This window comes from Camelus dromedarius, chromosome 1, assembly GCF_036321535.1.
Source record: "Camelus dromedarius isolate mCamDro1 chromosome 1, mCamDro1.pat, whole genome shotgun sequence".
NCBI lineage: Eukaryota > Metazoa > Chordata > Mammalia > Artiodactyla > Camelidae > Camelus > Camelus dromedarius.
In genome coordinates this window covers 105,543,386-105,687,564 of record NC_087436.1, presented here as the reverse complement: position 1 = coordinate 105,687,564, position 144,179 = coordinate 105,543,386, and the positions used below count along the sequence as shown (strand labels likewise).

At 44.6% G+C, this 144,179-nt stretch overlaps 2 protein-coding genes across 6 annotated transcripts; one reads left to right on the top strand and one right to left on the bottom strand.

Annotated features, from left to right (window-relative positions):
- Positions 1-31,031: 31,031 nt before the first annotated feature.
- Positions 31,032-36,335, top strand: SOD3 (superoxide dismutase 3). 2 transcript variants are annotated; one of them, XM_031436563.2, is made up of 3 exons: positions 31,032-31,163; positions 32,655-32,795; positions 34,781-36,335. In XM_031436563.2, exon 3 carries the CDS (start codon positions 34,797-34,799, stop codon positions 35,526-35,528), a length of 732 nt encoding a protein of 243 aa, XP_031292423.2. In that variant the 5' UTR covers positions 31,032-31,163; positions 32,655-32,795; positions 34,781-34,796; the 3' UTR covers positions 35,529-36,335. The 2 variants fall into 2 exon arrangements, with proteins under 2 accessions (XP_031292423.2, XP_064343845.1); XM_064487775.1 differs by lacking the exon at positions 32,655-32,795 and having other exon boundaries at positions 31,040-31,163.
- A 3,592-nt stretch (positions 36,336-39,927) lies between these two features.
- Positions 39,928-136,211, bottom strand: CCDC149 (coiled-coil domain containing 149). 4 transcript variants are annotated; one of them, XM_031436553.2, is made up of 13 exons: positions 136,009-136,211; positions 103,126-103,287; positions 101,156-101,194; positions 87,417-87,524; positions 71,958-72,074; positions 70,973-71,145; positions 70,188-70,260; positions 68,672-68,756; positions 66,521-66,665; positions 57,901-57,977; positions 56,484-56,516; positions 51,806-51,922; positions 39,928-40,458 (listed from the first exon to the last, which is right to left on the bottom strand). In XM_031436553.2, exons 1-13 carry the CDS (start codon positions 136,054-136,056, stop codon positions 40,298-40,300), a joined length of 1,338 nt encoding a protein of 445 aa, XP_031292413.2. In that variant the 5' UTR covers positions 136,057-136,211; the 3' UTR covers positions 39,928-40,297. The 4 variants fall into 4 exon arrangements, with proteins under 4 accessions (XP_031292413.2, XP_064343825.1, XP_031292402.2 ...); XM_031436542.2 differs by lacking the exon at positions 39,928-40,458 and adding an exon at positions 42,165-45,046; XM_064487755.1 differs by lacking the exon at positions 56,484-56,516 and having other exon boundaries at positions 136,009-136,209.
- Positions 136,212-144,179: the final 7,968 nt, after the last annotated feature.

The following is a 144,179-nucleotide window of genomic DNA, read 5'->3' as shown; positions in this document are numbered from 1 at the left end:
ATTCCCTTTCTGTTACTTCTCTCCTGAAATTTCCATTACATGCATGTTGGCATGCTCAGTGGCATCTTTCCATCGTTTCAGGCTCTGTTCAATTTTCTTCTTTTTTTGTCCTTCAGATTGTATACTTTTTATTGATTTATATTCAGGTTTCTTTATTACACCATCTCAAATAAGATGTTGAGCTCCCCTAGTGAAAATTCCATTTCACTTACTGTACTTTTCAACTGTAAATTTTCCATTTGGCACTTTTTAAAATATAGTTTTAAATTTCTTTTAATAGAATTTCATTTAGGTTTGAATGTGTTTTTATTTGCTGCTTTGACTTTTTTTTTTCTGTTAAGTTCACCATCTTAAAGGACCTCTCAGAGACAGTTTCTTATTAACTGCTTTTTCCCTGAGCTTTTTCTGCTTTCCTGTTTCTTTGCAGACACTTTAGATTATATATTGTAGCAACTCTGGATTCTCACTCTCTCTCTGGGAGTTGTGGTTATCATTTTTGTGTGTTTGTTTATTGACTTGCTTGGACTTATTCTGCAGAGTCTATCTTTACTTCAGTGTGTGACAGCTGGTGTCTTTGCTAAGTTTTCTTTTTTGTTGTTGTTTTTATTTCTAAGTTCGCCTCCCTATCATTCACCCTTAGTCTAGCATAGGTTACTAATTGATCAGAGGTTGTGCTCAAGCACATTGAGCCAGTAAGTCTTTACCCTTTGCTGATGAATCTCTATATGGATTTGGAAACACATTTAAAGTTCAGGCAGTTTATAAATCTGCCCTTGCTTCTACTTTACACTGACCCTGCTTGTGTCTTCTCTGCATATACATAACACTTCAAATTTATCCAGGAATATGTAGATAGCAAGAGTCTTCTCCAGTCTCTCCTGAATATGTACTTAGCCTGGACCATGATTACACGATTACTTTGAGACCTCTAGGGATAGTTTGGAGTTTATCAAGCCCACGATGCCTGTCTAGTTCCCCAGATGTCCCCATCAAATTTCTGGCTATGCTTCTAGTCTTCTACCAATGTCCGAACCAATATTCCCAGCCAATGTCACAATCTCAGACTAACTGTGACATTGACTTTCCCCATTGTTTCTCATGATTTCTGAAGGCATGGGATTTTTTTTCAAGGCTCCACTCCAAATCCTATCAGCCTCCTAGGGGGGGAAAAAAACTCTTGGTTTTCAGAGCTTACCTTATCCTGGTAGACCTATTATACTGATGGAACTGAAGGGATGTTGGAAACAGCTGCAGGCTAACACAACATAGAGTCCAACCGTCCTTAGCCAAGTTACAGTAGGTTTGCTTGAATAAACACATCTCAATTTATTTGCATGCCTTTGGTCAGTTTCCAGTGTCTCGAAGTTGTTTTTGACAATTCTGTCCAGTTTTACAGTTGTTCTGGGGGGAAAGCATTTGTTCACTTCCTTTCTCTGCCATTCTGGAAATCCTACCTTTTTGGTATAATTTTACGTCATTTTGTCTCTGTTGGGTGCTGCTTTGCCGAGACTGCTAACCAGAGGCCCTGCCTTTCGCTAACTGGAAGATATATCTAAGACACAAGCTGAATTACCAGATGCTCTGGACTCAGATTTTGAATCTTGCTGGGAGTGATACAAAAGCAGAAAATTATACTTCGTTTATTTTAACCACACCCTGACAAGATTCTCAGTTATCTCCTGGTACCTGCACTTTTGAGGCTCCCCTGTTCCCATCGTGCACAAAGCCTGGCTGGCTGCGCTTTCTTCAGCTGTGGAAGGGTCCCAATGTTCATCCAAAAAGTACTTTTCTGCTCAAGTTAGCCAGACCCAGTTTCTGTTGCTTGCAAACAAAGAACCTGACTGACACCGCTTTTCAAAGGATGTGCAGAAGGGAACCTTCTGAAGACTCCAGATAAGAGGCCAATTATTCACTTGACAGTTTTCAGGATTGCCGCAACACACATGTGCCTGTGGGAAGCTCGGGAGCCAGCGGAGTGCTGTGTGTCTGATGAGATCCCACTGGAAGGACCAAGTCTGCCCCTGTCACCAGCCACAAAGAGGATCCAGTTTTTATCCATTTCATCTGGAGAACCATCTGGGCTGGGAATAGCAGTAATAATAACAAATCATTGTCACCAGATTTCCTCGTGATAGCACTTCATTTTTGTTGCTCTTGTTAAAAATCAAGTGTTCAAGTCTGCCGGTGAATAAGCGGCCAGCAATCGTTATAAAGGCTGTCCTTAGCTGTCATGAGACTAAATTGGGACTGGGCCTGGGAGCATGGCGTGGAGAAACTTGGCTGCTGGTGGTCTTTTCTGGAGGGGTAGGAGGCTGGAGGAAAACCCCAGCGGCTATGGTAGAAAGAAGCCCTACTGAAAACCATGCAAAGGAATGTTTGGTAGCACTGGCTTACTTACCAATATCATGTATGATAATTTAGTGTTTTGTTGGATGAGGGCCAGCAGTAGGATGTGGATGCTTAAGTCAGCAGTCTGTGATATGAAGTAGCATTAATAGAGGTATGTTATCTTAAACAAGGGAGATGATTGTCCTTTTCCATTTCATTTTTAGAGCACTCAAAAGTTATGTCTTATTTTTGCATCATGTATTTTGCGTGCTATAGACTAACAAGAACACGTTCAGAGGAGAACAATCAAGACGGCAACCTGACTTAAATTACCATGTGATGAACAATGGGAGAAACAAAGACATTTGGTTTATGGAGGAGAAATTAACAGGGTGGGAATAGAAAAAGGGAGGTGTAGTAGCTATTTTAAAAAAAATTTCAGGTCTGACAGGTGGAGGAAGGACAACATTTGTTCTCTCTGCCTCCAGTGACCGATCTAGGCTCAATGGACAGAAGCTACAAATAGACACATTTAAATTCCATATCCCTCTAAGTGAGATACTGAAATATGTTTTCCCAAAGGTAACCTGGAAATGTGTTTTCACTTTATAATTCTCATCGAAGAATGTATCTTTGTGAAGACTAGAGCTGTTATAAGTATCGACACTGATAAGTGGCAGGTAAGTGATGCTTTTATGACTTGTGATGCTTTTATTAACTTATAGCTAAGATTTTGTTTGCTTACTTTTTAAGAAATTAAGATTAGCCGTTGTATTACACATTGTAACCTGCAATAGCAAATATATGTTTTCTATTTTGAAATTAACTCACTGTACAAACACTCTTTATAAAAGAACTATGTATATTTTGAGCATTTATTTGCTTAAGGATATTGAAGCGTTTTAAAAGAATTTACAGAACCATATGTAAGAGCTCGGAGAAACGGAAGGAGATATACTAATAAAACCTTAAAGAAGAGATCAAGTAGCTGACAAGTGAGAGACTAACAGTGAACCTGGAGGAAAGAGAGGGAATTAGAAGAAGAGCAAACAGTCCTACAACTGCCAGTTAGAAGGAGGAGAGGAGGATAATCCATCAGCTGTAATCAAGGCAGATGAGCACAGCACAGAAAATGTTGTTACAACTGTGTGCATTTTATTGATCTTGGACTGTGGTACCCTGCTGTATATAACCCTACTGCATTTAAATGATCATCCACAAGCCACAGGGGTAAGACTCAGGACCACAACTAGCTTATCCAACACTCCTGCGTGAGTCAGAAAAAGGCCCCCGACTGGGCAGATGCAGCCACGTAGGTGAGTGGAATATGGGTGGACCTTTCTCATGTCCCTTCTGCTGAGCATCTTTGCACAGGGTAGAGCTGTATCCACAGACCTGGATTGTCTTGACATAATCTATTCCTATGTTGTGTAACCCATAGTTAGAATTCTATGTCTTTGCCCTTTAAGGATTGGGTCAGAAGAATGAGGTTGTTAATTGTGTTTGGAATCGAATGGAATATATCATACTACATACAGCTGGCAAGGAAGAATTTTCAGAGCTCTCCCAATAAAAAAGAATAAAGTAATGCCATTTGTAGTAACATGCATGGATCTGGAAACTGTCATAAGTAAGCCAGAAAGAGAAAGAAAAATACCGTATGTTATCACTTATACATGGAATCTTAAAAAAATGACACAAATGAACTTATTACAAAACAGAAAGAGACTCATAGACATAGAAAACAAACTTGTGGTTACCAAAAGGGAAAGAGGAGATGGAGGGATAAATTGGGTTCTTGGGATTTGCAAATACTAACTACTATATATAAAATAGATAAACAACAAGGTCCAACAAGGTATAGCACAGGGAACTGTATCCAATACCTTATCTAGTTGATGATGTCTATGAGATACCACTTTGGATCTTTCTGAAATCTTAAAAAACATGCTTTGAGGCCACCCTGCTCTGGCTCAGTTTTTACCCTGTGACCACATTTTCCTGAAAATCTTTTTCCTGGGGCCTTTTTCCCCCTTCACTTTAAGAACGCTTTGCTGGCTAAAAATACTCTCTTGGGCCATTTGTATTTCCTCCAAATTCCACTTGAAAACTGAATAGTTGGGTTTTCAGTTTGTGTTTATATTTCTCTGCTCTTATTTTATTATAGGCAGCTCAAAGAAGCCAGGTGGCATCTTAAATACTCTGCCTGGAAATTTTCTTAGAGCATAGAATTCACTGAGTGTATTTTCTAATCTCTACATTACTGCAGGTGATGCTTTTGCTAAACTTTCCGCCACTACATAACCACAGTCTTCTTTCCTTCAGCTTCTGTAACATTTTCCTCGCATTCCTTTAAGCTCTCACTGACATACTTCGCCAGGCCTTCCAGCCCTTACACCTTGCCCAGTGTCAAAGCCAATGTGTTAAATTTTTATTGTAGCAGATCCTCATTTTCAGGTACCAAAATTCATTTTTGTCACCAGTGTTGTGTGGAAAAACTGCCTCCAAACTGAGTGGCTTAAACCAACCTTTTTATTTTGCTCTTGATTTTGTGCATCAGAAATTTGAAAAGGGCCCAGCTGAGCAGTTCCCACTTGAGGTTACTCATGCAGTTGCAGAAAATGTCAGCTGGGCCTGCAAACATCTGATGACTTAACTGGGCTGGGTGTCCAAAATGGCGCACTCATGCGGTTAGGAGTTGACGCTGACATTAGCTGCAAGCTCAGCCAGCATGGCAGTCTGAGGACACTTGGCTTTCTTTTATGGTGCTAGTTTCCCCTAGAGCTAACATCCCAAAAGAGCCAGGCAAAAGCTGCATGGCTTTTCCTGACCCAGTTTTGCAAGTTTGTGCAGCATCACTTCTGCCGCTTTCCATTGGCAATAAAGAGGTTAGTAAGTCATCCTAGATTAGAGAGAAGATATAGAAACTACCTCATAAAATGAGAAATAGCAAATGATTTGCAGATATGTTTCAATACTGCCATGCAACAGATTAAGTTCTCTAGGATTAAGTACAGAAGACAGAATCTAGGATCGCATGTATACTGTCATTGGAGCCATACACAAGAATGGGCATATGGGAAACATCGGAAAGAAATGCAAAAACTATTGTAGCTATTTTGTTATTAAGGATGATTTTTCTTCATTTATTTTACAATGGGAAGGAAAGAAGGAAGGAATGAAAACAACATATATAGCATATATCTAAGTGATTCCATGTTTTTGCTTCCTAAACTCTGCTCCATTTTTCTTAGAGTTGACATTTAGGGTGCTTGTGAGAATCTTTTTAAGCTGGGTCTGGACATGAGATGGAGCATTGAGAAGATGACTGGCTGGGCATGGAGGCTGCCCTGGCTGTGGTGGGCAGACTGAGCCTTGGTCTTCAGGCTTTTATATGACACTTCTAGGACTATCTAATTTGTGGCCATGCAGAAGCCCATAGGTGCTACCTTCTTAGTTGCAGGTTTAATGCCTCCTAAAGTAGGTTCATACGTTTCATTACAGTCAAATTCTGTTTCTTCTGTGAGAGAATTAAAAGGAGACATAGATCAAGCGATGCAACTGAAAAATGGTATAAACCTGTCCAGACAGAATGTTCTTACATTCAGCCACCCAAGCAATGCAGAGTCAAACGCCATCTATGTGTTATAGCTGTACACGCCACACCACACCCATCTTGCCCCCCCCAACATTGTGACTTCCAGGAAGCCTCCTTGAGCTACTTTTGCTCGCACATCAGGACCTGGATCATAATACAAGTGGAAGAACTCTCTTGGGCTGAACTGGGAACTCTCAAAATTCCTATGTTGAAGCCCTAACACCCCAATGTGGCTATACTTAGAAACAAGGCCTTAAAGAGGTAACTAAGGTTAAACAAGGTCATCAGGGTGGACCTTAATCTGACAGGACTAGTGCCCTTATAAGAAGAGGAGGAGACACCAGAGATCTATCTCCGTGCACACAGTGGAAAAGCCATGTGAGGACACAGAAAAAGCGCAGCAATCTGCAAGCCAGGAAGAGAGGCCTCAGCCCCTAACACCTTGCTGTGAGACTTCCGGCCTCCAGAACTATGAGAAGCTAAATTTCTGTTGTTTCAGCTCCCAGTCTGTGGTACTTTATTTTGGCAGCCAAAGCAGACTAATACGAAGCCCATTAAGCTGGTTCCTGGTGTCCTTTTGACACGTCCCCATAGGTTACTGGTCACTTCTTTACATTCTGGCACAGTAAGATGTTCTAGGTTATCTAATACTTTCCCTGCCTATGACAGGCAGAACAATGCCCCCCCCCCACCTCCAAAGATGTCCACATCTTTACCCTCCAAAACCTATGCATAGGTCACCTTGATGGTGATCAGCCCGGTACGTCTGTACCACGTGAAACTGCCCTCAAGGAGAACCAAGAAAAGAATTTTGAAAACCACAAAAAACACAATTACAAATTACCATTTGTAATTTTTCCTAATGAGAGAAATGTTGAAAATGAGCTTAACTGAAATTTAGCAAAATGAGAAGCTGTTTGGAGGATGAGATAGTTCATTTCTTCCCATTTCTGCACAGCAGAGATAAGTGAAGATGGTACCGAGTTGCTGTCGGATGGACTTGAAGTGGGTGCTAAGGAGAAATGGAGGGCTTATGCCATTGCAGTGGGGCAGGTACAAGATCAAAGCTATCCTCTGAGGGAAGACCTGCAACATATGAACCAATTCCCAATGATTCCAATGTGTCTCCAGTGAGGCACAAAACCAGGAGTTGAGAAGAAGCCAAAGATGCTTAAGACATAATCCCTGTCCTCAAGGAATTCACAGTCTAGGGACAGATTCTTATCTACATGGGCAACCAAAGAGATGACCAAGACTACATAAGGCATGTTTCTGGTGCCGGCAAGTAAATCAGAGAACTCATTTACTGACCCAAGTGACAGAGGGATTTGAAGATACAAGGCAGAAAGACAGCAGTGAGGAATCTGATTTGAAAAGCTCAGCAGAGGAAATCCCACTCATCTCAAAAGGAGCTTTATCACAGTTGATAGAAGCCTGATACAAAAGAAATGGGAGAATGTGGCAGGTCAAGGGCTTATGAAAACACATAGCTGTTTGTGATCATCGCACATGTGTTTGCTGATCTTAAACAGCTGCAGGAGAATCATGCGAGCAGGAACATGGCAAGTGAAGAACTCAAGGATGCTAGCTCCGTGGCTGAGGCCGCCTCTCCTGACACCACTGATAATATGGTGAAGAAATCAGCTGGAAAATTTCAAGAATTCTGCTGATGTGGGGGAGGCTCTAAGCTTCCTGTCCTTGGCTTCTGTTCCATAGGAAACCCACCAGAGGTCTCTAAGCTCAACTTTATGCTTAACTCATGAGCGCCATATTCCTTTTGCACATTTCTAACAAGTTGATAATTGAAGATTTTTAACATTTCCCCAGATTCACACAAGAAGAGTGCTTTGTGTAGTGGTTAAAAGCTCAGGTTTTGAAGTGATTGTCCAGGTATAAGGTCTTAGAAGCTTTTCAGGCTGTGTGAGCTAAGTTGAGTTACTAAACCTTCCTGGGCCTCAGTTTTTCTTCTATAATATTTGGATGACAGTATAACAAACACTCTCATGGTAAGTGGGCTCTGTACTTGGTTGACTCCATGTCAGACTCCTTTGCAGGACGCTCAGACCCTTGGTGAGAGACTGACTTAAACTGGTGCTGTTTCACCTCAGTCGAGCTGTTGGTGTCTCACCTCAGGCCCTAGAGGTGGGAAAGAAAACCTTTTCCTCCCTATTGTGGAGTTTGGCTGAGTCAGTGGGAACATCTCACTCAGCCTTTCTGATGGCAGATGAGGGAAGCTTGTCCTAGCTCCAGAGCAACCAGAAGGTGCATGTCAGGGAAACTGACCTGTTAAGGATGCCCAGACAGGCATGCCCAGATAAAAACTATGAGGTTTTATCTGTATTTCACTTCCCTGTCATTACTCCCACACTTACACTAGGTCCCATTAAAAATGACATCCTGGTCTCTGATACCTGGTGGTAACCAAGTGGAAGAGCCTGCCCATGACTGGGATTCAGTGAACATGATAAGGGGAGCCTTTGCTTCCTTGAGATCAGATTGGCGGTAGTGGTGGAGTCACCAGCAGAGGGTCACTGAGGGCAGAGTCACCGTATGGTGGCATGATGAAGTGGCCTGAGTGGCCAAACTCAAGAATCTGTGTCCTGGCACATGGGAGATGGCACTTAGAGGACTGAACTAGCTGGAAAATGCTGTGATGAAATGGGGGTGGTGGTATTTTCCACTAACCAAGTAGACAGGGTTGAGGATACAGTCCCTTGGGTTACCAGCCTAACACTTTTCTTTGATGGAGCACACACATACCCACACCCAGTGTTAAGGTCACTGTATTTAACCACTGCTGTGTAGACAAGCACTAATCTCAAAGGATGTAGCTGGCCCTGGTGCTGAAGCTTCCAATCATTTATGGAAGAAAGAAAATCCCTCTACTGGTGATATGGAAAAAACTCCAAACCCTTTTATAAAGGAGAGAAAGGATAATTGGGTTGGCCATGATTTTCCCCATAAACCGTGGATTCCTTCCTGTTGAGACCCAAAGAACTCTCACCACCAAACTTTTTGAATTCTGAATTTTGACACTGGGAATTTTTTTCAACAGAACAGAGGGAATTAAATTTTCTGGATGCCCCACTGTGCCAGGAATCAATCCTTTATTTGCTGGGTCCTGGGGAAATCGATGAGATCCCAGAGGAGGTCCTGGAGCTGATAGTGGGAAGCAAACAGAGGGCTAGGGTCAATGTCTCTTTACAAAGGAGTATGAAAATATTCCAATGTTTTAACAACAGGAGCAGCTGAGCACTGATGCACGCCAGTCCTGCCTACCTGTACCACACCTACACACAGCAGAGAGGCCCTCACCCCTGTGTCCTGTCCCGACAGGGCATAGATAGAAGACTGAGGCTCTGGGTGCTCCAAGCTTAAGCTAAGAAAGGGGTAGAAGGGCCACCCTGCTTCAGTTCAGCCACCTTCCACGCTCTGGCCGGTGCTTCTACATATCCCCCTGCGTGGGCAGGGAGGCTGTGTGGGAGGGGCTTTGTGCTACTGCTCCTTTCTCCCGAGTTTCCAAAGCGGGGCAGGTCCGCATGCCCCAGTTCCCATTTTAGGGCTGTGCTCTGCTTTGCCTAAAATTAAAAGGTTGACTTATTTTTAACTTTAGCTCTTCTGCTTCTGGGCCTGCATGAATGCTGGTTGATTCGTAGCTGGCAAGATGAAACTATTTCTATGACCACAAAACCCCATTCAAGGTCCCACAAACTCAACCCACATCCTCCTACACCAAATCAATGAGGCTGACTCAGTTTCCCGCTGACTCATGGCAGTCCTGGTTTCATCCGTCAGCTGGTTCCACAGGTTTAAAGTACCGCAGGGCAGAAACCACGATCTCCAGGAATCAGCCACTGTGAGGGGCTAGGTGTGGTCCTCAGACCCCCTGCGTTGTCCTCATGGCCCAGATCTTCTCATTGGGCTGAATATGCCCAATTTGCACTCTGAAATGGGAGTCTGAACAAGAGTAGGGGGAACAGAGCCACATGGGGAAGCCCAAGGCTGAGATTGCTCCTGAGCCAAAGGCCTCCAATTCCCCATCCAATTCAAAGGCAACTTGAAATCCAACACCTTGGGATAGTCAGGCAACCTGATGGTCAGCTGCTTAGAAGAACTAGATTCTAAACTAAACCGTCAATCATGGGGAAATCACTCTAAAAGGAAGTAAACTCTGTTGCTGGTGACATGGAAAGAATTTAAAGCTGTTTTATAAAGGAGAGAAGGGAAAATGAAAATTTTCCCAATAAACCACATATTACTTCTGGCTGAGACTGATAGGATTCTCAACACTAATATTTTTAATTCTGGGTTTTGATCCTGGGGTTCTTTCAAGAGAGCAGAGGAATCAGATTTTCTTAAAGGAATATGTTCCTGACAAAATCAACCTTTTTATATCTACTCTAGTAAATCTCTTCGCACAATTAACAACACACACTCCTGTTGGCCAAAAAAAGTTGATAATCTTTTAATAAAAACATCCAATTCCAAGATGATGGAACAAAATACTTTATCTTCTCCTAATTCTCAATTTTAATAAAATCTATGGGCTCTGGGAATAGGGATTACGAGTGACAGGTAAATGGTTTCTCTTGTGGGAGCAGCTAAGGAATTTAAGAGAGAACCTGTCTGTAACCAAACCAGAGAAACACACTTTCAAATAACCACTGAATTCCTGTGCTTACACCCTAAAGACGCAATTTTTGAGTATCCCTAAACAACTGTTAAATTGTGGTGATTAATTCTGTGTGTCAGCTTGGCTGGGCCACCATGTTGATATGTGCTCAAACATTCTTCTGAATGTTTCCATGACATTCAGTGTTTTTGGATGAGATTAACCTTAAACCAGTAGACCCTGAGCAAAGCAGATAGCTCTTTATAACATGGGTGGGCCTCATCCAATCAGTTGAAGGCCTGAATAGAACAGAAGACTCACCTCTCCAAGCTAGAGGGAATTCATCAGCAGACAGCCTTTAAAGGTGAACTATAGCATCTTCTCTTCCTCTTCTCTGGTCTCTAGCCTGCAGCCCCATTCTGCAGATTTTGGACTTTCATCTTCATAATCACATGAACCAATTCCTTAAAATAAGTCTCTGTGTACGTACACATCCTGTTGGTTTTTCTCTGGAGAGCTCTGACTAATACAGATGTGTTTCCCTATTTCCCTAATCTGATCCCTGCACATATTTGCTTCTCAGTCTTGGTTGAACAGTTGACTCACCAAGGGAGCTTTAAAGACACAGATGCCTGTGTCCCCGCCTGATTTGATTTGTCTAGGCTGTGGCCTGGACATCAAAATTTTAAAAGCTTCCTAGATGATTCTAAAGTGCAATGAGACGGTTGAGAAACACTGTCTTTCAGTTCCTTGGTCAAATAATCTAAGTTAGCACTGGGCTAAAACTGCTCAACTACCCTATTTCCTCATCAGCTGACTGGCTCCCTCTGCTGCAGATCTCACCCGTATGGACTCCAGAGCAGGGTCACAGTGTCCCAGGAATGGATTTTTTTCCTCACCACCTACTTGCGAAAGTGCCTGGGGTCATCAAGTATAACCCACTTTACTTTGTACTTATACAAATTCCTATCTTTAAGGAGAAAAACATACTTTTTCACATCAATGTTTTACATTAATTCTTTGACACTGGCAAGTGGCTAGTTAATTTACATATTTTACTCACAAGGAAACAGGGATAAAACAGACAATTTCTTTACACAGAATTCTTCTTAACAGCCAAAACTGTCCAGTGAAGGAATAAATTGTCTTTTGAGAATTTTTTCCCGTAATGGTTCTTATGAAGTCATGGAACCATGTCTACTGCTCTATTTGCACATGAGCAACACATACAAGGTTATCCATTAAAGTCTGGATTGTGGAAGTAAAAGACTGGAAACAACCTAAGTGTCTACCACGAGGGACTGGTTAAAAAATTATAGTACATCCTAAAATGACCTGCTACGCAGTCATAAAAGGAAATGAGGCAGCTCTTCATGCTCTGATATGGAAGGATCCAGTCGTGCGCTGGAGGTGGTTTGGACTAATTCATGAGTGCAGATCATTAGCTTCTTTTCCTAACTCTGTAGTCAGTGACCTCACATAGCTTGAAATTGACCATGGTGGCAGTTACACCATGGAAATCTGTAAATGCTACCCATCAAGGCACTCCCTACCCAACGAGAGCTGGTTGTTAAATATTTACTAGCACATCACTGAAAAGGTCTCCAGAACCCATTGTCAAACCCCTTATTGTGAATAAAGCAAAGTGCAGTACAACATGCTTAGTATGCTAGCAACTGTGTAAAAATAGGGGAAATTACAAGTTAAAGAAACCTCTTACTCCTCAACATTTAAATACAAAATTACTGTATGACCCAGCAATTTCACTCCGAGGTATACACCCAAAAGAAATGAAAACATATATCCACATAGAAACTTGACTATAGCAGCATTATTCATAATAACCAATAGGTGAAAACAACCCAAATGTCATTCATCAACAGATGAATGAATAAACAAATTGTGGTATATACATAGAACAGAATGTTATTCAGCCATAAAAAGGAACGAAGCTGTGATACACGCTACAACTTGGATAAACCTTGAATACATTATAAGTGAAAGAAGCTAGACAAAAAAAGGTCATGATTCCTTTTATATGAGATACCCAGAATAGGCAAATCCGCAGAGATGGAAAGCAGATTAGGAGTTACCAATAGGGGGGAGGGGGAAACAGGGAGTGATAATGTAATGGTTAATTTTGATTTTTGCTTTTCCTGGGGTGGTGAAAAAGTTTTAGAGAGAGGTGATGGCTGCACAACGCTGTAAGTACACTAAATGCCACTGAATTGTATACTTTAAAATTGCTATATAAGAATTTCACCTCAAGTTTAAAAAAAAACTTCTGGGCAGCTATACATAGAAACCATATTGTATAAACTAGTTGTCTCTGGGGAGGAGCACTGGGTACCTGGGAGACAGGGCACCAAGGTGTCTTTTCATTGTATGCTTTTTTTGTACTTTAAAATTTTGAACCATGTGGACAAGAAGAGATATGAAGGTTTAAAGATGTATGTGTCCTCTCTACAAAGTCCAAGATAAATAGGTAAAGAATGAGTTAGTGGCAGGTCACAATTAATTCAAAGTCTACAAACAAAGATTCTAGCTCAGTTCTCCAAATACTTGTTTTCTAGAGGCTCCCATTGGTTGGGCTAAATTCATCATATCCCATCAGGGAGAGCATCATTTTGGAAGGCAACTGGGCATCTGGATTGGCTCTGCCTTGTGAATGGAAGATGCAGCAGAGTGCTCAGGAGACTTGGTGGTAGAGTGGGTGAGGCAGATCTGGGGAATGGCCACATGTCCTTGGGTTAGGTGTGTGACCTCTCTGAGACTCAGTTTTCTCTCCATAAAATGGGGATGATCAGACCTACTTCTCAGAGTTTGTGTGGCAATGTTATAGAGTATTAAGGTAATATAAGGATGTTCCCGGTACCCTGCAAGCACGCAGCAATGCTAGTGTCCTTTCCCAGGAAGGGGGCAGTGCTGCAGGTTTCTGCCTGCTCAAGGGACTCTACCCAGTGACTTTTCATGAAGATTCGCTCAGCCTTCATTGTTCGACTAGCCCAGCTACAAGCTCAATCTTTCTCCAGTATCTTTCCGAGCCCTCCATTTCCTCCATTTTTATAAGTCAAGACTGTATCATTGAAGTAGAGAATGAATAAAAAAGTAAAGAATTAGACTCCTAAGGGTGACTAGAGCTGTGATTCATTGAGTGCTTACCTTGGGCCTTGTATTTTAAATTTTATTTCTAACTCTTATAACAGCCCTAGAAACAATAGATTTCAATCCTCACTTTACAAAGCACAGAGAGTTTAAGTAACTTGCTCACAATCACACAGCACTAGTAAGAGAGCAGAAGTTGGAACCCAAGACTGCCTGACTTTCTACCCTATCGCATTCCATCATGGAACTTAACTTGTAAACTTCCAAAGTCAAGGCTACTGCTCCAGGTGGACTTAGAACAATCACAGGATCTAGATGAAAGTTAGAGGAGGCCCCAAACAAAATCCAGTCTAACCGCCCCTGACAACGATCCCTTACTTCAACATCCCTGATTCTCTAATGGGGAGCTCACCACCTCATGTGACACCCCTTTCCATTTTTAGACAATTCTAATTACTAGGAAGACTCATAATGTGCTATTTGCCAGCCAGATTCACCTGCTATCTTCATTACAACTTCATACACCCTGATGAGGCCATCATTAAGACATCCTCAGTTGAAATACTAAATCCATTACCTCCTGGACGTGCAGAAGGTCCCTAACACCATTGCCAAATAAAGTCCCTCCAGAACACCAGCAATGCAGACAAAGTCATGAAGGGATGTTGATTGCTGCTCCAGTTGAGTCTGGGATAGGTGATTACCTCTTCCTGAGAAAAGGTCTTTCTGGATGGGATGTATTGTCACTTGGGATGGAGGTAGAGCATGTATTGCAAAAGTTTGAAAATAATCAGAGTCGTGTGTATGCAGCACAATTCCTTGGTTAATTAAAATACTGCAAAAAGCAATGAAAGCTGATTTTTGTGCTTCTCTTTCTTCCTGATTTTCAGCTTCTCTGGCAGTTTTCTGTTGAGTTGAAGGACAGTCAGCGCTAAATAATAAAAAAATGAGCTAATGTCGTTAGCTTCCCGCACCATGAGTTTACTGTAAGAGCCACCTGCTAACAATGGGGATTAAAAGTGGATAAGAATTAAGAAGGGGGATCCAAGGTCTTCTGCATGCGTGAGCCGTGCTCACCTGATTCTCCGCAAGGGAAACAAAATATGTTTATGTGATTGTGCAAACTGCGGGAAACGAAAAGATGCCAGGGTCAGAAAAGGAATGTGGTTCCTCTGGGATTTCAGGTGGCAAATAGGATTGAGAATCTTAACGTTAATGAAGACAACAAAAATCACATAATTAACACACACTGTTAACACCTCATTAGTCTCCCAGGGCTTAAGTTATGCTAAAAATAATCAACACATTTTGCTTAAATAAGGTACTCTTACAGGTGGTGATGAAGGCTGCCTTGGCCACAGCAGAATGAGGCCATTTCTTGGCATTTTCTTCAAATGCTTTAAAGCAAGATTTATCTTCATCCCGAGGAAGGGATTATTAAAAACATATGTGGAATTACAGAATGGAAATGAGTGTATTATTATGAGCCTCTCAGACTCTGAGCCTGACTCCAAAATCTTACATAACTCTATTTCACAACCCAGGTCCCCTAAGGCAGGATTGTCTCCTAAATGAATTTCCTGGGGGGCACTGGTGCTGGCTACCAGTCAAGCTGTAAAATAGGCCAGTTTTGTTTGGTGTCTCTCTTCCCTGTGACTCTCTAAGCATTAAGACTCCTAAACATTATATATTCACTTCCACCTAATCTGGCCTATGATGGTGGAGGAAGTAATGTTGCAGGACTCTGGGCCCAGGCGTTAGGAAGGCCTGAACCTTTCGCCATGCCTTGAGCTACCAAGTAAGAAGTCCAAGTACCCCTATAGTAAAACAAGGCCACACAGAGAGGCCCTGGAGGCTGAGTCATCACACGAAGGGCAGCCACATGGAGGAACACCTAAGGCTTGGATATCCAGCCCAGTGGCAGCCCCAGTTGCCCACTGACTGTAAGTGCAAGAAAGAACCCAAGCAGAACTTGCACTTGTAGGTCTGCTGTAGCGGAACTGCCAGGAGCCAATCCGCAGCCAGCGCACTATCAAAACCACCTATGAGACGTGATAAAAATGGTTGTCTGGGGTGAATGCTGCAAGGCAATAAATAACCAAATCTCTCTCTGCCCCTCCCCTGTGATGATGTCCTTGTTCACCCACTCTTGACCACCTCTCTGAGCATTTCCAAAATAGCTCCTGACAATCATGTAGATGATTTGGGAAAATCATCTACGTGGGTTCACACATGTCCATGGAAGAGGGTCTCTCCACATTTCTTGGCAAAATAATTGTATTCACTGGGATTTTGGGAGATGGGACAACAGACTTCTTTTTCTAAGCTAAGAAAGATAATGCTAAGTTGTTCCTTAACTTCTCTTGCTCTTGTTTTCTCTCTGTGTGAAAATAGAAACACTACTACCCCTGTGGGGTTAAATAGCAAAATCCCTGAGTTTAAGGGCTGATAGTGCTGGTTGGGGAGAGGGGTGAGAGTTATTGCTTAATTCCACTGCACTGGACAGCCCCCTAAATTTTAGAGAGTCAGTGATGGCTCTCTAAAGGGATTTTTCAAGTAATCCTCAAACCGAAAGCTTTTCTTTTCCTGTCAAAAGTCAGGGCAGACAACAAAACTGCTCCTATTCCCCCAGTGAAGATTGGAGCTTGTGCTCAGAACAGAGAGATTTCTGTATATTAATCTTGCATCCTGGTACCTTGCTGAATTTGTTTCTCTGTTCTAGTAGTTTATGTGTGGAGTATTTAGGGTTTTCTATATATAGTAACATGTCATCTGCATATAGTGACAATTTTACCTCTTCCTTTCCAATTTGGATCCCTTTTATTTCTTTTTCTTACCTTATTGCCATGGCTAAGACTTCCAATACTATGTTGAATAGAAATGATAAGAGTGGGCATCCTTGTCTTGTTCCAGATTTTAGTGGGAAGGCTTCCAACTTTTCACTGTTGAGCATTATGTTGGCTGTGGGTTTGTCATAAATAGCTTTTGTTATGTTGAAATATGTTCCCTCTACAACCACTTTGGTAAGAATTTTTATCAAGAATGGGTACTGATTTTATCAAATGTTTTTTCTACATCTATTGAGATGATCATGTGATTTTTGCCCTTTCTGTTGTTAATGTGGTGCATCATGTTGACAGATTTGCATATGTTGAACCGTCCTTGTGACCCTGGGATGAATCCAACTTGATTATGGTGTATGAGCCGAGAACTATAAAACACTGATAAAGGAAACTGAAGATGATTTAAAGAAATGGGAAGATATTCCATGTTCTTGGATTGGAAGAATTAATATTGTTAAAATGGCTGTACTACCCAAAGCAATCTACAGTTTACCTATAAAACTACCTATGACATTTTTCACAGAACTAGAGCAGATAATTCTACAGTTTATATGGAATCACAAAAGACCCAGAATTTCGAAAGCAGTACTGAGGAAAAAGAACAAAGCTGGAGGAATAACACTCCCAGACTTCAGGCAATACTATAAAGCTACAGTACTCAAAACAGCATGGTACCGGCACAAAAACAGACATATGGATCAATGGAACAGAATAGAGAGCCCAGAAATAAACCCATACACCTATGGTAAATGAATCTTTCACAAAGGAGGCAAGAATATACAATGGAGAAAAGACAGTCTCTTTGGCAAGTAGTGTTTTGGGAAAGCTGGACAGCCGCATGAATATCAATGAAGTCCGAACACTCTCACACCACACACAAAAATAAACTCAAAATGGCTTAAAGGCTTAAATATGAGACAGGACACCATAAATCTCCTAGAAGAGAAAATAGGCAAAACATTCTCTGACATAAATCATAGCAATGTCCTAGGTCAGTCTCTGAAGGCAACATATATAAAAGCAAAAATAAGCAAATGAGACCCTATCAAACATAAACTTTTGCACAGCAAAGGAAACCATAAACAAAATGAAAAGACAACCTATGGCCTGGGAGAAAATGTTTGGAAACAACGCTACTGATAAAGGCTTAATTTCCAAAATATACAATAGTTCATACAACTCAATATCAAAAAAAAAAACAACCCAATCAAAGAATGGGCAGAAGACCTAAACAGACATTTCTCCAGTGAAGACATACAAATGGCCAACAGGCATATGAAAAGATGCTCAATATCGCAAATTATCAGAGAAATGCAAACCAAAACTACAATGAGGTATCACTGCACACCAGTGAGAATGGCCATTGTTTAAAAGTCCACAAAAAGTAAATGCTGGAAAGGGTGTGGAGGAAAAGGAACCCTCCTACACTGTTGGTGGGAATGTAAATTGGTGCATCCACTATGAAAAACAGTATGAAGATTCTTTAAAAAAACTAAAAATAAAGTCACCATATGATCCAGCAGTCCTAATCCTGGGCATGTATCTGGAGAAAACTCTAATCCAAGAAGATACATGGACCTCAATGTTCATAGCAGCACTATTTACAATAACCAAGACATGGAAGCAACATAAATGTTCATTGACAGATGAGATAAAGAAGAAGTGGTGTGTGTGTGTGTGTGTGTGTGTGTATAAAATGAATACTACTCACCATAAAAAAGAATGAAATAATGCCACTTGCAGCAACATGGAGGAACATAGAGATTATCATATTAACTGAAGTAAGTCAGACAGGGAAAGACAAATATTACATGATATCACTTATATGTGGAATCTAAAAAATGATACAAATGAATTTATTTACAAAACAGAAATAAACTCACAGGCATAGAAAACGAACTTATGGTTACCAAAGGGGAAAGGTGGTGGGGAGGGATAAATTAGGAGTTTGGGATTAGCAAATACAAACCACTACATATAAAATAGAAAAAGAACAAAAGACAAATATCTGAAAGGGAACTATATTCAATATCTTGTAATAGCCTATAATGGAAAAGAATATATATGTATAACTGAATCACTATGCTGTACACCAGAAACTAACACAGCACTGTAAATCAACTATACTTAAAGAAAAAAAGGAAAAAAAAAAAAGAACACAGAGAGGTAGATTGGCAGAAAATAACCACAAGGCTTTGATAGAAAGAAAGCAAAACAAAGAATTTTGAGAACACATCAAAGGAGCATTTACACAGACCTGTGCAGTAGCCTTAACATTAGGAAAGCTAAAGTTTCAGAAGTATTGTTGACAAGACTTCTTTGACTGACTTTAGAAAACTTACATTGAATGAAAAAATGGATGGATCATTGGATGTCCTTGATGGGCACAGAGTACAATTTGCCCACCAGCTCTGCTAAAGGGAAACAACCATTTGACGCTGTCTGTGAATGGTGCAGAACCAGGATGATGATTGAGGTGCAACCTTTCCTTCAGCTGCAACTGGTTGAGGCTTATATCACTCCCTCCAGGTAAGGAGTATGCAAGACTTTGTTGTTGTGTTTCTAGTCTGGCGCTTCTTTATTCATGCTTAAGCTAACTGTAAGCAGTTAATTCCATGGGATGAGCTTGGTCCTTCTCATTTAATCTTGCTATCTTTATAAAATCCCAAATTAAAGAATTTCCTTAGTTCCTTAAAGAACTAAAGAAAAATATCTGAACTAGAAGTGGGACACCTACCTAATAAACATTTTTTCCTTCTTAATAAGGAAAACTCCATTTTGTTAGGGTAGCTGTGAGACTAAGAACACTTGCTCGTCAGATTCCCATGAATCTAGGGATGCCCTGCGATACATTTCTGCCATGAGACATAAATGGACAGCATCTGGGATATAGGGTGCTGCTACTGCCCCCGCTGTCCCGAGTGAGAAGCACATCTGGAAGTATAAAAGCCAACTTGCAGCAATGAGGCAACACGCGTGAAGTCAGAGGTCTATACACTGATGACGGTGGATAGGAAAGATGCAAATGCCCTAAACCCCAATGGTATAAAAGAGCTGTGAACTTGCTGTTCCATGAGACTAATAGCTAGACGTTTAAGCAATTTGAAAATCATATTTTCAGCCAAAAGCATTCCTGGCAGTTCCTCTTGGGTTGATCTGATTGAAAACTGTAGTCCGGGTTCTAGTGCCCATAGTAGGTAAGGGGGAAAGCATTCTTAATTGAACATTGCCTGAATAAAGGTGAATTCCTTACAGGGTATGGTACATTGTATTAGTTTCAGCTACAAATAAAAGAAACCCCTGGCTTGCACTAACTTATATAACAAATCACAGAGTGGGAAGTCCAGAGGTAAAAATGATGCAGAAGCAGAACCATCAGGGTCCAGATAATTCCGCCTCTCTGCTTGGCCATCCCTGGAGCACCTCACATGCTAGTTGAACTAGATTAATCAGAAACTTTCCTAGGTGACCCGCTGAATCCTGTTGGGTAGAGTTGGATCCTTGAACAAAATGTATGCCTGTCAGAAAGGAAAAGCAGGGATTGATAATCACAGCAAACCCAAAGTGTCCACAACACACATGTTACATAAGCACTTTGCAAAATGTGGAAAGCCCCGAAGTATGAAATGATGATGATTCTACCAGCCCAGTGCCAACACTGGTTTGAACACTTTCTGTTGCCATTTGAAAAAAAGAGGGCTTGTTTTCTTGTCCATTCAGTTAACATTTATGGCTTCCAACTGAATGGGCTGATTCATTCATCCCATTTGACTAGCCTCATAACAGGAAGTAATGAAAGTATCCCAAGGGACCAAATAGCCCTCTTGTAAAACTGGAATATTTGAAGAAAAATAATCCCCTCCTTTTCTTCCTCCCATCTAAGCCACCTTCACTGGTGGTGCTGAAGTGAACCCAAACTCTGTTTAAATGAAAAGAAAGAGATTCCAAAGTCTGTTCAATAACAAGACAAAGTCATGGATGTTTATTAGAAATAATCTTTTTTTTTCAGTGTGGTGTTCATGTTCTTAGGAATTTTAAGAACCAGCGCCTCACCAGGAATAGATGTGAAAACTGAGTGACAGGATCGTGTGGTGTGTAGGCAGCTTCACAGGAGTTCATTTCCCCCAGAACACTAATCTGCTTGTGCATAGCCCACTGTGGTACTCAGTGTGGCATACATCGGGGAGAAAAATTCGCAGGTCCAGGAATCACCTTCTAGATGTAAGAATTCTGACAAACCAGAGCAGCACCTGTGTTTTCCTTTGGGGAACTATGTCTTCCTCTCTCTCCCTCATACGGTTCTGGTGGTGCTGACCCCGCTCCTGGCTATAGGGGGTGGAACTAAGACACAGTATAGTATTCCATCCTCATTGATGCATTGCCTGGTTCAGATACGGGAACAGGATCCAAATACCCCCGTGAGACTCGACTTGTGATAATTATTAGAGCTACTAGAATATAAGATTCTGGCTTTTTCAGTTACATGAGCCCATAAAATTCCCTGTTTGCTGAAGTTGGCATGAACTGTATTTTTATCACTTGTAACTGAAGGAGATGTAGCTAATACAGAAACATAGGTACCAATATAGAGTCTTAAAGAGGAGGAAGGGCTACCTGCGGTGAGATAAAGAAATTCATTTTATATTCACAAGTTTCCCCATACTGATCATGATAGCTTTGTGTGCTCCCTGGCCTGATTTAGAAAATGAGTAATCCTCAAAAAAACAAGTGATAAAATGACAGAGTGCAGTGGTTACTGTATGCTAAGCACTATGCTGGTTATTTTTGCACACACTTCTCATTTAATCCTTACACGGTGACTGTCCCTGTTTTCACATGGGAGAACCCTAAGGATCGGAGTGGATAAAGGCTCTGAGTCAGTGCCTGGTTTAGTTAACCCAAGGTCGGGAGCAACACTCACCACTCGAGGTCTCCATCAGAGACCAGGGCGGAAGGTATGTCTAACAGTTGCTTCCAGGGATTGATTAGTTCCTCAACAAGATGACCATTCAGCAATCAATAGGAAAGCCTTCTCTTTTTACTCTAAAATCCTTACTCTTTAGAGGTTTGATCTCAAACTCTCCGAGGCTGAATTTTAAGGACCAACAACATAAACTCCAACTCCATTTAGATGACTTTGTCTGGAAAGAATTTGAACTTGAGATTATTCTCATAGCAGTGAGGTCAGCCCAATAGCTGCCAACCTGGTAATTCTGCTAATGTTTACAAATGCCTTTGCTTTTCAAATTTATTGAAGTACAATTTATAAGCAATAAAATGTGTGTTCTTTGACAAATATAAACACTCATGCAAGCATCCCACATTCAATATATCCACTTCCATCTCCCCAGAAAGATGTTTTATGTCCCTCTGCAGCTAACTCTCACACAGACCCACACCCAATGCTCCTTCACCTCCCTTCTAGGAAACCATTGTTCTGATTTCTATGACAATAGATTAGTTAACCTGTCCTAGAACTTCATTTGAATAGACTCATATGATGCATATTATTTTGTGTCTGGCTTCTTTCTCTCAGGGTAATATTGTTGACATCCATCCATATTGTATGTACCAGCAGTTTATCCCAGTGGAAAAATTAAGAATAAAACTCCTCTGTATATTCTTGTATAAGTCTTTGTGTGAACATATACTTTCATTTCTCTTGAGTAAATATCTCTATAATGAAATTATTGGATCACATGTTAAATATATATTTAACCCTATAAGAAACTTCTAAAGAGTTTTCCAACATGGTTGTACCATTTTACACTTTCACCGATAATGTTTGAGAGTTCTAGCTACTCCACATCCTCACCAACATTTACATTGTCAGTCTTTTTATTTTTAGCCAAGTACATGATGTACAGTGATGTTCAATTGTAGTTTTGTTTTCCTGATGACCAGTGAAGATTCTTATTGGCCATTTGTATTGAAGCAGTGGTTAAATTCTTCGATCAATTTTTAAAAATTGGGTTATCTTTTTTCTTATTATTTCATTGTAAGAATTCTTTATGTATTCTGGATATAAGTCCTTTGACAGATGTGTATTAGTAATATTTTTTTCTGGTTGGTGGTTTGCCTTTTCAGTTTTGCAAAGATGTATTTGAAGAGCAAAAATTTTTACTTGTGATGAAATCCAATTTGGCCATTTTTTCTTTTATGATTTATGCTTTTTTGTTCTACTAAGCAATCTTTACCTACTTGAAGGTCACAAAGATTTATCTCTGACACTTGATTAGTAGAGTTTTCTAATAGGTCTTGAAGTCAGGTAGTATGTCCTCTGACTTTTTTCCCCCCAAATTATTTTAGCTATTCTAGATCCTTTGCTTTTCCACATACATAGTAGAATCACCTCTTCAATTTCTGCAAAAAAATCTGCTGGACTTATGACCAGAATTGAATTGAATTTGAAATAACTGACATCTTAACAATACTGAATTTTGTATCCATGAATATGAAGTAACTGTATATTTAGATTTACTTTAATATCTCTCAGAAGTATTTTGTATTTTTGTACATTTTGTACATTTTAAGGGTTGATGTATTAAAATATTTTTATAAATTTATTACTTAATATTTTATTTTCTTTGATGCTATTATAAATGGTATTTATTTCATTTTCAATGGTTTGTTGCCAGTATGTAAAAATCCAATTGATCTTTACTGACTTTGCATATGTGACCTTGTTAAAATCTCTTACTATTTATAGCAATGTTTTAAAAAATAGCTCTTAGAATTTTCTATCAGGTTGATCATGATGCTTGTATAATATTTATTTCCTCCTCAATATTCATGCTTTTTTCTTGTCTTATTACACTGGCAAAGACTTCCAGTACTTTATTGAATGGAGGTCTGAAGACCAGATATCCTTGTTTTGTTCCTAATCTTAAGTGGAAAGCAGTCAATATTTCTCTATTACCTGTGCTATTACCTGTAGGTTTTTCATAGCCTTTATTGAAGGTTGCCCTCTATTCCTCATTTGATAAAGAGTTCTTATCATGAATAGGGGTTGGATTTTGTCAGATACTTTTTCTTCCCCTGTGGAGATAATCATGTGATTTTTCTCCCTTACTCTGTTAATGTGGTGAATTGCATAAATGACTTTTCAAGTGTTAAACGACTCTTGCATTTCTGAGATAAATTCTACTTGGTCATGATATATCTTCCATATCATATGTCTTCTGGATTTGTTTTGGTAATATTTTGTTGAGGAATTTTTCTCTATGTTCATGAGGGACATTGGTCTATCAGGATTTTGGTTTCAGGGTTATGCTAGTCTCAAAAATAAATTGAGAAGAATTTTCTCCTCTGTTTTCTGAATCCATGTGGGCCTACACTTTTCTTTGTGGGAAGGATTTTTTAAATTACAAAATAGATTTAAAAAAATGTATAGGGCCATTTAAACTATTTTTTCTTGTGTCATTTGTGGTAAGCTGTATTTTTCAAGAATTTTTCCAATTTCTCTCAGTTGTTGAATTTATAAACAAATTTATTCAAACTATTTACTTACCCTTTTTATAATCATAGGATATGAAATGATATGCTCTCTTTCATTTCTTATATTGGTAATTTGGATTTCTTTCTTTTTTAAAATTTGTCTTACTAGGACTTAATTAATTTTATTAATCTTTGCAAAATATCTACTTTTGGCTTTTTAAACTTTCTGTAAAGTTGATCTGTTTTCAATTTCATTGATTTATATTATTTATTATTTCTTTCCTTCTACTTACATTGCTGTGATTTTTTTTAGCTTCTTAACATTCAAACCTTTCTATTTTTCTAATATAGGCATTTAAATTTATATATTTTCCTCTAATAACTGCTTTGGCTGCATTCCACAAATTTTGATATGTTGTTTTCATTATGATTCACTTAGAAATATTTTCTAACTTCCCTTATGGTTTCTTCTTTGACTCAATGATTATTTAGTGTGCATTATTTAATTTCCATATATTTGGAGATTTTCTAGATATCTCATTGTTATGGACTTCTATTTTTATTTCATTGCAATCAGAGAATATAGTCTATAAGGCTTTAACCTTTTTAAATTTAATGAAACCAGGATAGACTTGCATATGATGTATCTTGGTGCATATTTCATGTAATCCTGAAAAGAACATTTATTCTGCAATTGTTGGGAAAATATAATTTCAGCCATGTTAGTTGATAGTGTTCTAATAACCTATATGACAATGATTTTGTCTATGTCTTCTCTCAATCAATAAGACAGTATGTTAAAAATGTTCAACAATGATTATGGATTTATTTATTTCTCTCTTTAGGCAAGTTTTTGTTAACATATTCCAATGCTTTGTTATTGGGCATATAAACATTTAAGATTACTGTCTTCCTGGTAAATGTGTCTTTTATCATTGTGAAATGTCCAGTTGTTGTGATTATCTATAGCAGTCATCTTTGTCTTGACATCTACTTTGTCTGATATTACTATAATCATGCTCATCTTATGTTATGGTTTGCATGGTAAATCTTCTTTCCTTTTACTGCCAGTTTATCTGTATCTTTATATTTGATATGTATCTCTTACAAGCAGCAAATAACACTACTGAGCTATCCCTCAAAAATGAGAGATATCATATAAAAATATGAATCTCTGGCCTCTCTTGAGAAATAGAAGATCTGGTAAGAATAGGCAGCTTTCTCATGTGGCAACATCTGGCTGAGCAGCTGCCGCCCCCTCTGGATTCAGCATGTTCTCTCTAGTCCCCTCTCTTCTCTATTGTTTCCAAGGCACTGGGGTTGAGTTGCCATTTCTCAATGAGCTGTTGTTGTCTTTCCCATAGAACAGAAATATTTCTTCAGGCAAATATCTCCACTAAAATATGAAGATGAAATGTAGATAGGAAAGTTGAGAGTTTAAAGACGAAATAAAGACAACACATACGTGGCCCACTTTATTCATTATGTGACCTGTCTGGTTCTCATGGGCGTTTGCATTTTCAATTCCTGTTATAGTAAATATTCAACTTCTGTTGGAGACGCTGTAACTTTGAGGGTTAGAATTCAAAAAAGAGGATGGTTTCAGCCTAAGCACAGGCATTTCCTTTTACAAATGGCTGTTCTTTCTTTGTAAGACATCTTAAAAACAATTTCAAGACTATATTAGTATTTATATAATAAATACATGCTCACAAATGAGAAGATAACTTTATTCTGATCAATAATACCCAACCAGAGCAATGCTCTGATTATTAGAATACATCTCCATAAGTAAAATAAAGTAGTTTGGCCAATAGTTAGATCCTATCTTTTCTGCCCTGGTTTTTGAGGGAAATAGGCCAACAGGAGATAAACTCCTGCTTCTGATGTAAAAGTGTGGTGATGAAAGACCAGTGTGAAAAGCTTCTTATACTAAGATGGGCAGAAGATGGAGAAACATTCAAAAAGTTCCATGTCTTGGTCCTCAGAGGAAGTCCTAAGACCCTACACAACTCTTTCTGTTTTCTCCAGGGAGGACAAGATGGAGTCCTGCACAGCTGGGCCCTGGGCCCGGAAGAACTGTGAGGAGGTTGATTGCTTTATAATATTGCTCCAAAATTCTGTGAAATGAGATTCAAAATATACTACTAGAGCTATAACACAGGCCTTCTCATCTTCCAGATGCTGCTGCCCCTGTGGATTCACTCTCCAGGTGGCCTTGGTGGGTGATGGTGGTTTGGAGGCTGTGAAGGGAGTTGCTACCCACTCCATTTGAGACCATCACTTAAGAAGGGCCAGAACCAGACTGGATTCATTTTCTGAAAGAGAAACATGGATGCTTCTCTATTTTGTTCTGTGGGCTTCAAATTTGAGGCTTTCTGAATCCTGTCCACTTCCTAATTCCTTTTCTAAAATAGAGGCTGAGTCAGAGGACCTCTCTGTCCTCTACAGTTCCTTCTAGCATCAATTTTCTATAATCCTAGGAAGAGAGAATGTTATATCACTTCTGTCCCTACATTCTGTTCTCTACATGTTACAATGTTTGTGCATCTCACCATCTTTTCTGTTAGTTTGGTCGTTCTGAGGGTATGGAGAAAACGGGTGGGGACAGGCTAGCCTTCTGAGTGGGGAGAGTTTTTCTTCCTTATGGTGAGGCTGCAGGGTGTGTGTAAGAGGGGTCAGCAGGGCAAAGGTGATGAGATGGTCTATGAAGCCTCAGAACTGGTGAGGTAGAAGGTCACCAATTTGATGGCTCAGTGATGTGGGCTCAAGTCCCTCCTCTACACCTAACAGGTGACACTGGACAAGTCAATTAACCATGGAGTCTCAGTTTTGTTATTTGTAAAATATGGCAGTGACACTGGGGAGGATTCTATGGTCACTCATATATAGATCTCTTCAAATAGATTACAAGCCACTTGAACTTAGGCTATGATTTCTACATCTTCATAGTCATGATCCTCAGTGCAGAGTCTGGCACATAATCGTGTCACTTAGGCATGAATTTGGCTGCAAGTAACCGAAACTCACTAAAAGTGAAACACATTGTGGTTATTTTCTCCTATCACAAGAAAACTAGAACTGTGCTGGTGCTGGTTAAGGTGCTCAGTGAGACACTTCCACCCTCTTTAACTTTTAATTTAATTAATTTTTTTCAAAGAAGTTTTTGAGGACTTAGTTTCTTTTTACCTTTTACCCTTCATCCTGTGTATGTTGGCTTTTGTTCTCATTCTTACCATCTTACAGTCCCAAGGTAGCTGTCACATTGCTAGGCATCAAAGCGGCGTTCAAGACAAGAAGAATGAGAAAGAGGCAGCACCAACCATTTCTGTCTCTTTTATAATGAAGGTAAGAGCTTTCCCCAAAGTCACATCAGGGTATGTCTCATTGGCTGTAACTGGGTCACATGACCACCACTAGCTGAAAGGGATGCTGGGAAAACAAGTGCCTGGCTTTCCAGCTCCTATAGTGGGAGGCAGGCAACAAGAAGAGGGTAGATGTGGCCACTGGGTCAACAAATATTTTAAAATAAATATGGCTAGAAAGTAAGCTGAAAATGCTTCTCTTTCCCCAAGTAGAGTGTACCATGCAGTTATTTTGAAGAAATAAGCACTTCAATGGATATGCTTTTAAATTATTTACACTGCTATTTTGTTTTTAGATGGCAAAGCAGTAATGACCTAAGTGTACTCTCATAGGTATGGGCAGAAAATGGAACCAGAGGCAGGGTCAGAGGCCATGAAGAACTGAGCTTGGAGGGATTCCACTTTGGTGTTTTCCTGAGAGAATACTTTGCACACTTTAACCTTCTGGTCAGAAAGGCACTGCTTTCATGTGCTACAATTGGATTTCTCCTCACATGGCCAGCCAAGTGTAACCAGTTGAGAAGTTCCTGGTTCTGACTGGTTTTCATCACCTTCTGATTCACGCACATTTGAACGGAAGGGTGACACGTTCACGGTGAATAGGAAACTTCCCAGAACATGGTGTGGACCCAGAATACAGTCTCTCTTCTTCCCTGAAGAGCAACGCTATTACTACAATGAAAAGGTGCATGTAAATCACTTAGCAAGTGCCTGGCACACAAGAGGCACTTAATACATGTGAGATGGTATTATTTTATGACTGTTAATAAGAATGATGATTCTCTCCTCCCTGTCCCCTTGCCAACAAGTATCTCCTTTTCCCCAGATTACCCTGATGTGTTTAGACAAAGAAACAGGATCCAAGATTGAACAGTGCAGATCCCTGATCCCATTTCTACTCCCCAGGGGGCTCCTGGGAGAACCTCAGGCAGGCAAGTCACACTTGACGTATTCTCGGGTATGTCTGAAGTACTCTGGTTGGGTAAACTGTCTTCACTCAGAACCTGCCCTTTGAAGGAGGCAACCTGAAGCCCTAACGGTTGCTTTCAAAATTTTCTCCTCTTGGTAACTACTTTATTTCTTTATGGTAGAATTTAATGCTACCGGTTTTCTGAGCACGATAAAAAGGAAGCGATTCACAACTGATACCCCTGGTAAAAGAAGTACAACGTTCTCAAGCAGAAATTTCTTCTACAGAGACAGGAGGCTTTTGACTGAATCTCCTAATACGGCTGCTTTATGACGCTCGCTTGCTTTTCTGTGATGTTACACACTGACGGGTGGGGCAAGGACGACAGGTCAGTGGTTAGGCGTCCCATCTGCAGAGCAGTCACAGATGTTACAGAGATAACTCCGAGGTGTAGACGCACTTGTTTCTAACTTTCTTCCATCTCCCCTTCAGGCTGGGAGGTAATAAAGTGCAATGGTTAAGGGGCCAGGATTAGGAATCAGTCTTGTGTTGAAACTTTGACTTTGCCATTTTCTAGTTCTGCAACTTTGGGCCCATTATTTCTTCTCCCCCCACCTTTTTTTTTTTTTTTAACTTTAAGTATAATTGACCTATTATTCAGAAAGAATAATTGCTCTTTCCGAACTTCGTTTCTTTATCTATAAAGTGGGCTAATTAACACCCATCCCACAAAATTATTGCGAGCATTAAATAAATTCTACACAAGAAAGTGTTCTGTTAAGTGTTCAGTTGCAGATGAAGAAAACTCAACCCAAACAACTTAAGCAAAACGAGAACGTATTTGACTCACATAATGAAAAGAGAGTTTTAGACAGAGCTGGATCCGGGGGCTTAAACAGAGCACTGGGTCCAAGTTTCACTATTTTTATTCCACTTCTCCCCACCGCCCCATCCTCAGACAGGTTCTCCCTTAGTCGGGGCAATAACGCCACTCCTTCTCCTCCAGTTTTAAGTCTGCTGGGAAAAAGAAGATGCCTCTCTTACAACACAGTCCCAGCAGAAATGTCATTGCATCTCATTGGCTCTGAATAGATTATCCCGGAACCAATGCAATGTTATGACTGGTCAGGAGTCCACCTCTGGAGCAATACTCGTGCACAGACTGAAAACACAGTGGTTCCCAAGCAGGAAATTGGGGTGCTGTTGCCAAAGGAAAGAGGAATGGATGTTGCCAGGGTCGGGTGGGAAAAAAGGGCACATTTCCTGTAGAATTCCATAAAAAGGAAAGTGAATATAAACTTTCAACACCAATCCTAGCCTACTGTAATGGAGGAAATCTTTCTCGGCCTTTAAAAGAAACAAAATTAGGTTAAGTGAAGAGAGTGCCACTTGATATAATAGTTATGCAATTGTATACTTATTACTTCAAGAATTGAATGAAACACAGATTTTTTTTTTTAAGTTGGATGAAAGGTTCACAATGAGAAACCAGAATGTTTTGGGGTGGGGCAGAGTGGCAGGCAGCATCTGGAACTCTGAAAAGTCATTGTCAAGGGCACCCATGCCCATCAACAGACTGCGGAAAGGCAAGGATTGCGCTGATGATGCTTTGGGTCTCAGTGAGCCAGAAGGACTGGTGTCGGGGCAAAGGGCTGGAGGCTCTGAGTTCCCAGAAATCTTGTCTTGCGAAATGGCTGCCCCAGGACAAAGATCTTTAATTTGAGTTCTTCCTGCCAAGTGGAGGTTCCCAAGCCTGGTTGTCCCCTAGAATAACCAGCTTTTAAAAAGATGATTCCAGGAAGCCCTGCTGGCAACTGATTCACTCAGCCTGGGATGGGGCCCAGAAGTCTAGTTTTTTGAACAAGCTTTCCTGCGGCCAGGACCAGTGTTTGGGTGTCTAGGGACCCTGTCCATCCCTCCCAGCTGTAGTCCCCACTCTGTACTGGAGGGATCTGTTGACACTGCTGCACACTCCCCAGAGCATGAACCCCAGAGGGCAGGGACGCATACAGCTTTGGGTACCGGCACACAGTGGAGTGAGCACCCACTAGGCGTTTATTGAAGGAAGACTGGAGGGCAGACAGGCAGGCGGGCAAGCTGCCTTTTCCCATGTGGGCTTTTCTAGAGGAGGGGAGAGCTTCTATTTCTGGAAAGAGCTTCTGTGATTGAAGAAAGATCATGGCAGCAAAGCAAGAAAGACCCCTGGAGGAGGGAAAGACTCATGGTACTCCCAAACCACACACTCTTTTAAAAGACTCCTCCATCACTTGAATAAGGAAGTGAGAACAAAGGATGAGTGTGATTACGTGCCGGACACCGGGTTAGCCTCATATCCCCATTTTACAGATGATGAAACAGAGGCACAGGGAGCTGGTCCAGGAGCACATCCTAAGGAAGAAACGCAGCCGGGATTCTGCAGCATGAGAGTGTGACCACTACCCCACCTGCCTCTCACCTCTCACAGGTGCAGCAGCAGAGTTCTGGAGAAAACATCACACACATTTGCAGGGTGTCCATTTCCACCTTAGAAGCATCCAGCAAAAATAAATCAGTAGCTGAGGAAATCAGGGGAGAGCAAAGGGCCTCTCAAGAAAAGAGGCCATTGTACACCTCTCCAAACAGGCTATTTTTTGTCGACTTTTTATTCCCTTGCTGCGCCCTGAAGGTCACTTGCTAAGTCTGCACAAATCAGTTACGTCACGAAAAGGAATACTGGGCCAGGGAACTGAGGTGGGGGGAGGAGGGGGCAGAGCTGGAAGAGGTGAGGCAATTCAGCAAGGCCCGCCCGGCCTGCTCCCCTCCCTAAGCCGGCCCAATGACCTTCTTTCCTCGCGGTGACCACTCCTCCCGCTGCTTCCCTGCGCGGCCACAAACAGCCGGGAGTCTGCCCACATTCCTGCGAACTGCGGCAGGGTGCTGCTCCCCATTTCTCAGGAGGAAAAGCTCTCTTGGAAGAGCTGGAAAGGTGGGTGCCAAGTCAAGGTTCATTTCATGCTTCTCAGAGCCTGCTTACTGAGTCTGATCCTGGGGCGGGGCATCCGACCTCTTCTTGGAAGAGTATTTGTTCATCTTCTGGGGAGAGAAACACACTTCATGACCGGGCCCAGCTGCTCTGAAGGGGAGGAGTGGGGAGGTGGGGAGAGAGGTGAAGAAGGCAACTGGGGAGAAAGTGACTGTTCTGGGATCTAACAAGGCCAGTCCGAGAGGACTCTGGTGTCCTCAGGTTAGAGATAACAGTGAGGAAGGCGGCTTCTCTGGATATTGCTTGGCGTGGGTGGCTAGGAAAAGCCACCTGTTTAGGAGAGGCACACGGGGGTGGGGGGTGGGGCTGGCTGGCTTAGGGTTGCAATCAGGGCCCTTCTCGGAGAGAGCCCTGGCCTTAGAACCTCCCAGAGCCTTCAGGGGTGTGCAGTCTTCCCAAACCCAGACCCAGGAAGGAGGCACCGGCTTGGTGGCTTGCATTGTCTCTGTGCGGTGATAACCTTGGCCTCCCCACCTCTGGACCAGTGAAGCCTTCAAAAAAACCACTTGGCCACGCACAGCTCAAACTAAGTTGGAGACTGTGTGGGAAGGGTGAGCCTTCTGCGGGCTGGCCTCCAGGACTCGAAGGGAAAGTTTAAGACCCAAGGAGTCAGGACTTCCCCTGGTTCAGGATCCAAGAAGAATTTGCTTTTTGTTAAGAGGACAATTTCTCCTTCAAGTGTTAATTAATACCCAATCATTCTTCAAAAGAATGGCCACATCCAAAACAATCTGATTTTGCTCCATGTTTTTAAGAAAAAAATCTTCCAATTGGCAGAGCCCTCCTGAAGGGCAGGACCAGCTCAGAAGGAGGGGCATGGTCACTTGATGATGACGGAGAGCTTGAGGCCAAGGTCTGGCCTCAGGGTTGGTCCCCTCCTTCCTGCACCCACTCCTTGGGGCTTCACCATAGTAACCAGGCCACATTAGAGGTGGTTCCTTTGAGGTCACTTTCTAGACTTCTCCCCCTACCTGTCACTCCTTTCCGGAGCCTTTCCTGGCTACGTCCTCCTCCCACGGCTTCAACAGCATCTTTCAGCTTTCAGGTCCTGAAATCTATCAGCAGTTTCTTACTAAGAGCAGCCATTAACTGAGAATTTTCTACATACCAGGCTCTGGGCTAAGTGCCTAAGGTAAACAGACCACACACTTTCAAATCCTGCCTCAGCCATTACTGAATGTGTAAGCTCTCGGGCAAGACCCTCACCTAGGGTCTTGCCCCTCGCCTCTCGGTGCCTCAGTTTCCCACACAATAGAATGGGGATAAAGGTAACACCCATCCTATAGGGTTTTTGTGAGGCTTACATGAATTAACATATGCAAAGTGCTTTTAATAGTGCCTGCCCTTGTCTTCAGCAAATATCAGCAATTCTAATTGTGTCTTTTAAGCCTCACAGCAAGTCTCTAAGGGAAGTATTGTTACCTCTATTTGCAGATAAGAAAACCGAGGCCCAGAGAGGAGGGAGAGAGCCCAACTTGAGTCTGCAGTCCAGCGTTTTCTCTGCTACTCTGCAGTGAAAATAGCAATTCAGCTACCCTTAGAGACTGAGTGGCAGTCAGGCTTCAGATCCAGCCAGTAAGTTTCGGATTCCATTCTCTCAATCACCATACTAGACTGCCTTTCTGTAATGGTTATGGAAAGAATAAACACTCAACCTCAGAATCTAATTTTAAAATAGCACCTGCTTTGGGACTGGAGAAGGCCTTTGAAAGTGCAATTGATCCTCAAATCAGTCCCTTGGAGGCAGTGATGATCCCTGTGGACAGACTTTAAAATGGGAAAATAGCCTGGCGTATCATATCTCATTTAATCCTCCCAGTGGCCCTCGGTGGTATTATCAGCCTTGTTTTACAGCCAAGAGAGAGTCAGTAACTTCCCCCATGATGTTACAGTCAGTTTATGTGACTGATTCTATGGTTGGGTCCCAGAATCTTTGATGGAGCTTTAAAAAAACAAAACAAAACAATTCATGCCCACTGAATCAGAATCCCTTGGGTGAGGCCTGGGCGCCTGATTTGTAAGAACCAGAATCTGATGTGCAGCCAACACTGAGAACCCCTTCCAGCCACTGCTCCTTCCGAGCACCAGAACCCTTGTTTCCAACCATCTGCTGAACATCTCACCTGGGCAGTCACCAGCATCTTGCCCTCTGCAGGCTCAGGCCGAATTTGCCCTCTCTCCCTTCTTCTCAGGGCCTGGTACCACCATCCAGCCAGCCAGTCTCTCCTGCTGGGAACTCAGTCATCCTCAGTTCCTCTTCCCTGCTGCCAGTGCTAGCCAAGATGTCTCCTGAACCCACGCCCTCCTCTATCTTTGCTTCCATCTCAGGAAAAGCCTTCATCTTTTCTGGTCTGAACTGTTGCTACTGCCTCTTAAAGTACCTCCTTCTGTCTGTATTTCTCCTCTGTGTCTCTATTTCTTCCTAGGCTATTCCCATTCCTTCTCACTGTCCTCTCCATCCCTGAAGTCCAGCCCAAACTTTCTCCAGAGTTAATAAACTAAAAACTATCTCAACACTCAGTCTTCTGCTTAGAAACTTCCGCCAGCACTAGCCTCCTGGCTAATAGCCGCACACCTTAGCACAGCAAACCCAGCTCCTCAATCCCTGGCTCAAAGTTTTCTCTTCAGCCTTGAGTCCTCCCTGGAGGCACAGGCCATGTTCCAGCCACACTGAATTTCCCCCACCCACAAAATGAACTGTGTCCTTTCACAGCCGGTTGTGACTCTTGCCTGAAATGGGCTTCTGACCTGGCTTGGCTGAAAAACTGCTACTTGTCTTGTGAGACCCTCAAAAGTCACCTCCTCTGGGAAGCCCTCCTGGAGTCTCCCAGGGAGATGGGCACTACTTACTCTGTCCTTTCCTAGTACAACGCTCCATCTTCAATCACAAGATGGCATTGGAATGATTTGATGACATGTCTGTCTCTCAGTGAACTCCTCATTCAACATTTACATATTAAATGTCTCCTGCTGCCAGATGCAAACCCAGATGCTGGGGATACTGATGAATAAAACTGAGTTTCTGGCTTCAAGTTTACAGAGCATGACAGGGAAGAGGGGTAGGGCACTTTAGAGAAAAGGCACAGGAAATGCAAGTAGGCAGGGGCAGCAAGCCTTACCCATGCCTGCAAGAGAGGATGCAGAGGGAAGGGGGGCAGAGATGAGGGACGGAGATGGGGAGAGGGAGATCTGGAAGGGCCATGAGAGCCTCCCTCATGTATCTGGAGTCAAGCCCTACCCCTGGGCAGACTGTCCTGAGACTCCCCATGCCATGGAGATGGGGCTTGGGAGGTCCTTGCTCAGATCTGTGGCTCAGAAAGACTCCTGTGAATTTTCTGGGATTATGTCTCATTTATCTTTACCACCACAGCACCGAATACAGTTCCTGGAACACAGCAGGCCCTGGAGAGACAGGGGCCGAAAGAACAAAAGCACGCTGGGCAAGGAAGCCCCCTGGTGGGGAGAGGGGAGGTTGGATTCAAGGACACCAGGGTCCCTGGGATTTCAGGTTTCCAGTGACTAAGTCTCGCTCTGCCCCCACCCCCTGCGGGTGCCCGCAGGTGCCCGACTCCAGCCATGCTGGCGCTGCTCTGTGCCTACCTGCTCATGGCGACACACGCCTCGGAAGCCTGGACCAACCCAGACCCGCAGGACCCCGGCTTCGGCATGGAGGAGCAGATCCGCGACATGCACGCCAAAGTGACGGAGATCTGGCAGGAGATGAAGCAGCGGCGGGCGGCGAGTGGCCAAGATGCTGCGCTGCACGCCGCCTGCCGCGTGCTGCCGTCGGCCGCGCTGGCCGCGGCGCAGCCCCGGGTGAGGGGCCTCGTGCTCTTCCGGCAGCTCCGGCCCGGCGCCCTGCTCGAGGCCTTCTTCCACCTGGAGGGCTTCCCGACCGAGCCCAACGTCACCAGCCGCGCCATCCACGTGCACCAGTTCGGGGACTTGACCCAGGGCTGCGACACCACCGGGCCGCACTACAACCCGCTGGGGGTGCCGCACCCGAAGCACCCGGGCGACTTCGGCAACTTCGCCGTGCGCGACGGCCAGCTCTGGAAGTACCGCTCCGGCCTGAACGCCTCGCTCTGCGGGCCGCACGCCATCGTGGGCCGCGCCGTGGTGGTCCACGAGGGCGAGGATGACCTGGGCCGCGGCGGCAACCAGGCCAGCGTGGAGAACGGCAACGCGGGCCGCCGGCTGGCCTGCTGCGTGGTGGGGCTGTGCGGGCCCGGGCCCTGGGCGCGCCAGGCGCAGGAGCACGCCGAGCACAAGAAGCGGCGGCGCGAGAGCGAGTGCAAGACCAGCTGAGCGCCCTCCTGCCGCGGCCAGAGAGCCCCCTCCACCTGCCCCGGGACCCCCTCCAAGCCCCGACACCCCTCCAGGCATCCGGGATCCCCTCCATGTGCCCCAGGCCCTTCTCTAGGGACCCCAGGATCCCCTCTGTGCCCTGACACCCCTGTAAGCACCTGAGACCCCTCCATGCTCTCTGGAATCCCCTCCACACCCTGACACCCCTCCAAGCGCCCGAGATGCCCTCCGTGTGACCCAGGACCTCCTCTGTCTATCCCAGGATCCCTCTATGCCTTGACATCACTCCAAAAACCCCCGGACCCCTCTACACCCTGACACCTCTCCAAAAGCCCAAGATCCCCTCCATGTGACCCAAGTCCCCCTCCCCACCCCCATCTTGATTTTTCTCCTGCTCCCAGAGACACTCTCCATCTGAGGTACCACTTCTGCCATGGCTGAGATCCCCCCAAATCCCTTCCATCTTAAGGCCTCCAACCATGTGCTGAGACAGCCTCTTTCATCCTGAGGGCACCCCGAGCTCTGAGGACCCCCAGAGATACTGAAATACTCCCATTTACCCTGAGGGTCTTCCAGACTCCCTGGGGTCCCTTTCCACCCTGACACCCCCCACCCCCACTCCCGCTTGGAGACCCCCTCTTGGGCTTGCCCAGCACTCCCACCCCCAGCATGTGCAGCCTGCACTTAGGAGCCCCTGCCCAGTGTCTCCAGCTATTCCCCCCACCCCTGCCCCAGAGAGCTGCTCCTTTGGGGGCTGTTTGACAGTCTTTGTGTTGCACATTAAAAGCTCAGCAATTCAGTACTGCATGGGGGCTTTGGTTACTTTTTTGGTTGGTTTGAGGCTTCTCTCCCTGCTCAGCAATTTTGCGAATGATAAAGGTATTTCCCAAATTCCTACAAGACCTCTCCTTCTCCCCTCCCCAGCTCCACTGGCTGAAATGTTTAGTCACTGTTTGTCATGCCCTTGGGTGTGGCTTGCAAGGTGGAGGAAACCAGGATCACCCAGGGAAGTGAAAAGAAAAAAAAAAAAAAAAAAGATACAGCTTCCTGGGCTATATCCCAGAGCTGTGAAATCCAAAGGGAGAAGAGAGAATCTATTTGCAACAAGCTTCCCAGTAATTATAAGGCTGGAGCCACTGGCCAGACACGAGGTGAGCACCAGCTCCGTGGGGCCCCGTGGCCTCCCACATCTGCCTCTGTGCGAAGCCTGTGGGCCCCCTTCCCGAATGGCAGAGACAGGGCCAGTGAGGCAGTGTCCCTGGGCAAGTTACAGGGGTTGGCATCTCCACAACCAGGGCAACGCTCTTCTTGACTACTTGGCGTGAAAGCGAGTTGGAAGCAGTGGGGTCCAAAGGCAGGCTGGTTTTGATTAAGGCTAAATGAAGGTTCTGCCTCTCTTTTTGAAAATTATTCTCTATTCACAGACAAGAGCAGTCTTGTGTGTTTGCTTTTATATACTGACTAGAAGTGCCCATGAGAGCTTTTCAGTCACCTGGGGCAGACTCACTTTCCAGCCTTTCCAGGCTTTGCCACCCTGGTTCCTCAGACTTTTAAGGCAGTGAGTCAAACTGAACCTTAGCCAGAAACCCATCCCCAGTGGTTATTTTTACCTTTTAAAGGACTAATGTGTTATTTAAAAACCTTTCCTTGAACCCAACTGACAACTGAGAAGAAAGGCTATTGCCTCGTGAATTTGCTCCACCAACTGGTTCTCACTGGTTTTGAAACTGAGCAGGACTCTGCGGGGCCTTCTTCGTGGACCCCTCGTGTTCCCTTCCTCTGGTTTATGGAAAACCTTTAGCCTCCTAGGCGTTCCTCGAGTTCCAAAGAGCAAATTTAATCAGAGAAGTGAGAAGGTGCAGAAACGAAGGAAAAGAGCCAAGCAAGACAAAATAATAATACTTTAGCCATCAAACAAAATTAAGGACCTTTAGTTCCTCCTCAGGGGCTATAGATAATATTCTTTGAGTTGTTTTGCAGATACTAAACCCCCACCAGGTGAAAAAAGTTAACAGCATGCTAACCTCAAGCATGTAGACCCTGGACCATTTGGAACCAGAAGGTTGATGATGGAGATTTCCACATCACCCTATCACCTCACCACCAACCTACCAGATGTATGTACATGAGATGACCACTCACCCCGTGACCCCCCTCCCTCACCTTAACTGTAAAAATCTTTCCCTGAAAGCCATCAAGGAGTTGGGATCTTTTGAAGATGAGCTGCCCGTTCTCCTTGCCTTGCCCCACATTGGGCACCTTGCAGTAAACGCTGCACTTTTCTTTGCCACAACCTGGTGTCAGTAGATTGGCTTTACCGCCCTTAGCCAAGTAGACTAGTTTGATTTGGTAACAGTTTGAGATATTAACTTGAAACTGTACAGGTCAGCACTGAGAAGGAATTAGCAAACCAAGCGTTTAAATATCCTGATTGCAAATAAACGCATTTGCCTATCCCCACAATTATAAATTGCGAAAATGAGGCAGCAATTACATCGGAACACACGACGGAGAGGGAGAACAGGCCGAACACCCCATCTTCAGCTCTGCTGCCCAGGTTACAGGGTAGTTCAGGGTCATCAAGGGAAGTGGGGCTTATGTTTCAGAAAGAGACTGGTGCTTCTCATCACTTACCTACTATATAGGTCCGTTCGAGCTGCTATCCCAAAATGCTGCAGACCAGATGGCTTACAAACAATAGGAATTTATTTCTCACAGTTCTGGAGGCTGGGAGTCCAAGATCAGGGTACCAGCATGGTCAGGCGAGAGCCCTCTTTGGGACGCATAGCCCGTACCTTTTTGCTGTGTTCTCACATGTTAGAAGAGGTGAGCGATTTCTTTGAAGCCTTTTTAAAGGCACTAATCTGATTTACAAGGGCTCCCCCTTCATGACTTTGGGACCCCCTACCAAAGGTCCCACCTTCTAATACTATCATATTTGGGGGTTAGGATTTCAACATGTGAATTTGGGGGGAACACAAACATTCAGATCATAGCACCTTCTGTTTTTAGTTTCTCTCTTCCCTACCCTTGACCCCCCAGATTGAAGAGATACCCTCACAGATCCGTTCCATTTCTGTTCTGTCCATGCATGGGAATGGGACTGATAAACTCTTCTATGGGGCTTCAGAGCCAAGAAACAAAGAGAGGAAATAAAAGGAGGACAAATGACAGTTCACTGTAAGGGCAAGGAATGTAATTAGCATGGTGGTTGACAGCTCAGGCTCAGGTGGAAAGGCCTGTTTGGAACCCTCCCTCAGCCACACTTACAAGCTGTGTGACCTGAGCAAGTCACTTCACCTCTCTGAGCCTGATTTCTCACATCTGTAAAACAAGGCTGTCACATTGGATTGTTGTGATGACTAAATCAAGTGTTACTCATGAGCAGTGTGTAACATTCCATGAAGACCTAAGGGTCTGATGCATGCCTAACTAACAACAATGGCTAAAGGTCAGAAAAATAGCTACCCAGTAATGGATTGGATGACCTTGTAAGGTAGTGAGGGCTGTGCAACCAGAAGGATTCAAGGAAAAGCAAGGCTGCTACCTCTTAGGAAGCAGGATTGGAAGGAGGATTTCTGCATCCATTAAGAGGCCAGCTGAGATGAATTCTGTGATGCCAGCTCTTGCGGGGAGGGGATCCAAGATGAAGGAAAGACTGTCAGCCTTAAGGGCAGGCATCTGGTTCTTGGCACAGAACCGGATATGTGCCACCCAACCCGCCCACGGGACCCCACTCGGCCCCTGGAGGCTATTTTTACTCCTCGCCTTTTCCAGATCTATTTTGTTAATCTCCTTATATTTGCTGTTTTGACTTCCCAGCCAGCTTGCTAATCAGTTTGCCTGTTTGACTCACAGGGTTTGCATTTGTCACTGAGACTTAAACACACGCTTCTTTTGATTTCTTTTTGTAAAATTAGAAGCGTTTGATGTAATGACTCTACCTAGACACAGCTGGTAAAGTGAGAATAATGCTCAAGTTTGCACAGTTTAAACACAATGTAGACAATAATTAGAAATGCTATCTTTAGATGTTTAGGATAAGCTTTTTCTCAGAACTGCAGTCAATTTTTTTTTTCCAAATGGGGCTTTTCAGTGCATATATATACAGAAATACTAAAAACTAAGAAAATAGAGCAAATCAGTGAGTGCTTTGGTCAACTTGAAAGCCTGCAGGAAATAAACCCACTGGTTTGAGATCTGGCGCTTTTGACTGAATGCATAAAACCTTTACATTCTCCATCTTTTTCATGACTACCATATGATCTAATAATTTTAGGTGACAGATTGCAAGTGATAAGTTGCTACAATATGCTAGAAGCTACGCTCAGCCTGGGCTTGGCCTTCGGTGAGGGCGGAGGAGGGAATGATGCAAATAATAAAGAGAATTCATCATCTATATCAGGAAAATTACATTTTAATTTCAGGGAACAAAAAAGGTATAGTTATGATACGTGATGGTCTTACACTCCAGTAAAGCAAGGTCTACAACTGAGTAGAAGTTACTTCTTTTTTTAAATCAAACTATAAAACAGCAGTTGTTTGCTTTTTTTTTCCCCAAAGTCAATTGTTTTAAATTTAATAGGCTATCTCTGGCCTCCACTAAGATCCCAAAATATATTCCTGGGCTCATATAGATTCCAGAAAGTCATGCTTGCCAGTATTATGCAAACTTTCCCTACGCATCCAAAAAAAAAAAGTCCTCGTTTAGTAGAGAGCTGATATGAAACGTACGGCAGCACATCTCTATCTATCATTTTAAATTGCCTTCATGCTTTATCAACTTGTTTGGCTTTGTATTCGTGAGCAACTGTAACATCGGGAGACGGGGCCTTCTTACTTTTCTGCTTCTCATTTCTAATTAGATTCACTGCTGAGCTCTCTACTGCATCTCTCTGATCTTCAAATTCTTCTCTGTTCAGAACGACATCTGGAAAACAAAGAATGTATTAAAGTAGTGAGTTGAGGGGCATCCTTTGGCTTTTTGACATCCTAACTGAGCCGTGTGAAGGGAAGGTACCCTCAGTATTATTAAGGAGGGAGATTGTCCCAAATGGAGGCTTCCAGAGTGAAAGCAGAGGGCAGAGGGGGAAGGCGCTCACATAGAGATCTTTTTCAAAGAGAAATAAAGTACCAAGATCCAGCCAGGAAAGAGCTGCAGCCTTTTGGAAGAGCAGAAAACCGAGAGAAGCAAAGGCTTGCTGTAATTCGAAAGGGACAGAAAAGATAACCCCAATGACGAAGTAGCTGGTCTTCGAAATTCTTTCAGGAGAAGACTGGACCTCTTTCTGGAACAATTCACATGGCGAACTGGGGTGCAAAGGTTCCAGCAGGAATAACACATCCAAAAATTCACTCCAACACATGAATGACTGGTACCAGAACCCTTTTTTTAGAACTTCACTTCGTGATGATGGTGTGTGTTTGGGAATGAGGGCACAGAAAGAGGAACAATGATAAGAAAACAGATTTAGCCTAGTTAAGATTGCTAACTGGGAGGAGGTTCCAGGAGGGACTGAGCTGAACGCCACCAGGGACCTCCTAGCTAGAGAGGCTTCAGGAGTCACTGTTCCAGGAGAAGAAAGGGGGAAGGGGAGAGGAAGGCAGGTAGAGGAGGCACAGCAAGAAGAGTTAGGGATGAGAAATGCCTGCTTTACAAAAACCAGTCCATTTCCACCAGCCTTAATTAAAAGAACGACAAACACTCATATGTAAAAATCCACACCTACAGGCTCTCAGGTACAGAGCGATCACAAGAAATGCAGTGTGTGCAAACAAGCTTTCATTAAGAGACCTGTCAGCTCTGTTTCATTTATCCAGACTGTTCTGCATTCTGCTGGCAACTGAGCTGGAAAAATAATGGAAGGACCGACACACTTGAAGAGGTAAACAAAGGAGGGAATACTCCAGCTACAAAACAGGTCGGATGCTAAAGAAGCCAGGGAAATGGAGAGATGAGATGGTATTTTTCTTAACAAACAACAAACAACAATTGCCCCTCCCTCCAACTCCACTCTCCTCAGTAGCATGATATTCTGACTTTTCAAAGAAACAAGAAAACAAAACAAGAACAGACATGTGGGGGGCGGAGACAATGCTGTTGGTGGCCTTCTCAAACCTACTCCCAACTCCCTACACACAAAGACCTGACTTTGTTTTAGTGTTCACCCTTTTAGAGTCTGCATCTCCAGGGACAGGACCCCTGCCCAGTTCAGAGGGTGATCTTGATGAACGTAAACCCATAACAGTAATAATTCCATCTTCCTTACTAAGGATTGTTTTAGACATAGGCATGTGACAATTCTGATCAATGAAATGTGACAAGAACTGGGTTACCTGCTTTTAAAATACACACACACACACACACACACACACACACACACACAGTGAGAAACTTCCTTCTGCCTGTGGACAAGATGTGTGAACAGGTGATGGCTGGAGCTGTTGCAGCCAACTTGTTAGCACGAGAGAATAGCTGACACTGAGGCAGCAGAGCATGAAGACCAGATCCTTGATAACTTACTTGAATGAACCAGCCCTGGAATGCCCTACTTTTGAGAGTTATCTGGTAGAGTAGGGGACAGAATAAAGCACACTTCCACAATGACTCTTAAAAAGACAAATGACAACCATAAGTAATTGCTGAAACTCTTTTTAATGTCTGTGGAACAGAAGAATCATGTTGGGTTAGGATAGCAGAGGTGGGACAGTGTCACATCTGCGTATGGGGCGTGGTCAAGGTTACAAATGTGACTGGATCAACTTATTGGCTCCAATTCCACCTAATAACAGAAGACCTCCCCCTATCAGGCTGACTGAACACACAGAATTTAGGTTATCGCTCCCTATGACCCCCTGCCCTGAGCCCCAGGCTCTGGGACTTCCTGCAGTTTTCTTGCCCATGATGGAATGTGTTGAAGTTTACTACAAGCCCTGCTTTCCAGAAGGTGTTGAATGGGCCCCTCAAGACGGACACCTGGCCAACTATGTGTCAAAACCAAGGCTTCTGTAGGGAGAGATTTTTCTTTTTATTATTATTGTATTCAATCTGGCTGTGTTTGCTTTTGGTGGCTCTGGCATCATATGCAGTAGTGCTGAACATTTACAGAGAATTTAGGCCTGGTGCGGCAGGAAAATTATTTCCATGGCTGCTGGCCGGGGCAAGCTTTGCAGCTGCAGAAGTGACCTTCCTGGAGAGAAGTGACCTTCTTGGGTCTGGGGAAGGGGAGAGGCTGGAGCACAGAGGGATGAATGGGGCACTGGGGCCTGGCAGGCAGGGGCCGATGTGTGTCCAGCTCACCAGGGGCCAGAGTGCACAGATGCAGGTGTGCCCACGTTCCGCCAGTGGGGGTGACCTCTAGTGAGCGGGAAGAAATCAGCTGGAGGTCCACCCAGGGTGCTTCTGGCAAAGCATGGGACCTTCTGGTCTGCACCTTGCCCTCCTTCAGAGCGAGACAGCAAGTGTGACAGGTCCTACCCTGCTGTCCGAGTGATGCCAGGAGATGACATGTGGCAGGGAAGTGGTGGTGGTGGGGTGGCTGGCCACCTGCATGTGGGATTCACACTTGAGATCACAAGCCTGGTCTAAACAGCCAATTTTTAGGATGAATTGCTGAATTTTCTACCTCTCCCACCTCGGGAGCTTCTCTTTTCCCTGCAGGAGAGTCTCTCAAAGGAGTGATTCTGGTTCTCAGGGGCGTTTCAAGCTTTGGGATCTGATATTAGGTCTTTCTGGGGAAATGAACTGAGTTCAGCACAAAGAAAGGTCTGCCGTTTGATGAGCCTTCAATGTACTGCAGTGCCAGATGCTGCCTAGAAAAGCTAATTTTATCCCCAAGTAAAGAAGCAGGTAGGGGTGACCACTCTGCTTTCCTGCTCTTGGAGCTTGAACTTGGTTCCACAGTCCCCTCCCCAGGCTGACGAGGTTATTTTGTTTTCTCCTTTCTTTCCACTCTAGGGCCATGAGCTCTGTCTTTATTTATTTATTATTTATTTAATTTTTGGTAATGCCTTTTTTTTCAAGTTTTTTTTTTTTTAATGGAGATTCTGGGGATTGAAACCAGGACCTCGTGCATGCTAAGCATGAGCTCTACCGCTGAGCTACAGCCTCCCCAGCGCCTTGTCTTTAAAACCCCAGTATCTGGCGCTCCCGAGGAGGCAGCCACAGTGCTCTGTCGGAGTGACGGGTGGTGGGGGAAACTGGCTTGGCCCTAAGCAGCTGGATTGGCTCCAACCTCACATGACCATAGAACCCTATACCAGCCCAGGCTGAGTGGAGAGAACCAGCACTTCCAGGGTCTGCTCTCATCTCAGAAACAAAAAATCAAACACCACTGGAGTCCCCATCCTCCCTGCTTATCCACAACGCCCCCATCACTCCAGGTCGATTAATCCTCTAGAATTACAGGCTGGAAAACTCAGCTCTCGCAGTCAGCAAACGGGTCTCCACGGGGGCTGCGGATTTCAAACCGGAAGCCTAACCTTCTGAGCCCTCTTAAGCCCCTTTCCACCTGCTGGTCGCTGCCACGACAGACAGTGCACAGACAGTGCTTCAGGCAGGCTGCCAAGAACACCCACGCCGGGAGGCCCGACGGGCCCTGACATGACGGAGTGGAGCGGGGCGCCCTCTGGACCCATTATGCTCAATTACACCTTTCTCTACATTACAAAGACAGGGACCTGATTAAAAACCCCATCCCTTTCAAGCTCTTCCTATAATTTTGATCGACAACTTTAAACGCTAATAGAAAAACATCTTATGTCTAATAAAACAAATGCTGACAGAAAGATGGAGGCCAAAAACCAGCCATATGGCCGACCCACTTCTGTGCCTGGCCATGTTCACAGCAGCGCATCTTCAGCAGAAAGAGATGACACCGAGAAGCTTGAGGACCCGCATTTAATAAATCAAACTGTGCTGGCCTCATCAGAATATTCACAGTTTGCGACAGGATCTGTGTCCTTCCTCACTTGCAGGCTTGGGGGTGTTTTAGGAGAAAGAGACTTCGGTGAGCTGTTCTGAGGTTTAGTTCTTTACTGTCCCCAGTGCCGTCAACGTGTCATCATGCCCGATCTCTTTCCCCTTCATGTTTTCGTGGTGTTCCTTGTGCTTCCAACCTCTGGGGTATCCTTGCCGTCTTCCAGGGTGGAAGCTTTGGCCACTGGCTGGCTGGACCCAGAGGAGTTGTGGCAAGATTTGGGGCACGCCCCGTTGGCAGCTAAGCCAGGCAGAGGTGGCCCCATCTCGTCCCTCTGACCCTGCAGGGGACTCTCTCTTCCAACCCCTGCTGGTCCTGTAGGCTCCTGCTCCTCTGTCAGTTTCACAATTTCCCCTCCAGGCCTGTTTACTTCTTCTCCCTCAGAAGGTAGCTGGGCTAATGAGGCAAGAAAGTGTTTGCGTTGGTTCCTGGGGCTCTGATTTGCTGGGGAGCTGACAGCGGGCCTCCCAGCATCCTCCCACGCTGTCAACGCCTCGGCAGTCATGTGACTTTTGTCTTGTTCTTGCTTCCGAACCTCCCCTGAAACAGACCGGGGACAGCATCAAACCTTCTGCTGGAAGTCAGCCCTCACCTCCCATCTCCTCCCAACCTCTGGCCCACTGTCGCAGGGCCTCTGGGATAGAAAATGCTGTTAAAGGGAACACAGGACCCACAGAAAAGAAAGCAGCCACTCTGGTGATTACTGTGTCATTAATGGAGGGAAGGGGAGCACGTGGGCCATGTCCATAACCCATCCTTTCCAGGCACCTGGTTATCTCCTCCTTCGCTCCCTGATGATGGCTCGTGCCCATTAAATATTTAAACTGAGGACAAAGGTTTCATAGGTTCTGTAGCTCAGGAAGACCTTTAGTAATGAAAAGAGGTTCTGGCTGCTTTCAGTGTGGGGAACAGAAGGAGCAGTTTGGGAGGGACTGAGTGCCCCACCTCCCAATCTCCATCAGCACCTCATTCTATGATGCAGACTGCTGGTGCTTCCTCAATTTCAATAAAATGTTACATGCAAAAGCAGCTTCAAGCCCTCTCCCCCTCCCCACTAAGTTGTTCTTTCTAAACGTGGATAAGAGAAGTTCTTCAGCTGTAACTGGAGGGGATGGAAGAGGATGCGGGGCCCTCAGAGCCAGAATCTAGCCCCCATTTTCCTATTTGCTTGCTTTGTAATCAGGAGGACCTGCCTGGCCTCCTTTTCTCAGATACAAAATGAGAGACAGGACTCTCTGATGTCCCTTTCAGACCTAATAACCAACAGTGGTTCTGCACAACTGGGAGGTATTCGGGGAGTGAATTCTTAGCGCATTCAGCACCAGACCTGAGGTTCCCAAGATTTTCTTAGTCCTCAGGCCGAACAGTGAAGAAATGTGTGGAAGAGTCTTGCTGGGCTGATTTCAGCCTGGGTGAGGGGCTCCAGGGGTGAGGGGGCCCGGGAACACTTCCTGGTTCCTCCGACGGAACCAGGGTAGAACCCACTGCCATCAGGCCTGTATCAGATACATGCAGGTGTGCTTTCAGGCCAAAAGCTGGGACTGGGGGGAGCTAATGGAGAACTGTAGAAGGTTTGGAAGGAAGTTGATCTGTTCTGACCATGCATCCATTTATTAAATTAAATAACTGGATGCATTTTAAAGCATTTGTTTACCTAATCAAGTGTTTAAAAGTCTTAAGAAACTTTAACAAGGCTGAACCCTGGCAAAAACTCTGAGAAACGCTAGAAGACATGAGATATTAGTGAGATCAGATGGACCATAAGACTGAAATGAAACAGCTAAGATGAAGAAGGGGTGGACAGCAATGAAGGAAGAGAAGATGCTTGTAGACAGAGTGGTGGGTGTGACAACCGACAGGCTGGTCACTGGGGAAGGGGACTGTGGGTCAGCTCAGCCAGGCAGAACTTGACCCTCACACCCCAGTCCTCTAGTTCTTCTGATATCTTTTTGCTTCTCACATTCAAAATAAGCTGTTTTCTTTCTCTTTAGCCTTTTTGATGACCATAGAAATTCCCCAGGGACAGAAATTCGACCCAATCTTTTATACACTCGAAAGCCTGTGTTTAGTCACGGACAACTATGTTATTACTCTCCTAAGAACTCGCTGGCCTCAGTGTCACACCTGAAAATGAGACCATTACTCGTGTTTACAGTGACATTCGTGAATGTATAAATGAGTGAATAAAGCAAGCCTTAATTTTTAAAAAAATAACCATTCAGATCTGTTCCGCCAGGATAACGTGGGCTGGTTCCTGACAGGTTCCTTTGCTGGTAGTCTCCTCTTGCTGTCATCCAACCTGTCAGGAGAGGGGCCTTCCCTAAAGCTTTGCTACTCAAAGTAGGGTCCAAGGGCCACCACTGGCAGCCTCATCTGGGAGCCTGTTAGACAGGCAGGGTCTCAGGCCCTACCCCAGACCTACTGGCTCAGAAGATGCATTTTGATAAGATCTCAGGTGACGCGGGTGCACATTACAGTGCAAGAAGCACTAGCACTGAAACAAGTCCAACCATGCGTTCCTTTCCTCGGCTCTAAAACCTTCAAAGGCTGCCCCTGCCCTAGGAACAAAGCCTAAGCTCTTCTCCTGACAGTCGAGGCTTTCAGTGACCCAACATCCATCTACTTGCCATGCCAACTCCCCTTCCATCCCTACACTCCAGCCACACTGAACCCTCCAAGGCATGCAGCCCTGCCTTCTGCGCCTTTGCTTTGGTGGTTGATTCCTCCATGACTCTCATTCCTTGATGCACCCAGATGACCAACCTCAAAAGCGAACTTGACCTCCACCTCCTTCATGAAGCCTATTTGATTTAATCTGCCGGGAAGTACTCTCCCCACTGTCCAAATCCCCACAAGGTTGTGTCTGGAACTCTAAGGGAACTTCATACTTTTTACTTTTTTACCTTTCCATTGTAACTTATGTATAATTAGCTTATAAAAACCACCTGAAGTATAAAATCTCATCTGATTAATTTGTTAATGTTGCCAATGTTTTATGGTGGGGGGTGCAATAAATAGCTTATTAAATGTTTGAATCTACAGACATATACATGGATGCGTGAATAAGTGAATATAGGAGTACATATATTTAAATACCATCCATTAATAAATGGAAGCAATCCTCGAATTCGTTTGCTCCAGGTTGCATTCAGGTTGCTACCCTAAAAGTTCTTAAAATGGCACTTGCAGAAAAAAAGAGATTTCTAACTCACACAAACGTTTAGCTACATCTGAGGTTGCACAGAGAAACAATCACATCATTTTCATGCTAACAAATGACAAATGTTATAGTGGTTGTGCAGGAGACATGGGAAGCACCGAGTCAAAATGAGCAAGTTTCTGGCATCGTGCAAGAAGCTTTATTCAAAAGGAGTAAATTATGGTCCTTTCCGTGGCTGAATTTTTCACCAACGTGAGATGAATAAACTCCTTCTGGAAATTACTCTTATGAAATTACTTCTTCCAGGACACTTAATAGTATATTCTGGTGCCCCTGAAAAATTAATTAACCTTATCCATAACAACCTAACCCCTAAACCATTTGCAGTGTTTTCACTGTGGGTCAGGTCAATCTTCTGTACCTTAATTTACATCTAAGGGAAGGTGGTCTCATTACACCGGGGCCTTTTGGTCGCCAGTCCTTTGCCTTGTGCGATTTCTTTAGATGACATTCCGCTCATGTCCAGACGCATGAATCTTTTTTGAAAATGGCAAACCTCTGAGATTACCAGCGAGAACTTCTTAACTTTTTGGGGATGGGGGGGAGAGCAACACCACTGTCATCACCATACGTGCAGACACAGCTGCCGTAAGAGGATGGACAGGGCTGTAACTCTCTTGTTTGGTCCTATCTGGGTTTTCTCTGAGAAAGCCTAGATTTTCAGTCTCAGGGCTACAAAGCTGTAGGGGCCAGGCTGAGACTGGATTACGGGTCAACACCAGGATTTACCAATCTTCTTCTCCCTTTTGTTTATCCAGAAGATATCTAAACAGTATATTCAAGTCACTCTCAGACGACAAAGAAAAGTTACTGAAGATACTTTGACTGTTGCTCTTGGAACTAGGACCTCTGGTTACTTGCTGTGGGAGCAAAATTTTCCTTTAACTCTCTGATTCTGTTGACTCTTAAGCTGTGGGAGTTTTATTTTTCCTTTGAGAACAGACGCATAGCATTGCTATTTCCAAAAAGAAAGATTTCAGATAGCTCAGAACAGGAAAACATTATTACCCCCAATAGTAATTATTCTGTGCTGTTTTAGCAAACAGAATTAGTATCATTAATACTTATTAATAACAATACACACGTCAATAATGATGAAGCAATCAGCCGATACAAATGCATTAGCACACAAACAGTGCGGAAACGAAAAATATTTTCTCTAGAAGATGAAGAAACAGTAGCTCTTTGTAGAAAAGATTGCTAGTCTCCTAAAAATGGGTCCTCCCCCACCCACTGGCCCAAAGGGCACATTTGTCTTAACTGGTCTCTGACGGCTTTGTCCTCCCGAGTGTGAGCTGATTTCAGTCGGAATTAATCAGAGACGCAGCGGTGATGAGGCCACCCCAGATACCGACAGCAGCTACATAAATGCTTCCTTGTTGCCACCCGAGCTGGCGAAGGATGGGTTTGAACAATGAGAGCTAATGATGGAACTCTGGAAGCTATCATTTTGAATCAGGCCATTACTTATGCCACCCTTGTGAAAATCAAGCCAGGCTCAGATTCCATGTCACGTTAGAAGGCATGGGCCCTCCGGGGACTCAGTGAGCCCAGAGAAGGCAGAGGGCATTGGATCTCCACGGGGACACTGGATGTTTGCAGGGGATGAACACCAGCCAAGTCATGTCCCAGACTGCACAGCGGGCCGTGGCGCGTTACAGGCCAGCCTTGCAGACAGCCACATGCTGCTGGCTGGAAAGGCCCAGCCTGATCTTCCGGCCAGTGTGGAAAGCACCGAGTCAGGAGCTCTCTCCTGGAATTCTCCTCGTGTGTACTTGGGGAACCTCTCTGGTGAAATCCCAGACTTGTCCTGGCTTCTCCTCTTACTATTCCGTGCACTAATCTGTGTGATCTGGATAGGTTTCAAAACACAGCTGTACCGCAGCATGAGTGAGCCTTGCTGAACCCAGCTCAGACTAGCAGTCTGATTCAAAGCCTCATGATAAATAATACATAGCTGTTGCCTTAAGTTCTAAGTTTGGGGGTGATGTTACATAATTGCTAACAAGAGACGGATGGAAGCCACTGGAGATTTGTGAGCAGAGTACAAGCATGATGGAAAGCTGCACTCTAGAAGCTTTGCCCTACAGCAGCAGGATGAAGATGGGATGAAGCCTGGAGATTCTGGGAGGCAGGAAAACCTCAAAACTTAGCAGCTTAAGACTCAGAAGCCTGGGAGCAGTTTATCTGGATGGTTCTTGCTGGTGGTCTCTAATGTGGTTGTCATTAAAATGTTAACCAGTGTAGTCGTCATCTGAAGGCTTGACTGGGGCTGGAGAATCTGCCTCCAACATGGCTCACTCACATGGCTGATCGCTGGAGGCCTCAGTTCCAGACCACGTGAAGAGCATGTAGGGCTGCTCAAGTCCCTTTAAGACATGGCAGCCAGCTTCCTCCAGAGTGATCCAGGACAGAGCAAGGCAGATGCCCCGTCTTTTATAACCTAGCTCAGAAGTCACACACCATCACTTCTGCCATAACCTATTCATTGCCCAGACCAACCCTGATACAAGATGGGAGAGGATGACACCAGGGCACAAATACCAGGAAGTGGAGCTCATTTGGGGCCATCTTGGGAGCTGACAACCACACTGTGGGTGGAGAAGGAAGGCGAGCAAAACCAAGATGTGAAGGACAGTTTAGTGGGGGAAACAAGGCTGCCACCTAGGAAGAGATCTGGTTCTTCCCCCTGTTGTTTCATCTGGCACCCTAAATGGGGCCTTGATCCCCTTCAAAACACACTGCCTCCAGAAAGTGTGCCTGCCAGAGAAGGTTTTTCCCTCCAGTCAACTGATTCCCGGACCACTTACCATGTGCCAGGCAATGTGCCAAGACTTCCCTGTGGTTGGCACCATCACCTCACCATCTTGTAGGTAAGGAAACTGAGCTAAGGTTACTAGTCCAAGTTCTCACAGCCAGTATGACGTGGGGCTGGAATATGAACCCAGTGGTTCAAATCCTGAGCCCTTGCTCTTTTCTTTAAGTATAGTTGATTCACACCGTTGTGTTAGTGTCTGGTGTTAGCACAGTGATTCAGTTATACATATATGTATATATATTCTTTTTTCATATTCTTTTTCATTGTTGGTTATTACAATATATTAAATACAGTTCCCTGTGCTATATAGTAGGACCTTGTTGTTTGTTTATTCTGTATATAGTAGTTCGTATCTGCTAATCCCAAACTCCCAATTTATCCTCCCCCCTTTCCTTTTTGGTAACCATAAGTTTGTTTTCTGTGTCTGTGAGTCTCTTTCTGTTTCTTTTTTTTTTTTAAACTTAGATTTTTTTAAAAATTATTTTTTACTTTTTTATTTTGGGGGGAGGTAAATTTATTTATTAATGGAGGTACTGAGGATTGAACCCAGGACCCCATGCATGCTGGGCATGCACTCTTCCATTGAGCTAAACCCTCTCCTCTCTTTCTGTTTTTTAAATAAGTTCATTTGTGTCATTTTTTCTTCAGATTCCACATATAAGCAATGTCATATAATATTTTTCTTTCTCTGTCTGACTTCACTTAGTATGATAAACTCTAGGTCCATTCACGTTGCTGCACATGGCATTATGTCATTCTTTTTTGTGGCTGAGTAGTACTCCATTGCATATATATACCACATCTTCTTTATCCAGTCATCTGTCGCTGGACATCTAGGTTGCTTCCATGTCTTAGCTATTGTAAATAGTGCCGCTATGAACATTGGGATGCATGTATCTTTTCGAATTGGAGTTTTCCCTGGATATATGCTCAGGAGTGGGATTGCTGGATCATAGGGTAAGTCTATTTTTAGTTTTCTTAGGAACCTCCATACTGTTTTCCTTAGTGGCTGCACCAAATTATATTCCCACTAACAGTGCAGGAGGGTCTGAGCCCTCACTTGTCACCTCTGTGCCACCACACTGAGAGTGCAGGGGCCCATGTTCTTCTGCCAGAAGCTCCAAGCAAGACAAACCCACGTATGCAATAAGAGGAAACATGAGGTACCGCAGAAGCCGTGGGAAGGGGAAGGACTGATGTCCGCTGAGCCCCTGTGCCGGGCACAGTCCAGCCAAAGAGCGAGAAATCAAGGTCTGCTTACCGTCCTTGGGACTCGCTTTGTTCTCAGTGGGCTGCTCCACGAACTTCAGCAGCGGGGATCTCGACCTCTGTGTGGTGGGAAGAGTGGGGTCGCCGAACAGTATGGTGTCCTTGCCCCCTGTTACAGAAAAGGGGAAAATGGACATATTATGTCACCAGTGGAATCGTGGTCACATTCACCCCTACACAAGAGGCTGGCTGTTTGGGTGACAGGGCACCTTCCTCAATCATAGGGAGTGCTGGGGAAGGGAAACAGCCAGCAGGCCCTTTCTGCAGGGTGAGGTCAGGGCAGTGAGGTCCAGGGCCAGCTGTCTGTGAATCCTAGAGTCCGCTCAGGACATGGCTGCCCACAAGTGCCACCAGTAAGGGGCCGCCTGCTATGTCTGCTGAAATTTGGGTGACTCTGATTTGGGTGCGACAATAGCAATCGCAACAGCAGTGGAGCTTCGAGGGCCACGCTGTCCTCTTTGTGTTCTGGACCCCATCACTTGCTAGCTGGGTGGCCTCGGGCAAGTCACTCTGAGCCTCAGAGCCCTCATCTGTAAAATGAGGAATAACAGCGCCCACCACGTGGGAGGGCGGTGAGAAAGTAAACGGGTCCACATAAAGCTCGGAGACGTTACGTCAGTGCTCAACAGATGTCACGTGTTGAAATGACTACTTTAGAGTGTAGACTGAACTGCCATACTCAGCAGGTCTGATTTAATTCCATGTGGTCATTTAAACTGAATAATAACTGGCATAAAGCAGGTAGTATCAGGTTCCCCAAATGATAACAGCGAAACTCTACTTAGAACACAGAGGCGCACACCAGGCAAACGTTTTTATCGATTCATATGAACTCCCTAAGGGGAGAGAGACAGTTTGAGGCAAAGAGAAGGAAAAGGAAAACCATCACAACTCTGTTTTCAAGGCCATGGCAAGTCATGGAGGTGAGGAGCAGGGAGGTGTGGCTTTGAAGCGTGAGCTTGGTGAACACAGACACACAGACACAAAACACGTGCACATGAGGTGATGCTGCCCCAGTGGTCAGGAAGGCCCCACACACAGGATTTGATCCCAAACCCCTGCCAATGAGCCCCGAGGATTCTCTCAGTGGGAACCACCATGCCAACAGCGAAAAGCCCAGGGGCTGTGGCCCAGCCCACGCTCCAGGCTCAGCTGTCTGACTTTGGGTGAGACCTTATCTGAAGCCAAGTCACTGAATGTCTCTGGGGCTCAGATCAGAAGCTCTAAAGTTCTATGAGTCTGCTCAGTTTCAGGGTTGCCAGGGCACAGAATGGTATTTGGGTAAAGATGTTCACTCTTGGAGAGCCAGGCAAACCGCAGACTGCACCTCTGAGCCCTCCACTTGTTTAAATACTACCCTCCCGTAGGCCATGTCCTATTAACTCGATTTCCAGTTCTGTAGTAGAGAGTTGGGTATACACTAGGTGCTTCGTAAATAGCAGATGGCTGTTTGAATACACAGCTGATGCGTTCTTGGGAATCCTGACGTCTTGGTAAGCATGGGGCTCGCAGCTGCCTCAGGCCGATGGAGAGTGCTATGAGCAGCCAGCACTCTCTGGCTTCTGCTATCTGAGGGTCATCCCAGGAGAAGAGAAATCTGATAGGAGCTGACCCTGAAGTCTCATGTGGAATAAATCCAGAAATCTTCAGGGCCACAGTCTGGAGAGGCTTCCCAAAGAGGACCATTGAGCTGCAGCTTGGGATATTGTTAAGAGGTTTTCACAATGAGGTCAATCCAATCAGGTCTCCCTTTGTGCAGCAAAGATACAATCTAGAAATACCTTGAGGGACTAATGGCTGTTATGAACCCATAGCAGATGCCTCAGTTCGACTTCTTTTCTTTCTCTCCACCAGGGCAAGTTACTGTCCCCAAGTCAGGGACAGGACGGCAATTCCTGACTCATCTTTCTCTTTCAAGTAGGCTGGAAACTCTCTATCCTTACAGGGACTCAGTAAGAGGCACACTCTGCCCTCTGTGTTGCATCCAACCTTCCAAGTCCCCTCTGTGCTGGTGGCCAAAGAGTCAGAATTATGGGCAGAGTTGTGAGCTGGCTGCAGCTGGGTGACGACGACAGCCGGAGAGAGAGCCTCAGTCCTCCTATTGTGAGGGACTCTCTAGGGCCCAGTGTCTCCATGGTCCCCCCAGCTACAGGGCATCATCAGTGATGCCTCAAGAATGCTGGTACCAGCACATTAAACTCCTCCAAGAATCTGAGCACCAGGCGTGCGGAGAAGGGAAGCAGAAGCCACTCCTCATCCATGTCCAATCAAGGCGGGGGTTGAGGAGAAAAGAAATACCTTCTGAATTCCCTGCCTGCAGAGACCATTTTACCATTTGGTAAAATGTCAAGATTGGGTTTTTGTAAAATATTTGAAGAATTCAAAGACCTTCCTTAGAAGGCTCTCAGCTCTATTGTTTCTGACTAAGCCCAGGTTCTATCTGTGTTGACTAAATTGAGGTCTAATCTGATGGTCTGCTGTCTCCTAGTTCCATTTTGGTCCTTGGGACGGGGCGGGGTGGGGTGGGGATGAGGAGTGACATGAGGGTGATACACAGACTAAATTCAAACCACAACCAATGTAAGTCACACAGGCCCTTCCCTTCAACTGGTGTCTGAGTTTTTGGAAGCCCTACTGGATTCCCCATAACACAGCATCGCTCATCTCCTTCTCCAAAATGTATCAGCTACTTTCAAAATACACATTTTCCTTCTCAGGCTGATGCTGAGAGTGGAGAACAGAGAATTAAAATGAAAAGCTTCAAGAGCCAGGCTCTGCTCTTGCCAGATTTTTTTGTGGCTCTCAGTGTTTCTTGTCAGAGTATGCGTGCATGCAGGAAACTGCCCCTCAGGCCCCCCAAACACCATCCTCACCTGCAGACGCCAGGAAACGGCTGGGAGAATGAGGACGATATGTAGGGAGCTGGGGAGGATGGAGGGTCGTTCCTTCCTGAAGCGTGTGGCCAACCAGCCTGCCCTGTGGATTCCTCAAAATAGCCCCATTCCTTTCATACCTCTCAGGGACTTGTTAAATAGTCTGGAGGACACTGCTATCCAGATGATCTCTCTGTGGCTTTGACATCTGTTAGACTTGTCTAGTTCCCAGCAAGATCACACATTTGCCCCAACTCTATCAAACAACGTTGAGAGCTATATATTGTTGGCAGAGAGAGCGAGGGAAAGAATAGAGTCAAAGAAAAATCATAGCACGCTCCAAGCCCAGCATGCTCCAAGTTCACCGGGGTCCATGAGAGTCTCGGAAGAGATTGTTCCAGCTTTGAATTCTTCTCCAATCCAACTTGCTTTGAGAACCAGTCCCTAGCTGATCTGATCTATCCCCTGTCTCTCTCCTCTGAATTGTACTTCCCCAGTACAGGTGGAGCATGGAAGTGAAGATCTGAACACCTGAATTCTAATACCTGCTTCTGTGGCCTTAGGTATCATCTAACTTCCTGAGCTTCTGTTTCCTAATGTAAAATGAGGGGATCACACTAGATCAGGAAAGGCAAAAATATTTTCTCTCACATATCAACTCTGACCAGGAGGTAGCTGCCTGGAAAGCCAACATGGAAGACTGTTTTGAGGGCTAACATGAAAGATCAGCAAAGAAGAGTGATGTGATGGATTAGGAATGTCTGCCACTGGCATGGGAATAGTGTTGTGCAATGTACACCGAGTATTTGCCATCCTTGAACTTTTTGCTCTCAGTCATCCTTCACGGTCTAGCATCTGACGACTCTTCACATTATTCCCTCACACATTAACATCTTTATCACTTAGTTAATACTTAATCATGTACCATTTTGTGCTTTCCTCTCACTGTTTGATGTATATTCATCTTACTGCCCTAGTGGGACTGTTGATTCTCAGAGGGGGCAAGGGGTACATCTGCAGTGCTTGGTACAGAGTTGAATTCACAAAAGTTGATGCTCAAAAAGGTAACAACATATTATGGGCTGATTTATTAGAGGGGACACTGATCTTTTCAGGATGCTGGTAAATAAGAGAGCACAAACAATTTTCTGAAACCACTGGAACTCAGTCCCCTCCAGGTGGCTGAAATACTATGATTTGGCTCTTACTTGGGGGAAGAGGAAGAGGAAGAAGAGGAGGAAAACGTGGAAGAGGAAGAGGAAAAAGAGGCAGAAGAGAAGGAGGAGGAGGAAGAAAAGAGCATACTTCCTCTTGCTCCGCCCTTCAGGATATTAAATGGAAACCTGAGAACAATAACGGATAGAGGGGACTGGTCTGATCTGCCCTGAAAGAGGCCTCCCCTCCCCCCACCCACGGTTTGAAAATGATCATTAGGTGATGCCTCATTACAACATCCTTCATCACTGCACCAGGGCAATGCTACTGCCTTTACATAAGCCATGTCAGATCGGGGGAATTGCCACTCTTTTTTCTGTTCTCCTACTTTGTAACTATGTAGAGGCCAGAGATTAGAACAAACACGACTATGGCATAAAATCCATTCAGACACCACCCTGAAAACTAATTTTACCGTTTAATATTTGCTTTGTACTAATTGAATTCTCTATTTCAATGGTCTATCCTAATCAGAAAAGTGCAAAGATACACAGAGAATACATTTCTATTTATTTACATGCAGGGATGATATTAATGCACTGCTATTTAGCCACAAACATAGATATTTCAAATAGAACATACTCCCAAATCCTACTGAAACACTGTAGCTCAGGCCTTCAGGCAGCAAAAAAAAAAAAAAAAAAGGAAAGGAAAGAAACAATTGTTATTGCATAATAGCCATTCTAACCTAGACCAAACAACAGCAGAGACAGAAAATTCCCAGCATTCTTTCATTTATTCAACTCCCATCTTTTTACATAAGTTGTAGAAATAAAACATTGTGGAATCTCACTAAGTCATTTGGAGAGAAAAAAAAAAAAAAAAACCCAAACTCCAGTACATGCACAGAAATAGCAATCTGATTGCACAAATAAATGATAAATTTGCCTGAGTTGAAATTCAATGCAATAAAAGAAAGACCTTCAAAGAAGATAAGGTTTTAACTGCATCAAAAGGTTCTTGTGCAAAATGGATCATTCAAATCCCCAGGATGGCACTTGCCATTAATTAGGTCTGTTAGGTCTTTTGACATCAAGTTCAAGGGATCTCTGCTAAAAATTCCAATTTATGAAACACACTTCCAGGCAACCTAAGGCGGCTATTCAGATTTACATTAAGAAAACATGTGGTTTTGTCCACATCCCTGTGGCAATTTTCATTTCTCATATGTTACAAGGAAGCAACCGATAGGATTCAAGGGGAGAGAAGGGTTTGTACGGAAAGGTTAAGTAGCTAAAAATATATGTACACAGTTGCTTCCAGGGAAAGAGGAGGTGGTAGAAAATGATAAATACAAGTTTCTGGGAGAGTGTAAAGAAAAAGGGGAATGGCTGACGGGGGTCTCATGACGGGAGCTATTTTTCCAAGACAAACAGGATAAATATAGCTAATTAAAGTGAAACATCAGTTTCTTTACACCCTGTACAACTGGGAAAAAAATCTCTGATGGAAATTTTGATTTTCAAGCTATGTAAAAATGGGGTGAGGAAGAGAGGAGGTTATAAAGTGCATTTGGGTTAAAGCAATTGTTGGTTCTTATGTTCATTTTTAGGACTGATGATTAAATTGAACAAGTTTTTGTAAGTTTGTACATTCATTTTTAGAACTGATGATTAAATACATTTTTTTGTAAGTTCTTATATTCATTTTTAAGGGGTAATGATTAAATTGAACAAATCTTTATAAGACACCTACGGGTGAAAAATGAAGCAATTTACCATATCCACGAAAGTTAAAAATAAAACATATACAGACATATAGAATGACAATTTCAGAATTTAGGTTAGCAAAACTTCATAGGTCCACGGATGAGAACTTGCATATTTATTAATTTTTTTCTGATTTCCTCCAAAATGGTTTCTAAGTTTAAAACATTTCTCAGCAATGATCTTCAAATAAAAGAAATTAAAAAGGCAAAACCTCCTCTGCAAATTATGTGAGAGCTTCCTTTTTAAAAAAAAAAAAAAAAGTAAAACAATTTTCACAAAGTTCTGCTTACCTGGAAGGCTCCACAAACCAGAAACTTCCAGGGTTCTTAATTTTTTCTCCAGTTCAGCCACCCGATTCCCGAGGATTCTGGGAAAGGGGAGAAAAAGGCGGCAGACAGATCAGTGAACATCTGTCTCATTAGCTCTTAGGGTTGTGGGCAGGCAACTTGGGAAGCCTGCTAGTGCCCTAATAGAGGAATGTTTTGAGATTTAAGACATATGCTAAAAACAGAGTGTGTGCGTGTGTGTGTAGAATATATACGTGTGTATATATGTGTGTATGTATATATACATATGTGCACAGACACATAGTCTAGTGAAGTATGTATGAAAATATAAGTGAATGATTAAAAATGATTTTAAAAATTACTAAAATGTTGCCATTCAAGTGAATCTTCTCCCACAAAGACAGCTGGGAAGCCAAACGAGTCCACCACTGCCCCAACATCTGACATCATTTCTATCTGGGAATTGCTCATTGCTAAAGATGACATTTAACTTTAAATACTCTTAGTAGTATCACATCTTGATTCTTTGAGGGTGGGTCTGAGTTTTAGAAACAACCAAGATAACAAGTAAGACGGATGAACATGCTTTGTAATGTTACTTTGAGTCAATAATGTAGTAAGATCCACCGTCTGAGCCCTAACCTACGTCTTAAGGATAGCCATAGCCCTGATCGCTAGCACAATGCACGGTGGACGGCAGGCGTTCAATAAAAACATGTGATGAAATAAATGCTTTCCTTTTTTTCATGGCTTGTAATTATCTCTGGAGAGAATTTTAAAAAACAGGCATTTCAGAAGTACTTTCGGCAATTACAGAATCACTAGAACAATTATATTGCTTTCTGAGGTGACCACCTTGGCTCCCCCATGATGTTTAAGCTCTGGAACGTGTATTTGAAAAGATCACTCTGTTTACTTGGAAGGCAAATGTTGTCTATATGCATGGAAAGACATAAATTTGGGCATATATTTCCCCTTCGTCACTCTACACAAAATTAAATATACTTGGGAAATGATTTGATAGTCATCTAAAACTTCAATCACTTTCCATTGGCCTGGAAATTGAACAGCCAGTCTTCATCTTTGGGGGATTTTCTTGGCACTGCTGTGCTAAAATGATGTGGAAATCACCTTAATAGTGAAGTTTCAAATCCTTTCAGCAGGAGAGACGAGAACACCAGAATTGTTCTCCTACCTCTCTTTATATTCCAGAGATAGCTGCACACACCCACATACATACCAAGACATGAATATGCATATATCTGCACATATATAAATGGCTTTGGATGCATCCTTATTTTACCTGAATTGACTTGCAGCATCTTAATTAATATTCCCTTCGAGTTCACAGGAAACTCTTTGACGTTACTATATGTGGTTTTGTTCATCTAGATACTTAGAGCTTTTCCCTTTTCTTTTCCTTAAGTCTTAAATTCTGCATAGTCTTTATCAATTACTTTCAATTTTCCCTCCATTTGTTGGGTCTATTTTGCTTTCATGTCTCTGACCCTTCAATAAACACCATTCTTCGTAATCTCACTTTCAATATTTTGCTCAGACCTTCTGATCCAACCTCCCTTTTCACCAGCTGATGGATTTGAGATGCAGTCACAGCCATGTTCAAGTTGATGCCTGTTTCTTAACGAGATCAGATCATCTGTATGTGGCTGCCTCTTGGAAACAAAAGATAAGGCTTAACTCTTCTGTGTACACTGAAGGATCAATGTTCAAAGGCGTGGTGAAGAGACATTCAGTTGTATTTTTTTCTGATGTTCCTGGATAAGACAGCCGTGTCTCCCAGAAAAGGTCTGAGGTGAATTTGCTGGTGTCCCCAATAATCTATTCTCAGGGACTCTGCGGAAGTTTGTCAGTGCTGACTGCTTTTATCTTTAGCCTGACACAGGCATCTGATGCAGGGCTGGAGGTAGTAAAATGGATCCAGTGGAAGTTGTGGTAGTGGCAATAGTAACACCAAAGCCACCAATGACAACTGCACTGTGGTTAACACAAAACAGCAACTAATCTTTCCTGAGCCTCAGGCATGAGTCAGAGCCCCTGCTGAACACATACTGAATGTGCAGTTTTTTTCATTTTGACCTGACAAAAACTCTGCATTTTAAAAAATTCTCCTTTTACACATGTGGACCCTAACAAACAGAGAGGTTAAGCAAGTTGCTCAAGGACACACAGTTCATCTCAAAGCATGTCTTTTCCTAACCCCCAGTGTTCTCACCCACCACACTCTACTCCTCCCATTAAGAAACAGAGGTATGGAAGTTAGTTAACTTAACCCCACCACATGCAGGACTCAGCTGGTGGTGAGTCTGGCTTTTAACCTGCACCTCAGTTTGCCTCCGAAGTGCATGCTCTTAACCGAGAACACCACAAGGGCCCTGTAAAACCAGCGTTGTCATGCCTAAGGCAAGTTCTCTTTAAGTTCCCTTCGTAACTGAAACACGAATGCAGCCACAGCTGGCTTGCAGAATACAACCCAAGATGCTTCAAGTGACAGAGCATCTTCCTGGTTGGCTTTACACCGAACAGAATGCCAGGTGGGCCACTGAACGTGCTGGGACACAGCCCAGGGAGAGAAGAGGGCCAGCTGAGTCTTAACAGCTGGCAGTATTCACAGATGGAGACAGTAGAAGTAGAAACAGGGTCCGATTTCAAAAAAAAAAAAAAAAAAAAAAATATATATATATATATATATATATATATATATATATAAAATATTGAGGCTGTAGGGGACAATGAAGAGAAGCAGACCCTGTCCCCATATTTGAGGGGCTCCGTCTGGTGGGAGACAGATGGACAGAGGTGTGCGCGCAGACGCACACGCGTACTCTGCCAGTGGGAGGCCTTAATAACGGTGGCTGTTTACTAATCACATGCTCACAGATATGATCTCACTTAGACCCTTGAGACAATCAGTGCGGTAGCTCTTAATTATGCTTATTTTGCAGATGAGGGAGCTGAGACCCAGAGGCCGACCAAGTTGCCCTGGGTGACACAGCTGGCAGACAGAGGGGCCAGAATCAAACCTGGGCCTGGAAACACACAAGCGCTTCAGGGGAACTGCGGTGCAGAAGCGAAGATTAAGTGAAAGACGAGCCCAGGGCAGCTGGTAGGGACCCAGATTGTGAATGATCTTGTGGCCATATTGAGAATGTTGAGACTTTTACTCATTGGCCGCAGAGGGAGACTGAAGGCTTTGAAGCAGAGAAGCAGCATAATGAAGTTCAGGGAAACTGTTCCTGACATGGGGTTGAGAATGAACCGGAAGGAGTGTGAGGTGAAGCAGGAAGAGCAGTTCGGAGAGTACGGCCCAGGGCGGTGACAATGATGGCCCCAAACAAGCCACTGGATGCAGGGAAGCCAGAGGTATGGAGTCGTGACAAGGAGGCAGGTGAGGAGTTTGAGATGCCCACACGACATCCGGGTAGACAGCTGGCCACGTGGGAGACGGGAAAGATCTGCGAGGGCAAAGATGAGAGTGTGCTGGGGGGTGGGTCTACTCATCACCAGAGTGGGAGAGGTCAGGACAGGGGACCGGAGCACACCTGCGCAGGCAGGGAAGGTCTAGAGACACACAAGGGGAGAGGAAAGAGGAGGGCCTGGGCAACGTGGGGCCCCGATGCCAGGGGGAGAGAGAGTTCCAGGTGGGGCAGTGTGCGGTATTGCCTTAGTCTAGAAAGTGGTCACACGGGATGAAAAAGGTCAGTAAGATGTGCCTGGCCCTTGAGAGAGCTGTTACAAGACGGGAAGGGTGGAATCCAGAATCCAAGTGACAGGGCTGAGGAAAACAGACTGTGAGGAAGTTGGAGCAGTGTATATAGATAACTCTTCAAGTAGTTTAGCAGGGAATCCAAGGAGACAGGCAGGGCCACAGCTTGAGGCATAAACAGGCTTGAGAGAGGGTTTGTTTTTTTTTTTCGGTAGGATGAGGGAAATTTTAAAATAAAATTTTTAGTTCACTATGGCTTGTTTTAGGACAGGGGAGGTTTTAGCACATGTCCACCTAGTAGTCCAGGAACATCCCTGGGACACCAGGCCTCTGGATGGATTTGCAGGGGTAGTTTCTGATAATAACAACGTCACAGGGGACCTGCAAGATGGAACTAACTCAGGAACTGGCCACCACTGTGCCTCTGTCTCTGTTCTCTGGACAACACAGAGAGCAGGAATCTCTGAGTGAGGGTCCTGGGGGGAGCTGGGACCCAAAGAGGAGGAGAGGCCGTGGCCCCACACAGAGGGCCCTGCTCCCAACCTCCACGCAAGGAGACCTTCTTTTGAATCTCTGCTCTGATCCGAGACAGCTTCTGCTGCTTCCACGGTCTTGAAATTCTAAGCGACTCACCATTGGCTGGAGAAGGGGGAGAGCAGGTACCAGTTTGAGGCACAGCACAGAGGCTGGTGAAAGGGCAGCATGGCCTCATGTCCTGACTACCACCGCTGCCACCCCACCCGCCAAGTGACGGCTGGCTGGGAAGGGCTGGAGAGCCAGACGTGTTCTGTAAGATAGTCCTCTTTAACATCTGCCTCTTCCATTGATGCTCTGCCACCATAAGACACAAGAACCACATCCCTTCTTTCACAGTAGCTAGACAACTGCAAACTCTGGCAGAGACTACTTCAAGCAAAATGCTTATTAACTGAACATCCTCTCAAAATATAAAGTCCTGGGTTCATTCATCAATTCTTCAAGATGTCCCATTGGCCACTGGGCCTTGGGGGCGGGCGGTGGGTGAGTGGTGGGGGTAGTAGAGGGTTAACTGCCAGGCCCGGGGGGGGGGTGCCGGTAGGGGAGCACACACTTACAGAACAGAACACCTGTGTTACTTCTAATGCTACACCCAGACAGAGCTGTTTTACTATTTTAATTACTAAATCATTGGGGATAACAGCAAGCAGATCAAATTTAAATTTTATTCTGAGCCCCCACTCCATCTGTTGTATAATTTGTTTCTTTCCATACCACAGATAAAACATTTATTGAAAAGTATGAAAACTTAAGACCCTCAAAGTATTAAAAAAAAAAAAAAGGCACATTAGGTACTTTATGAACTGATAGGGAGCAATCTTCAAGATCTATTGTTACTAGAGAAAAAAAGGAAGGTTGGAGATGGTGAAGAAAACTTTTTTTGACGAACACTAGCTACAATTTGTAAAAAAGAAAAAAAAAGAAAAAAGAAAATCTATATCTGTATAAATACATATGAGCACTTATGTGTGTCTATATAAATGTATTATGCATTTGCTTATATATGCATCCTTGGAGAGGATACATAAAAAGTGATGAATGGTGGTTTCTTCCAGGAGGGGGAATTGGGTGGCTGAGAGACAGCTGTAGTTTGGAGATCTACTGTTTAGCTTTTTAAAATGGGAACCATCCGATGGTTCAAAATTATTAAATAATAATTTAATAATGAAAAGGTACTTTAAAAAATAAGCCTAGCAAAATGAAAATGTCTATCTTTCTCAACAGAGTGTGGGAGCCCATGGAACCTGGGGATGTGTGGTTGCAGTGGGGGATGGGAGGAATACATCAGGAAATCAATCTGTTGTAAGGGGCAAGAGGGTCAGGCCAACTGCGTGGGGATGCTGAGCTTGGTAGGCAGTGGGACTCGGCCTAGCTCTTCAGTGGAGGCTTGTGTCGTGATCAGAACTGTAGCTGTCAAGTGGCTATGAGAGTGTCCAGGTAAGCATTGGAAGAGGTGGGGCTGGGGTCTGAGGATGGAGGACTGATGGGAGAATCTTCCCAAGGACGAGGTGATGGTCCGGTAGGAAGAAAGCAGAGGGGGCATTTAGGAGATGTACCTTGAAGGACCATGGCAAGCACTCAGGAAAGATATATTGAATACATGAATGCATGAAAACCATAAAGCTAAATGGCCACCGCATATGATTATTAGGGCGGGAACAAAGAGTTTGAAGACGATTCAATCGTCCATTCATCAAACAATGAGCACCCACTGTGGGCCCAGCCCTGTCCTATGTATTGGGAGAAAAGAGCGACCAAAATAGACATTCTGGCCTTGGGACAGATTCAACCCGAGTGACGTCAAACCTAGTTATTTGGATGGTTAGCAGAGCACATTAAATATTCCTCAAATGACGCTTTAAGTGGCTGAATAATATTCTGCCTCATGGATTTTCTGTAATCTTAATCATTCTTCAATTTTAAAATATTTGGGTTGTTTCCATTTTTTTTCCCCACTCTTATAAATGAATCCACAGTGAACTACTTTATGTATAAATCTTAGGGCTTCATTCTGATTTTTTTTTCTTTATGATAAATTCCTAGAAGCAGACCCTTTGTGTGAAAGGGCACAAGCATTTTAAAATGTCTTAAAACGTACTAAGGAATGCATGCTCCAGATTCTAGACTCATCACATTTGAGGAACTGAAAAAGTATCAGGGGAAACTGTCAACCTAGCAGTGGGAAATGTGGGTCTTGCTTTTGGTGGTGAGGTGGGGACAAGAGTTCTACGAAGAGTTGGCAGAGAATGGAAGCAAAGACAGAGGGAACAAGGTCCCCTGGGGGGGTGGTAAGAAGATGGAGGACTAAATACAAGAGGAGGAGGAGGAGGAGGAGGAGGAGGCCTGGGGTGGGCAGGAGGGGGAAAGAGAGAAGGAGGGAGAAGGGAATAAGGCAGTGGAGAAAGTTGGAGGAATCCAAAAAGATGGGAATTGGGATGTAGAGAAATTATAGAAAAGAGAGACTCAGAAAGCGGGGTGTAGGGGTCCTGGTGACCTTCAGCAGAAGATTGTTAGGAAAATTCAGAAGAGGTCTTGGGAGGTATTAAAGCTGAGGTGCTCTTCTGTTCCTGCCCAAGGCGTCACCAGGCGCTTGCTAAAATCCAGAATCCTGCCGTTCCCTCCAGGACACCCTCCAAATCCACATTTCTAAACAAGCACCCCCTCTAAAACCTCCAACATAGGTGCCCCTCCAAAACACTTTGATGGGGTGTCTGTTAAAGAAGTAGAGGTGATTTCCTGTTCACAAAAATCTGAGGTGAGTGGAATTCATGGGAACCCTTTTGGGTGGGTTCAGGAAGATCTGTGAGGCTTCCTGGTGAAGATGCAGAAGCAGGAGGCAGGACCGAACTGAAGAGACTGAAAGAGGAGGTCACAGGAGAGCCAGGCCCTGAGGAGGGAAGACAGTGGGGATGGCAGGTCCATGTGTTTCCCAGAGACCAGAAGGAGAGCATGGGAGATGTGGGTTTCAGGGGAGCAGTAAGTTGTGGGCTGACAATAGGCAGGCTTTGTTTTCTCAGTAAAAGAGGGGCTGAGGCCACCTGCTGAGAACAAACTAGGGTTTAGAAGACCTGAGAAGGTTTGCAGGAGCCCCAGTGGGTGCTTTGCAGGGAGCTGGTGAGGACAAAGAAGGCTCCTGGGAACGCTGCCGGCAGCAGGGGATTTCTGTCTGAATAAAATAGACCTCGTACCTATTCTGGGGAGATTCCCATTTCTCCTTCCTCCCCTGAGGAGTATTTCCGTTTTAGCATCTGGCCGTTTCAGTCCTTGGTTAAGATTTCTTTTAAGAGAATTTTTAAAACTTCTGTCAATCAATTACCCTTGTCATTCCTTTAAGATTGCCCAGACTCCCTCCACTGCTCTCTGCCTTCTTTTATATACATCTTCATCTCCGGCGCGATCTTCCCTTCACTCCCGGCCTCTCTTTTTGCTATTTTGTTTTTACAATACCCTTCATCATTTTCTGGCTGCCTCTCTCCCTGCGCCCCCACCTCGCTGGGGCCCCCGATTCCCCAACCCCTCTTCTTCTTGCTGGGAGCCCAGCCTTTTGGTACCTGTATTTCATTTTGGTTCCCCTGGTAGAATTTATAAGCAAGACCAGCTATGGAATTTGCAGGGCTCAGTGCAAAATGAAAACTCGGGGCCACCTTGTTAAAAAAAAAAAAAAAAAGAATTTCAAGATGGTGACCTTGGAGCATGAGACCAAGTGCAGGGACCTCCTGAGCACTGGGTGGTGTGTGACTGTGGGTTGCCGGCCCTGTTTGCAACGTTTGTTGCTTTAATTTGTTGTTTAGTCGCCATTCTCTGAACACTTTAATTTTTGCTCCTGTTGTCTCTAATGCTACTTTAACTTGTGTGATTTTGCCCAACATAGTCCACGTGTTTGTAGTCACCAGATAAGAGATTCTGTTTTAATTATTGTTCCTTTTCACCATTTTGTTGTTGATCTGGAAAAGTGGCGTGAGATTCCCTTTGAGGCCCAGCTGCTATTCAGAGCCCCAGGGAGCCATGCTGTAAGGTTAAAATGGCACCGAGGAGGTGCCTTTCCTCAAGGAGACCTGGAGGAGAGCAGGTTCAGTTACCCAGGCAGGAACACTGTCAGGCAATGTGCATTACGCAGGGCGTGGCTCAGGGTAGGCATTCAGTACGGGATAATCAGCATTACTTTCAGCTGGTTCCAGCTGAGAGCCAGGATGCTGTCATTATTCCGAAGCACAGCTGCAGTTGAATAAGTTTCCTTCCAGATTTGGGGGCTCATCCCTCCTTCCCTTAAGGTTTTAGTCCCACCTGGTTGCCACCCACTGCTGCTGGCCCTCCTCCCACACATCTCCCGCCAGCCCCCAGCCCAGGGGCCCAGCCACCTACTTGTTGGTCTGCCTCTGGTGCTGGATGACCATGTTTTTCTCGTGGATCGTCTCCAACAGGGCCGTTGCCAGAGATTTCAGGTCAGAAATGGACTGCGGAGTAGCTGGGAGACTGCACCCATGATCCTCAGACAACAGATCCTGAACTAGGCAGGATATAAAATTTACAACTCAGTCTTAAATCCTTCTGGAGTGTTGGAATGCAAGCCGAGGTCAGATCTTCCTGAACAGTGAAGCTGGCATCTGTTCCCGGCTTCTATATGCAACTATATTGTAATTGAAGGGTCCATTTCAAGTGTCAAAGGTAACATAAAATAAAATTCAGTGTGAGGGGTGAAGTTTAAACAAAAAGGAGGAAGCCCTTATGGACTTTTAACAACATGTGTTTTAAAAGAATAATCATCTTTTGCATTTGTCCAGTATTTTACACTTTCAGAACACTCATAATGGCTAGCTCATTTGAGACTTGGAAAAAAAAAAAACAAAACCTGGAAAATGTTATTTATTCCCATTTCATGGACAGAAAAGCAATGTGCTGATGGAGTAAAAACATTAGCTGAAGGTCACCCAGCCATGGAAATGACCGTGACTCCAGTCCTGAGCTCCTTGCTTTAAATATCAGCTTCCCATGTGGTATGCTTGGTGGGTGGCAAGATAATACAGGAGATTATTTAGAATATAAAATACAAAATGTAAAATATTTTATATATGCACATTTTTAGAAACGAAGAGATAACCCCAAAAGACAACAACTATTTGTACCCTTACCAGACAGAAAAATATATATATAAATCTCTCCTTATACCTCTGAACATCATTTCTTATATGCCTATACATAGACCCACAAATTCATCCGTTTCTCTTCAAAAATGGGAAAAAGCTCTGCTTTTTCCTCTTTACCTTATGCCTCATCATGAATATACACTAAAATGTAAAATGTAACAGCTGCTTAGAGCTACAGAAATTTATTTAATGACTGCTGGACATTTGTGTTGCTTCCATTTTTTGTTTTTTTTAATTATAACTAATGTAGGAAGAACTTTCTTGAAGCAAAGTGCTTGCATATGTCTGCACTTATTTCTTGCTGGCTCAAAGGGTTTTTAAGGTTTTTCATAACAGGGTGCCAAATGGTTTTCTAGAAAAGTTGTGCCGGTTGACCGTTTGGCCATGGTGTTGGAGTGTAGCTGGCGTTCCCCACGTCAGTAACAGGACTGGGCCTCAACATTCACGGACGTCTGGCTATCAAGGGCGCCCAGAGGTGTACTTGGATGGGCTACCTCACATCTCTATAGAGTACTGTAGTTTTCTTTTCAAAAAGAATTCTAAGGTGTCCTTTTTGTGTTGAATGAGAAAAGAGAGGTTGCTTGGAAAAGTGCACTGATTATTAGGTAGGCTGGAGATTCAGCACTTTTTTTTCAATCCGCTGTAGCTCTGATGAGGGCTGTCACGTGATCCTTGCTGGTCCGTATCGCCAACAAGCCCAAAGTGGGCCAGCCCAGCATGGTCCACTTGAGGCTTATGTTTAGAACTGAATTCCCAAATATTAAGTGTCAGAAGCAAGCTCTCTGCTATTTATTCCCCTGACTGTTCCTGGACGATCATTATTTTTCATCGGAATCGACAAGAAGGAGGAATAAAATTGCAATCAATAAAAGCTTCTTTGAAAAAGGCACGTGTGCCACGAGAAAATGCTTCCAGCAGCTATGAGACTTTTCTAGTCTGATCATAAAGGCCGGGAAAAGTGGAAACTTGACGAGGCTGGCACAAACACTGGGAGATGCTAACCTCCCTGTGATTAGAGAAGGGAAAACATTCTGGAAAGGAGAGCGTAGTTAGGGGTCTAATTATTTGAGAAACTCTAATGCAGCAGCTCTCAAAGCAGGGTTCCCAAACCAGCATCGGCATCCCCTGGGAACTTTTTAGAAATGCATATTCTCTGGGCTCATCTCAGACCTACTAAATCAGAAACTGAGGTGGGGCCCAGTAATCTGTTTTAATAAGCCCTCCAGGCAATCCTGATGCAGGCAGAAGTTGGGGGTGGTGGTGACTGTTCTAAGGATCACCTTGGTTCCTAATCCACAAAACCAGAGGTGGACTCATGGCTCTAGAATTCTGTGATCATAAATGGTCCGTCCCAGAGCATGGACCCTACCTTGCTTTGCAGACAGGACTCCAGTCAGAGCACTGCTGCTGGATTTACCTTGGCCTTTTGAGTTTTTCCGTCTCTCGAGAGCATTCTAAAGCAGCATGGGGAGAAAACAAAAACCTCTGTCAGAAAAGCCAATATTAGAAAAAAGACCTAATTACAGCAGATGCCTCCTATCCGGCACACAAGAACTCTTTGCAAACTCCAAATGCTGGCGCAACTTTTAAAATTCAGAGTCCCCGCCAAAGAGTTATGATTTTTATGGACCTGGTAAAGAGGTGTTTTTGTTTTTGTTTTTGTTTTTTTTAAAGTTAGTACCCAGTAGAATTACAGCAATTACATCTGCCTATTTATAGAAGACACTCAATGTATATTCGTTAGATTAAATCAAATCTGAAGCAAGAACTCAGTCTAATGTGTGAAGTCACTAGTTTTAGAAACTCCTTCTGAATAGACATGAGACAGAGAAGAGGTTTTCTTGCATGGACCAATGCCAAAAGATCATTAGTGGTGTTTGGAAGGATTCTGTGGTTGGACTGGAAAAAGAGCTGTGAGTGATTAATGAAATCTGCTGTGGACACAAGATTAAGGAAGTATGTGTGTGTCATTCATAGAACCGACTGTTACATTGAAATTGATACGTGCTATATAGCCAGTGCTTGGCACATAGAAGAGCTGAATAAATGTTGGTAAGTGAATGCATACATACATTTTAAAAATTATGTATTAATTATACAACTTTAAAAGCGGTATTCTTCTTTGGCTTGCCTGTGTATATATAGACTGGTATAAACTCAAGCGTGGCCCCCACAGAATGGAAAGGCAGAACAGCATGGAGATTTCTGAGAAAAAAGCAAACCTCGAAAGCCAGGAAAATGAGACGGCTCTCCCCAGCATTGAGACTGCTGCAAAACTTCACCCTCAGGAAGAGAAATCAATCTATTTTCAAAGCAGAGAAACCCAGGAGACTTTTCTAATTATAACACTTAAAGCTAACATCTGCAGAAATAAATATTATCTAACTAATGGCGCTGGAATTCGACTCAGTAACAGTGGGGAGAATTCCAACATTCTGTCCTTTCAGTGTGACGTGGACATTATCATTTCGATTGTGATTTCCCAGTCTTTGCTTCTTCCTCTCTCAGAAATCATTTTCTTATGATGATGATTAGGAGACAAAGAGCATCTGACGACAGAACATTTTATTAAAAAAGCCAGATAAGAAACATAATTGAATATGGACTGAGGCTGTAAAGTGGCCACGTCCAGATTCTGGGGGGGGTCTCAGTGTACCCTGCCCAGATAACAGCAATGAATACAAGGAGCTTTTGCAGAAGCTGTTTTTGTTGTTTGCTGTTTTGGGTTTAATTCTTCCTGGTTCCTCAGTTAAAGCTCTTATTGGACTCTGTCAGGGACGGCAGGCAAGCACTGGGATGTCTTTGGCACATAAAAGAGAATTAAAATAGAATGACATTTAGATGTACAATAGTGAATCATCACCGTCATCATCATGATTTTCTACCTTGTACTTGGCAACGTTAGATTTCAAGAGGTTGACCTCTTCGTGAAGTTGCTTTAATCTCTCCTGAAGGTACCTGGAAAAGAATATATACAACTAGGAAGAGTTTGGGGGCCACATAAAAAAACCTACACTCAAGGAGGAGAGGAAACAAAGAAAACCACTCACTCAAAGAGCCATCTTTTACATACAGCATCTTCTCACCACCAGAAGGGGGAAGAGAAAAGCGCATCTTTGTGACCTCTTCTTAAATGAATATGATCAAGGTCAAATACACCGAAATCACAGAAAGCCCACTTTAGAGCAGCCCTCTGCAGAGATCCCCTACGGGATATCAACACAGTTTTCACATAATTCTCATTAAGACGATTCCACTGGGGAGCAAGTCAGGAAGAGGCGACACCAGACACAGCATTAAGTTAGTCACATACACACACTGAAGTCTGCCTCAGGGAAAAGAAACAGCTAAGGGAATTTCTCAATTTATTTTCTTATTCTTTTCCATCTTCTTGATAGCAATCACAAGCAGCTTCCACTGACTCCCTACCCTTCTCACCCAACTGGGGAAGAGGGAGGGTGGGGGGGGGACAGAGCACACATGGAGGCGTGTAAGCATGTGGTTTTTCTTTCTTACTTTTACCACTAATGTGGAGCGTTAATACCATTGTTACAGGGTTGGGATTTTCCTTTCACTGTAAGGCAATTTCTCAAATGTAAATAGGGCTGCGGCAGCTGCCAGCCTGCAGGTGCGTGGAGAGCCCGCATTCTCCCTGAGCCTGGCCACTTGCCTGTTCTCCATACACAGGGCATCCACGTCAATGATACGGTTCTCGTGCCCGCTCAGGATGTGGTTTAGCTCCTGGTTGAGCCTCTCGACTTTGTCCTGGTAGGAAGACCGCTCTTCTTTAACATCCTGAAGCTCATCCACAGAGGCCTGCAGGTCATGCTCCAGAGATTCAATCTGAAACCAAAGGAGGCGCCCTCACTCAAGACACTCTTCAGACGCCGGCTTTATCGCTAAGACAGAGCCTTCTGCTGGGCTGCCTGGCTTTCAGAGAACTTCTCCAGATCACCTGCATGCTATAAAGCCACCAGCGCCACACACTGTAATATTACAAAAGCAAAAAGCAAGGGGATGACTTCTGGCCAGACACTTATAATATCTAAGGTGGGAAGTGGGCAGGAGCTTGGAAACATAGACCCAATCGCTTACCCGCTGCAGCACGGCCTAAAGCCAGAGGCTCGGAGAGGGCAAATCCAGACATTGGGAACAATAGCCAGTGGCTTACAGATATTTTCCCAAACCACTCTAAACCCAGAAATCTTGTTCTGCTCTTCAAAACCAATTAGTAAGAGAAGAAAATCGAAATCTAGGCTCTCTGAGCTGTTCCCGAACTAGGGCTTGCTACCCGTTGAGATTTTGCCTAAAAAGCATCTCTCAGCATTTCAGCGGAAACTTGCAAATTAAGGCCAGTTTGTCACGTTTTGTCCTCTCCCTGTCTATCCTGCGCAGGGAGGATGTTTCTTGTGTTCAGAACAATGGTACCCAAAGTAAGAGTACAGATCTGCTGGAAGCCAGAAACGGAAGAGGTCACTTGGGAACCAAGCAAAGCGCAGAGGGAGTAAACACATTCAAACTGTATCTTCCTTCCTCCCCTGATTGCATCCCAGGCACCCCACACTTTCTGAGAAACGGGGCACAGTCCACTCTCCTCTGTGTTGTGCCCAGCTGTGCAAACAGCCCCCCCACTCTTAATAGGTGTTGGCGATAACCTGTTCTTTCGCTCTCTCCAGCTGCTGAACCAAATCCTCACGCTCATGGGCTGCAAAGTGCCGCACGCCAATTTCTTCGTCTCCAAGCCTCTGTTTGGCAATCGTCATCCTCAACAACTGCATTTTCCATTGGTAGAAAAAGAAGAGAGAGAGAGAGAGAGAGAGACAGTTAGATGAATAGACATGAATAAAATTCCAAGCACACTAGGCAGAAAGCTCTGGAAGATAAGCTTTTCCAAGAAATACTGGGGAAAGATACAAGACAAAGAAATTTCTTGCCAATATCACACATTAAAATAAAAAAAAATCCACATTGTATTCTGTACATGCACGCACAGACACACGTGTGCATGCATACACTGCATAAAGCTAAGGGGAACACAGGCCTGGGAATCCGAAGGTGGGTGTCCTGTGTAGCTCCACCATAGTGAGGGAAAAACTCTGGGTCTCTTTTAAACTTGGCAAAAATTAAGGTTCTGCTAAAATGGGCATGCTCCCACACTCTTAATAATTAGGCTATGTTATCAAGAGCCTTAAAAATGTCCCTACCCGATGATCCAATAACTCTGCTTCTGACCATCTGGGCTAAGAAAAATCCCAGACGTGCACGAGCTTTAGGAAAAAAGAAAAAAAAAGTCGATTGTGCTGTTATTTATAGAAAGTGTAAAAAGAAACTAGAAACACTGTCTAACAAAAGTAGAATGGCTAGCAAAGGATAATGTAGTCAGTCAATGGGCTAGTTTACAGCTGTTTGGAATGAGGGTGATGTGAACTATGCAAGACCACGGACTAACTTTTATATACAGTATGATTGAAATTTATTCTAAGAACCCATATACGAAAAAAAATTACCAAATACACTAAACTTTTAAAATGTGTATGTTTAGGTGATGTGAGACTGTGTATGCTATCTGTTCTTTTCTTCTCTTATTTTTTAAAGTACAGTGGGGAGAGTGTAGCTCAAGTGGTAGAGTGCATGCTTAGCATGCACTGGGTCCTGGGTTCAATCCCCAGGACCTCCATTTGAATAAATAAATAAATTAAATAAAAATGCGTGACTTTCATAACATACTTTTAAAATTGTTTTTAAATCTCTAGGAATTAAATTCTAGTCCTCAAATTGTAATTTTCCAAAGGATCCCTGAAGAACCCATGGCTTTTCAGACTCCGGGGCCAGTCTCCACATGTAGCTCCAAACCTTCCAGTAGGGCCATGATGGAAACTGTTAGAGACCCCAGGAAGAGCCAGTGGTCCCAGAGCACCCCCTACATGCCCATCAATGCCAAGCAGGTTGCCATTAGAGTGACTTTTTAAAGTTAGGGCACTGCTTCCTGATGCTTCTTCTAAAGAGATCGTAAGCCTGGTTCCTCTACCTCCCTGTAGGGTGTGTGAGGATGGACTTCATATACAGATGAAACCCTGGGCACAGTTTTTTGCTGCCACGTAGATCTGACCCATCCAGGAGTACCTACTGGGGCAGGCTTTTCCTTGTTCCTGTGTGAATCTTAAGGGATTTGTTGCCAATAGAGAAAATGGCTTTATTTTCAAGTGTCTAAAGAACGTAGGGGCAGATGAGAAAGTTAAAAGCCAAGGTAGACTATTAATTAGATTGAAATAAGAAAATACAGCAATGAACTTTGATAGACATGATGACTATTGAAAAGTAAAAAGCATTTTCAAATGACAGCTACTTGGAGTCTGTGTTTGAAAACTAGTCAACTGCACTGGACAAATATTCACTGTGCACCTACTATGAGCGACAGCATCATTAGAATCAGCAGACAACAATCAAGGCAGGTGGAACAGACACACGGCACTTAGGTATGCAGATGGCCGTGCTTAATGGAATCCTCATTCCAACACTCAAGGATTCTGTCATTGTAAATCTGCCTACTGCAAATTTATCTGCAGCCTCAAAATCAGCATTCACAGTGCTTTTGCGTCATGGGTGAACATGCGCAGATAAATGCAGAGTTGCGAACAGTGGGAAACGTCCCACAGGAACGTTCCCAGCTGAGCTAGAACAAGGCAATGTTTTGCTTTCCTGTTTCAGTTCATACTGGAAAAAAGTGTCCTTCTCTTGGTCTCTTTCATGCCACATTTCTTGTTGGTTTTTTTCCCCCCCATATTTTTGTGCTTTTTGTTGGTATTTTGCTGTTTAAGATGGCCCCCCACCCCGGGCAGGGCCGGAGTGCTATCCATGTTCCTAAGCACAAGAAGGCCGTGATGTGCCATACACATGTGTTGGATAGGCTTCATTCAGGCACAAATTACAGCGCTATTGGCCATGAGTTCAGTGTTACAGAATCAACAATATAAATTAAATACGGTGACTTTACACAGAAACACATAGAAAACAAAGTTATACATTGATTAGGTGACAAAAATATTATGACCAGAGGCACAGAGGAACCTAATTGCACACTTCCCCTAGGAGCGATGGTTCAGCATCCCCTAACCTGGTGTCCGCAGCAGATTTAGAGAAGATAACTGCAGTCAACAACAAGAATCTGCTGTATTGGGCGGAACTGGTTCATTCACCTGAAAGCCACTGTGTGAAAACATCTTTCACGTTACAGTTTCTTGACTGAGGGTTTTCACAACCCCAAGTGGATACAAAGAAATACAAACAGCTAACTAACTAAGAAACATTTCTCAGATCAAAGGGTCTAGGAACAAGAAAGCCTGTGCCTCCTTTGACATGAGATGACAGGAGGCCTGAGACCTGGCTTTGAAAATAGGATGCTTTTCTTCATATGTGAAAAGTCAGATTGACAGCCTGAACTTTAAGTAATAAAATACCACTGCGGTTTTCCATTCACAGTACGCTTCACCGAACACTTAATTTAGAATCACACAATTATGTTTGCTTAATGCCAATTAATTATTAAACATGTTTATTGAGGTCTGACAGCCATATAAGAGAGTCATCTTTTATATACTGGATGCCTGTTAAGCTTCAATAAACATGTTAACAATCATTTGCTGTTTAATGTGCATACGATATCGGCTATTAAATCTCAGGGCTGGACTGGTTGAAACATTTATTTTTAAAAGTGAGGCCCAAGTTGGTAATAGCCGGATCACTGGTTGGGTCTGACACTCAAGTTCCATCAGCTGAAGGGGCCCAAGGAGGCCATCACAACAGCTGACAGCTCACTGGCTCTGGAGTCCGCCTGCTTGGGGATTAGTGTCCTGGGACCAAGTCTGAGAGCTGTGCACCCTCAGACATTTGCCTGAACTTCTCTGAGCCTTAGTATCTTTCACTGTAAGAATACGATAGTAAACAGATTTTTACTGTCCAGGGTTGCTGTAACTTTGGGGCCCAGAGTAGGCCACCCCAAAATGTACCTTGGTGGCATATTAATTATTTGGAATTAAAGTTACTTAAGAAATGACCAACACCAGAGGGACACTCTGACCCGCCTTTCAGACAAACTGCAAGCAGGAAAGAAATATCTCCTATGAAAGGCACCTGAAGGAAGGACCCTCTTATTGCCAGAGAGAGGGAATTTAGTCCAAGAAGCCAATATAAACAAACCTTGTTACTTCCTTAATTCACTACCCAAAGCTCAAACTCTGTTTAGATTCTTCATTAACTCGGCACCCAAAATCTAAGTTTCTTTGTCCTGTCAGTTCCTCCCAAATTTATATTCCTATGTCTAAAAAGTATTACAGCTGCCTGATCTGTTCTCTTCTTGGGTCCCATGTCCATGAGACCAGCATGAATTAAAATGGGTTTCTTTTTCTCCTGTTAATCTGTCTTGTGTCAGTTTTATTATTAGTCCAGTTGCAAGAACTCTAGATGGGTAGAGGGGGAAATTTCCCCTCCCCAACGTTACACATAAAGTAACAGAGAGCGAAGTTGCATTAAATGAGCAATTAACTTACAGAAATTCAAATGTATGTGTTTGGCAAAAAGATGAGGGGGAGAATCAAGGGGAGGAAGAGAGAGATGGAGAAGAGGGGATGAGAGAGAAATGAAAATTTTTTAGATGGGCGACTCCACCCATTTCTGCTTTCAATGTCTCAGACTGAGAGCGAGGTGGGAGAGGGACTGATATGTTTAGGCAAAATCATAATGTTCTTATTTATACATAAGACTCTTGTTCAGAGCATGCATGACTACATGCTCTCAACTTTATGGACAGTTTAAGGGACCATCAAGGTGAATTTTGGATAGACATGAGTTTTTGCCTCTTACACGCTGACCTCATAACCTAGTCCTAAGTCAGAGAAGGTGGGATTTCTCTCCCACACTTCGCACAGCCCCTGAAACATAGAAAGTGCCCGATAAATGTCAGCTGCTATCATGATCGTGGCTGTGAAGATCATCAATGTCACCCTCCATGTGCGCTCCCCTACACAGATGCCCACTGGGGAAATCCGATCTTCCTTCTCAGCTGAAGGAAGCGGCGCTCCCAAGCCAACCTTATCTGCAGACTGCAGGTGATGACGTTGATTTCCGACCTTGGAAGTGGCTCTGAAGCAACTGCTCCGAGCACTTAATTTCCTCCAATGGGGCCGTCAAAACTCCACAGCCAGCCTCCCTGTGCCAACCCTCGAAGTGGATCGGTGCCCCAAGAGGCGCGTGCACTGCCACCAATAGATGCATTCATTTGCTGATTTAGATGGAAATAAACGTTTATGAATGAATTATGGGTGTGAGCCGTCTGCTTATGGATGAGGTGCAGCTGCAGCTGGGAAGTGGCTGAGGGATGTGGTCGCAAAACGATGTGGCAAACGGCTCTTGGGCACCCTTCCCCCACCCTGCTGATGAAATCTGATTCCCCCCGCCAAGGCCCTGCTCAAACGCTGGTCTCCCCAACCCCCCCGGCTCCCCAGTGGGAATGACTCACTCCTTCCTTGATCTCTGCTCAAGCTTCCAGACCTCACAGCCCTCAACAGTCTCTCCCTCTTCTTATTTTCATTTGCTTGAATCCGTTTTCCCCAAATGGCAGTGGGAGGGAGGCAGCTGGGGGCAGGAACAGCTGTTATGCTCCAGGTGTTATCAGGGTTCAGATCCTGCATCTGCTGATCACAGTCACTTCACTGAACTCCAGGTGATACCAGCTTTTTTGGAAGTGGAGGTTGTCTTAGTCCATTCGGGCTGCTATAACAGACTGCCATAGACTGGGTGGCTGACAGACAACAAACATTTATTTCTCAGAGTTCTAGAGGCCGGGAATCCAAGGTCAAGGTGCTCACAGATTGCTGAGAGCCTGCTTCCTGGTTCCTAGAGGGCCATCATTTTGCTGTATCCTCACATGGTGGAAGGGAAGAGGGTCTCTTTTGTATAAGGGCACGAATGCCACTGATGAGGGCTCCACCCTCATGACCTAATCACCTCCCAGAGGCCCACCTCCTAATACCATCACACTGGGGCTGAGGTGTCAATATATGAATTTGGGGGGGACACATTCAGTCTACACCATTCCACCCTTGACCTCCTCCCCCAAATTCATGTTCTCCTCACATGCAAAACACACTTACTCTATCTCCACCACCGCTGAAGATGAACTGATTCCAGCATCAACTCTAGTCTTCAGTCCAAAGCCCCATTTAAATATCATCTAAATCAGGCATGGGTGAGACTCGAGGTGAGACGCACCCCGAGGCAAATTCCTCTCCAGCTGTGAACCTTTGAAACTGAGCAAGTGATGTGCTTCCAAACTGCAAAGGTGGGAGACACATAGGATAGGCCATCTCATTCCAAAAGAGAGAGCTAAGAAAGGAAGGGGCGACAGGTCTCAAGTCAACACCAAACCTAACGGAGCTCAAGACTAATCCTCTCTGGCTCGATGCTCTGCCTTCCAGGCCCACTGGCAACACCACCCCCAAGACCTGGCAGGACAGCCCTGCAGTAGCTCTCTCCTGGGGCCCTGCAGCTCTGCTGGGCTGGAGTCTCAGGCCTGTGGATTTAGAAGGCCCCCTCCTCTGTAATCCAGGGGGAGGCAGCCTGTCCCGCAGGGCTCACACCAGGCCTGCAGTGGGACTGGCAGCCTAGTTCATCTCTGAATTACCTTCAGGGTTGTTCTTCCCTGGTCCTGAAGAACATGTGTCTGAGCCGCACTAACCTCCTTATCAAATGGCCATTTGACCAATACCCACAGTGTTCTCAAGTTTTTGCAATACAGACAGGCTGATAATTTTCCAAATCTTTAAATTCTCATTCATTTTTGCTGAACAACTCCATCTTCAAATCATCTCTCTTTTCTCATTTTAGAAGCAGTCAAGAGAAACCAGGCTGCTCCCTCAATCCTTTGCTTAGAAATTTCCTCAGCTACATACCCATTTTCATTGCTCACAAACTCTACCTTCCATAAAACTGTAGAACTTGAACACACTTCAGCCAAGTTCTTTGCCACTTTAGAACAACGATGACCTTTGCCCCAGTGTTCATTACACGTTTCCATCTGAGGCCTCATCAGAGTGGCCTTTATCGTCTGTATTGTTACCAGCATTCTGTTCAGGATGACTTACGTATTCTCCAAGGAGATGGAAGCTTTCTCTACAGCTCTCCTCTTTTCTTTCTGAGCGCTCACCAGAACTGCCCTTAATAGTCCCATCACAGCAATGTTGTGAAGGGCCACTGGCTTTTTCCCGCACACACCTCAAAACTCTCCCAGCCTCCACCCCCTACCCAGTTCCAAAGCTGCTTCCACATTTTTAGGTACTTGTCATAGCAGCATCCCACTTCTCAGTATCAATTCCTGCCTTAGTCTGTTTAGGCTGCCATAACAGAATACCACAGAGTAGCTTATAAACAAGCATTTAGTTCTCACAATTCTGGAGGCTGGGAAATTTAAGAGCAAGGTGTTAGCAGATTTATTGTCCATAAGGGCCCAATTCCTGGTTCACAGTCAGCTGTCTTCTCTCACTGTGTCCTCATAGGGCAGAGGGGGCAAAAGAACTCACTGGGGTCTCTTTTATGAAGGCACTAGTCCCCTTGATGAGGGCTCCACCCTCATGACCTAATCACCTCCCAAAGGCCCAACCTGCTAATATCATCACATCTCAGATTAGGTTTCAACATACAAATTTTGGGGGATCACATTCAGTCTATAATAAAAATAAAAAACTATCTTGTAGACAGGTCAGCTATGAATGGTTGCCCTGCCCGTGCACTGCACAACTCCAATTCTGGGGGTCTCTGTCCTCACAATGTGAAGATGAAGTGCAATGATCACTGTTGATATAACTCTCTGAAGAGCTTTAAAAGTACAATCCCCAGTGATAGTTGGTACGGTTACAATTCTTAAACAGTGACTCGCTATTGGCCAGAGTTCTGGGAGGATCAGATGGAAGAATTAATAGGAAGGGGATGCTAGCGGTTCCTTGCCCCCAGTCCTTGCATACTGATGCAAACAGCATGTGGAGGGAGAGGTCAGTGCCAAGAATCATTTATTAAACATTCATCTGGCCCAGTGTTGTGCTGAGAGACTTAATAAACAAGGTCCTGCCTATCTTTTCTTTACTCTTCCTGTTGGCTTTCTCCACATCCTCTCCAACTGCCCCCTGATCTTTTGAAATACCCTTGATAAAATTAGACAAAAGAGCTTAAAAAGGCTCCAAGTAGGCAACTCTATTGTGTATACCAAAGGTCAAATTCCTAGACCTATATGACAAATCCAGCTCCAGCTTTAAGCAAAAGAATTTATTTAAAACAAAACAAAACAAAACAAAAACAGCAGTTTTCATTCTCTTCTTCCCAGGCCCTGGAGATCACGATGCACACACTCATTAGAGTGTGTATCAGTGTTTCCCAGTTAACAAGAACCCAGTTTGGGCCAAACAACATGCTAGAAGCTTTTCTTACACATGATAACCCCAGTGGATTTTCACTGCACTGGAGTAAATTTGGAATAAATAGCAAAGCCCTTACGAGAGCTCACGCATGAGCTGCCGCACCAGCCTCCTGACCCCAACACCTCCAACCTCCTCCCTTGATGCCTGGCCACGCTGGCTCCTCTTCAGTGCCTCGAGCACACGTTGCTCCTGCCAGCCTCTCAGCCTTTGTACATGCTCTGCCCTTGCTCTGCCCACAGGTCTGTCCAGAACCCACTTCTTTTGTCTCTTTCAGCTCTCAAGTCAAATGTCACCTCCTCTGCGAAGTCTTCCCTGGAAACCATCGCTGAAGCTGTTTACCTTCAAGTGCCCCACTCTTCACCGTACTTACGGAAATCACCTCGTTCATCTGTTCCTACCCTCCCCGAGGTCAGCAATACTGCAGGAACCTCGCTCGTCACGTGCACTGAAACACACCAGCACCCACGGCAGTGTCTGGCCAGCTGTAGGGAGCCCTCATATACATCTTAAATACAGGAAGCCTCTCGTTTGCTGCTTCCCACAACTGTGGGAGGCAGACACTGCCCTGCCCTCTTCATGGGGGTAGCCCTCGGAGAGGCAGACGCAGGGCTCTGAAGCCATGTCTCTGTGCCCTGTGCTCAGGCTGAGATCCGAGACTGCAGTGTCTCCTCGCCCTTAACCTGCAGAGCAGACACATCTGTCCTAGGTGCTTACACACATTAACCCAGTAAGACCAACCAGCACCCTGTTACGATCCCCGTTGTCAGATGAGAGACTGAGACATGGAGAGGTAAAGGCCCACATCACCGACCTTACACTGGCAGGGCTGGTGACAGTTCAGGAGCTGATGCCCGCTGCCTCCCTCCACACCAGCACTCACTGCCTGGCGCTCCCCTATGGAGTGTGTTCTGCATTACGTGCTGTATGTAACTTCCCGCATCGAATTCTCACCGAAGGCGGGCGCACTGGCCCCCGTGTCGTGCCTCTGTCACCCCAGGCTCCTTCACTCAGGGTCTCTGCACCTCATCCCCCAGCTATTTGACTGCCTCCCACCTCAATGCCTTCATGCCTCTGAGAGAAAGACATGTGAACAGCAATGCCTTCCCTGACCACTCAATGTAAGTAGTCCCTGCCAGCTGGCCCGACTGCGCTCCTCAGCCCCTTGGCCTGCTGTCACTTGTTTACTTAGCACTTAGCACCTTCTGATATATTATTCTGTATTTCATCAAATGTAAGACTCTATCAACTCTAGGATCCACCATTATGCACCTCTAAAAAGACCAAAAAGTACCAATCATACGTGACACCAGAGCCTAGACACCATGACACCGTGATCAGAGATGTTCAAATGTGAAAAACTGTGCTTTGCAGAATCTGTGAAATATGATATATTGATTTGTCTATTTGCTTACTGCCCATCTGTCCCCACTAGAATAGAAGCCCCATGAGAGCAGGGACTCATTGGTTTTGTTTACTATCCTGTTCCCAGACCATAGAGTCAGGTCTTCAGTAAAGATGTGTTGAAATGAATTGAACCGAACCACCCTCCATGAGGCAAGTACTACTGTTATCTCCATTGCAGAGATGAGAACAACTGAGACACAGAGAAGTCAAGCATCTGGTCCAAGATCACACAGCTACGAAGCCCCTGAATTACCTTCAGACAGTTCAGAACACATGGCTTCCAGAGAGACAATCTTTACAGTGTTGCACCAAGCAGTTTTAAAGCTGCTTCAATTTGTTTTTATTTTAGTGTGATTTGGGTATGGTGTACTATAAAATAAGTCTTGGGCAGAGATATCTTTCAGAATCAGTTCTCTACAAAGTGTAATTACAACACGTGGTCTAGGGGATGAATGTCCAAGACAACACTGTTTTGGTCGCATGGTCCACCCAGGCAATGAGTTCACATGAGCCAGAACAGGCTCAGATATGGTCTCTGAGACCACATGAATTTGCTTAATTCACCTGACAATAAAACGTGAGGAAATGCTGAACTGGTCTGGCTGCTTGTTGAACTAGCTGTGTCACCTAGGTTCACCACCGAGATCCCAGTTAGAGTAAGACATGGTGGAGTGGGTGAAGGGTCCTTATCGCTCATTTTAATGCTTTGTAATTAATTTCTGTAGCGCCCCAAGGTGAGAGCTTTTCACTGAAGTGCCCTTTTCATGTGGGTTTCCTACAGGTTAGGACATCTCCTTTGAAGCAGAAAGAGGAACTGTTTACAAAGATCCTTGATCCCTCACTCTGGACTGGTACAAGCATCCACAGCTGAGCACTCTTTTTCGCTCTTTCTCTCTCTCTTTTTTTTTTAAACAAAGTATACTTAAGTTAGTCGTCTGCATGCTCATTGGTCTGTCTTTACGGGCTCGTGGCTTTGACTTGATTGGTTTGCTGGCCGAATCCATCCCAAAGTCCCCTGTCAACAGAGGTGCATTCACAGAAGGGGTCTATCATTCTACGGTGCCAACACCCGATAAAGACCATCGGCTGGCGTAACATAAAGGTCACCATCAAGGGCAGACCCCGTGTTCTGCACTGTCACAGGCAGCCACATTTAAACTGGCCAGCAGGGGCCCAGGAACTGTGACTGCCTGACCCTGTTAGGAGCACTGTGCCCCCAAAGTTCCTCGCTTGTGAGTACCTCGCATTGCATTATTTTCTTCTGCCCTTAAAGCGCCATAATCTGTAAAATGAAGAAAGATACAAGCAAATGGACAGGAAAACCATTTGGGATGGGGACATGAGATGCCGCTGCTGACGCACCCTATTTAGACGATTATTCCACAAGGGCCACACAAAATGCGAGGAAGCTTCTGGGAGCTCAGCACCAAAGTAATAATGTTTGGGGTGGTGATAAGGATGGCTGAGTTTGGGGGATCCGTTTGCCAGGTACTAGACTTCTCACCCCAATCTCTGTCTCTACGGGGAGATACATAGCCACCTGCCTCACTGGAAACAGTCTATCAACAGAAAGGAAGACCTTGAGATTCCCGGTGGGATTTTGGCACAAGACGACTCTAAGCCAATCTGGGCCCAGGTTGTGCTAAATATACCAGCAGTGTCTACCCTTTACGGAGTGCTTACTGGGTGCCAGGCACTGTGCTACACGTCTTATAAACATCGTATTTCACACGCACACACACACACACACACACCCCAATCATTAAATCTCATCATCAGCTTTCTTGTCTTCCCAGCACTAACCACTGTTTGATGATCTTATTCAAGTATTTTATTTGCTTACTCTCTGCCTCCCCGACTAGACTATAAACTCTGTGAGAATGGGTAACCTGTCTTTTTTATTTCTTGATGTAGCCACACCTCCTAGAACATTCATCAGCACACAGTGAGTTCCCAGTTATGTACTGATGAATAAACGATGACATCTGACAGCAATTCTACGTGAGGGATTATTACTCCCATTTTACAGATGAGGAAACTGAGGTCTCGAGAGACACGTGACTTGCTCAAGGTCACACGGATAATAACTGGCAGAGCCAGACTATACACCTGGGTCTAGCAGTTTCCAAAGGTGGACCTCCTGGACCAGTCTAGACTACATCACTTGGCAGTGGGAGGCTAGAGCTGGCTTCTTCTGGAGTGCTAAGCTTTCTAACTCCTATTTTAGAGACTTCACTTTGCTAGCCTGATATTTAAATGTCACGGCCTCAGTATTTATACCATGGAAATGGGCAAAGCTCTACCGGCCAGGCTTCTTCTTCAGAAGAGCTCGCTCCCCAGCTCACCTCTGGATGTCTGTGATTCAAGCGTGGGCTGTTAGTTTTGCTGATTGCCTCTTACTGAACCTTAAATTCTCAGAGACCTCCTTCCTCCTCCTGGTCCCCTTTCCCAGAAGCATTCTTCTCTTAATGCCCAGAAGAGGAAGCCGGCATACCTCAGGGGCGGACAGTGGGGCTGCAGTTCTCTCTGGGGGCTGCTTTCCAGACCTGGGGCCTCAGCACTGTCTGGGTCTTTCCGAGTAATTGGTCCTTATTCCTCCCAGCCTGAGAACCCCAGGTAATCCATGCTCGTGAAGAGCTTTTCCCTGGGTGATTTGTGGAGATGAGTCCTCCCTCCCCCACAGGACTTCTCTTTCCTGGTTAACCTTGCAGAGCCATAATCACCAGGGAAGGAGAGCGTGCTGGCTAGGTTTCCCGTTTCACACCCCTCGTCTGGCTTGGACTGGGGCTTTATGTCTGTCCGGGAGCCCCGACAAATGCTCGGGCACTGTTGGGGGAGATAATAGGTGATGGTGATCATGGAATCCCACCCTCCACCTTCAACCCCATGTGAGTGCTAAGCTGCTTGTAAGCCAGGGTGGCAACAAATCCTTCAAGAAGATGTTGGAAAATGCTTTATGGCACATAAGGTGACAAGGCTCTAGCTGAACAAATGGAAAAATTAGTCTACCTTAAAGTATCCAAGGCAAGTAATTTCCTATCACCTTGTTTCTTAAATGTACTTAACACCTAGAATCTGGACTTCCCCAAATACGGCTAAGGGTCATCAGTTAAAATGGCAACTTGGAGATGAAAAAGAAACTTCCACTTTAATAGTTGCTCATAAAATCATGCCATCAGCCCTTCTGTTTGGAATAGGGGGAGTTAGGAAACCAACATCAATTATTAAGTATTTCTGAATTTAAGGGGCTTGAGTCAGCCTATGAGCCAGACCCTTCCCCGAAGTCCACCAGTGCTCAGCGTCAGATATCCTGACCTCGCCACAGCGGCTTCCAAGTTCTCACACCTTCGGTTTGGTTTTGTTCTGTTTTCTCTTGGATGGGATGGTTTGCTCTGCTTGCTCCTTTCTCCAGATTTCTAAACGACTCCTTACCCCACAAAGAGAGTTACTGATGACAACCAGAGAGGCAGTCTGTCTGCTATTTTCTTTTATTCTTCCCTTTCCTTTTTCTTTTCCTCTTTCTTGAGCTTTTTTGCTCTTTTTTACATTCATTTTATTCATTCACTCATTCGTTTGTTGATTCTATTCCATTCCTTCAATAAAGATCTATTAATTAATGTCTATATATCATGAACTAAGAATGCTAATTCCTACAGATTCAGGAATTCAGCCTACAAAGAGTTTGCCCTTGGGGTGGGGTGCCACACAAGTAGAAGAAGTTGGGAAAGAGCAGGGCACTGTAGGTGTGTGAAGGACCTGCCCCTATGAGTTGGAGAAGGCTACATTTCACCTATGACCTGAAAGGAGACCAAGAGTTTGCAGGAGAAGTAAAGGGGAAGAGTGTTCCAGGCAGCAGACAGCAGGTGCAAAGGCCCTGAAGCATAAGGCAGTATGGTTCACAAAGGGGCTGAAATTAGCACTGCAGGACTGCAGTGTGAGGTGACTAATGGCAAGAGATGTGGCTGGAGAAATTAGGAGGGCCACATAATGTAGGGCCTAGCACACCATGGCAAGGAGGTGGGGGTGAGAGTCAGAAGGCAATGGAAAGGCTGGAGCTGCGAGGGTCACGATGAATAAAAAAGCAAATGGAGGGTTAACCCATTCTCCACACTCAGTCACAGCCACCCTTGAACAGAGCCTCTGAGTTTCTCAAGAAGGCTGGTGTCATTATCGAATGAGTAATCTGGCCTTAATGTTGATAACTGGGGGTGCGGGTGGGGGGAGGATGACCGTGACTCATAGGGGGCTGAAAATAAACCAGCCCTATGACTTTAGATGCAAATGAGAATAAATGGAATCTCTGGGGCTCACAGCAGTTGGTCTTTTTGGAGGAGGAGAGGCTGAGATTGAGATACAGGGTCTGTTGAATATTATAACATCTTCCCTGCACCTTTTGGCAGGCAAATTACTTCACAGGCCATGAATATGAGTCACTAAATTTTAAACCTTGGGTGAGAAAACCAAGTTTGATAAATGTGTCTAGCTACTGGAATAAAGACCCATGGCGCAAGCAAATCATGAAGTTCTGACAGTGCCAATGCAAAAACAGCCCCGGACCTGTGCTTAGTGCTACACATACACTCACAAACACACATGCACACACGCCCTCCCTTTCTTGCCTTGGAATATCAGTTGCAAATGTCAATTCCTAAAATATCTCATGCCTAAAAGGCGATACAATTAAAAGTGACCCAAAGACAAAGCAGAGGTATGTTTAGGAAAGTTGGAGATGGGGAAGGGGGGTGTGGTGGCTCAGAAAACAAAAAAAAAAAGAAAAGAATGAAAAATCATCAGTCAGTGACGAAGACCCCCATGAATCCAAAAATCACATTTCAAAATGTTTTCAGTATTTTGTGGATTTGTATCGTCTCCAAAATTCTTGCAGCATCTTTATGGGTTTAAAGGAAGTAACTACACATACTTCATTTTATTCTCTAGAAAAACTTGCTCTGATGTTATCACTTGAGAAAGTGACTAAGAAGGCCTGTCCTTTAATTACTGACCGGATACCTAGGTTACAGAGCTCAAATTCTTTTAACGATGCATAAAACCACATGAGAGGCCTGACTAGCTTGTCCAGCGTTAATTAGCACCTTCCTTTGGCGTTCTTGCCCACCCCCGAATTCATGGCTGAGAACAGTAGAGCCTAATTTTTTAAATATATTATGTTAAATCCAAGAGGGTTTTTTTTTTTTCTTAATTTAAAGCAGACTAAGTGTAGAAGAGGCACATTAAAAAAGAACTTCCCAGTATGCCCCCAGATCGAGCCTCTTAAGCCAGCAGTAAGAACACACCCCTCTGTTCTTCGTCATGGAGGAGTTCTCTGGATAAACCAGACGCTTTCATGCGCTTTTTTTTTTTTTTTTTTTTAAGAGTGAGCATCTTTCAAAATGGCGCCTTCCAATAACCAACAACTCCCAGAAACAACGAATGACCCCATCATTTGTCAAAGAATTCGGTGCCATTCAAAAGACATTTCCCAAGAAAGCACCTCCTCCCTGCCATGTAGTTTTCTTGAGTCAAACTTCAACGGCCATCCCTGTTGAGAAAAGTGCCTCTGGCAAGAAGTTGAAATTGAATCTAACTTGGCAAAATGAGAAATTATTTGGGGAGGGGGGCGGAATTAAACTTCGGTAGTTTTTCTTCTTGATTGTACTTTTGTTCACAGCTTCAGCTGGGAGAGAGAGTGCACACATTTAGTTTGGAGTTTATGAGTTCATATTTTATAATTAACGTTGCCAACAGGGGAGTTTGATTAATACCAAGCAGTGGATTTTGAGCAATGTTCCATACAAATTGCCAAATTTAGCAATAAAATAAATTGGTTATGTGAACATAATTAGTAGGATGACTACTTAAAATTCAAAACCGAATGTGAATAATTCCAAATCATCTGAGCCACAAATCCATTATTTGTATAGAAGGGAGAAAGTATAGCACTTGGGTTTTATTTTGCCCTCAACCACAATGTTATTCACCACCAAGCTGAACATAATGAAACGTCTACAATGGATTGTGACAATATTTTAGAGCAACCCAGAAACACACACAGACGCGTGCGCACGCACACACAAAGGGAATGCAACAAAGATAAGAAATGCTAAACTGAATTTTCATTGCAAATGTAAAAATCTATAACAAAATTTTCAGCAAATGCTGCATTACATTTTTTTCTGACGTGCCACACATAAACCTCTGGCACAAAATTATTCAGGAGAGCTTTTTGCTTTTAAATATTCATGGTACCTTATTGTCGCCCTGGACTTCTCCAAGCCTTTGCTGAAGTTCTTTAATTTCTTCTCCCAGATGTTTATTTCGGTCTTGAGAATCTCTCAATAGTTGTGCAAGATTAGCCTGGAAATATCAACACATTATGAAATACAATCAGAAACCGAGGAGTAGAGAAATGTGTGGCTTTATCAGGCTCATGGCGGCTGGCATCCAAGTCCAGCTTAACCACATAAAGCCCATTAGAGTATGTGCATATATGAACAGCAAGTGTGCAAATCACACCACTACAACTGCATGGGGAGAAACAGAGTTGGCCATGAACCTCAGTTTGGGGATGTTTTTGTTTCCAGAATGAATCACAGACAGGTGATGGAGGAGTTGATCATATTCAACTTAAAAAAAAAAATTAAGGGCTCTTCACTTAAACTCTTGAAAGTGGACACAGAGTTCAATTCTAACATTTGGGCCAATAATATAGGAAAGGTTTCATTTTCCTGTTTGTGTGTTTTTTTTCCTTCAAATAGATCTTGTTTCATGAATGTGTCTTTGCCAACCCAATGTCCAGAATTTCGATCACAGAGGAGGCAGCCAGAGAAGAGACCAGTGAGGTGTCAGGACTTCAGAAATCAGGATCCAGAGGGAATTCAACAGTCTCCTGGGCTGGTTTTCTCACCTCCTTCTTCCCCTGTTCTAGTTCCCATAGTACCGAACAAGCAGGGTGAGCACCTTCCAGTCCCATCTTCATGGTGTCATCCCTTTCTTAAGATCTCCTTCTGCTCAGACCACATCCCCTGGCCCATGTGGGCAGCTACCCACCAGGCAATGCCCCCACCTCAATCCAGCTTCACCTACACATCACGGCTGTCTCCCCAGAGCACGTGAGCACCCTTTACCACCCTCCCACCCCTTCTCGGGTTCCCTGAACCTGAATTTGCTTATGCTGCCAAACTGTAGACATGCTTTGATCCACTCAAGCCTGTAGCTTACTATTCCACTTCGCCTCCCATGGTGTCTTTTCCATACTACCTGAATTCTGCTAATTTGCTCTAATTCTTCCCTTGCTTATTGCGCTCTTATCTAACCTCAGCACAAAGAAATGAGTTATCGAAAGGCAGAGATGCTTTCTCCTCCCTCCTCAGCACCTGCGTACACTGCTCCAGGAAGTGCTCGTGTTCCAGCAACTGTTTTAAAGACTCAAGATGAATAAGTGAAGGAAGGAAGCAGGGAGGGAAGCCAGCAAGCAACTGGAATCTGACTCCTGAAAAGGAAACTTTCAGAAACAGTCCTACGGGGGAATTTTGAAGTCATCTTTTAGACTCCCTTCATGTAATAGCTGAAGAAACCCAAATCCAGAGACATTATGGACAAGTGCAGCTGGAGGGGCTAAACCTCCAAAGACTTCAATGCTAATGCCTTCAGGAATACTCAGTCATGTTAGGTGATCAAGGGGAATACAAGCGAAAGAATATAAAGGTTAGACCTTGGCTTATCCTTGACTCCTCGCTTTATCTCATCTCCCACGTCCCATCCACCGGGATACTCAGTGTCTCCACGGTCTAGGCAGCCCCCCCATTCAGCTCCCCCCAAGCTCCCGGCTGTTCCCCACATACTCCAGGCGTGAGCCCATCTCAACGCTGCTCTCTCTCACTGTTCTCTCCCTCCAGAACTGGAATGCTCTCCCTGCAGAACACCTCTTGGCTCACTCCCTCACCTTTTCCAGGTCTTTGTTCAAAGCTCACCGTTTGAAAGGGGCTCACCTGGACCACTCTGTCTCCTACTGCAGCCTGCCCACCTCCCCCCTGAACTCCCAGCCCCCTTCCCCTACCCTACTTTTTATTTCCATAGAACTTGCCATCTTTTCACATACTGTGTGATTTACTTCATGGTTTATTGCCATATGTTTACATATGTTTATTGCCTACTGTTTATCTCCCCTCTCTCTTCTTACTAAGACAGAAGTTCCATGAAGGGTGAGGAAATTTGTTCTCTCTATGGTCTACCTCAAGCACCTAGTGGATACTCCATAAGTATTTCTTAAATGAAGGATAATATGCTGAGTCTGGGAGTTGTGGTCTCAACCTAGGGAAGTATCTGAAATAATAAAATACTGAAACGAGTGCCTGACACACAGCCTTGCATAGAAACCCCACTGATCTCTGTCCGCTGAATTTAACCGCGCCTGATTCCTACTCACTTACTTGTGAACGTTACTCAGTAATGTGATCTAATTCTCAACCGCTTATTTGCAAAGCTCATACCATGCAAAGCTGTGTTCTAATTTTCCCAGATTTCCATTCTCATCAGATACAAATTTGGTGAAGGATGAGGAAAGTTAATCCCCATTTTATAGGCAGGAAAGCAAAGAGACAAGAGACACTGTGATCAACTGACTATTTTGGCAGTTTCTCCCAAAGGAATCAGATAGACTAAGTTGGAACCAGACAGACTAAGTTGGAATCAGAAGACTAAGGTGGATCCCAATTCTGCCTCTTCCTGGGCTGGGTGAGCTTGGGTGAGTTTCTTAACTTCTTGAGTTTCCCCACCTGTTAAATGAAGCTAATCATACACACTTCATGTGGTGATTTGACACTTCAATTGCATAATGAACACAGGACAGACACCTACCACAGTGCTTGGTATACAGCAGGCACTAGTTGAAGGCTGGTCACCTCCCCTTGACTCTGCCCTTCCAGGAGCTCCAACTCAGTCACTCAGTGGACAGTGACTGGCCGCACAGCTCCTTGGACACAGCCAGCTCCTTGTCATCCTGCCCTTTGCGTACTCATCCTTTCATTTAAACCACAAATACTTATTGGGTGCCTGTTACATGTCAGGCACTGTTTTAGACTCTGGAGATACAGCAGTGAGCAATACAGACAAAGCCTCTTGCCTTAGTAAACTCACATTTTAATAGATGATATTATGTTCATTACATTATATTACAATAAAATGAACAATGGCCCAGGAGTTGGGTAATAAGCGCTATGGAGAAACTAAAGCAGGCAAAGCGGTGAGCGTGTGCCGGGGGAGAGGCCACAGAAGGCATCACTGGAGAGGCCACATGCAAACCAAGACTTGAAAAAGGAGAGAGAGTGAGCGTGAGCCTTGGGGATATCCCAGGGCAAGTTCCAGGTGGGGGCAAAGGCAACCAACTGGCTTCTTTCTCTCCCTCTCCCCTTCCCATCGCAAGCCTTCCATTTTTGAAAGCCCTTCAAGGCCACTGGAGCAGGCTGACCCCCAGGGACTGCAGTGAAGTGGAGAGATGGTTCAAGTCTTGATTTTCTTCTCCTGGTTCCTCCCCTCCATCCTCCACCTCTCCTTCTCCAGCACAAGGTATCACAAGTGGGCAGCCTCTCCAGGGAACGCCAGAACACTTCCCAGACACCAGCTCAGCAAGCACAACCCCTCCCCAGCAGATGCAGGGACAGGCTCCCCTGGCTGGCCGGAGGGACTGGCGTGGAGGCGCGGCAGGAAGAGCTGGCTTGCACACGGCATCTCAGCACCCCATCTGCCGAAGACACAGCAAAATCCACCTGCACAGGAGCTGCCTTTCCTTAAATAGTGGAAGAGATGTTCGGAAGGAAATGTTTGTAAAAGCATCAGTGAAAAGTTAACAAAAGATTAAAAAAAAAAAATCTGCAACAGCCCTGACCTTCCCTTTTTGAAACAATAATGGTTGGCTTGAGCCTCAGGTGAGTAGAAAGACCCTGACGTTCGCTCATCGGTGTGAGCACAACAGTAAACCAGTACAACCCGAAATGTCCGTGGTGAAAGGCGTCCACCTCCAGTCTGTCACAGATGAGTGCTTGTGCAAAATACGACAGAAATCAATTACTAGGAAAAAAAGAATTGAAGAACACATCAAGGTCCCAAGTGTTTGTTAGATTCAGCTGACATAAAATCATGCTGTCAGACTGCTATGAAAAGTTTCTGAATGCTTATTCTCAATGTCTGCACTTGTCTTGGACCAGAAACAGCAGCTCGCAGCCTGGCACTGAGCCCAGTGATGCTCCTAGGTATGTGGATGTTAGAGCAAGGCAGGCACCCAGTTATATATCAAAGGTTCCAGTGATACATGAAGCTGGGGACAGGGCTGCTTTAGGAGACAGCGATTCAGAGACCAGTGATGTGACTGTCAAACATTATTTACTCTGCAGCCTGGCTGAAAAGAAATCTACCAAAATAAAGTCAAGCATTTCTCCAGTGGCTGCAAAACAATGGCTAATTAGAAACACATCCCTTCCAAGGGAATTCACAGTAAATCTACCCCAGCTTTCAAATTGACCCCCGGGGTAAGGTAGGGTGGGGGAGACTCCCATTTTAAAGCAGGTGACTGTAATTTTCTTTCACATTTCATAGGCTGGCTTGTCAACACACAGTTCTTTTCTATTCAGTCCTTCCACCTCCTCAACTCTCAAACAATAACTTTGAAAACTAGAAAATGACTGTTCTGATATGGTGCCTAATTCCTTGACATATACCTTAAGGAACAAAAAGGAAAAAGACAGAAAGAAAGAAAGTAGTACATTTCAAAGCACTCAAAATAGAGGAGAAAAGTTCACACTATTCTTTTGACCAAAAATAACACCCATGACTCACACACATTCACTATAACAATCCATCAAGCTAACACGCGGCGCCTGCTTATAATTTATCAGCTATGCAGAGCGTTTTGTCTCTGTGTTATTGAGAAGGACTCTGTGACCATCAGTTTAGAATAGCCGCACTATGTAAAGGAAATGTCAGGGAAAAAGTGTCAGACTGTCTAACACTGGGAAGAATTTCATAGGGAAGGAAAACGAAATCGAGAGATTATTTCCTCTAAATCTCTGGGGCTGGGAGTAGCACAAATAGTAAAAACATGAAAAGGTTTCAAAAGAAGCTTCTTTTTAAATATTCAGATCTAGCCAGGGCTGACGTTCAAAGGTTGACATTTTAGCTCTGATAATAGTGGAATGCTGAATACAGCACAGTATACTGTAGAATCTATATGCATAAAAGTCAGTTTTTCTAGCTAAGAGTTTATCTATTAAAATTGTGATGGGGATGGGAGAGAAAAGAGATTTGATGAAAACATACTGGGAGATCCGAGGCCGAAAGGACATTATAGCCCTCCATTCAGACACATCTTCCTTTGTCAAGGAACAACTCAAACTCCAATTACAACTGATGTCTGCAGAAGCATCCAGCCAAGGCCAGCCCTAGTGTGGGGACAGTGATGCTCACAGACATGCTCTCTGCACAGAGATGGAGACTACAGATCCTGACAGCTGTTGCAAAAGCAGAGATCTGGGAGCTGAGAGAGCTGTGTGCCTCTCGCCCCAACCTCTCTGCCATTTTGCAGAAATTCTCACTGCGGCAGATGGGTTGGTCACCCAGGCAAGGGGAGCTGTTCCTCTACATTTCTTCAAGTCAAGTCCTACTGCATCTTCAACTCTAGGTCCTGCCTCCACCGCTGTTTGAAATTTCCTTACAAACGCCACAAAATATGTCAAAGTTTACACTATAGATGCAATACATTTTTTTTAACTTATAAGACAGGATGGGAGATTTTTAAAATGCTATATCACATTTGGCAACGACAATCACTGTGAAGGAACCTGATTTTCAATGATCAAGTAACCAATACTGGTTTATCAGGAAGGCAGTTCAGGGTACCAGTTGTAAGAAATAGCCCAACATCTTTTAGATAGGGGGAAAAGGATCCACTATAATCCATTCTTCTCCCTGATGTAAGAAATGAAAAGTTGGGTACGAGGGGCTCAGAATATGCTACCCCCCAAATATGCTCCTTTTCCAGGAGGATTATTTTGATCTGAAAGAAACTGAGAATCAATAGATACAGAGAATACTCTTCTCTCCCCTATTCAGCCTAAAAACAGGGTATAAATTCCCCATCGTGAGGATGTCCCATCCTCTCCCGTACCTGGAAGAGAAGAGCAACTGATCTAGACACGGAGAGTCGTTACCATGATGAGTCTGCAGAAACAAACCTTACTAAAATAACCCTGTCTTCCATTAGTTTCCCCATACACTTCCTCATCACTCTCCCACAAGGTTATCATCCCTTGATGTCCAAGCCCCTTTCTTTTATTGAAATGGTAGATAAGCCCCTGAATCTAAGCCTTTCTTTGAGTTTCACTTCTTCTTTGTGCACGTCTGTGCACGTCTGTTCACATAAAATGCTCATGAAATTGTATGCTTTTTCTCTCCCATTAATCCATTGTTTGTCAGTTAAATTTGCAGGTCCCCATGCACTGAACCTAAGAGGGTAGAGGAAAAGATTTTCCTCTCCAAAAGATAAAAATGAAATGAAAGAAAGCGATGAAAAGTTTAAGATTAATCCTTCAGTCTTGCGCTATCCAGACACCAGGAAGGGCAGTAAAATGCAGAAGGTCACGCATTTTCCTGAGTCCTTAAATAACTCAGCTCAGCCACCAGGAGGGGAGAAAGGCAACATTCCAGTTACAGTTCCTCAAGTCATCCCAAAATCTTTGTAATTTACTAGATACACAGCACTTCAGTAACTTAGCTGTGGAAACGTCATCCTCCATCATGATGTAAAAATTATGCATATTAGCGAATCCTATAATTTACTCCTCAATTTGCTGACATATCAAAACTGGAATTCAAAAATGAGAGGTGGAAAAAAAGAATGAGAGAGACAGGTAAAACCTTGGCCCAGGCACTTCCTCACGAAACGTTATTAAAAAAAAGTGTGAAAAAGAGAGAGACAAGATTTAGAAACTGCTGCTCAACTACACGGTGTTGACCCCTGAACCCTTTAAACCCGCACCTTCGGTAGGGTAAAGTACTCGATTAAGCAAGAATATGTTAAAAAAAAAAAGTTTGATGAAATGTCAAGAGTGCTTGAACGGTGTGATTGATAGCAAATTTAATTGCAATTTCTACTCTGCTGCTTTGGTCTACGGCGACTCCTGTGTTAATAGAGTGAAACTTGCTTTGCTGAGCAAAGGCTCCCTATTCATAGCGACTGCCAAAGTGATGACCTCTGTCACAGTGACAGTTTTCTTGCTTACAAAAAACAACCACCCAAGCGCCTAGACCACATGCATTTTTTGGCTGCTGCAGCCTACTCCCACCTCATAATCTCAAAACACATTTGCGAACGAAGGCATTTCCGGGCTCACAGGCAAACACTCTTCAATAAGTCTGGGAGGTTACTATTTAAATAAATGTTTGCTTAATCTTGGCCATTATGCTTCTGCAGCTGCAGCTGGCCCCACTAAGGGGCCATTAGTGGCTCCCTTAATAGCTCCCAGGTTCTGACTCCTTGAGCCTAAATGTCTCCATCTATAAATTGGGGGGTGCTCTCACCTTCCCGGCAAACATCGTTGCAAGGATCCGAAGCACTTATAAGCAGGAAGCAGGAGTGCTCAGAATGAATTTACTGTTATTATGATTTTGGGGGGGGTTCCTGCAGGCTGAACCCTGGATTTCTTCCCAGCTTCCCTGGTGTAACAGTAAAATCGTACTGTTCAAAGTGTTATAAAAAGAAACATCTCAAAGCACTCGAGATATTTGAAGGAAGTTTTGGGTTCTGAGCATCAAACCAGGACGCATGTACAAAGTTGCTCTGATTTGTGGTCACTGGGGACAATAATAAGATTGACCAAGAAAACGTTTCTCCTGAAGTAAAAGGCTGCCTCCCATCCCACAGAGGGCCACTCTGTGCTCTGATTTCTCCAGGGTTGTCATCCTGGCACATGTCACCATCTAAATAAGCCATGACTTTTTAAGGGAAAAAAGCAAAGGCTCCCTCCTGGACCAGGAGGAATACCTCCCACAGTACATTGACTTGAAATCAAAACAGGGGAAGACAAAGATGTGTTTGATTGTTTATTCAAGGAAGAGTTTGCAAGGGGGAAAATGCGTTGCCGTGACCCCAAAGAATCCCGTCTTAGAAAAATATTAACCCAAGATAATTTAAATTCCCCTTTATCTCCTTTGGAGGAACTGCTTGTTTAGCAAAAGAAAAATATTTAAAGGGTCGTCTGAGATCTTTCGGTGATATCGCACTGCACTGAAGAGAGGTGCTCTGTGTACAGTTCTGCCTGGAGTATCAAGAAGAAATTTTCATTTCAATATCCCATGAGAAGCTATTAGCGAAATCACTGTTGTCACGATTTCTTCACAGCTTTTTTAACGGATGATTTGCCATTGGAAATTGAGTTGTTTTAAAAAGGATTCTAAGTTCTAAAAGACAGCCTCAACAACCATTATTTCTAGAACTACAAACATGAAAGTTCTGTCCTGTCCTGTGAGGAGGAGACAATAAAGGAGGAAGATATTATGGCCAGATATTCGGTGTCATGAGAGAGAACCCTGGCTTAACAGGTAAAGACTCCTAGCTCAGTTTCTGGTTCTCAGCCACTTCTAAGCAGAGGACTTTGGATAAAGCACTTCATCTCTGAGCTTCCAAAATGGGTTGGATTAAATATTGTCTATGCTTTTTCTTTGCTCAGTCAGCCTACGAGTCAAATCTGGAACAAAACCCTGAACTAGAACATTGAACTACAAGTCAACAGATCTGGGTTTTTCAGTCCTACTCAATTAACCTGCTGTGTGACCATAGGAAAAGTAAAAAAAAAAATAGCCAACACCCACTGAGCACTCACCGAGTACAAGGCAACAAGCGTTAGAAGCATCATCACACCAATTCCTCATAAAAACTTTATGAACATATCTCATTATTATGTTCATTTTGGAGAGGAGGAAATTGAGTCTCAGAAAGGTTACACAACTTGCCTAAGGTCAGCCAGCCAGTAAGTGGAAGTATTAACTTTGAATCCATATAATTGGATGTCAGAACCCGAGCTTTTATCTACTGCCAACCATGACGCTGCCTTGAGACTTTATGAGAGACCTAACTTGCCAGTGTGACCTCAGAAGACAGCCGGGAGGTGACACACGTGCACAGACACCTACGTTCATGCATGTGTCCACACGTGGTCTCTGAAAAGTACAAAACATCACAAAGACTGAAGACGGGGTATTTCTACTTATATTTGAGAAGAACCCTCAATACATTTACAGTCAGCTTGAGCGACTACAGCAAAATGCCAGAGACTGGGGGGCTTAGAAACAACAGACATTTATTTCCCATAGTTTCAGAGGCTGGAGATCTGAGATCAGGGTGCCGGCACAGTCAGGCTCTGGGGAGGGCCCTCTTCCAGGCCGCACATCTCTTGTTTCCTCACATGACGGAGAACAGAACAGAGAAGCCAAGTTCCTCGTGACTCTTACAAGGGCCCTGAAGCCCATCATGAAGACTCCACCCTCATGAGCTCATCCCTCCCAAACTACCTCCCAGAAGCCCTACCTCCTCATAACATCACCCTGAGGAGTAGGGTTTCAACATACGAATTTGGGGGGACATAAACATTCCTCCATAACACAGTGATCACAGTAACCTCTCCTTCTGAGCTGAGACATGAACAGGGAAAGAGTCTGTAGAAATTCCTCCTTCAGCTCAAGAAACGGGAGCCACAGCTCCAAGGCCGACAGGCAACGAGGTGCTCAATGCGGCATCTTCTCCTCTTCCAATATGTGGATCCACTGACCCCCGTGTACCATCTGTTACCCCGGCAGCTGGTTCCCGTTTCGTGCCTTCTGCTCACACAAGGTACATTCACTTTGCAGCTGGAGGGGTAAATACTTCACCTACTGTTTGCCTCTGGGATAAATACGCGATGTAAGGCGATACTAGGTCAGGGTGCACGCTTCTACCCTCTCTTTCTGCTGATGAACAAGTGAAGAAGGTAACTGCGCCTCTCCCTTCCAGTACTGGCACATGGATGCCAAAGCAGTCTGCTTCTGGCCAAACGGAAAGTTGCACTGTAACCAGTGCATGCAAATTTAAGGGTGCATTTTCTTCCCCACACTGAGCTAATGAAGAGGGCATCTTAGCACCTGCCCCCATCCAAAAACCATCACATGCCTTTATAAATAACTAAAGGTAAATAACACTTGAAAACATGTCTTTTAAACAGGTAAGATTATTTTTCCAAATACTGGAGCTATTTTCCCTCACTGTTTATCAAGACATTTCTTCCATTGCTCGGCCAGAATTCCTCCCTTGACTTTGGCCTCTAGTTTTCCTCTCCATAGCACCTATTACCATTTAACATCCTATATACTTTAATCGTTTTGCTTATTGTCTGCTCAGAGCACCCCTACCAGAATTAAGATGACTATACTATTAATCATCCAAACCAAGACAATCTGGAGTGCGAAAGGGGCACTAAAACAAACCATGCCGGGACAAGAGGCGAAACCAACCCTGAGGTCACCCAAAGTCTGGTCACCCAAACTGCAATGCAAGGTCCACACCCTCAGGGATCTGGGTCTGACTTTTTTCACCCTATGTCCCTAGTGTCTAATTAGCACAGGACACCCATGAGGTGTTCAATATTTACCGAGTCATGCTGGCTCCCAGCATGAGCTCTGAGTGGACTGCAGGACTTTGAACTCTGGCTCTGTCAACAATTACGTTATTCCCCTTGTGTAATTGACTTGCCTGCCACAGGCCTTGATTTCCTCATTTGTCTGATGGCCCCCACCTCCCATGGCTGTGTGAAGATTCAATGGGATCGTCCACAGTGTGATGCTGGGCACAAGGGCCGACACTCAAGAATGTGCACTCAAAACTACTGGCTGCTATGGTTATCACTTGTCACCCCAAGACTGTCTTAAGAAGGTGTCCAAAGCAGATGGTTAAGGCTCGGTCTACCCATCTCTTCAACATGACAACAGCAGAAGCTGCCTGGCATCTATAGGATGCCTGACCATACCCGTCTGACCCTGAAATGGGCCCCTAGCCTGAGCCTGGCCTGGGAGAACTCTCCTCTGGGACCAGGGAGCAGCTTTCTTCTAGCGGTCCAAGATGTGGTGTCTGCAGCTCTCATGTGGTCAGCAGCCACGCTTCCCATTCCACAGAGAAGACAGGTCCACAAAAAGAAATTACAGCTGACACAGAGAATGCTGAGGGCAGAGGAGAGACCTGGGGGCACCTGAGCCCTGGTGGCAGCTGGTCCTGAGGTCTGGCTGCAATTCTGTCCCACTAGGTGGCTATTCAACCAACCTTTCTGAGGCCCTTTGAGCCAAGAACTTCCTCTTTGGCCCCAACTATTTCAAGCTGCCGAGTATAAATAAAAAGGGTCCCGGTGCTGAAGACTCTACCTGCATTATCTCATTTATTCCTTACAGCCACACTATATGGTGGGCACCATGTTTACTCCCACTTTGTGGATGAGAATGCTGAGACTCACACACCCAAAAGACTCTTCCCAAGGCCACACAATTAGTTTGGTGGGTGTCACTGCTCACTCCCGAATCCCTTCTATCCTGGTGATTAAGACAGTTAATGTATAGTACCCCCTTGGTGAATGTTAGTAAGCCAGAAAGGGGAGCACATCCTATACTGGCCCAATCAGACCAGAGGGAAGGACTTATATTCCATGGCTGGGTGTTTTGCCTCTTCTGTTTGGGGAACCAGCCTTTAGAAGAAAGCTGATGTTAAGTTCAAGAGGAAGCTGACGTTAAAATTGGCGCAGCGATAGAGTCGTCAGATAAAATACAGGCTTCCCAGTTCCATCTGAATTGTAGATAAATAACCATTAATGTTTAAGCATAAGTATGCACTGAATATTGCATGGGACATACTCTTATACTTAAAAAGTATTCATTGTCTACCTGAAATTCAAATTCACCAGGGTATCCTGTATTTTTATTTGCCAAGTGTGGTACAGAGGGGAGAACAAGTCATGATGACTGTGCAGCATCTAAGGCCCGCACCACCTCTCAGCTTCTGGTTATGCGAGGGCATCGATCCCTTTATTGTTTAAGAAGTTTCGAACGTCTATCACTTGCACCCCAATCCTTCCTATGTCATGCAGCAAGGCACTGGCTCTAACCCAGGCAGGAAGGATGCAGAGCCCAAGCTCACATCACCACACTAAATCCTAAAGGGACAGAAACTAAATGCCGTATTGAAAGCTACAAAGCCAGTGCTTAGGACATTGAACTCGGTTTTTTTTTTTTTTTTTTTTTTTTTTTTTTTTAGAGCTGTAAAAATGCAGCTTGACAGACTTACTGGAATTCATCAGATTCTCTCCAGTCAATGTAAATTTTTTATTAGAAAGTCACGGAAAGTGAATTCACTTACACTGTAAAACTCCTTCATGAATACTAACAAATTCTAAAATCACCAAAGATGATGGCACAGAGCCACCCAAAAAACAAAAACAGCTAGCAATTCCAGATGAAGGATCCCAATTGTTAAACATTTATGATAAATTTCCATGTCATTTTGTTTGGAAAAAGAAGACCATCGATTAGTTCCACAGAAAAATTTGACTTTAGATCAAAACTCGAGCATAACAAAATAATCAAACAGAATAGGAAGGGAATGTGGGAGTGAGTAGAACTGAATGACTGAAAGGGTAACCACAGGACCAAGTTGCTGTTTAAGGGTAAATGTCGTGTGTGTGTGTGTGTGTCTGGGACATAGTTTACTCAGCATCAAAAATCACAAGGTAATGGATCTAAGGAGTTTATATGCTGTGCCAAGTATGTGATCAATGAACAAAAACAGGTTGTTGAGTTAGCCATTACAGCTATGAAGCCAGCAACAATTCCTGTATCTACCAGTGTTGAAGCCCTGCTCTGGTGCAGAGGCTTTTCCACAACATGGAACACGCAGGGCTGACATCACCATCTTCCAGGCTCCCTTCAACCCCTAAAAGTCTACAAGCTACATCAGTATAGAACAACTGTGAAGTTGAGGAAAGCTGCAACAAAGGTACCTTTGGAAAAAGCAATTATATACATGTGTGTGTATATATGTATATGTATATATGCATGCAACTGGATTAAAAAAATTAAACGTACAATATTCCTGGATGTAATGTTATGGAAATGTTTACTGTTCTAAAATTAATCTATAAATTTAACAGAATCCCAATCAAAATATCAACAGGTTGGGTTTTTTTTTTTTTTTTTTTTTTGCAGGGAGTGGGATCAGGGGAAGACTTGATAAAATATTTGTTAGTTATATCTGAAAAAAGTAATAAGAAACATCTGAAAAGAAAGAGCAAGGGGAAGGAGTCTAGCTCAAACAGGTATTAAAAGTATTATAAAGTATAAGCAGAATAATGTGGTACAATCATAGGACGAAACAGGGAGCTCAGTGGACAGAACAAAAAGTCCAGAAACAGATTCATATACATATATATACGCACACACATATGAGTGTGTGTTCATTGATAAAAGTGGGCATCTAAAATCTGTGGGGAGAAAATGAATTCATCAATAAGCAATGTTGGTTACCATTTAGGAGAAAAGACATAAATGGCTCAGGAGTTTTGCTGGTAAGATGGCTTTTAAAAGTCTGAAGTGGCAGAAGTGACTGGCAGAACAGTGTCCACCCACGAAACGGTAAGCTGAAGTCCTACAGCCTCGAGCTCTCAGCTTGTGGTTTCCCCACAGAATTCCCAACAAGAAAGGGAACGCAGTCAAGCGGTGTGCCCTCCTCCGCTGTGTTGGACTTCACTGGGTTCCCTTCATCCCAGCCCATCCCATTTCTCTACCACCCACTCCCCCAAATAATACAAAAGGATTCTGGGAAATTAAAAGATTTCTCTACCCATTTTGGGGTTCCCTGATTCCCCAGTTGTTGTAAGGCATCAATACAAACATCCTGAGAGCTCTCAAAGATCAGAAATAAGTCTTACCTGTTTCCTCTTTTCAGGGGGAAGTGATGGATCGCCATCCTACAAAGAAATCAATGTTACATTAAAAAAAAATTAGGTGTGCTTAGATTCAAAGAATGGAAGCAAACTATGAATTAAATTTAGACCCTCCCCTCCCGCACCCCCTGCAGCTAGTAATGTGTTGAACCAAACTCTAATATACTTGAAAACATTTTAACTCTAAACTGAACCAGAGTTATTTTGGGAAAACCTCTAAGGAATCAATTTCCAGTTAGGACCAAATCTATGTATTTTCTAAAACTATGTGAGCCAAATAAATAAATAAACTAGATTTATCAAAATTACTTTTGAGCAGAGCCTAAGCTGAAATAATATTTCATTTGGTTTGAGTTGGGTTCCTCTTTTTAATAGTTAGATCCAAAGAAATACTACTGGACACACCCCCACACACAAGCGTACACCTACCCACACACAAGCAGACACACCCCCACACACAAACTCACACACCTCCACACACATGCCCCCCCACACAAACACACACCCACACACACAAACACACATACACCCACATACAAGCAGACACACCCCCCACACACACCCACACACACACACACACAAGCACACACCCACACACAAGCGTACACACACCCACACACGAGCAGATACACCCACACACACACAACCCCCCCACACAAACACACACACCCACAGACAAGCAGACACACCCCTACACACACACACAAACACACATACACCCACATACAAGCAGACACACACCCACAAACACACACACCCACATACACAAATACACCCCCCCACACACACACAAGCAGACACACACCCACACACAAACGCACACACACACACTTGAGGTTTCTCTATGTGCAGAACAATTTGGGGATGGGGTAGGGATAAGATATGCTCAAAATTAAGGAAAATTAACTGGGAGCTGCTAGTCCTATCCGAGTTTTTGTCTTAAAAAGATTCAGTTCCTCTCCATCGTGTGTCACCTGGGAGTACATAAATACCTCAGGTGGATGATAAACGCTCAGAAACTGAGCGCTCCTCTATCTGACGGCGTTTACGTATGTCAGCACGATTTTAACCTGAGGAATCTTCTACTGGATTTCTATTCCAGGACAGTTCAGTGACCCCAGCACAGACAGTTAAACGTAAGCAGTAGTGTCAGCACTTAAACAAGAGGCAGCATCCGTGAGGAAAAAAGAAGCAAGGACGCAAAATAGCACCAGGCAGTTGGGATCCTCCAGTATAATTTGCATCCTTAAAGATCTTGCCATCTGAAAACTAGAGAAAATCGAATTGCCCAGGAAGGGGAAAGGTTTAAAAATTACGGAAATATTACTATGCAACTGCTTTTTAAATTGAGTTAAATCTCTATGTACGGCCTAGGGAGATGTCCAAAACAAAGTGCTGAGTGAAAAGAGCAAGTTGTAGAACAACATTTATATAATGCTGTCCAATAGAACTCTCTGCAATGAGGGGAATGTCCTAAACTAACTGTCCAACATAGCAGCCGCCACGGAAATGTTCTGTTATCAACACAACCCCAGACGGTTGCCACCAGCCATCTATGGCGACTGAGTGAATAAGTGAGACTGAGTGTTCAGTTTTATTTAATTCTTACTAATTTAAAATGAAATTTAAATAACCGCATGCAGCTAGTGGCTTCTGTACTAGTGCGGATTTAGAATACAAATCCTCTCTAAAAACTCCGTATAATTAATTAACAAGTCAACAGGCATACAAACACATCCGGATACGTGTGTATGTTCACAGGCACCAGAGCAAGCAGCCTATCAACTAGGGAGTGGGTTGGACTCTGGAGGAAACAAGGGTGAGGATTTTCACTTCTTAATTTTTCCGCTTTGGAACTGTTCTAAACCAATCTTCTTTTGAAGAAGCCGCGTGAACAAGGCTCCTCCTTCTATCTGGAGGAGGGAACAGGGGCGTCACCATGACATCGTACATACGATCAGCTCGCGGTACTTCTTCTTCAGGGACTGGTGGCGCTCCCGAAGCTGATTGGCCATGAGCTTGTACTGGTCCCTTTCCTGCTGGCATGTGTCCAGCTCCTTGGAGAGGATCAGCAGGGCTTCCTTCTTACTCTCCAGCTTCCTTTTGCACACCAGGTACTGCAGGACAAACAGAGGCACACTACGGCTCAGAAACGTCAACAGGTCCCCTCTGTTTCACACGCGCTGGAGTTCACACAGCCAGCGGGGCTGGTTTTGTTTCATTTTATTGCCTTTTTCATTTTCAGAGGTCATATACCCAGAGACATTTGTCAGTCAATGACATATGAGCCCAAAGGCTGCTACAGTATCTGGTATATTCATCTCATGACAGAACCAAGACCTTGGATGTTCATGAACTTTGGCCAACTGGGAAAGGGAAAATACCTTAACTGATGAATAAGTTAAAAAGCAGAATCCTTTTAAACAATTACAGAGATAAAGAAATAAATTGATAGACCCCAAATTTTGTTTAAAAAGGGATCTATACATCCAGATAAGATTACATAAAATTCTGTTAAATTTTTATCAAACGATATGATGCAGAAAGATTTAATAAACATTTTGTATATTACTAACAGTTACCTCTTGGTAGCAAAATTATTTGCATTTTTTTTAATGTTTTATACTTGTCAGTGTTTTCTAAATTTTTTAGAATAAGCCTATGGTGGCTTCTATAATTAAAAAAAATACCAACCATATAATAAAAAATAATTTAATTGAGCCATAAATCACTGCTATAGATTGCACCTGCCCATGCAACCCAGCAGACATTTTCTCACTTGAGAATTTTTATCCACTAAACTCGGTCAAGATGTGTACATCTTCTGTGATTCCAGTGAAGACACCCACCACCAGAGACCAATTTTCTGAGCTAAGTATTTTAGCCGCACTCTGAATTATCCCCCCAAAGTCAGGTGTACCTTGCTGGAACTCTTCCTCAGAGTCAACAGGATATCTTTGTCCCTCCTTCTTCCCACCGCCCCTGCCCCCAATGTGACCCACCCTCCCCTGACAATCACCCATCACGTGGGTCAGCGTGAGCCCGACTGGGACTCTGTACTTTTATTGGCTCTATTGCACCGTCTGGTGTTATTCACATATGTGAAATGTGGCACTAAATACCTTTTGAATTTGCCCCGTAAAAGACCAAATTCAGAGCATTCATGAAAACAATTTATAGTTTCATTATCCACTCTGACATGAGCACTTTGTCATTATGGACGCTCACACAAAGCAGAGACAGGATCAGCACTCCCATACCATTCGAGTCAATGCTCTTTTATGGACAAAAAGCATTACTCATATATAGTGCTTGCTTGGAACTGACTTTGTTAAGTTCAATTTTAAATAAATGAAAGGGGAAAAAAGAGAGTTTTGTGCATTAGCACAATTTTTTTTTCTTAAAAAAAAAGTAATTGCTTAGCTTCAAAAACAAAGGAGAAAGAAAAAGCCATTCTGAGACAGATTTGAGTTCTAAGAGAGGACACTTCCACCTTGCATGAATCTTATTTCTGGCAGTAATGAGGTTGGAATCTTGCCTTAAAACGTCCTGGATTTTAAGACTTTGACACAGTCTTCGTGGAGGAAAACGGTTCTGTTGCCACAGTGATTTCTCAAGAGTAAAATCCCCAATGAGTAAATATCAGAGGAGAGTAGCTCAAAAATCTGAACTGCAATGTCCTAAGGGAGGTATTGAGACTTCACAGGAAAAAATGCCATTTACACACAGTTTAACAGATCTGCCCTTGTACCTTCAGGTCTTTGCCCATGATCCACCTCGGTCAGCAGGGCTATTGGTATGGGTGGCGCAAAGACGGCCACTTTTGTCCCTTCAATTTATCAGATCGAAATCTGAGGCCCCAAAGATATTCCGTGTCTTCTGACTTCGGGGAAGAAAATTGCAGTCATGTGGAGATGTTGTAACGTGGGGCCGGCAAGATCAGAGTCACATCCAGTCTACTAGAAGGGGACAGGTAAGAGCCACCACGTACTGGCAGAGTGGAATCCCTGACCTTGAACTGCAATCTGTTAGGGTCCAAGAGAGAACCCATTTTTCTCTGATAGCAGGTCCAAATAGGGCCTTGGAAGCTGTGAAAAGGTCAGTAATGGGCCTCCATTCCCTCTGGGTCTAAGATTCCTGGTAGAAAACAGGCAGAGAAGACTCTGCTAAGACCCAGGGACCCAGGTTTTGGGGAAGAGAAATGTTGCTGTTCGGCTCTCCTTGGGGCATGGAAAACGGGACAACGAGAAGCTGCCTCAAAGGATAAGAAACTCATTCTGTAAAGAAGATGAAGCTACACCAAAAAAAGGGTGGTCTTCAGAGAGTCACTGCTGGGCTGTTCTTTCTTCTGCTTACTACGGCCTAGAACAGGGAATTTCAAATGCGTTATTCCATGTCATTTATTTTTATCAGTGGAACACACCTTAGGCTAAAACCTCATTTATAAAACAGCTCAAAGTGGTGCTGTTCTGGCTAAAGGCGGGACACCTCCTATACGGTCCTGCCACTCTGGTGTGGCAGCATCAACCAGGAACCCTGCTCTACATCACCCTGGAAAGCACCCTGCTTGTTTGTGAAAATGCAGATTCTTGGGCCCCAGCTCAGACTGCTCACCCCTAGCCCACACACTGCCTGAACCATCAGTCTCTGGTGGCTGGCTCCGAAATCTGCACTGTTAGCACAGGGCAGAGCTCATTCTTACCCCATCTATACTTTGAAAACCCAGGCTCTGGAGGCCTCCAGCTTCAAAGAGTCTTAAAAGTTAGAAACAACTAAAATAATCTGGAGGGACTGAAAGGCCAGTGGCAGCCTAGAGGTTCAGGGCCGGGCTCAGTCTCAGAGCCAGTCCAGGGTTGTCTGTGCCACTTCTTGTAGCAGGAGGGGTTCTGAACATGTACAAGCACCGACTATATTTTACCATCTGGCTAAAGATCCTACATACGCAGTCTCATTAAAATATCAGTAGGAAACTCTGGGAGGTGTGCGTGTGTGTAACTGGGGAACAGGATGGAATTTCTTGTTCTTATTCTAAAATAGTGGTAGTTAAGTCCCTGTGGTGGCAACTGTTCAACTGTCCCATTTCCTATCCCTCCAATTGGTAACAAACAACAACAAAAAAAAACTCGAAGGAAAGAAAAAGGTGCTGAAGAGCCTCCTCCATTGGCAGCTCTGAACAACCAGCGAGTGCCTGGACCAGCCTCAGCCTTAGGAGGGAGCAGAAATAGAACAGAAAGTGAGACAAGCCAAGTGACTGTGCTTGGGGTGTTTCTGCTTCTAGAGGAGGATGAATAAGTGCAGACGATGGAGTAGGCGCGGCAGAAAATCACCAAGCAGAGTCAGGAGGCCTCCGTCCAGATGCAGGGCTAGCCATGGGCTCATCATGAACGGGCGGAACCCTGGGAAAGCCACGGGATGCAAGGAACAAAACACTGCCTGGACCTCAGATTACACACTTGGAAAATGAGTGGGTTCCCGGGGTGCCCTCCAGCTTGAGGAAACCACGATTTTAACATCCCATCCAATATCACTGGGATGCTGGGTGCCGGGGAAAACGCTAGGGGGAGGGGCTCCAGTGAGGGAGGTATGAGTCACTTCGAGCACCCAGAAATTGCTTCCTCTGCCTGGTCTAGGGTAGAGCCGGCTCAATGATTTTTAAAGGTCACCTGCAGCAGTGGCAGTTCAGAATCTCCAGACAGCGATGGCTTCAGGACAGCCACCTGGTTGGAAAGGGGGCTGGGGCTGAGGCTGTGTTTGCAATGACAATTTACAACAGAGTGAGAAAAGGCTAGATGTCTGTGTGGTCAACATTAGTGCCTCTCCTCAGTATTTCCAGGTCTCCTTTCCTTCCAGGCACTTGGTAGGACTATCCCTCCCCATTGCTTTGGAGTAAGGCAGAGCCATGTGACTTGCATTATCCAGTAAAAGGGGACTGGAAGGGATGTGAGTCACTTCTGGGATAGAAGCTCCTAGGAGTCAAGGTATGAATTGCCAAGCTTTCTCCTTTCCTACTGTAACATCTGGGGAGGCATGTGTTGCTCTGGAGGTGCAGTAAGAACAAAACAGCCCAGAGTGTAGAGTTGACATGATAGACAGTTGCCCTGAAGAGTCATTTGGATCCACAGAAATTTGCATGACTCAGAAATAAAATTTTGTACAGGTGCAAAGGTACCTTTGGTAAGGTACAAAGACTTATGGGGTGTTTGTTACCAGAGCATAACTTAGCCTATCCTGACTAATACAATCCATAGCAAAGAATGTGAGGATAGGGACACTGGTGGAGACCATATCTGCCCCTGCTCTGTGCTTCTGCTCAGTTGCCACCATGATGAAGAAGATTAACATCATCACCATTATTATTACTAGTAACAACAACAAAAACCAAAGGTGAGTGGCAAATGCTTTCCATCTATGAGCTCCTTTAATCCTCACAGCAACACAAGGAGGTTACTGTGTTATTATCATGGACATTTTCTACATGAGAAAATGACGCTTAAATTGAAGAGTTTATATATAACATGCCAAGGGTTTGGCAGAGCCAGAATTTGAACACAGAGTTTGGTACAGCCAAGCCTTGGAACCCCAATTCCTGACAAATGAAGCCTTCTGTGAGAAAAAAAATCAGAATATTCCTGGACTCAGTTACTACATCCAGTTGGTATTTTCAGCATAAGGAAGCTAAGAAAGGGGAATTTTGAATTTGTCTACTTTTTATACCTAGAATTTCTTTAACCATCGTCTTCTAAAACTAGTGGATCTGCCTCTTCTTTTCTCAGAGCAAGGCCTGAAGGAAGAAGGAAAGAAACCAAAGAATCCACAAGCATCTCCCCTCTACTCCTCGTAAGGGACAAGTAGAGGCAATAAGCTTTCCATCCACTTAAAAGAAATGGGGTAAAACTAGAGGCTGTTTTTGCAAAAGCAGCTTGGTCGTAACAAGAGTTTTCTATAAGCTGTAGTCGATCTCGATCATTCATTCAACAAATATTTTCTGGGTGCCCTCCGTGTGTTAGGCACTGAGCCAAGCATTTGGTCTCCTAAACAGATAAATGGTCCTAGGGATTCTGAAATGGAAAACACGATATCTGGATAACAAAAACGTTATTTCCACAATTCCTTATGGGTTTTTCTGAAACCCTAAAAGTTTTGAAAATTAAAAATGCGTTCACATCTCGTTAGTGACCTCAGGTGAGATGAGGATTTTTACCAGTCTTTGTGCCACAGACTGTGAATATTCATGCATTTGCTGAAGACAAATCAATGTGTTTGATTACCAGCTGCTGCCCACAACTCTACGGGGGACGGTACAGAATACACCGTACTCTTACTGCATTTCCTTTCAGATGCCGAAGACTCCTGCATCCGAAACACATCTGGAGCCTGAGGATTTTGAATAGGGAACTTGATTTTTATTTGAAAATCACCCTTGCAAATCTCTACATAGTCTCTTGGACACATGTGTGACTAAAATCAAATCTTTCTCAAACGGTAATTGTCCAGAACCTAAGAATGTATTAGATTTTTGACTTCTTTGTGTATGCCAGAAAAACACTAAAAGCATGTTACATACAATCAATGTGCAAGCTGCCATAATGCTTACATTAGTGCCTATTCCCCTAGCCTTGTAACGTCTTCATTCTTGAGAATTAGCATGAATGCTGGAGCAGGGACAAAACTTCCAGATAACCCAAGTGACCTGCCCAGTTGCAAAGAACAAGGTTCCCAGGGGTCAGCATCTTCCATAATGATGTCTTCCAAGTTGTGGGTCACGATACATTAGCCTGGGGAGTGAAATCAATTCAATTGCAACCCTCATTTTCTTAAAACAAACAAACAAACAAAAAAAACAGAACAGAACAGAACAGAAACCAGCATGAATCCCATGCAATGAAAGTAAGTGTGGTTTCATGAAACTTCTCTTTTTGAATATGTGTGTAGGAATAAACACACATATGTGCCCGTTTTCACACATTTATTGTGGATTGCCATTTTAAAAGTTTGAAACTGTTCTTCTATAATAAGCCACTCTGCACATTTATTCATTCATTGAATAGATATTTTAGTGAGAGGCAAGAGTGGGGCTGGGGGGTGGGTGCTGGGCAGGAAAGGAAAGTTGCACAGAAGAGGTGATGCTTGAAATGAGTTTTGAGACATGCATGGGTATAAAAGGTGCCCGAATAAAGGCCATTATGTAACAGAAATAATTAACCAGTTCTTTGGGATTGAGGCATCACTCAGATTAATTAACACTTGCCCTGCTCACCTCACTGAGATTACTGTGAGCTTGAAATGAAAGGTACTATGTTAAAATTTGGCTTTGTAAACTTTCTTAAAATTAAAGGCATTCGTTTGACAGCATTTAAAACTTACAGAACATTTTCCCAGAGACTCTCTCATTCGATAGGTGACACTATGGCATGTGGGACAAAAACAGTCTTCCCCAGTTTACAGACAAGACGGGTGAGATTAATTGTCTTTCCCAGCATCACGTAACTAACAACTACCAGCTCAAACTAGGGCTCTAACGACAAATTCCAGGCTCTTGTTAGTAGTCTATATTGGTAACAAACAAATTATTAGCAATTCCACAAATTACTTCTCTTGGGTTCAACCATATTTTTAACAAGACACTCTCAGAGATAACTGTGTACCTGAAAGCAACGCATCTTCATTCACAGTATTTTGAGACCCTATTTGGAAAACAGGCGGCCCCCCTGGGGACTTTTCAGTCTTACTCCACAGGGCATGGCTGAGGTTAGAGAGGCCACCTACAGTCCTGTTCAGTGGCCAGCCAGCTCCACGTCCCCAAAAGCTCTGGCTAGCCACGTGTCGGATGACTGGGGTCTTCACCAGCTCAACTCCACAGTTGAGCTGAGTTACCTTATTTTCCAAAGTGCCTTTGAACTCATCATTGTCTAAGTTGTGACTCAGGCCCTCAGATGTGACTTAGGCTCCAAAATCAGGCCTACAAAGAACACACTGGCTTTGCTGTTTCTTAACGTGGGGTCTGTTATCACCTTGTCGAATGCACTCTTGACAGGCAGGGTGCTACCCAGGCAACCAGAGGCACACATGGGTCTGGCCTCAGCCTCCGCAGCTGGTATCAGAATCACAGGAGTGGGTGAGCGGGTCACGTGATCGCCCGACCCCACTGCAGAGGGCTGAGCTGAGCAGGGCACAGGCAAACACCCCACTTTCTGGCCACTCGGGTGGGGCCAAGGGACACACACTGGATTCTCCTTAGGCCCCTCTATTTTTGCCCTTCAGTCAAGGTGTAATTCTGTTTGTCAAGTTTGTGTGTAGTATAGGGACCAGGGACATTTGCTCTCCTCCCTACCCTGTAAAAAGAGGTTTTGTTTTCAGGAAAGGAGGAAACAAATTAGTATTTTTTGAATGTCTGCTATGTGCCAGGCACTGTTAGGAGTAACAATAATGAGAAGACCTTTATTTGATTATAAGGGTAAGTGTGGCAGCCACTGTTTAGTGAACATTAATTACTATTTCCAAATTGTGCAAAGTGCTCTACTTGAAAGATCTCATTTTACCCTGTGAAATAGGTTGTTTGATTAGCCCATTTTAGAGATGAGGACACTACTGCTCTAAGAGGTCAATTTATCCTTCATCATGAAGGTAATAACCAGTACAGCCATACTGCTCTCTGCATATATCTGGTTAGGATCCTTTGGTTGTAGGCAACAGTAACTGACAAAGGAATCTGTTGGAAAGAAACTGGAAATCATAGAATTGGCAGGAAGACAGAGAAGTAAACTTGGAAACAGGTTGGCAGCAAGTCTGGAGGCAGGACCAGGAATTACCAGATCTCAGTGCAAAAAAGTTGAGTCAGAGGCTACTGAACCCGGTAAAAGTGAACTCTGTTATGTTTCAGGCTCTGTCTCCCTGCTCAAGTGTGTCGCCAACTGGCCTAAGGCTGATTGTGTGCCATGCTTTGCCGGGGGGCGTACAGGACACCCGGACTGTATCCCTCCAACCTGTCCCTCCAGATTACACCCAGTGGTAATACCCTCCAAATTGGGGTGCTGTTGAGAAAGAGAAATGAACACTGGGAAGTGAGAAACAGCAAATGTTCACCACGTGAGCCCAGGTAGGTCCATTCTACTGAGCTTATTTCTCAACCTTGCTAAGGTTCCCCTTCTAATGCTTCATGAATAAGGGGGGGGGTATTTAATAACAATTCCTTTTATTTGAACTAACCTCTGAGCCTCCACTAATCATACGCAGAAGCACATATACAGTGGTGAAGTTTACGTGGCCGCAGTGCGGCACAGACACCTACCAAATGGAGAAAGGAGAAACCACACACCAGGTGTACTGGGTAATCAGTGAAACATGGACGGATAAACTTGGTAAAATATGCCCAGTTTCTGGCATGTATACTAGATACCATGAAATGCTTTCATTATTTTCTCAAAAATAGATTTCTTTTGAACTGCATTTCAATTATACTTTTTAAAGCAGAGCTCATAGCTCATTTGTTGATGTTAATTCATGCCCACACACCAACACCATGAAGGTGGCCTTGGGTTTCTCACCTTAAGAACTCAAACCTACCGTTTTCACCACTGAGTGGCTTTTATCTACCCATTCACTATTATCTGCAATAAAGCAAGTCATAATTGCTACAAGGAAGATCATAATAGTTAAATGACTATCTGACATACCACATTACTATTTGGATGGCTTTACAACCAGATAACTGCAGAGAGAGATGAAGGTAGCCAGGGTGTCAGGGAGGGGACCTCTCCGCTAAGGGACCCTCTCTGTCAAACAACGACAGTGACTTTTACTGATGGGATCAGGCTAGACTTTATTAGCTGCTGCAAGAACAAGGTTTGCTAATCCAAAAAGGCTTCTCAGACGAAGATAAACACATGTGGCTGAAGAGTTCAAGTTCAGGAATAATTTAGAAACTTCTCCACACCATACTCACTCTTTCTTAGAACTATTTCCTCCCCAGGTCCCCCTCTACTTTCTACTCTGTTACTGCTCTCTTCCTCCCCTCCCCTCCCTCCTCCACCCAGGAATACCTCATCCCCATCCAATCGGCAGCACCAGGTAAACAGTTTCCAACAATCAGCAAAACCTCTCTAACCTCAAATAAGCTGCTCCCTCCATTCCTGGAACCCCTCCTTTGCACTGCCCCGTAATCTCGAGCTGGGACCAACGTGGCCACCAGGTCTAGTCCAGGTACCAGGTCCTTTGAAAAATCATAAATCAGGTCCTGCCACTCTTCTTTAAAAATGTCGCCTTTAAGAAGAGTGGCAAACAAGAGCCTTTCAATATCTGGCTGCAGTCCACCTCCCTGGCTCTTCCTACTCGCCATGTGTCGTGTCTATCAGGTGCCACCTATTGCTACCGCATGCTCACTCTCCATCACCTCTCTCCTTTCTTGTCCTCCCCTGGACCCAGCTCACAAGCCCGCGACTGGGAAGCCCTCTGCCACTCCCGGGCAGAGTAAGAGCTGACTCCTGGTGGCCACACGGCATTCAGGGTGCACCTTGTTTAGAGCCTCACAGCCACGTGCCCACCCGCCTGTCTCCCCACAGACGGAGGCCCCTTTGCAGCCAGAGCCTGACTCATTCACCTTTGCATCTCCAGAGTTAAGCGCAGCTCCTGACCCAGAGTGCTCAAAAAATATTTGAGAAATAAATGATTTCAGTTAACACGAAGCAGAAAAAAATGTATTATATATATATTTATTTATATATGATATTCATAATATATATTTTAGTAAGATAGCCATCAATTTATTATTAAGCCTACATCTGTAAATCCCATTTTAGCATCACGTTTAGGGAAAAAAAAGAAGTCCAGTTACAAAAACTCGATGTATATAGAGAGGTCACAGGACAGCTCCCACAGAATCATCAGAATGATATTTGTATTTAACCTCATTCTTATCACTTAAAATGAGCACTTTCCTACATCATCTGGGCATATGTCCATTCACCAGCTGTATCCTTTAAAATCTTGCAGAATCACTGCTCCAGGTAAGCATCCTGGACTGTCACCTGGAGATACGTGTATACTCACAACTTCACCAGATCGAGTGTGGGCATCTGCAGGGTAAGTGCCACGTGGGGCTGACCACACGCTGATGCTTATCTCGCTGAAGTCCTCCAGCCCGCGACAGTCCTGGCAGGACTGCTAACCTTCGTGGGAGTCTTTCCTGTCCATAGCCTCACCCCCGTCTCCAACCATACAGCTCCCTGTGCATTTCCACAGCCTTTTTAAAAATCTGTGCTCGCCTCTGTAATTTTTAGATAACATTTCAGCAATTTCAAGTTTGTAACCTAATGATTCTAATGCCATTCTCTAAGATGACTTTTTTTTTTTTTTTTTTTATGATCTATCCTTCTTGGAGTCACCAGGGCGGTTTCCCCTCTCTGGTATTACTTTCAACAGGCAAACTTTGATTATTTGACTGCCCCAGGGGATGTGCTGAAATTTAAGTTAAGTGAGATTTCAGGTAATTGAAAGAGTTTATAATGTGAACCACAGTAGCTGGGGGGTATGTGAAATTCACTGACAGTCTTGGTTAACTGAAGTTTTGAATAACGAAGGCTGGCCTGAATATCTATTTCAATTCTTTCACTCCTGTTACTTATTTCTCTTTTCCTCCTTCTCCCCATCTTCTCACTCTCCAAAGAGTGTCCCGCTGTCAGGCCTATAAAGATGAGAAAACACAAGGGAAATGACTGGCTTGCCTCCTAGTTGGCCATACATGGGCTAGGAAACCCCCTCGCATTCACTGAAGAGAGCATGTATTTTTAAAAATCATTGCTTGCCTAGAGTGAATTCGCTCTCTCCTCCGTGCTAGGCTGATCCGACCTTGCCTGGGGCCGAGATGCTGAAGGTGGGGCATGCAACTCTGGTTTGTTTCAGGACAGAACACTGAAATTACCCAGGCATCTGAGCCTCTTCCTTTCCATTCAGGTTGCCAAGAGCCTGGGATATGCTGGATACAGGTGACAGCCCATGTCACCAACCCTCACATATGCAATGACAAATTAAAACATATGACAGTCATATGTGGAATACGATGATGGATTCACTGGCTATTCATTATAGGATAACAATTCGATTCAGTTGCAGAGGGCTCCGCCTGTGGGCTGAGTAGCAGTAAGAAGCCAGCAGAGTATGGACCACATTTTGGTCCAGCATTCTTTAAAAGGTGTGAAAATGCTCTGGCTCTACTTCCCCTTGTCTCAGAAAAGAAATTATAAAAGACCCAGCACTCCCTGATACAGCCCCACTGCATATCTGTCAGCTCTGAGCCTTTCAGATCAGCTCCCAAACACCATGGGCAGAGGGACCGGTGGCAGTGCCTGCACTTTATAGGTGAGGTACTGAGAGGATTAAGGGTGGCACTGGCTCAACTAGAATTGATTCCTGGACCATCCTTTAACAAGAGGGAATTGGGGAGATAAAGAGACAATAGTGTCATTAATAGAAGCAAGATGGCACCTAGGATTTAGAGAAAAGTGAGTTTCACTGCCATCACCTACCACTGGGCCATGAGAATCCACTCACCCATTCTGAGCTTCAGTTTCCTCATTTTACAAAGGATGATATGAACAACCATCATTTTGGAAACTACTCCGTGCCCAAAGATGATTCATCATTTTATGAATATAAATCATTAATCTTTATCACAACTCCAAAAGGTAGACATCATTACCCCCTTTTACAGATAAGGAAGCTGAGGCTCTAAAGGGTTAAAAAAAAAAAAGCATGCAGCTTGCATGTGGCAAAGGTGAGATTTGAACTCAGTGCTTTCCCCTGCCCTCTCTGCTGCAGTGGCCTGCCTCTGTCACAGAAGAATCTAAGGATTTTATAAGACAATGCATATTTTTAAAAAGCACTCAATAAAGTCTAAAGGCACCAATCTTACTAATTATCATGGTATCAAAAGAATCAAAAGAAGAGTGTCTGTCCTATTCAAAGAAAGAAAACAATCTCCAATCCTAAGTTTGTCAGCAGACCTTGCCTTTCTGAGAAATGTCATCTCCCTGCTGGGATGAACTGTTCCGTAAGAGGGCCAGAGCGCTCGGGATGAAGATTCAACCCAAGATGGAGCATTTTGTGGGAATAGTCCCTGGCTCCCGTCTCTCTGATACTTGAGTCAGGTGCAGATACTCTAAAGCAAGGAGGTGTTCATCCCAGTCTGCCCCCAAAGGCAGTCATCTGCAGCCTAGAGATCTTGAAATCAGCCATGCAAATCTGTCACCATTTTAATTATCCAAGTAAATAGAGCTCTTACCACCATCTGCCAAGGTTTCAACCAATTGCGATCATTAAGCTCCCCCAGTGGTTCTCTCTGGATGAGAACCACGGAGTTATCACTAAAGGGCCACTTGGGCCCCAATTTCCGCCTACAGGATGAAGGTGTCCCCAGCTGAAACTTGTGGCTGGAAGCTGTTTTTTCCCCCTCTCTCTATTCCTCACTCACATTTTTCTGAGCACTGTTAACGTGCTCCTTCAAATTAACTTCATCTTCATCATTCTTACTGTCTTTCCACCAACTCCAGGCAGTACTGATTAGTGAGAAATTTTTCTCCACAAGAACTGTCAGTCCAGAACTCAGCCCCACAGCAAAAAGTTAGGAGGTTTATTCTGGAACATGGGTGGGTGTGCAACCCCAGTGATTCAAATCACCAGAGATTTCAGAGACCAGACTAAATTGTAAATACTTCTTAAGGCGAGGACTCTGTCCAGGTCTGTTTCTCTGGCTGATAACTGTGCAAATGAGCTGATTATGTTAGTGAAAGTCTCCCGTGGGTGACCAGAGTTAATTATGGCTTTCAAGGAAGATGGCAAAATCCTCACTGGCTACAAATCACCAACTGACCACATGGTGATGCTGGAAATAATTTTATTTGCTTTCCTGACAGTCAGTCTGTTCACTTACCCACTACCTCTGTCATCTCCGTTCATCAGGGTAGCATCTGAATGACAATAAAACATGTTGCTCCAGTCTACTCTTCTGCAAGTGCAGAATTAAGACCTGACACTTAAAAAATTCCTTGGGGAAGGACACACAGACATCACTGATGCAGGTAATGTCAAGGTTCGGGCATTTCTCTTTCAGCAAAGAAAATTCAGTGATAATTCAGGATCACTACAGACAGTAGCATCAGATTGCAAATTGCTGAATATATGATCAGTCTGACCACTCCAAAAGGAGATGAAATTTCAGAGGCAGACAGGCCTAAAAGGCTACAGAGGGCAGTGGATATCCTGAGTAAGACCTTGAGCTTGAGACCCAGATATGCTCATGGAAACATCCCTCAAAACACAGATGGGACCCTCTCTACCAGTGACTGTGTACCAGGCAGTGCTCTGGGCACTTTGCACACATTAGCTCATTTGTCCTCACCATGTCCTCTGTGAGGTAGGTACCACTATGATCTCCTATATTCATATACAGTGCTGGTCAATAAGATGGAAACAGAAGTGTTCTTTGGGATTTCAGGGATGTTTCCTTAAGGCGGTGGGGGGATACACTCCTTTGCCCATCTTCCCCAGTCCTGCAATATATTGGTCCACAAAACGGAAAACCTCACTCTTGGAACGGAGTGGTAGAGTGGAGAAATGGAAGGTACCTGGATCCCCGACAAAAGGTGAGCCACCACATCCACCCAAACTGCCCACCTCCAGAGGTACTGTACATGTGCTGGTTGTTAGCATAACTGATGCCATCTTGGGCCCTTATAGTTTCTTCTGTCCTTTTGCTGACCTTACCCAGGACAATAGTGTGCAGTAAATCACTTCTCTGTCGTCAAAGGCTTTGTAGTTAATAGAAATTGTTTAATAATCAGTAGGATCAAGTGGCCTCTATGCTCTGTTAGTTCCCAAACAATGATGAAAACCTTCCCTGACGTGTTCTCGGTGCCCATGAGACTAGTTATCTATTCATGAATCTTGACTTAGGCACGCACGTCCTGTTTCCAAGCACCTACCCCCATACTCTAGGTTAACTATAAAATTGTCCCAATGGCCCCTCAGTGGTGCAGACTGTATCTGTGAATGCTTCCGGACCATTGTCCCCTGATCCCACTCTGTGAGTAAATCACCCCATAATAAACTGACCCATTTATTATATAGAGCTGCATGCCTCATTTTTCAGTCTCAAGATGCCTTCTTAGTTTTGTGGGCACTTTTCTTTCCCTCTGTCCTCCAACAACATGAACTAGAAATACAGATAATTCTATCTTATTTAAATCACTGTTATTTCTGGTATTACATTAAAAGTAACCCCAAGTAATATACAGATATGCCCAAACAACTGATTCTGAGGAAATTTCAGAAAGAGAAATTAAGAATACAACTGCATCAAAAAGAATAAAATTAGGAATAAATCTATCTAAGGAAGTAAAAAAAACCGTACTTGAAAAACTATAAGACAATGATGAAAGAAACTGAAGATGATGCAAACAGATGGAAAGTTACATCATGTTCATGGACTGGAAGAATTAACATTGTTAAAATGACCATATTATCCAAGGCAATCTACAGATTCAAAGCAAGCTCTATCAAAATACCAGTGGCATTCTTCATAGAATTAAAACAAATAATTCCAAAATTTGTATAGAAACACAAAAGACTCTGAGTAGTCAAAACAATCCTGAGAAAGAAGAACACAGCTGGAGGTATTATGCGCCCTGATTTCAAACTATACTACAAAGCTACAGTCATCAAACTGTATGGTATTAGCACAAAAACAGACATATAAATCAATAGAATAGAATAGACAGTCCAGGAATGAACCCTTACAGGGGGAATTAATCTATGACAAAGGAGGTAAGACCATACAATAGAGAAAAGACAGCCTGTTCAATAAATGGTGTTGGAAAAATTGGACAGCTACATGCAAAAGAATCAAACTGGAACACTCTCTCACACTATATGCAAAAATAAATTCAAAATGGATTAAAGGCTTAAATACAAGACCTGAAGCCACAAAACTTCTAGAAAGAAGCATAGACAGTACTGTCTTTGACATTAGTTTCAGTAATTTTTTTTTAGATATGTCTCCTCAGGCAAGGAAAATAAAAGCAAAAATAAACAAATGGGACATCAAAATAAAAAGCTTTTGCATATCGAAGGAAACTATCAATGAAACAAACAGGCTACCTACTGAAGGGGAGAAGGTATTTGCAAATGACATATCATTTAAGGGGTTAATATCCACAATATACAAAGAACTCATACAACTCACCATCAAAAAACACAAACAACCAAATTAAAAAAATGGGCAGAGGACATGAATAGACATTTTTCCTAAGAAGACATACAAATGGTCAACAGGTACATGAAAAGATGCTCAATATTACTAATTATCAGGGAAATGCAAATCAAAACCACAATGAGATATGACCTCACACCTGTCAGAATGGCTATTATCAAAAAGACAACAATCAACAAGTGTTGGTGAGGATGGAGAGAAAAGGGAACCCTCGTGCACTGCTGGTGGGAATACAAATTGTTGCAGTCACTATAAAAAACACTATAGAGACTCCTCAAAAAGTTAAAAATAGAACTACCATATGATCTAGTAATTTTACTCCTAGGCATTTATCAGAAGAAAATAAAAACACCAATTAGAAAAGATATATGCACCCCATGTTCGTTACAGCATTATTTACAATAGTCAAGATACAGAAACAACCCAAGTGCCCATCAAGAGATGAGTGGGTAAAAAAGATGTGGTACATATATATACAATGGAATATTACTCAGCCATAAAAAGGAATGAAATCTTGCCACTGGTGACAACATGGATGGACCTAGAGGGTATTATGCTAAGTGAAATAAGTCAGACAGAGAAAGACAAATAGTGTATGATTTCACTTATATGTGGAATCTGAAAAAACAAAACAAGTTAACAAACAGAACAAAACAGAAATAGAGTTACAGATAGAGAGAACACGTGGTTGGTTGCCAGGCAGGAGGGGCGTAGGGGGAGGGGGAATTGAATGAAGGTGGACAAAAGGCACAAACGTTCAGTTAAAGATAAATAAGTACTGGAGTTGTAATGTACAACATGATAAATATAATTAACACTGCTGTCTGTTACATATGAAAGCTGTTAAGAGAGTAAAACCTAAGAGTTCCCATCACAAGAAAAAAATTTTTTTCTATTTAATTTTGTACCTATATGAGATGATGGATGTTCACTAAACTTACTGAGCTAAACATTTCATGATGTATGTAAGTCAAATCATTACACTGTACACATTAAACTTATATAGTGTTGTATGTCAATTTTATCTCAATAAAACTGGAAGAAAAAAAGAAACTGGAGACATGGGTAAAAGGTAAAAAAAATCATCTACATTGTCACATATATTAGTTCATTCCTTTTTATTGGTGAATAGTGCTCCATCACATGGATGTAACACAATTTGTTTATCCAGTCATCAAGCAATAGACATTGGGATGGTTTCCATTATTTTGCCTAATATGAATCAAACTTCTTTGTATATTCAAGTAAAAAAAATCCTAAATAATATACCTAAATGCCCAAGCAACTGATATTGAGGAAATGTATCACCTTATAATGTAAGATATGTGACTGAGTTCATAATAGAACCCTATGTCACCACTGAGAGGTGACACTGGGTATCCATAACACAAAAGTGTATAAGGACTATATCAAGGTACTAAATAGAGTTTAAATGAAAGAACATTTCCCTTCCAACTCCATAATTCAAAATACATACTTCCTAAAAATGATCACTCCACTCTAGCAGGTTGGTTTGTTCATTCATTCATTCATTCATTCACTCCCTCCTTCATCTGGTGAGGCTGTGGTAGAGTGGGAGAAATGCAGGCTTTGGGATCAGGAAAACCTGGGGTTCAAATCCCAGCTCCTGCCTTACTCGCATCTTCCCTCACGTTCACGCATCATCTCAGCCCTGGGGACCACAGCTGTAAAACGGTGGCAACTCCAGCTGCCTCCCGAGGCTGTTGTGAGGAATAAACGACATTGCAAAACTAAAACATCCAGCTCATTCAAAAGGGCTCAAAAACATGTTTCCTTTTTCCTTTAAATATGTGCCTGAACTGAATGTTAAACAAAAAACACTTCATGAGCTTAGAGGCCCCCACTTCTGCGGAGCCGGGGCTCAGACAGGGCTGGGTCATCGGGCACATCTGCCATGTGGTGCCTGGCACACAACAAGTGCCTAAAAAATGGAAACAATTTAAGTACAACTTTCCTGCTAATGGTAATAATGCTGATACTAAGAGGCACAGCAGAGGAGGGATCACGGTAACCGCGGCAGTAAAACAATTAAAAGCTAAACCCAGAGAGGGTGAATCGGAGGTTCCCAAATGTGCGTGGTCCGAGGCCACACAGTGGAGACTGAACTGCGTGGCACTGGGTAGGAGAGTGTTTCTGGGAGACAAGTGGCATTTTTCTCCTTGTCAGTGTCTTCATGGATGATTCCACCAAACAAAACTGCGATTTCCCTTGCTCACCAATGTCACCTTAAAAGCATCTCTCTCTAAACCCAAGTGTCTATAAATTGTCCAATGAATTCCCGTCCTCTTTTATGGAGGAATTTTTCTGAAAAGAAGTTGCAGAATGAGATGAATGAACACCCTGGAATTCGCTCTCCCGTGCACACCTCTATACCACGTGCTACCTACAACTTGAGGTGCCCTTTCCAACACACACGGGCTGGTAATTAGGACGTTTCGCATAACACACATGTGTTCAAAGCAACTAAGCGAGCCAGGGAAGGCACAAGCTGGCCTTACAAACACCACAGGAAGATCTCGAAGTTGCTGGAGCTAAACAGAACCCCTGATGTCAGACATCTGGGCTTTCTGATAGTGGGAGACGCTACAATAAGTATTCCTAAAACAGAGCCTCGAAGTACAGCAGATGTCTGGCTTGTCAATACTGCACGCCCTGTGCTGCCTTTAAGACAGATGCGGATGCTGATGACGAGTTAAGGACCTACTCACTACTTATTGAGGAGCAGAAAAAAGAACAAGTTATAAAACCAGCCTGGAATGACCCAGGTCAGAACAGTGGTTTCCTGGCTGGGGGAGGATGCTGACTGGGAGAGGGCACACAAACCGTCTGGGGGCCTGGGGCCGCTCTCCATCCTGATCTGGGCGGCAGTCACACAGGTGTGTAAAAATGCATCCAGCATTCACCGTGTGCATTCACGGTACGAACGTTAGCCTCAATACAAAGGAAAAAATCAAATAGTATATGATGTAAACTCAGTTTTAGAAATAAAGGTATGGGGCAATGTCTGAAAGTTTATACACTAGAATGTCAATAGCATTCAACTCTGGCTAGTGGAATTATGGTTTGTCCTTTGAAACATACCTATATTTTCTAAATTGGAGGGGGCAGTGAATTCACATTACTTGGAAATTTAAAGATAAATCCATCATGACCCAAGGTCTTATCATCTCTGGGTAACACCTTCAGCCACTTAGTTTTCTTCCCCGACCTTTCCTCGTTCACTGATTCAGGACATCAAGGGCAGGGCCCCGCTGCTGCAAGGACCCTCTGTGATGGGGGTGAACAGGTGGGCATGGGAGGTTAGAGGCCCTCACTTCTGCGGAGCCGGGGCTCAGACAGGGCTGGGTCACCTGGCACGTCCACCTTCAGCCCACAACACGCAGGGGGCGTCCTGACCATCTTTCAGGATGTGGTCACAGCTGCAGGTCTTCTGACACCACTTTTACTCAACTTCCAACCTAAACTGAAGTCTTGGCAGGAGTCTGCAACCAGACCCCAAAGGTCTCTTTTTCAGCTTAAGTTCTTAGGTGGAGAGCTGGGTCAGCTGACCTGAGTGTGCAGAGGTCTGAACCCAAGGCTCCCAGAGAGAAAACCTTCTGACCCTCAAGTGTAAAGGCTTAGCTCCACATGCTTGCTTCTTGCTGAGTAATCATAAAAAAAGGACTCTATATTTTTTAATATTTCATAAACACTCTGAATTTCCATTTCTTCGTCTATAAAATAAGGACACTTCCCCTGCTCATTCTAACTGATAAAGTGGCTACAAGAATTAGATTACGGAACACAGAGGACGGTGATGACACCCTGTTGGGTTTTGCACCCCAACTTTTAGCAAAGTGCCTGGGACCTAATCCTCTTAAATACCAGAGGAAGAAAGACAAACTTAAGGAGTTATTTTTTATGACTTCTCATGATAAGAAAATGGCCATAGGGACCCCCCAAACTGCATAATTTCTTTGCATGAGAGGCAATCGTGGGTGGCAAATAATCTTGAAACAAACTTAAATTCTAGTCCAGAGCAGAGTTAAAGGCTGGCAGATGTTCAGACACACTATAACACAGGTCAGAATCCATGACAGAAAGTAGCTCTTTATAAACAAATGATTTCCCACCAGCAGCTTCTGCCTGACGCTTTTCAAGTAATAGATCTGATGGAATAAAATTCCAGTCTGGAAGAAAGGAAGGAGAAGGAATGGTGGGAGGGAGAGTGGGAGGGAGGAACCGACTTCTAGTAAATTCAGAAACCCCTTAGAGCTTATTAAAAGGAGATCTGACTTATTACCTTAATCACCATCTATATTTTGAGAGTCAGAAGGCCTGTGACATCAAATGGAGGGAAGGGGACCTGGGGGAGAGGAACAAGTAAACATGCTATTCTGACAAACAAAAAGGACACCCTTGTTTTAATTCAGTAGTTTTCCAGTTCAAGCAGTAGCTGAGAAGCCAGTGGGTTTGTCGTCTCTTTTAGATTTGATCACTACATGCAGGACATGGTTCTGGGCACAATGGGAAATTGAAAAATGAATCCGCCCATCCTGCGCTGAGGAACTCCAGGCTGGAGGCAAGGCATGGACAGAAACAATTCCATTGTGTGGCACCAGGGAGCTGCTGGTCACGGAGGTGTGTCAAGATGCTTGGGATTGCAGAAGGCAAAAGACCTTTCAGGTGGGGATCAAGGTGGTCATGACCAAACCTTGAAAGAGGAGTGAGGAGAAGGAAGAGAACAGGAGTTCTAGACAGGAGCACGGCCTGAGCAAGGCCAGGTGCAGGGAAGCAAAGACCCCAGGGGGTTCTGTTGGCTGGGAGCACAGGACTTGCGAAAAGGAGAAATGCGAAATAAGGCATTTTTGTTTTGTCTGGACAAAAGAAAGGCCTTAAATGACAACAGAGTCTGAGCCCAGGTGAGGGCCAATAGGACCTTGGAGGTTTCTGAGCTATAAAGGGTCAGGATCACAGCTGTGCCTCCAGACCCCTGACCAGGCAGTGATGGATGGGATGGAAAGGCAGAAAGAGATGCAGGAGGCAGGGAGGCTGATGGGGAAGCACCTGCAAGAACTGAGGAGGGAGGTGAATGCTAGTTCTTTGTGAGCAAGTGCTGTGTCTTGAGCACTGAAATCAGCGGACTGTGAGGCTCATTCAAACCCCCAACAAACGATGACAAATACAGAGTGGTCAGCAGGAGACTGGACTGAGGGAGAGTGAGAAGGGTCCAGGGTCAGGAGGTGAATAAGGGGAGCGCAGAAGAGGCCATGTGATGGAAGCAGCCCAGGAGATGATTGATCGAGCAGCCTGCAAATGTGCTGGAAGTTCTGGCAAAGCTGGAGACAGTCGGGAAAGCAGAAAAGGTTACAGATTGACCCCGATAGCACTTGCCAGTCTGGAGCAAATTAAAAAGCAAATTGGACCTGGCTAAAAAAAAAATAAGGGAGTCCCATTGCTGCCACCTCCAATATTGCCTTGGTCATGGGGTCTGCAGATGGCAGAGCAAGCAGGTACGTCAATCTGTGCCCCATCGATATGAATTCTCAATGGCATCACGTTGACAGCCAGCAGCTGACCCATCACCTCCCTCTGCTGAAGCATCTCTGAAGCCCTGGGAAGGGTTTTCCTAAAGCCCGGGCAAGGACAGGACCACCACCTCGGCTGCAGATGGTTGGGGCCATTAAAACACACTTTCACGTACCTCATCTCACTTTATCCTCATCTTAGGTGAGGGACGCAAGGCAGGTACTGTTACTCTCATTGTATAAAGTCCAGAGAAACTGAAGTCTGGAAAAGTCAGGAGATTTGCCCCTGACCACGTAGCTACCCAGTGGTAGGGTTTGATGACTTATGTAACCCACTGCAGCCTGAGACAGGAAGCTGGCCAGGACACCAGGCATATGCTGGGCCATGTGGAACTCACTCTCAGCTCCTTCACAGCCACGCTCAGCTTGGGGAGAGGTTGGAAGTGGGGCACCCTGTCAGGTGAGCAGGGCTGGTTTCACAGAGAATGTTGGAAATGGCAAGGAAAACTGTCTTTCCTTCCCTTCATTCCTTCCATCCCTCCCTCCCTTCCCTCTCCAAGTACCTGCCCAGTATCATGTGCCTGGCGCTCTGCGAGACGTTGGTGACCACCCACCTCTCTGAAGGTCCCTCTTCCTCAGGGACCCCATTCCCTTACCTTCTCATCCTGATCGCAATCCCCCATACCACCTTCCTAACTGAAATTTACCACCCACTTCCCAATCTCTTGAGGTAGGAAACCAAGCGGAGGTTATGACATTTGAGCTGAGCTTTAAAATGTGAGTAAGAGTTAGTCTATGGACATAAGCCAAGACCTAGAGATGCCTCGGGGTATGGAATGATCTGGTAGCAGTTCTATGGCGGGGGCGGGGGGGAGGCGGTGGCATTAGGGACACAGAGCAGTTACTGAAGGTGAGGTGAGGGCAGGCCATTGGAGGACACCTGAGGAATGGCTCTCCCTCTGCAGGCCCTGGAAAGCCAACAGAGAACTTTAGGCAAAGGAGTGGTGAATCATGTCAGTGCTGGGAATGACAACTCTAGTACCATCATGGAAAGATCTTAGAGGGTGTTGCAAATATGCTGTGAAGAGTGGATGAGAACCTGGGTGGTGGTGGGATAGTAAGAAAGGTGACACAGAGCCCTGATTTGAGGACTTGTTCTAAAGCAGAAAAGATGGGCCTTCATAAACAATTAGATGGGGCGTGGAATTTGGGAAGAAGAATCAAGGATGCTTCCATAGTGATGTCATTAACTAAGATGGGATAGAAGAGGGGAAGAGGTGGGAAGGGCGGGAGGCAGAGGGAGGGTGAACTCAGTTTAGGGCACACTGAGCACGAGGGTCTGGAGGACACCTCCAGCGGCCCCGTGGAGAGAGGCAAAGCCCCGCGTGCAGGGGAAGCAGCATGGAGTATCAGGCAGGTTGAGGCCAGAAGAAAGACCATGAGGTGTGGCAAACAGGAGGCTGGTCTTGGGAGGCCTTGGCAGGAGCATTTTCAGGAGAAAAGCAGAGGTGGAAGGCAGACCCAGGTGGGTTGAGAGTGGATAAGAGCAAGGAGACGGAGGGACAGGGACAGGGGCAGGTGACCTCCTATGTCCTGCTCAACCCTCATCCCCAGGCAACCTCTTACTCATGCCCTTTGAGTTGCCTCCAGAATGAAGGCCATTCAGAACCCCAGGACTCTCTGTAGCTATCCGGGCACTCAAGGTCAGCTTAACAAACAGCACCTGATGCCCCACTATGTGTCTCAAGCAAAGGAAGACATCTGGGATTTCCCAAGCAAGCCTGCGTTTTGCAACCTCTGTGCCTTTGCTATCTCCACTCCCTCTGCCTCGAACATCCTTCCTCTGCATTTCCCCTGGCAAAAATCCTGCCAAACTTCCTGGCCCAAGTGCCACCCTCATCAAGAACCTCCTTAATCCACCAATCCAAATGATCTTCCCCTTTACCCACAGAGCACTTACCACAATGTGTGCCCCTGTTCTCCATCACCACTAGACTGTAAACCCCTCGAGAGCACTGTCTCACACACAAGGCTTCGCACATAGCACCGCTCATTACGTCCCTAGTACGCTGCATGCTGACCTCCTCCTTTGCTAACCATCTATCCCACTGAGATACCCCGGGCTATGTTTCATTCTTCTTTGATGCCAACCCACCAACCCAACACAGGGATGGATCCATCCTGATGTCACTGACCCCCTACCTGTAGGTCTGTCACTAATAAACTACAGGTGGGCAGGCATGTCTGTGAGCCTCTTCCCACAAATGAGAATGTGAAATCAAAGCAGAAGCCCTGCAAATGGGCCAGAACTAAGTCATTAGGAGGATGCTCTATCAGTATCCTCACTCAGGTGCAGGACCACACCTCTTGAGCCACAGCATAAAGCCTTATCATTCTAGAATTCCTGTCTTCTACCCCAACCCCGGTGGTCACGGTCCCTTTACTCAGGAGCTCACTAACTTGTACAGCAGTTAAGATCCACACACAGAGAAGGTCCTCTCCTTGCCCAGGGAGCACGGAAGGGTTCCACGAGTGGTTTGGAACCTACATCACGTAAGGCGACAGGTCGAAGAGCTCACTTTGCGCTGGGGTGGTCACAGACGACTTTTATGAGGGCTGTGGGTGTCTATTCACCTTGAAGGGCTGGTAAAGGCTGTGGTCAGGGAAGAAGTGGAAGGCCCACCAGATGAGGTCAGGGTGGGAGAATAAGGGAGGAGCCAGAATGCAGAACAGACCATTTCAGCTGGAACAGCCAGCTTATGAGAACAATGAGACAGATGGCTAGAAAGACAAGTCAAGATCAGCTTGAGGAGGGTCTTGAATACCCAGTAACGGGGAGCTATTGAAGGCTTCTGAGTGAGAGGACCTGGTGAAGTGCTGTTTTCTTCTTTTTCTTTTTTTTTTTTTTAAGATTGCTTAATAAGCTAGTTGTAAAATGGTAGATTGGCTTAAAGAAGTCTGATATTTTGAACAAACTTACGATGTTTGTTACAATGAAATACCATAAGATAAAAGAAACAGGGTAAACTAGAAGATGTGAAATGAAAATGGAAACACTTCTAAAAATCTGCTTAAGGTCCGTGTTTCTTGGGGACCAGGTGTCCTCTACCACTGGCACTATTTTACCTAAAGGACCAGAGAGAGATGCAGGCTCCCAGGTAAGCCAAGTCCTCTGCCAGGAGGCACCCAGAGCCTCAGTATAGTTTTACTGGTGGAAAACCAGGAAGTGGCTAAGAAATATTGCTCACTTTGGTCATTTTCATTCAGGGACTAGCCAAAGTCCTCTTTTCATCTTCAGCCAATGTATTTTATTCAACGTGAAAGTCGCTAAATTAATTTTTTTAACAGAATAAGAGTAGAAATTGTCAATTTTAGAAGCACATATGCGAATCTCCCTACACAGGAGAGAACATGATCCCATTAGGTAAAAATAGCAGTTCTGCTTGCTTTCCCCCACATGCTAATTTTAATAAACTTACTCTGAAATTAGCCCGCCACTATGAAGATAGCTGCTCATCAAAAATGTTCCCGGGAAGCATGGAGTTTGCCTCGTAAGAGTTCAGATACTCCCAGGAAACTCTCAACAATGCAGAGTTCTAACTGGAACCTGTCCTCTTCTCCCCAGATGCAGTCCCCTCCCAGCCCTTGGTCACATCCAGCACCACCACTCTCTAGCCACACCTCAAGGGTCATCTTGGACTCATTCTAGTCCATCTTCTCAATCCCATTGGCTATGAAATCCTGTAGATGTCTTCCTTTGAAAATCTTTCTCATAGCCATCCCTTTTCATGTCTCCCCACTGATGCTGCACCCCCTTAGCACCTGACTTACTCAGATGTCCAAGCATTCACATACTCCCCATTTACTGAGTACCCATGAAAAGCAAGGTACAGTGCTAAGTGCTAAGGTCACAAGTTAATAACATATGGTTCCTACCCTCAAGGAGTCCAAGATCTTCTGGGTCCAGTGGAAGGACAGACAAGTGGTCAACGGTTAGTTAAAAAACTATATGATAAGTGATATGACTTAGGTGCCATAGGGGTAATTGGTAATACGGATGGTGACAGAAAATACTAGATTACTGGTAGCTCATCTTCACTTGTCTTTCCCTGACTCCTGGGAGAGCTACCGAATTTGTCTGTCTGTCCCTACTGCCTGGCACGGTGCCTTGTGAATGACAGAGGCTCAGTGGTTATTGAGTTCAGTGGACACAAATGTCTTCCAGGTATTTCCATCAGCTTATACTCTAGCTAAAAAAGCATTCAGTGGTTATTACCAGCTACATGAGAATGCACCTTTCTGTCTTGCTTTTGAAGTTGCTCACCATCTGGTCTGCCTTGGCCACCCAGGCTCAGTTTCTGCTGTACCTCCACCTACTAGTTTCAGCCTCTATCCGGAGCATCTCCTCAAAGGCCAGCCACCGGCCTAGTGTTCAGGCCTGCTTCCTGTCACCATCGCCCATGCCCCCTTCAGCCAAAGGGGAGGGACCCAGTTCTACTTGTCCTAAGAAGTTTTCCTCACTTCTTCAAGCCTCGCGGATTGCCTGTATATGTGTGTAAGAATTGTTCATTATTGTGCAGTTTTTTTCATTTAATAATATTATTAATATGAATAATGCTTTGAAATATTAAATGATACTCTATTTATCTACCTTGACTCAAATTCCTGTAACTCCTACCTTGTTTCTCCTCATATATCCCTCTCCCTTTCAAAAGCTAGACATTCTGCCTTTGTATTCTAAGGGAAAGAGAGCTCAGCGGAACACTGGTCACAAAGTGACTGGCTTTTCAGTTTTGAAAGCCTGGGCCTTAAGACATCAGGACAAAGAAGGGCCCCCCAGGAGTTCCTTCCCCCTCCACCCTCCAAAAGTCTAGAAAGATCAACAAAGTTGAGAAAAAGGCAGACTGAGTGCATGGAAGGAGAGCTTGGTTATCGGCGAGTCTCTAAGAATGAAGATTAATCACCCTGATATGGGGTTGGGAGAGAGAAGTAAGGACCATGGGACTGAGGTACCAGGGGCATGGCTAGTCGTTCAAGGGCAGGAGATGGGGAGCTGATGAGCTGGGGAATCAGAGAGATAAAGAGTAAAGCTCTCTATAGCAATGGCTGTCTTGAATATCCATTTCCTCCCTTTTAAAAACTTAGGTTTATTGAGGTATAATTTACATAAAGAAAAACTCATCCTTTTGAGGTGTACAGATCTATGGATTTAACAAACTTATGTAGTCATGTAGCCATTGACACAGTTGAGGTGTAGACTCTGCCCATCACTCCAGAAAGGCTCCTCGTGTGCCTCTGCAGTCAATCTGCTCACCCACTCCAGGCTATGGCAACCACTGAGCTGTTTTTCTGTCCTTTTAGTTGTGCCTTTTCAAGAGTTTCACATAAGCAGAATCTTCTAGTCTGTGCAGGTGCCAAATGTTTTTAGGACTCATCCACGTTTTTGCATGGATCTGTGGTCTGTTCCATCTTATCGCTAAGCAGGATTCCATGACATGGATGTAGCAAGTTATCCACCTGCCTGTTAGTGAACACTGCTTGTTTCCCATCTTCGGCAATTATAAATAAAACTGCTATAAACATTCACATACAGGATTTTGTGTGGATGTGTGTCTTCATTTCTCTCAGGTCAACAACTGGGAGTGGGAATGCTAGCTTGTTGGGTTAAGTGCGTATTTGACTTTATGAGAACCTGTAAAACTGTTTCCAAAAGCGGCTGTACCATTTTATATTCCCCTGGCAACATAGGAGTCTTCCAGTTGCTCTGCAGCCTAGTCAGCACTTAGTTTTTCCATTTTTGACTTGTGAGTTTGTTTTTCCATTCTAATAGACGCGTTGTGGCATCTTATTGTGGTTTTATTTTACATTATCCTAATGACTGATGATGCTGAGTTCGTGTGCTTGTCTGCCATTGGAATCTCTTCTTCAGTGCAGTGTCTATTTAACTCTTTTGCCCATTTTTAAAATTAGGTTGTTTTCTCACTATTGTGTTGTGAGAGTTGTTTATATATTCTGGATATCAGATATGGGTTCCACACAAAATTTCTCCTAGTCTGGCTTGTCTTTTCATTTTCCTAACAGAGATTTTCAAAGAGCAGAAATTTTTAGTCTTGGTAAAGTCCAACTTATCCTTTTTTTCCTTTTATGGTTTGTGTTTTTCATGTCCTACTTTTCTAACTTTTTAATAGAACCCTCCCAAATTTAAGCTGGGCACATCCAGCTAAAGCGGGTATTTCCTAGCTTCCCTTGCAGCTAGGTGTGGCCATATGACCGTGCTCAGACCAATGGGATGTGAGAAGGGATATGTACAGCTCTCTAGTCATCCCTAATTAAAAAAAAAAAAAAAAAAGCCCCTTGACTTGGACTTCCTCTTTCTCTCTCTCTCTTTCCCCTTCCCATGGGCTGGGACAAAACATGGCAGGAACCCAGCTTTAATTACACAGTTATACAGAGGACCACCCTCTAAGAAACGGTAGAGAAACAAGATGGGAGAAACCTGGGTTCTTTACTGACTCATGGAGCGGGGCTGCCTTCCCAGCCTGAACCACTCCACTATGGCACAAAAGAGACCTAAATATCTACCTTATTTAAAACAATATATTTTTGGGAGTAGGTATCTTTGTTAAGTGGCTTAGATTTTGACGAATATACCCTTCTTTCTTAGGAAGTGAAAAATAATCCTCAATTTCCTGGACCCAGCCTGGTGAGGTGTGGTGCATCTATGAAGAGAACTGCACCATAGTTTCCCAAAGTTTCCCTCAGCTCAGGAGTGACTCAGGGACAGCAGAACATGACTGAGGTCCCCCACCGTGGGCAAGGGAGCAAAGTCCCCCATGCCCAGAGCAGCAGAGGAGGAATCCATCACCTTGTTCTCCATTCACCCAAAGCAGCATGGGTGTGACAGGGGCCAGAAGAGGCCCGAGAGGGAAACAAGGGAGGACACAACAGTGACCGACAGTGACCAGTGACCAGATCCTAGACTGATATGAGGAGGATGTGGCTGAACACAAATAGCCCAGCCCAGGTGTGTGCCCCCATCCCATCATGCCTGCCAGTGGCTGAGTACTACTTATAGCCCCTCGAACTCAAATACAAGTTCAGGCAGAGGGGTGACTCCAATCCAGATTACGTTCCCACCACCCTTACCATGGGAGTTTATAATCATGATTCAGGTGTTATAGCAAAATTAAGAAGCTTTCATTTCGTGAACACCTGAGTTTGAGTCCTGGGGTTCACCCTCATTGTACTAATGTTTGTTGAACACTTCTGCTTGCTGGGCAAAGAGCAAAGAGCTAACAAGAATTATTTCATTGGATCCTCACAATCATCGCACCTGTGCAGTAGGTACCATGTTATCCTGTTTACAGATGAGAAAAAGGAGGCTCAGAGAAGTCGCACGGTGTGGTGATTCTCTCAGCAACCATTCCTCTTCTTCTGGCAAACAGTCCCAACAGCCCCAACCCACTCACAGTCCACGTGGCCTGGGCCAGGCCTCCCGCACAACTGCAGGCCTGAGGCAATCAGATCACTCCACTCCTGAGCAATTTCCTCCAGGGCAGGTGAGGGACCCAAGTGGGTTCCAATGGAGTGACTCCTAGAGTTTTACAGAATCTCCTGCATAAGACTTTCTGTCTTCCCTTCTGGTCTTGAACTTGAGAAGGTGGGAGGCTGACACTGAAGCCGGGCAGCAAGCAACCCCCAAAATGGAGAGAAAAACATCTGTTTGTGTGCTGAATCCAGCTGTGCCCAAAGCCACCCCCCTCAGGGAATTATTAGTCATGTCGGCTATATTCATTTGCTAGAGGCTGTCGCAACAAATTGCAGAAACTGGGTGACTTAAAACAACAGAAATTAATTCTCTGATAGTCATGGAGGTTAGGAGTCCAAAACCAAGGCGTTGGTAGCTCCCTAATAAGGCTCTAGGGGAAGATACTTCCTTCCCTCTTCCTAGCTCCCAGTAGCTGCCAGCAATCCATGGCTGGGCCCTTGGCTTGGGGCAACGTAACTCCAATCTCTGCTTCCGGCATCACACGGCCTTCCTTCCTCTGTGTCTTCACGTTGTCTTCCCTTTGTGCATCTCTGCACCCAAATTTCCCTCTTCTTAAGGACACTGGTCATTGGATTAGAAGCCCATTCAAGTGACCTCATCTTAACTTGATTACATCCGCAAAGATCCAGTTTCCAAACTGGGTCTCAATCACAGGTTTGGGGGTGTTTGGGACTTGAATGTATTTTGGGGAGGACACAATTCAACCCACAATATCAGTCAATAACTTCCCTCTGAGCTGAACCTCCTTGGGTTGGGTTTGTGACCATTTGCACCAAGAAAGAAATAGAGTCAAGACTTCCCCTCCAATCTCAGTCAACAAATGAGACCCAAAGCTGCGCCCTTAACCGCAGGGTCAGACTGCAGGCTTGCTCAGCCTCTCTCCCAAGTGTCAGCTGCTCTACCTTGGGCAGAGGCCCAGGGTGAACCATCTTCTATATCTGCCTCACAGACACTGCATACAACGTGCTCAAGGAATATAGGATTGATTGCTATCTAATTAATTAACCAAAATTCAAATAGTGAAATTGAATTGGGCATGGTTTATCACAGGGCAGCAGGCTAAGAGATGACCAGGACTTTTATCTTAGAAATAAAGTTATTGATTGTCTGCACGACTGCATTTCAAGATTTCCCCCTGATTTGAAAAGATCACCTCAGGTGGTGAAGAGGAACACACTTCCCCCTCCCCAGACGGTTAATTTCCAGAAGAGAACACCAGCCAAGCTCCTTTCACATGCGTGGCCGTGTTTACTTCAGGGCCTGAGAGACGGCTGTGATTTCGCCTTGTTACACTAAAACTCTGAAAACAAGACTGATCTCTATAACATCATTTCCATAAAAAATGTTTCCTGGAGGCCAGCCGAGGAAGCAAACTGATTGAAAGAGAGCACAGGGCTCTGGGCAGGAAGGGCGATGGCGTGTGGACACAAGGCGGGAGGCAGAACCCGGGACTTCTGCAGAAATAGGCATGAGCTGTCAAAAGCCCATCTGACCCAGGTCAGATGTCTGGTGATGCCTTCCCCAGCTCCTTCCATCGGCTTCCAAAATCACTTTCAAAGACCACTAGCCACTGACCATACTCTTCCTTGAATCCTACTTTCCTGAGCCCCAGATGATTTCTCCACACCAGACCCAGTCCACACCCAGGGAAGCCAGGTCAGCAGAACTTGAGTAGGCAGGGGAATTACTTGGGGAGCCCCGTTGGTGAGAAAAGCAGATTTGGGGGCCACACCCCTAAGCACTTTCACGCAGATAAGGTCATTAGTTTCCTGTGGTTGCCATAACAAATCGCTACAAACTGGGTGGCTTAAAACATAGAAATTTATCCTCTCACAGTTGTGGAGGCTAGAAGTCCAAGAACACACTGTCGGCAGGATTGGCTCCTTCTAGAGGCTATGAGGCAGAATCTATTCCAAGCCTCACCCCGTTTCTGATGGCTGCCGGCCACCTTTGGCATCCCTTGGCTGTCGCTGCCTAACTCCAATGTCTGTCTCTGTCGTCATATGGACCTCCTCTCTGTGCATCCCTGCTTTCCCATAGCCTCCTCCCTTGTATCTCTGTGTCTCAAATCTATCTTTGCTTTCTCTTATAAGAACACAAGTCATTAGATTTAGGGCCCCTCCTAAATCCAGGATCATTTAAAGATCCTTAGCTTGATTATACATACAAAGAGCCTGTTTCCAAATAAGGTCTTATTTCCAAATAAGTTACTGGGACGTTAGGACTTAGATGTTTCCATGGGGGAAAGAACACGATTCAATCCACTACAGTAGATTTGGGGAGGGACCCAGAAATTTGCATTTTTCCCCAAAATTCCAAGTGACTCACTGTATTTTTTGCTCACAAAATGACTCTGATGTAGGTGATCTGTACATCATATTCTAGAAACACTGATCCCATCCCGTTGCTGAGGATTTAAAGAAGAATAAGACGTGGCTCCCTCCCTTGGGGAACCTGCTGCCTAGGGGAAGACACAGATGAACCGGAGATTAAAATACAAAGCGTGGCCTAGGAACCCCGAGCCCTGGAGTCAAGGCGGACCAGGGTTCAGATTCTGCCCTCTCCAGCTGTGAGACTCTGGGCAAGTTCCTTTGCTGGTCTGAGCCAGTTTTCTCCTCTGTAAAATATGAAATAACTCCTACCTTATACCATTATGAGAACGAGGCCATGAGAAATGCTGAACATCAGGGATGGACTCAAGAAATGGCCATAAGCTACTGTGAAGGCAGGAAGCACGCTGTGTTCATTTTCACATCCCCACAGCATCCTAAGCTTTAATGAATTATCTGAAGGCAAGAAGGCATTACTCTGGAGAAACGCAGCTGGGGTAGACAAGACAACTCCTAAAAGACCCATTTCCAGAACTTGACTTATTCTAGAAGTATTTTCTGAGCAGCTGCCGTATATGGAGCTCCAAGAATGGGCACTTGGAGCAAAGAGCCAAATAAAAACTCCCAGCCTAGTGGGGAGACCATGAGGCCACAATCCCACGTGGTCAGTGCAGGGTAGAGGTGTGCTCCCTCCAGGGACAGCCATGCAAGCGAGCACTGCCTTCTCTGGTTTCTCATCCTTCACATCCACCCTTTAGTATACTCTCAGTGTTTACTGTGTGACTCTCCTCCCAAACCATACCATGTGCTTCAGGGGTTCTATGATGGCAGAAAGGGCTGTCTGTCTTCTTGGCCACTACATCCCAAATACCTAGCGATGTATCTGAATCCTAAAAGGCATTCAACAAGTGTTTGTTGGAGTAGTAAACATTCTACTATTTCAGAGCCCAGCACTGGACTTCTATGAAGAACCGCCTCCAGCTTCCTTGACTACTGGGAATGATTCTTGATGGGCCAAGAAAAAAGATCCCCGAGGATCTTTCCTTTGACATAAAGCCTGACAGAGGAGATGGGGACAATGTACCCTAGTACTGTATAGTTATTTTGTACAGACCGAGAGTGAATACACGAAACTTGGGGAGAAGCTATGACAGTACATTCCTCTTCAGAAATACAATGCTTTGCACACAGTGGACATTAAATAGTTATCAGACTAACCTGGAGGCCCAAACAAATGATTAAAGGAGAAAGACAGTAGGTTTCACTTCCAACACCCAACATGGGAAGGAAGAGAGAAAATCACTACATCCTGCATTGTGTGCAAAGGAGAGTGAAAAAGAAGACCCAAGGTGGCCTTGGGGATGGGGGTGTCCGGGGGAATAGTCAGCGTGGCTGGGTAACGTGGCTGAGTGCCGTCAGCCACGGTGGGACATCAGGACGAGCAACTTAACGCGAGAGAAAGGCATCAGCACCCCCTCTCACCTGGAGAAGTCAGGCAGCCCCTCCCAGGCCAAAACACCCTTAAGGTGACTGAAGAAGGGACAGCATGGGAGTCCCGAAGCGGACCCCAGGGGTGTTTATGACAAAATAGTTTGGGGGGCGTGGTATTCTCTGCTTTCACAAGTCGAATGACTTTTGCACCAGCGTTGTGTTGACTGAATTGAATGAGTGAATGAACAAAGGCTTTGGAGAACCCCGAACTGCTCCCGCCCCAACCTCCGCTGCAGGCGATTCCACCTGGCCCGGGTGCTGCCCCGGGACCCGGATTTCCCCCCACCCCCACCCCGGCACCACCTTTCCGCTTCAGCCGCGGGCGACCAATCGCTTGGCTCCAGAACAGTGGTAACCGAGAAGGCAGGTGGGGCTTAGCTCCTACTCCTGGATCCCCGCGCTTCTCTCTCCAATCCAGGGCCAAACCCTGCCCGGAGGGAAGGCCCCTCCCCAAAGGCTGGCACCAGCTGGCGTGGAAGAAAGTGGCGCCCGCCGACCGGAAAGTGCGGGAGGAACGGCGCACCTGGCCGGGCGCGCGGGGGCAGCGAGCCAAGGCCGCGGGGTGCGCGTCCCCCGCGAGTCGCCGCCCGGGCTCGGCCACCGGGGGAGGGGGGGCGCGGGCTCGGGGCTGGCGGCTGCTCGGCCCGGCCCACCCCGCCTGGCCGGCGTCTCGGCCTCACCTCGCTCACCAGCCCCTGCCAGTCGCTCTCGGTCCGGTCGCCGTTCATGGCCTTCTCCTCCGGACGCGGGGCGGCTTCATGGACGCCGCCCTCCTCCTCCGCCGCCGCCGCCGCCGCCTCCTCCTGCCGCACCACCGCGGTCGCAGCCACCTGGGCCCCGCGCGGCCCCGAGAGGGCCCGGCGCCTCCGAGCCGCCGCACCGCCGCCTCCTGCGGCCGCCCGCGCTGTTGACTCAACGTCAGCCTCCGCGGGAGGAAGGGGAGGAGGAGCCGCGGCCCGCCCGGGCCACAGCCACCGCCGAGCGGGCCCTGGCCCGCCCCGTGCAGCCCGGGACCCTGCACAGTCCCAGGACCCCGCGCAGACCCCCGACCCCGCGCAGCCCCACGACCCTGCGCGGCTCCCTGACCCTGCACAGTCCCGGGACCCCGTGTACCCCGCCCCCTGTGCGCAGCCTGGGACCCCGCGCAGACCCTGGACCCGGCTCTGGGCCTCCTTCGGGGTCATAGGTGGCAGGTAACTTCTGACTACAGGATTACCGCTCTCCCGGTGGGAGGCGGGCTTGGTGGGCACCTCTTGTGCCCCACGCAAGAAGCAAGTCCCCAAATCCAGCCATTCCCTGAACATCAACGCGGCTCCCACCGCTAGAATGCAAGCCCCACTCGGGCAGAGGGTTGCTTCCTCCTCTGATGAACATTGGGTACAAGGCCTGGCACATAGTAGTTGCTCTACAATTATCTGTTGAACCTATGAGTGAATGAACCGCATGTTGTTATATAGTTAACATGATTTTTTAAGCTACTCATATGTATTTCTGTTTATTTCTTAAATTATCAACTGTCATAAATAGACAACAAATGAAAACATTGAAAATAAAACAGTAATGAATTCTAAATAGAACCAAAGCTCCGAGTGTGTTGCTTAGCACGTGTGGAGAGAGGTGTTAAAGACATTGGCATCAAACTGAGACGTTCTTCTAAGAGGATGGACTGAAAGAGAATTACAGAGGGCAGGGGACTCTTCACTCGAGTCCATACTATTCAAGGTGGTTTTCCCACGTCACCTAAAATCCTGTCCTGAACCAACACCAGTAGTGAGCTTTCCGTACTTGCAGAAACACTTCCTGTGGAGATGAGCAGGTAGACTGAGAGGTTCTGAACCCATTTTACAGTTGTGAAAGCCATCATTTATTTAATGTTTCAGCGCCTGTTAATCTTGGATCAACCCTGCAAGATGGATGTTATGTCCATTTGTCAGGAAAAGTGGAGAAACAGTGTCTCAACTAGGACTTCTAGCTCCCAGAGACCCTCTTCAGCATCTTGGAAACCTGAAAATGAAGTATCACCCCTGGGAGATGGAAATACTGCATTCTGTTCTTGGCCTTGTTTTGTTGGCGTGGAAGATTGTTTGCAGAATGGTATCAATAATCCCCTGCCTGTTTCCCAGCCTCTGTCTGTAACTTTGACTCCAAGCTTAGCCCTGTGACTTGCTCTGGCTAATGCAGTGTTTGCAAATGTGCAAAACCAAAAGGCTTGTAAAGGACCTGTGAAGTAAGGCTTATCCTTGCTTATGCCCTTAGGAACCTGTGATCATCGCCGCAGAAATAAGCCCAGAATATCTTGCTGAATGATGCAGGACTAAAGGCCACCAACCAGCCAGCTGCCACATATGCGAGTGAAGCCATTGACCCCCAGCTGCCACAGATGCCTGCATGAGCCCAGCTGAATTCAGCAGAAGAACTACCCGGCTGAACCTTGCCCAATTTGCTGACCTGCAGATCATGGGCTAAACAAACCATTGTTTTAAGCCACTGAGGTTTGGTGTGGTTTGCTATGTATCAACAGATAACTGATATAAATGGTTTCACCACTGCTGAGGAGCCTGGATGGCCGGAACTCTCCCTGGCAGCCCTGGCACCATGACCTGTTGGGTCCTCATCTAAAGAGGATTCTACAGCAGATTCTGGAGGGCCAGGGGCTATGAGAAGGAGACAGTAGGCAGCACTTTGATTCAGTGCCTATTGCCTACAAATTCCGTACCCATTCTGGACACATTCAACAACATTGCAGACCACGGTCCCTGTACTGGAAGGTTTGCAAGCCTTACCATCCAAGTTTTGCAAACAAATGCTCTAGGGAACAAGAGAAAACAAAGGGGCTACAATACAGCTAAGGCTTCTGGTCTTCTGACCACTTGGGCCACCTACTCCATTCTTTGTAATCCAAAAGGGTGGAAAGAAGGCCATCCCTGAACTGAATGTCTAGGGTTAACTCAGCACCAAACACTTGTTCCTAACGGCCCGATCGATGTCTCATGCTAAGAAGAAAGGTACTGTCTGCCAATATATTGCCCTCTGGCAAACCATCTGGTTTTGTTCCAACTTGTCAATGAAATAGACTGTAGGCTAATAGAGTGGGCATAACTTAGTCCATCTGCCTTCCTGCGACTCCTGGTCTGCGCCTTGCTCTCAGCTAGCATTCAGGTGGGAAAGCAGCCGGCCCCTTTCCGATAGCACATTTAGCTGAGGCTTTCAAGTACTGCTGCAGCTTTGGCGCCTTCGCTGGTATTTCAGGCAGTACGACCATCAGCACACAAGCTGTTGGGAGCCAAGGAATCTTCATATTAGAGATCATGTACCTTTAAGACAACTCTCTGTATGACTCTATTGCTCCTATTTGCTTTTCTTCTCTGAAGTCAGCCAGTTATTAAGGTGTTTAAAAATAAAACTGGGGAGGAAAATCAAAGAGTGGCAAGCCTCTACCCTCCTCACCACGTGGAGAAACTTTCAACTCAGTTGAAATGGCATCTCCAGTTGCCTGGGTTTCCCTTAGAGGTTTCATGCCCCGAGTGCCAGCTCGAACCTGCTTAGCTCGTGAGATGTGATGAAATCACAAACCAAGGCAATGTAGCTGGGAGCAATTCTTTTTTATCTCTTTTCATTTATGTAGCCTGACATTGAGTAATAATAATAATTAAATGCAGTTTAAGCTTTCAGGCACCTATACCAGAAGGCCTCCAGACACCACGTCAACAGCAACCCGGGCTGACAAATACAAAGCTAATTATATTGTGGTTAACTTTTTTCAAAGAAAAAACTAAAACCACTCATCGACTGTCCTCACCAGTGATCAAAGCAGTACATTAAAAGTTACATCGCACAGTCCATTTGCACGGGATCCATTCAAAACCCGGTGCCCTCATCTGAAATTTGCCACCCTGGCACTAAGTATTGACCCATTGTCTTTTTAGCCTCTATTTTTCACATCCCCTTAACTCTGAAAAATCTCTAGGGACCCAATTTTTCCATATATTTTCATAGCCCCAGGGCTAGTTCTAGTTATTTATTTATATGCACGTATAGTTAGAAGAAAAGTGCTTCGATGCTTTTGAGCAATGCTCTAAACTTTCAAAAGTTGGAGAGGGTTTTAGATGTGGAAACTCCAAAATAGCTTAATCTAAGAAATTGAACAGGCAGATGCTGATGAAAACAAAACAAAACAAATCTCTGGAGATACTGGGCAAGAAAGGATGACTTGAACTTACTGTTAGAAACCTAGCCTCTCACTGTGGGTTCTCTACTGACTTGCAAGATGACTTTGGCCAAGTCCCAACAGCCCCAGACATACAGGAAAGCCCTCCAGCTTTTGATACAACTTCTCTAGACAGTATTTTCAGTTCAGATTCTGGCTGCCCAAGCAAAAATATCAGCGTTCTCATTAAAGGAAACTAAGCAAAATTGCAGTAGATTTTTGGCTTGGCTTTTCTCTGAAATGTACAACTGGGGCAATTTTCATGGCCACTCCTATCCCCATTCTTTTCCTGAATTAGGAAACCCAATCTGACGAGCCTGGGAAGAAAATGATTGTTAATGACTGTGGTTATAGGGACAGATAATAGGGACAGATACACACACACATACACACAAAATATATATATTAATTAGCTCTATATAAGCCAAGGTCCCCAATTCTTGCTCTTGTCAAGGGAGGACCATTTAGACAGTAATGCCCATAACCTGGTTGCTAACTGCCTTCCTTTGTTCTTGACTTTACCAGGGGCAGGGGACTGCAGGTCCCAATGCGTACTGCAGTCAGGCACCTGCAGAGCCCTGAGACCTGAGGTCCTCTGGGCTATTGGCCTCAATTCTGTAAAACATAAGCCTCCTCTCTTCCCTCTACCTGGGATACTCTGCAGAGGGCTTCATCCATCATTTCCCTACCAGGGCCAGCAGTCAGACATGAGACAGACAGACAGGGGATTCTGGCTGGGTCCCTGACTCAGAGCATCCTCTGTCTCTTAGCCCCCTGAGCTCCTGGGCCCTTTCTTGGCCCCCACTAAGCCCTCCCTGCCCAGCAGCAAACAATCAGTTGCACGCTGCCCCCGACCCCTGGCCCTGCTGGCTGCCAATCAGCCAGGCAGCAGGGGGTGGAAGGAAGTTCCACCCCCTGCTGAATCTCCACCGAGGTGCTCAAAATGACTGAGTGGGGCTGATAATGGCCTGACAGGCCGGGGACCTGCGGTTACCAACCTGAAGGGACGCAGGCATGGGCGTGATTGACTGGTGCATTGCAGGGACTGGAGGAGGGGCCGAGGCCGAGGCAGTGGGGCAGCTGCTTTTGCTGATAGAAGGGTTCCCATAAGGGGGACCAAGATGTCAGGAGGAAAAGGCGATGAACTGGAGACTGAGAGGAAGGAAAGGAGAGACAGAGGGAGATGCGGGACACGGGGCTCCAGATAAGAGGAGAGAAGAGCGGGAAACCTTGGGCACAGGAATGGGTGGGGGTAAATCCAACCCTGGCCCATGTGAAAAGCAGAGTGAGCCTGTGGTCCAAGGAAAGGGTTAAATGGAAAAGAGATGAAGTCACTCAGCTCTTAGATTATTCAAATTTGTTGTACTTATTGATAATGTATTTCATTTCTTCTGCGTGGGGGGGATATGATTCAGCACAAACTTGATGTAAATTTATGGAAATAGAAATGCAGAGAGAGGCTGCAGGCCCGAGGCGCTGGCGGGTGAGCTGCGTGGCCCTCACCCAGGCGGAGGTTACCGCTCTCCGGACTTGGGGAGCTGAAAATAGAAACGTCTGACTTGGGGGCCACTGGCCTCTCCTACAGGCCAACAGAGGGACTGATCCTGTCGCTCTGCAAGGCTTTTTTTTTCTATAGAAAAGTCTGATGACTGCCTAAAATAGGATCCCCTACATTGTCCTCTTGTCTGATGCTTGTCTTAGGGTAGGGGGATGATTTTTACCCTGTAGAGATGGGCAGGCTTATTTCAATGAAAGGGAGAGAAAAAGAAGAGAATTAACATTATCTAGGATCTACTGCGGGCACAGAACTCGCTAGCAAAGCGACAAAAATGTCGTTTTTCCTCTTGTGCAGTAGAAGAATCATGGAACTGGGGGTGGGGAAGGAACCAAGAAAACAATTTGATAGAGAGGGTGAAAAGGTAGCATTCCACACAAATGGCCGGGGCTGGTCAAATATTTATTGCCCCTTGGGCTGTCCTTCGGAGCCCTGGGTGTTTCTTTCTGTCTTCCCCCCTCATACCAGGTCGTGGCATTTATCTAATGATGTGCTTCTCCCGGTTGGTCACAGCCTCTGCATCCTGGCCATGACTGTGACAGCAAAGAGAACCTTTCACAGTTTGGGAATAGCTTCTCTGAGCCAGGCCTTGCTCTGCAGCTTCCAATTGCAGTGAGACGGGAGATTCCAGCGACCCAGAGACAAAGCCAGACTGTAGGGTGTTACTGCCCGTTCATTCCCATTAGGAAGATTACTGGCACCGGTTCTTACTTTCCACCGAAGCCGGGATTCCTTTCCATGTCCAGACAGAGGTGGGGCCCTGAGCTGCTGTGGCTCACCTGGTCCGGCGGCAGACAGAGGTGTTTGCCTGCAGCCCACAGCCATGGTTTGTGGGCGTATTTGAGCAAATGTTTCCAAGGATGGCAGTGATCTGCGCTTGTATTATATCTGTGGGGCAGAAATTGTCAGCCCTTGGTAACACTGATTATAATGCTTTGACCTCATTCAGTCACCAAAGGGCAAATTTCTCTTTGTTCTCTAACAGGAACACAACGTGGCAAGTAAACATGATTTCTAAAGAAAGACTGTCAACAAGGGTATTTACAAGCTTATCATGACCCTGCTGTTCCACTGAGTAGCTTACCTTTGGGGAAAGAGGCACGTTTACGCCACTTACGTGCACACATGTGACACAGTTGTTGTCATTTATTAACACTGTTTGTTCCCCTGAGACAGGAAAAAATAATCTTAAGGTGATATAATCTTAAGGTGATATAAGGTGTTTGAGAAAGATCTCCTTTAACACGCAGGGTCATTCATTCACTCGACAAACATTTCTTGAGCGTGTCCTATATGCTGAGCAAGGCAGTGGGGATGACAGTGAGGCTAAGACCTGGTCCTCTGTCATCGAGGCTTTTAGTCTAGTAACTGAGTTCCCCAAGCAGCTGAACACTGCAGAAACACAGAGAGATTGCCCAGAACCGGGCTCTTCAACTATGAGATGTCATACAGTCAGCCTCTTCAGGAACTGGGAATGAACCATGAAAACTAGATCCATTTGGTACACTTATAATGGTTAAAATGGCACATTTTGTGTTATATATTTTTTACCATAATAAAAAAGGTTTTTTTTCACCTTGAAAAAATTTAAAAACACAAATAAGAAAAACCAGGGCCATTTGGAAAGCTGGGAGTGGACAGAAGATGACAAAGACACAGAAAGCTTGAGTTGGCAGGTTTACTCATCAAATCCCAGAACATTTGTAAAAGAAGAAGCAAGAACTGCTTTCCAAGGTGAAGGAAAGTTGTAATTGGACAAAACGTTTGGAAAGGGAGCAGTGGGTTAAAGCAGTGAGCATGGGAGCTGTGGCTCCCATGACCTCTCTGTGACTTAGTGTTCTCAACAATACATGAGCAGATGTGGCCAGGTGACCTTGAAGGTCATGACTCCATGACATTAAGCCGAATGTTACATTTGGGTGGAACTCTGTACAAAAGGTTAGTGAGGGTGCTATTAATATCACTAAGTAAGATTGCAGCACCATAAAGTGTTCCAAAGATGAGGAATCTTAGGTAGCTGGACCTCTTATTGTACAAGAGAAGAAATAGAGGCACAGAGTGATAAAGCACTGTGCCCAAGGTCACAGAGCCTGTTAGGGACAGAGCTGTGGCCAGAGTCCAGAACTTCCACTTCCCATGCCCTGGCTCCTTCACAATGCTCTGAGAATATCTGAGATTCATGAAGAGCAGAGTTCTGGTTTTCTATTGCTTGCTATGCAACAAACCATAGAAGGTGCTTAATAAACGTGTCTTCACCTCTATCTAAATACCATGCTTCTCTAAACTAACATAAACTAGCATTTATTGAGCACTTGCCATATGCCAGGCACTTTGCTAAGCACTTGACATGTGTCATCTCATCTGATCTTCACAAAGCTCTGTAATTATCTGTAATTATCCCAGACCTGATATTCAGCAGGTAAAAGCCAGGAAGTCTGGATTGGTTGTTGAAATTGTAAAGTACTTCCGTACAGGCTGATAAATAACAGCTGCTCTGTTCCCCTGGAATGAATCCCTAACCCTTACACCTCTTCCCCACCGAACATGCCAGCCCAAGAGAGACCCGAGTGGGCACAGCCAAGGAGCCCCCATCATGTCTGAAGCCCTGGGTGCTTCCCCCTCCTTGGCTCCCGTCCCCATGTGTCCCCCGTTCTGAGCTGACTGCATGCTGAAGGGGCAGACAGGAGGGGTGGACAGTACCTGGCAGTGCTGCTGGTACTGGTACTGGAACCTCAGTAGATAAGTGCTTGGTGCCAGTCTAGCCATCCAAGACTAGAATGAATTTTTAAGAACTCATGTGCTTGTAGTCACTCTCCTGTGGCCACTTGTGGGGCTGGCAGCCTCTGCAGGGTGCCTGATGGGCTGTCAAATATTTTGAAGATCACTCCTGATTATCTTCATTTGATAGAAAAGGAAGCTGCGAATTTTAAATAATTTTTCAATGACTTGACTGAAGTCACATAGCTGGTAAGCGGGGATCCGGGACTAAACCTCTGAGCTCCATGCTCTCTGCTATTGTGCTAAGCTGTGATATTAGTGGACCACAGACCGAGTGGTTAGAATGACAGAGATTTGTTGTCTCACAGTCC

What these genes read in the sequence shown, in the direction of transcription:
- SOD3 (XM_031436563.2), top strand. Translation starts at nt 34,797, where the DNA reads ATGCTGGCGCTGCTCTGTGCCTACCTGCTCATGGCGACACACGCCTCG.
- CCDC149 (XM_031436542.2), bottom strand. Translation starts at nt 136,056, where the DNA reads ATGAACGGCGACCGGACCGAGAGCGACTGGCAGGGGCTGGTGAGCGAG. An exon ending in CCCCTGAAAAGAGGAAACAG is followed by an intron (nt 87,525 to 101,155) that starts GTAAGACTTATT and finishes TGATATTTCCAG; the next exon opens with GCTAATCTTGCACAACTATT. An exon ending in TGGTTTGTGGAGCCTTCCAG is followed by an intron (nt 56,517 to 57,900) that starts GTAAGCAGAACT and finishes TGCTGCCTGAAG; the next exon opens with GCCTGAGCTACAGTGTTTCA.